The 144,179-nt window shown below is 42.3% G+C and overlaps 4 protein-coding genes across 5 annotated transcripts; 1 reads left to right on the forward strand and 3 right to left on the reverse strand.

The window, feature by feature from the left end:
* Positions 1-214: 214 nt before the first annotated feature.
* LOC125905549 (versican core protein-like) lies at positions 215-51,945 on the reverse strand. 2 transcript variants are annotated; one of them, XM_049603569.1, is made up of 16 exons: positions 51,735-51,945; positions 47,616-47,693; positions 44,921-45,331; positions 40,818-40,992; positions 40,382-40,509; positions 38,810-39,106; positions 27,845-28,603; positions 20,824-21,011; positions 19,109-20,522; positions 17,993-18,106; positions 17,771-17,884; positions 8,390-8,548; positions 7,404-7,486; positions 5,436-5,580; positions 3,416-3,598; positions 215-3,311 (listed from the first exon to the last, which is right to left on the reverse strand). In XM_049603569.1, exons 2-16 carry the CDS (start codon positions 47,680-47,682, stop codon positions 3,085-3,087), a joined length of 4,464 nt encoding a protein of 1,487 aa, XP_049459526.1. In that variant the 5' UTR covers positions 47,683-47,693; positions 51,735-51,945; the 3' UTR covers positions 215-3,084. The 2 variants fall into 2 exon arrangements, with proteins under 2 accessions (XP_049459526.1, XP_049459525.1); XM_049603568.1 differs by having other exon boundaries at positions 44,921-45,346.
* Positions 51,946-54,207: 2,262 nt separating this feature from the next.
* On the reverse strand, positions 54,208-107,823 carry xrcc4 (X-ray repair complementing defective repair in Chinese hamster cells 4). The gene is made up of 8 exons (XM_049603598.1): positions 107,717-107,823; positions 100,317-100,460; positions 97,621-97,811; positions 82,378-82,544; positions 80,695-80,826; positions 78,828-78,964; positions 73,069-73,189; positions 54,208-56,778 (listed from the first exon to the last, which is right to left on the reverse strand). Exons 2-8 carry the CDS (start codon positions 100,456-100,458, stop codon positions 56,670-56,672), a joined length of 999 nt encoding a protein of 332 aa, XP_049459555.1. The 5' UTR covers positions 100,459-100,460; positions 107,717-107,823; the 3' UTR covers positions 54,208-56,669.
* Positions 107,824-128,564: 20,741 nt separating this feature from the next.
* On the reverse strand, positions 128,565-133,208 carry zcchc9 (zinc finger, CCHC domain containing 9). The gene is made up of 6 exons (XM_049603601.1): positions 133,110-133,208; positions 131,993-132,382; positions 130,477-130,627; positions 130,287-130,379; positions 129,073-129,141; positions 128,565-128,856 (listed from the first exon to the last, which is right to left on the reverse strand). The coding sequence occupies exons 2-6, from the start codon at positions 132,359-132,361 to the stop codon at positions 128,744-128,746; spliced, it is 795 nt and encodes a 264-aa protein (XP_049459558.1). The 5' UTR covers positions 132,362-132,382; positions 133,110-133,208; the 3' UTR covers positions 128,565-128,743.
* A 1,073-nt stretch (positions 133,209-134,281) lies between these two features.
* LOC125905567 (astacin-like metalloprotease toxin 5) lies at positions 134,282-140,483 on the forward strand. The gene is made up of 10 exons (XM_049603600.1): positions 134,282-134,336; positions 134,411-134,443; positions 134,524-134,589; positions 134,684-134,733; positions 136,295-136,364; positions 136,443-136,557; positions 136,727-136,899; positions 139,537-139,618; positions 139,770-139,891; positions 139,983-140,483. Exons 1-10 carry the CDS (start codon positions 134,285-134,287, stop codon positions 140,078-140,080), a joined length of 861 nt encoding a protein of 286 aa, XP_049459557.1. The 5' UTR covers positions 134,282-134,284; the 3' UTR covers positions 140,081-140,483.
* Positions 140,484-144,179: the final 3,696 nt, after the last annotated feature.

The following is a 144,179-nucleotide window of genomic DNA, read 5'->3' on the forward strand; positions in this document are numbered from 1 at the left end:
TTGGTTTTGGAACAGGGAAGAAATCTTTTTCCAACCTCTCCAGGTAACTAGTATCATTAATACACTAATGTAACATGGTGTTGCAGAAACGTACAATTCCAACATTTATTCTGGCGTCTGGGATGTGGTTTTGGTGTTTTAATGGGATTTGTTAACAATTAGAAAAATTAAATTGTCATTTAATAAAGTGTTGTAAAATGAAACTGCACAAAGACAGGTTGTGTTATAATAGTTCCTATTATTGCACACTCAGCTGACAATGACACTGAAACCAGGATGATGGAAACTTTCTTTTTTTACAGTAACTCAAATGAAGAAAGAAACAATGATTACATAAAAATGAGCTCTTGTGCCACAGATACAGTGAACCCCATCAACCACATGGAGTAAAGAACATTTAAAAAAAAATGCATATACATTGACAAACAATATATAAAATGAAAGATGTATGCAGAACATGAAGAGGAGAAGGTCACATAAAAACATCTTGTTTCACATTCCCTTATTTATTGGATTAAAAACACAGATTCCAGATCTGTAGCAAAAAGCAACCTCTACAGTACCGCTAACGTAAAACCTTGTGACTGAATGTTGCAGAAAAATGAGTGAAACAATCCGGAGCAGTTTGGTGGTGAATTTGTTGGGTTGATTTTGAGTCACAGCACATTAAAAAGCACCTGGACAAGCTGACGTACTACATGATCAGATCTGTAAACAGCAAGGAAAGTCATCATTAACAGAATCACTTCAGTTCCAATGACCTTTATTTAATATCACAGTCCATTCATAGTTTTAAAGTATACAATAAGTTAAATTTATATGGCTTCATATAGTATCTATATTATATATCCTATGATTAATAGCCACAGCACACACACACACATTCATAATAATCTCCCCTCCAGCTCTGTGTGCTGTCTCTTTAAATCTCACCTCTCCTTTTTATTTAAAAAACTTTTCTCAGCTAAAAATATTTTGTACAAAAATCTACATGTGGAAATCAGCCAGTAAAAATGGGTCCTGATAAGCAGCAACAAACTGAAACTGGACAAAGTGGAAAATGCTCTATGATAATAATTTAAAGTGATGAATTCATGCTCTCTAATATGGAAGCATAATGCATTTACTTCAGAAAGAAATATTTGAAATATTATTCTGAATTAACAAGATTATTGTCTCAGAATTCTAAAATGAAATTCTGCTGTTTTTCTGAATTATGGAGATAATAATCAATATTAATATATTATTATTATTAATAATAATTAATTATTAATCTTTTATTCTTTTTTTTTAGCTATATCAAAATTCCAAGAAAACTTTTATGAATAAAAAAAAGTGCTTTTGTTTGTCTCAGTTTACAAGAAAATTATCTCCTAAATTTGCAGGATAATAATCTTGTACATAACAAGATAATTATGTTGGAAAATACTTGTTTTTTATTGTCCCAGAATTTTGAGAAAAAAATGTATGAATAAAATATTTGCTCTCATTTTCCTGAATTACAAAAATAACAATCTCGACAATAATGAGGTAATGATTTCCAAATTTTTGTTATTTTATTATCTCCGAATTCTGAGTGGAAATTTTTGGAAAAAAATTCTGCTCGTTATTCTGAATTATCGAAATGATAATCTTGTAAATCCACTTTTTTTTTTAAAAAAAAAAGTATAAATTAAGAAAAGTACTCTTGTTTGTCTCAGTTTACAAGATAATTATCTCATAAATGACTAAAATAATCATCTTGTAAATTCTTTTTTTTTTTTTTAAATAATCTCAGAATTCTGAGAAAAAAATCCGATCTTGTTTTTCTGAATTAACAAGATAATAATTTCCTTTTTAAGAAGATAATAATGTTGGAAAATACTTGTTTTTATCATCTTAGAATTCTGAGAAAAAATTCTATGAATAATAAAAATTGCTTTTGTTCTCTGAATTAACGAGATAACAAACTTGTAAATTAATGAGGTCATAATCCTGGAAAATTATCTCAAAATTCTGAGATGACATTTTATTAAAGAAAATCTGCCTTCTTTTAAAATAACAAGATATTAATCTCATAAATTACAAGATAAATAATCTTGGAAATTCACTTTTTTTTTTAAATCTCAGGATTCTGAGACAAAATGTCATGAAAAAAATGAGTAATTATCACCTGTTTAAAATATTTTGTGAATTCTCGTTTTTTTCATCTTAAAATTCCATAAAAAAACATTTAATTCGAAAAAAAGCTGCTGTTTTTCTTTACAAGATTATGATCTATCCTTAATTAATTTTTTAATAAATTCAGAATCTAAATTAATGAGATAATGATCTTGCCAATTCTTGTGTTTATTATCTTAGAATTCTGTGAAAAAAAGTTCATGGAAAAAAATCTGCTCCTTTTTCTGAATTAACGAGATAATAATTTCTTATATTCTCGTTTGTCTGAGATTATCTTCTTGATTCAGAAAAAACGACAGCAGAATATTTCCCATAAAAACTTCTCATAATTGTGAGATAATAATCTTGAAAAACAGAGCGTGATTTCTTTTCTTCAGTGAATGCATTATGCTTCTGTGCTTTGTAGTCTGTCAGTAACAATACGTAAAGTCTCTAAACTACAGGGCTCACTCTTATAAAAATAAACCACAAATATTTCTGTGATTATTGTGAAAAACTTGTGAGGCCTCAAGGATACAAAACAATGAATGTTAATTTTCATCCACAGGGCACCTTTAAAATAAGACGGACTGACAGACTGTTCAGATCCTCTGCCAGGTCATGAACTCTGACTCACAGGCCACTGATGTGGTGCATTAAGACGACCACACAGTGAAGCCATTAAGGCACCAGCCGTCTTGTTTAGAGCGCTGTGACTTGATATAATCAGGGAGCTAACTTTACACATGAAACTTAAATCTCTCTAGTGTTACAGTTCAGATCCTGGAGTGTTTCTGGGGACAATGCACGGGTAAAACACGCCTCTTGTCCTTCAGAGAGACATCGATAGACAGTTCGTCTCTCTGTCTATCGATGTCTCTGGACCGACGTAGCCAGCCTACTGTGCTCGGCTGCCCACACTCATTTACAAACCCACAAACCCAATCAGTGTCTCATCTGGTCCCCGACGTGTGTTTGCTGCTGGTGCCTCTTCTCCCTCTGGAAAGGGGTCCACAAGCTCTGAAAGAAGTTGTAACTCTTCTGCTGCTCGTGGTTTTGATTGTGTTTCTGATGACTCTTGGTGCGATGGATGTGGTGGTTATAGTACGGGTTCTGTAGCTCGTTCTGGTTGTTGCGGCGCCGGAGACTGATTGACCTGTGGTAGGTGGCGGCTGCGAAGACGGATGGAACAGAGCATTAGAAGTGAAAACATTTCTAAATGTTGCACAGTACACACAGCCTTGTGATTGTGAACCAAGGTGACTCAAACACTCACGGCTCGTGCAGGTGACTTTGGGCATGTCCCACTGGCCGTTGGCCCGGCAGCGTATAGTCGGGGCGTGTCTCTGGATGAAGCCCTGTTTACAGTGATAGCGGAGCAGGGTACTGATCTCGTAGCGAGGCTTCATGGCCCCGAACACACGAGCATCCTTCACCACAGGGGGCTGCCCGCATGAGACTGATGGCAGAGAACAGGAAGAGCTCACTCAAACTTCCATTTATTGATTTTATGACCACTAGGAGGCAGCGCAACACACTATGAGCACATCACTGCCGTCATATCAACGCTGTAAAGTTGTTTGTAATTTTATGTTTTATGCAAATGCAACTGCTGTAAACAATGATGAGACGCAAACCTAAAACAGTGACCACAAAGATGCTAAAAAGCTCTGCGGAGTTTGCACAAAGTTGATTCTAGGCTACGTTACGCAAATCAAGGGCTTCCAGCGTGACTTGCTGCCTCTGGAAACTCCCCAGAAACTTTTAAACTAACTGTCGTTCCCAACTGGTGCAGCCACAGGGTCCAGATTTCTCCTTACTCTTTAGTTCAAGGTCCACACAGTTAAATATGTTCAGCATCATACTGGCGTTTGACCATGTTGTTGGGGCTACTTTGCTGTCTCTATCAAGCAGCTGTCCCTTCGTCACTCATTCTACAGCAGGACACGGCACTTCAAAATAAAAGCTCTGTGCCGGCAATTCACTGTACTTCAAAATAAAGTGTGTTTTCTTACAAACTTAACATGTTTGTGAGTCACCTGCAGTCCATTCAGAACGGACCCGTGACCCACCAGTTGGGAACCACTGCTGTTGTTGAACTAAGATGAAGACAGATCCATGTTGTTTCTTGTCTCAAATGTTTCAGAAACACAATCCAGTGGACTATTTTTGTCACAGCCCACACGCGTAGTGGTTGGCTCATCAAGTGTCCATTGTTGGAAAGAGTCAATGACCCCTTGCATCTAAAGATGTCCTAGAGGACACGCATCATTAAATACTCCGACAACTTCATATTGTACAGGAGACTTGTGAGAAAGGAATAAATCAAAGCAGCAGAGGCCGTGATATCCTGACTTTTAGTCCTTGATATGGGGGAAGCTCTGAAAACACGTTATCCTACAATTCCCATAATGCAACAGGATAGCTGCATGGTAAGTACCCAAGCACATCTCAACATCTCCAGGCTCTCTGTTTGTCTCGAGATGAAGCCCAGACGCCTCAAATGATGTGACTTTTGTTATTTTCTCAGAGATACATAGGATCAGCATAGCATACATTTCATTTTACTGTTTTTTAGGGCTGCCCCCCCCCGACATAGAATCTTTCTAGTTCACCAACAGTCCTCATCAGGGTCCATCAGTGGACTAGTCTCCTGCATGTTTCTGATATGAATGTAATGATTAAATGATATATTTTGGTGGTTTGAGTTGAAGGTGTGAGAAAGAATAGTATCAGTAACATTGTTAACACTGTGCTACATTACAGAGAAATACAAACCGTACTAATGAACCTTCATTAATATAGGCCTATATTTTATCTCCAAGTGCACGTCACACACTGAGCGAGCCGCCTGTTAATGACGCTGTGGGCTAATGGGCATGTAGCTACTTCCATGTTTCAGATGATACGTCATGTTTGTAGTCGACCAATGAAGATGAGTTTACATATCACCTTGGGTTCGTCCTTCACCTTCTCAAAATGATCCCACACTTTGGATTTCCTGCCCGACATGTTATTAACTAGCCTGTGGAATAACCGCAGGTACCAGCCCTGGAAATTAACCTGACGAGGACACTTCCTGTGTCTGTCCTTTTAAATTAAAGTCACACATGGTCCAGTCATATAGGTTTGGATTTATTTTGACAAGGTGCAGCTCCTAATAAAGTTTCAAGTTTGTTTTGGGGTTTCGTCGACTATCTGGGGGCAGCCCTACTGTTTTTACAGGCTGAGTTGTGTTGTTGACTTTTACCTGCGAAATCTTTAGAGTGTGTACATGTGTGTCCGTGTGTGTGTACCTGTCCCCTTCTTGCAGGTGAAGGTCAGGTGATAGTTGCAGGGCACGTCATTCCACTGTCCTCCCTCGTGCCAGATCATCACCACACAGTCCTCTCCTGACTGGAAGAAGCTGTCCGGCTGGTTCGGCCTCCAGTGGTCGTATTGCTGCCAGAACACACATTTTCACTCTTTCACTTTATTGTCAAACACCCAATAAACTCAGCTATAAACGCGCAGTGAGGTATTACTTAATCCCCAGACATTCCTGATTGTGCAGCATCTCAAACTCGAGTGCGTCATACCGAGACACTCAAGATGATTTCTGTGATTATCCTGCCATGATCGATACTGCTCATGTGTGCATATGGACCACAGAGCCACCTCCTATATCCCCATGAGGAGATGATGCATATGGGATGTAATTCACAGAGAGAGCAGACAGTGGTGCTGCTGGGACGACCAGCTCCACAGGCCCAAACAACCCTAAAGCTTCCTGCAGGAGCAAACCCACAAATCAGCTGCTCTGGTTTGTTTAAAAAGAAAAACCGAGAGAAAACAAAACTACATAAACTACATGCTACACAAAACAGGCGCTCTGCTGTACGTACAGAGCTTCACCCCGGGCAGGGTGTGCCTCTGTTCTGAATGATAACACATGACAACAGCAGAGTCCCGCCAGTGTCAGGTTTCAGGCCTCGCTTTCACTGCAGAGTCCAGCTCACATGCTGCAACAGCTGAGTGTTTCCCAGCAGACGCACAATGTGTGTGAGAATGCGTCATCGTGAGTAAATACATATGAGGTGCTGCATCACGACCAGCACACAGGACGTGTTTTATGTTTCTGCTTTGTTTCAAATAAACAGCAGAAGAAGACGTGCAACGGTGTCGCCTGAACATCCCTAAATAGATTATGTATTTGTGAGTGTAATGTTTGACCATTAAAGCCACTGATGTTTACACCTTTAACAACATTAGAAAACTTAACTTCTTAATAAAGCCCCATTTCCACCAAACACTTTCAGTATGGTACCACTGAAACCAACAGTAACCCTTCAGACATGGTACCTAGACCCTAGTGTTTCCACTGCAGACAGTGCTCTTAAATGTGGGCTCAGGGGTTTAGTGTTGCTGGAGCCCACAGGAACAACGCTCCGCAACGCTTTCTTTTTTCTCTTTAAACAACAAAAGTGTGTGTCATACAAAAACTAAAGTGATGGTCAGAGTTGTCACAGTGAAATTTAAGGTGTGCTGATGGATTCACGTCATCAACTCATGCATTGAGTAACATTACAAGTTAACGTTCCACCTTAAAAGTTGCCGGCAGTCGGCCCAGTGAATGAAGTTATTTTTTCTCAGACTCCAGCTGCTGTGAGAGGCAGCAAAACATCCTTTCATTTTATAGTTACAGTTTGCTAATAAAACTCTCCACAGTATGAACAGTGGTTACATGAGCCTCAAAACCAGACACAACTCAGCCCTGAGCAGAGTGACCGTCCTCTACTGACCAATCAGACTGCAGTGTCCACAGCTCCACCTTTTAGTACCAGATCTGTGTGCTAGGTACCCCAACAGAGGGGGGACCAAACATGGGGACGGTACAGAACGGTTCTGTTGGTACCATCCACAACTTTTCACTGTGGAAACAGAAAGAAATGTACCAATCTGAACTGAACGGTACTGCTCAGTGGAAACGGGGCTTTAGAGGACGGGGAGCTCTGCAGCTGGTCCCTTGTTCTTCAGTCCAGTTCTACGCCAAAGTTCATTCCCATTCACCCGTTCACACAGCTACTGCCACCTGCTACATGGTTTAAACACACCGATGGAACAGCCATCGGGAGCGATTTGGGGTTGAATATCTTGCTCAAGGATACTTCCACAATCAGACTGGAGGAGGCTACAATACAAGGCTTCCTTCTGATTTCATAGATTAAATATTTTCATTAGATGCTCGTGGTTCTTCCACAGACTGATCTATTGAATTGTCTCACCAATGGGTTTCCATCAGTCCACCTGAAGTCTCTCTCAAACATCTTGTCGTTCAGGCCGAGCCACTGGTAGTCACTGCCCAGACCTGCAGAGGCAAAACACATCAGAGTTAAACTTAGAGTCTGTGTTAGTGTCACAATGCAGAGGGGTCTGGAGAGGAGTGAGTGAGAGAGGAGGAGATGATGGGTTGATTTACACACTTGCGGTGTGAACATGTGCACAGCAGCAGCAGCAGCAGCAGAAGTGATAATCAAGAGTGTGAACAAACACGAGAGCAGAAATCAGAAGAGACGTTCAGGCTGAGCAGCTTTTAATGAACGGCACGAGTCTATTTCATCTCAGTGTCCCCAATAAACTGAGACGCAGTTTACATGCTGCTCAAGTCTGATTGTGTGTATGGAAAGTCTCTGTTTAAAGACTTTATTTTATCTTACTGACACTCATGATTGGATTAGAGCACAGATGCAACTATCCTCTCTCTAAACACGCTGTTTTCTCAAAGTGCACTGGCCTATAAAACAGCAGCAATGCTTCTAGATAGTCACAGAGTTTAGTTTATCAGTGGAAGGAACAACAATAGTCTCAGTATCTTAAAGACAAAATCAGTTTTTCAACAGCTGGAGTCTGAGATTTGGAAGTTTTGGCTCTAAAGAAGAATCTGTTGGTGCAAACATCAATGTGAATGCAGCGGCACATTTCTTTTATGATGATCCACTTAATTATAAAACTGTGTGCTGAAACCAGTTCAGTAAATTCTGAGTCAGAGTTAACAAGGAAGCAGCAGCAGATGTTTTCACTTGACAGTTTGGAGAGTAAACATGAACGTCTGAACCAAATTTCTTAGAAATGCACCCAATAGTTCAGAAATATCAGTCTGCACCAAAGTGACGTGGCTGAAAACTGGAACTGTCCTTTAAATGAGGCTGTTGATCGCTGTTGTCACAGGATCCTCAATTCATGCAACATCAGTGCAACATCGCAGACTTACGGTTGACAAACAGTTGCTCCTCCTGTGACAGGATGCTGGCCAGGTGGGCACCGTGCAGCCGACACTCCCTCTCAGCAGCGTCCCACGTCCGGCGGTGCGTGAAGTACTTGTAGCAGTGAGACTGAAACTTCTGCCAACCGAATCCACAAACCTCTGTGTCTGCAAAAAACAAGGTGAAAAAATACAGTGTCATAAATTACTGTCTATAACAAGACACACATCTGTAGGATGTACTATAACAACATATGATGTGGTCCAGCCACGGGGTCAGGATTTCTCTTTAGTCATTAGTTCAAGCTCCACACAGCTTAATATATTCAGCATCATTGGGGGTTCATGTATACAGTGGGGGGTTTGGGGTCCTCCGCCAGTCAGACTCTTAAATTCAGTACTCTGGTGACTTTCTGTGCATCAGTTTGTGCCATTTCGGCAACAATTTATGGTGTAAATGTCCTAAAAATAAAAGTCCTCTGCTGCTTTCATGTTTTTAACATGTGGGGAACACATGCACATGCTCTAAATATTAAGGGAGGCGTGTCCCCTGTGTCCCTTGTGAAATCAACAAATTTCAGCAAAACATCAACAAAAATTCGAACTCATTTCTGGGTTTTGGGACTCATTCCTGCAGCACTTTATACATCTGATAGTTGCTGAGACTAGTCCATACCCACTGGTAGCTTTGTCACCTTCTACCTATGCCAATCCTCTATGTGCAGTTTCACATAGATTGACCACGTCAGTGAGGAGAAAAACGTGGGACAGACAGAATGACTGACTGACAGAATGACACACTGACAGTTTCCGTGATTATGTACAGCATACCATACCATGACTTAGTCATACCAAACATTAGAAAAAACAACAACATTGGTCCACAGGGGGAGCCACAGCGATTGGTCACATTTTAGCCATTTTGAAGCATTTTTCTGTTGTTATAGCGCCACCCAGTTGCCAATTAGAGTTAAATTTCTCCAGTCACCTTGAGGCGTCCTGTTCTACATATCTACCAAGTTTAGTAAAAATCCATATGGCAGTTAGGCCTAGATAAGAAATGAGCTCTCTAGCGCCCCCATTTTGTTTGATGGGCTCAATAATGGAGGGGTCCCCTCAGATTATGTGTGGTCATATGCCTACAAAGTTGCGTGGTGATGGGTGAAACCCTTGAGATGTTCTACACCTTTATGTGATGAGCCACGCCCTCCGCAATATTCATTGCCTTATAGAAGCTCAGTTTGAGTAAGTTTTCCAACTTTTGCCAAGAGGGAACTTTAGATATTGGTCCCTAGATTATGTTCACCCAGTTTCATGCAGATCGCTCAAACTTCCTAGGAAGAGATCCAATTGAAGTGTTTTTCAAAAAATTCAAAATGGCAGATAATCTATATAAGCGGAAGTTATGGGTTCTTGAGGCAAATGTGTTCCTCATGAGGAGAGGCATCTCTGTGCAAAGTTTCATGTCTCTACGACATACGGGGCATGAGATATGCCCATTCAAAGTTTGACATTTCAATGGGTTGCTATAGCGCCCCCCTTTGGTCAATTGATGTAATATTGCTTCATTGGCATCCTCCCATGACCCTCTACCACTGTGCCAAATTTCACATGGATTGACCAAGTCAGTGAGGAGCAAAACGTGGAACAGACACACACAGAGTTTTCGTCAGTATATAAGATGTCACAACAAGCTGAGCAGTCAAGATCGTCACCCTCAGACCTAAACAAATATCAGTCCATCAGTTATTTATCATGACCACATCTACCTCCTTAAACATTCTCATTTAAGCAGCTATATTTATCTGGGTTTCCCACCAAAAACTACATTTTACAAGATTAGCTGTTAGTTCTGGCCACCTGCTGCTAACTGCTAACAGCTAGGGCTGCAATGATTAGTCGACTAATCAATGACTAATTGACTATTACAATGATCGGTGACCATTTTAGTAGTCGACTAATCGATTTGAGTCATAGAAAAGTACTATAAAAGTACCCAAATTCTCTTATTGCAGCTTCTTACGTTCAAATATTGGCAGCTTTACACACTCTCCCATGACGGTGAACTAAAACCCGTGACATTAGGTGACATAATTTTGAGGTCTGGGAGAGACAGACCGACATTTTTCAACATTTGAACACATTTTTCAATAAAATGATTTGTCGACTAATCGAAGAAATAATCGACAGATTAGTTGACAATGAAAATAATCGTTGCAGCCCTACTAATAGCTAACGTTAACTAGCTCTCCTCCTGCTGATGTCAACACAGATTTGTTGTTTACGATGTAGCGTTATCAGGGAAACAACAGGGTGCATCCTCTGACATGTCGATAGCGAGTTTACGGCGGCCTTTTGTCCTGAAGGTGGCCCTGTTTGTCCAAGACACATTTTCTATTGTCCCTGGGACGTCAGGACGATGTTCGTCTCGAGCTCTGCTTTTCAGCCTGCGTAAAATTGATGTGACACAACAGAAAAAACATCGGCCACTGCCGTCAATAAGGTGAATATCAGCTGACACAGACGTGCGTCTGATAAATGGGTACACTCCGTGATCAAACTGTCTCATCTCTGTTTCCATTCGACCTCTGTTCAGACCAGAGACAGAGAGAGCTGAGGTCCAGCTGCGGGTACAAAGGCCTCTCACTGAACGAACAGTTGGACTTCATTAACCTTCACAACTCTCCAGTTGTCTGCAGGTCAAAAGCGCACAAACACACACTAACACACACACATTTAGTCCGATATACAACAACTGCATGCCGTATAATCAGCTCTGTGCTTTGTCAGGCTCAGTAAACAATGGATGTTTTGTATCAGTGGCTTCAGACTAACGCGCGTGCCAGTAGAGCCGTGATGGAAAGCTGCTGTCGAGGCTTCGGGGCATTCGCTATCATCAACCCGCCTCATCGTAATAACTCCGCTGTGCAGCCACCTGGAGGGTCAGGTGAGGTCTCTGGAGCTTTAATTCATGACTCTGCTGCTGGCAGTTTGAGAGCACAGAATCAGTTTAGGACAGAAAGCCAGCCTAAACACAGCTCGGTCCAGGAGATGAAGGAGAAGTTGAGTAAGTCCGAGGCAGTATTTAGCCGTATTTACCACTGATTTAATGCCACACAGCTGCAAAAGCTTTCTGGCAGAATAATGCAGCAATTATCTGTTTTTTCTCTCCATCTTTCCACTGGCAGAAAGCTGCGAGAGAACAGCTGTGTGCGTCTATCTGCTGCTGTATGTATCAGGATGGATGGAACACACACACATCTACGTGATGTTGTGCACACTGCATATATCCTGCATACATGGATGCACATGATGGAAACACCCTGCAGACTGGGAATACGGGTGCGGGGGTTTCCACTTTCTGTTCACTCCACCTCTCAGCTGAGGACGGACAATAAACAGAAGGAAAGACAATAAAAGGTGGGAAAGAAAAACATTCTTCATCTACTGTATATTCCCATTGTTTTTCTCTTCTTATATATATTTTAATGTAGGTCAGATCGTCATGGTAAAAGGTCTCAAACTTGTGATGTCATAGAGTATGAAGTCTGGAGCTGCTCCACAGACGATGAACGGGAGCCTAATTTTGTGGCCCCACAGTGTTTGTTTTCTTCTTCATATTCAGATTTGCTTTATTGTATCGTAGCGTTCTCAGTTCTGAAACACAAAATGTGCCCATATAGACCGAATCAAAGTGCGGCTCTTTTGCTTTCCAAGTTATATGGAAATGAATAACCATTCTATTTCTTTAAACATTTTAATTTTCATTTATTGTTGCATTGTTTTGACTAATAATGTAGGAGCTAAGTAGAGTACTGTAGTCGCGATATTTAACCCAGCCTGACCTCGCTGATGCGCTTGCTTTGGTTGATGCCACAGCCTCCAGCCCCTTTTACACTGCCAGATTTTCGGCGAATGTTGGGCCGTTTTGCCGGCAAACTGCGAGCGCTTATACACACGGAGCCGGACTGGGGAGTTGATCCGAGGTGCCCAATTTTCCGCCTTGTAGGGTAGACATATTGCTGGAACCCTTGTTTAAAAAGACAGAGGCGCCCTTCCGCCACAGGAGGAGCTGTTGAAGACTTGTGGGAGGAGCTGTTGATGACGCCGCACGTGCGACCCACTGGCGGTGGATAAACAGGAAACAGCTGATAGCAGGAATTAGCGAGCAGCTAGTAGCAAGAGGGAAACGCAAACCTGACAGACACTGTAAAGATGAGCAACTGGGGAGACAAGGAATTGTGCGCCCTCTTTGTCCTCGCAAACGAAGAGGCCATTAACCGTCAGATGACGGGGACGGTGAAGGACGGACCAACTTATGAGAGAATCACTGAAGGACTGACCAGCCGCAACTTCCCTCCCACGTCACTGTTTACGTCACACGCTGAGCTACACGTTTTGTTACTTGCTCACGCCCCCCATTGCCCCGAAAAAGGCGCATTCTGTATAAACAAAAGTAGGTAGGCGGCATTTTGCTGCACTCCCCGATTTTGTTTTTATACTGCCAATGCTGAAAGAAGTAGGGCTGTCCCGAATACCATTTTTTAACATTCGGACCTTGGGCAGAATTTATAATGAATATTCAAATATTCGTTCACGGCGGGTGGCGGACTCCGCGTTTTTTTCGGACCTAATTGTATTGTGGAGTTTTGCACAGCGGCGACTGGATCTTTGCTCTCAAACCACAAAAAAATGTGATGGCACAACAGTCTCCTTCAGTACATTATTCTATGCTTTCTTTTGATTTTCACATTGGCTAGTCATCCTGTTTAATTTGTCTTCTGATTAAATCAGAACCGCTGAAACAAGTTGTAGGAAGCTGCTGCAAGTAATTGGTTGCTGGCAGACACTCTGTGCTGCAATAAAATGGTTAATCAGCAGTGCCGTGCACTGTAGAGCCGATGCGCTGCTGGTTCTGCCGGCCTGAATAGAATATAATGTCTATAGCCTTACTGCTGTGTGTACAGCCTTATAGACTGAGCTGAGCAGTGATGCGTGGGTCGCCCCGTGACCCGCTGGACCTGCAAATGGACCTGCGGGTCGGGCAGCAGTGATCGTCTGTTAAATCGGTCTGTAAATGATATTTTGACATTATTGGCTATTACTGTCATGGCATCCGAAGGTACTGATGTGTTGAGCAGGTGACAGTCCGCGGTCGTTTTCAAAACACACTTGTGTCACGCACTCCCAAAGAAACTTGTTGAAACTTTAAACAATAATTTATTGTACAAAACGGGGGAAACAAACGTTGACAAAAACGGTTCCATAATTCATATTAAATTCAAAAGATAACGAAAAAACAGCTACAAGTTAGAGGGAATAGTGATGAAGTGGTAAAACTTGGCATTGATCCACAGCCTCAGACGGATGCGCTCAAGTGTGCCGTGCGCACAAGCTCAGTTGGTAGGCGATACTATATTTTCACATTTTTAACAATGCAATTTAAAAGTTTTGATTTTTATTGATAACCTACATTTACCAACAACAAAAGACTACATTTAGCACCAAAAATATATATATGTAAAAAAAAAAAGTAAATAAAAAAACAAATATCGAATACCAAATTTTCATAACGAATACCGACCCATAGAAACGATTATTCGAATATCCGAATATTTGGGTACAGCAAATTTGTACACTTCCTGTCTAAAAAGGGCTTCCATTTGTTGTTTTGCATTCAGAAAATAACAGTCATCATAGTTATTCACACCAGCATGAATAAATGTCCACTTCTTCATTTTCAGCCAAAAAACGAACACACAGCTTTCAGCACGTCGAACAATCTTCTGCGCCACAGCAGTCAAAAACCATTTGCCCTTCCAGGGTCAAACACCTGACCGCAACAATGTCCTTCTCACCTTTATTCACTGAGCCCAAAATACCTGCACATGCCAACCAGTGTGCACTCATGGTAAATACAGTTACTGTCTGGTTAGTGAAATGACATATTCGGCTCGACTTGTACTTGTAATGAAGTATTTTGGGCTCAGAAATATGTCAGTTGAATCAGATTCGGCTGTTCAATACTCATATTCGATGATTTTTAGAGTCTGAACGTGTTCAGCTGGACGTTTAGTAGAACAGCAGCATTCATGTAACACAGTGTATAAAGTCATATATATGAAGTAATTAAAATGAGCTCCACCTTAACTGCAACATTAAAGTGATGAACTCATTAATGCATCTTAATCATAATCCAGTAATATACTGGTAATATATATTATTATGAAATGCCCATTCTGCATAATGAGGACTTTTTCGTATATTTTGATGCTAATACTTTTACTTAAATAACATTTTCTTTCATAACTCAAGATCTAAATACTTCATAGATCCACCACTGTTTAGTATTCTCTGAATAAATATAAGTACATAAATGTGTGTGTACAAGTATATAAAATGCACAAAGCCTGCTTCCCTGTCTGATTAAAGTGCGCTCTCACCCTGCGATAAGCTGAACAAAAGTTTAAGAATTCAAGTTCACTGATAAAAATCCCAACAAACCTTTAACAATGATTTATTTTCTACTTTAGGAATAATACCCCGACGATTAAATCTGTTAGTACAACTGATGCTAAATCAGCCTTCAGTTCAGTGTTACAATAACAAGCAGCCCCCACTATTAGAAACAAGGAATGTGACCTTATTATTCCAATTATTTTTGTTTAAATAATATTGAGAGAGACATCTTTTTCATGGAAAATATTAATCCTTGGAGTCCGCTTGTGCGCATGAACCTCGATTAGTTGCTGAGTAATGACAGAAATATTGGACGAGAGGCTGGAACTAATCTGCAGAGGAGCCAACGCCCAGTGCTGGAGCACAGCTGAGCACTACACACTGTCATGACTGGAGACTACACGCTGTATCCACCTGAGTGCACGTCTGTCACTGTGTGCACCAATTAATCTACATATTTATTAGCTTGGGGCGCTTGGGCCATCAGAAGTCTGACAAATGGTGGAACGTGAGCAGTGAAATGAAAATAACCTCTGTCTCCAGGTTACACAAACTTATTTCAAAGACACGGCAAATTGAAAATCCAAACAGTCCATTCAAAACATCCATCACAGTTTATAAACTTCAGTTCTGACCGACTCTGCTAACTATAGTGTAAGCTGCAACAAGGGATCATTACTAACATTTCAAAGGTGAGCTCACTTTCAGTTTGACCTCCAAATAAATTTGTTTAGGTCAGTGGTTCCCAACTGGTCCATTCATGGGGTCCAGATTTCTCCTTAGTCATTAGTTCAGGGTCCACACAGTTTGATGTATCAGTGTCATACTTGTGTTTGGCCATGTGGACGAGCTAGTTTGCTGTCTCTGTCAAGCAGCTGTCCGTTAGTTACTCACTCTACAGCAGGAAATGGCACTTCAAAGTAAAAGCTTTGTGCTGAAAATTCACTGTACTCAAAAATAAAGTGTGTTTTTACAAACTTGACATGCTTGCGAGTCACTTGCGGCTCATTCAGAATGGACCTGTGACTTACTTTTGGACCATGGCCCACCAGTTAGGAACCACTGGTTTAGGTAATCTGGATAAACTCTGGGTTTGTTTCCAACTTGTCTGGTTTAATTTAATTTTTCTTGATGCAAACGTGTACTGGTGTGATGACACACACAACAGTGTCTGCAACCGGAAAAGCATCCAAGGGTGCTCCAAGCACGGGCTTGACCCTCTCTACGTGCGCCCTCGACCGTCCCTACACGCATGCTCAACTCTCCCTACCTGCTCGATTTTGCTCAACACTTGCACGATATCGAAAGTAGCACAATGCAAAACATTGCATTTTGAGACTGGAGACGGGGACAGTGCCTGAGGTCTCCCAGAGCCCTTGTTCTATTCTACAGCTCTGGGAGAAGTCGAGTGCGCGTGTAGACACGGTTGAGAGCGCACTCGACTGTGCTGGCAGACCTCAATTTGTGCGTGCAGAGCAGAAATGCTCCCTTGCAAGGATGTTTTTCCGCCCGTGGATACTGTTGTGTGTATGCATGGGTTTTGAGACTAATTAAATGCCATAGTTATCACTCTACTGAATGGACATTATCAGCCTCATAGGTAAGTGTTAAAAGAGGCCTGCTACACCTACTGGTCGGTTCAGAACGCTGTTAGTCCATTAAAAGGACGTGTTTATTGTTAGGTGGTGACCTCTAGTGGCCAAAGTAATTATGACAGGCGCAAAGGAGGAAGCCAGGTGACGTAGTATTTGAGAGACAAAGTCTGTGAAGGCCGGAGGTCAGGGTGGATGGATGGTTTAAACAAACACAGGACAGTACGCGATTTTAGACACAGCATTGGTTTCACCCAGGATACATACAGCGTGTCCTGGGTGAAACCAATGCTGTGTCTAAAATCGCGTACTTCTGTACTTACACTTCATATTTTGAGTGCGTTCACACTGAGAAGTATGGAAAAATGCAGTGCACTATGAGTACCCAGATGGTGCACTCAAAATGGTCAAGAAGCTGAGTGTGGAACTATGGACACTTCTCGCCCTCAATGGTCGCCATCTTGGCTACATAGCGGAAGGGAAGGGACCACTTTTCAAACTGCAAATGGCGGCTGAGGACTGTGCGACTGTGAATGTTTCTGCATTGTACAAATACGTGTGGTTTTTGCACTAAGCACCACTATACTGTTGTCGGGTATAAGCCAGCAGTATGTTGATTGGGTTAATTTAGCAGTCTGTAATGATTTGGTACCGCGAACGATAACGTGAATGCCAATGCTAGTTTGCTAACTAGCTAATTTGCGGCCGTCATTTCCGTTAAGTGCCGTGTTTGGTTTGAGACAACACTACCCTAATTTGCACACTACGCCAATGAGTACATAGTGCACATAGGATGCTACATGGAAGTGTACTGACCGAATTATGTGATTTGAGACGCACTGCAAATGTCAATGTTGAGTTATTTTACTGTACGTACATAAGTTTGACACATCAAAAACGTACTTATTTTAAGGAAAGATGCTAACTATACTTACTATTCTGGTACATCTACTAGTCACTAATTTTGGTGTAATACAGACTCTTAATCTGAGTCCAGGCCTGACTGAGGATCTCCGATGTTTCCTCTAGCGCTAACGGTAACACTTACATCTCGGTGATGCGGACGCCAGATCCTTGATTTCTAAATGCCTCCAACCCCTTTTAAAATTTTTATTTTTGCTTTTATGTTGGAAAACTGAAACAAAACATGAGTATTAGTATTTTACTTTAAATGTGTCTGGAGTTGGACTTTTAATAACGGCCAAAACTAAGACAAGGCCCAAATTTAAAAGCCGTATTTTCCATTCACTATTTGTCTGACAGAGACTGCAGCACTACCTTGACTTTGTACATTCATAGCGTGACAGTAGCACTCTGTCGTGGCTCAGGTGCAGCTGACCTTGTTCACAGAGCTCTCCTGAGTAGCTGGGCAGGCAGAGACAGGTGAAGGAGTTGACTCCATCCAGACAGGTGGCTCCATTTAGGCACGGGTTACACTGGCACTCATCAACATCTGCAGACACACAACACAGGCCACATTATCCCGCATCATTCATCTGTCAGTATGGGGTCAATATGGTTAGCTTAAAGACAGGACGTGTGTGTGTGTGTATGTGTATACCTATTTCACAGAGCTGCCCAGTGTATCCAGGTGCACACACGCAGATATTTTGTTGCCCCTTTTGGTAGCAGGAGCCTCCATTGTGACACACACTGGTTGAGCACGGCAGCAGATCTACACAAACGACACAATGCAAACATGAGTCTGTTAAATAACTCCAGTAACATGAATCACTAGCAGTGCTATGATGTACTGCAGTTTAGGTGTTCTCCATAATTAACTATTTATTAAACCCTGACCAGAGACTGTCCAATAACAGCTTAGCAACAGCAGCGGTGGAATGTAACTAAGTATATTTACTCAAGTACCTCTTTAAGGTGGCTGAGAGGGAAGTTGCAACCACAATAAACCAAAAACACACGAGCAAAAGCTTCATGAATCGTCTGCTCTAACGTTAGCATGCCCGGCTAACTACTACACTACTTCCCAAGCTTAAGAACATCACTTAAGGTGGTGACATTATTTTGTGAGGTTACAGGTGGCATTTGATATGATTTATATGAGAGCTGACTCTGTCATCGCAAAGTGGAGGGGATTGTGGATGGTGTGAAGACTTTTTGGCAAGTCACTGCTGTGTTTTCAGGCACCAAACACGGGTGTTTTGTGGCGACATGTTGCCATTTTTCCAGTGGGGATAGTGCCACAAAAAGTGGTTATTTTTTGCAGAGACGTTGCTGCATTTCCGGTGGGGATAGTGGCACCAAAAATTTATTGTTTCGGTTTTTTTTTACGGAGACTTTCTTGCGTTCTCTGCCGGGATAGTGGCAGCAAAAGTGATTGTTTTTTGATTGAGACATTGCTGCATTTCCTACAGGAATAATGCCACAAAAAGTGGTTGTTTTTTACCTAGACATTGCCATCTTCCAGCAAGGATAGTGTACTCTTCTTCAACGTTTGCTTTACTTCCTGGATTTTTCCCACATGGAAATTCTGACCAATCAAGAGCAGCTTTCTCACACAAGGCATTTGATCTGGTCCGCTTGTAAATGCTGCCGTGAGAACACGAACCAACTCTAGGCAATTATACAACTTTGGAACAACACGAGTCCCTGATTCAGACCAAAGGAGACGACTCTAGGGCTGAGAGCAGCCTAAAGAACAATGAGGATCATGTACCTTGGACGTTCACAGTGCTGGCCTCCACAGAATAAGTGGTGCTGTCTGGGTGCTCTGTGGCTGTGAGGATCCTTTCTGGTATCGGCGGGCGTGACTCTGGCAGAAGGGGGGCAATCTCTGTGTCATAGTCCACAAATTCATCATCTGGTAGAGGTGTGGCAGCGGGGTCGGGGCTCAGAGCCCACTGGGGGACGGAGTGGGTGATGCGGTCGAAAGTGTACAAGGGCGAGGTGGTGGAAAGCATCGTCTGGGTGGAGGTGGTGGTAGAATGCTCAGTCTGGTCTCTGTGCAGCTCACTGGCAGGTGGGGTGTGGTCTTCAGGGGTTGTGGCTGCAGACTCGGCCATAACAGCGGGATGTTTCTTATCATCTGTGGCAACATGGGAGGGGTGTGTGGAGAATTCTGGTGTGCTAGGCTCTGAGGTCACGTCCTTAATGTCTGTGGCGAGTGTGGTTTGATCCTCAAAAGTCACAGCTGCCACATCTGGTAAAACAGTAAAAGTGACCTCTCTCTGAGGGTCACCCAGACCACCCTGCTCCCCAGAAGCCTCCCCCTCTCCAGACAGCTGCTCTGCACCTGAGTCTGCCTCTGTGACTGTGTCAACAGCCGGCACAACTACAGGCCCTTCTGTTACTGTCGTACTTGCTGCAGGTGTCGGTGATAGCGTGCTGGCAAAGCTGGGCGTCTCCTGTGGGTCTTGTCCTGACGCTTCGTCCTCTCCAGAGGCAGATCCTTCGAAGTCTTCTGTCTGCGTCTGTGTCTGTGTGGTTGTCTCTGGTGACTGTGTGTCTGGTACTAAAGTAGGAAGCTCCGGCCCTTCAGTCTCATCAGTCATGACACCAGACTGGCTTTCTGCAGCCGGGGTGGGCAGAGCGCCGTCTGCAGAGCCCTCCTGTGTAGTCTCATCAATGCCACGGCTTGCAGAGCCTTCCATGTCCTCGTAGGTGGAGATTCCAATGGTGACAGGCTGGGAGACACCGGGAGGGACTGGTCCTGATGGTGTGGTGGGTGCTGCTGATGACACTGAGTGAATATACGGGGTCATGGTGGTGGTTCTTGTTGCTGTCTGATCACCTGGTTCTTGAGTTTTGACTTCCTCTAAATCAGGAAAGACATCAGGGGCCGTGTCACCGTCAACGCCCAAGTCTGGAACTACATCTGGGTATGTATCTGGATGAGGGACTGTCTCACTGGTGTCCTCTATGGGTGTCTCCTCTGTAGGTGTCTCTTCTGTTTGGATTTCTATGACACCGTAGTCAAAGGTCGTCACGCTCTCCTCATCCACCTCTTTCTCTTTTTCTTCTTCTTCTTCTTCTTCTTCTTCTTCTTCTGGCACCTCCTCTACCTGAACAGGTGTGGCTGTCTCAAACTGGTCTCCTCTGGCTTCCTCCGGCAGCTTTGGAGCAAACGTCACCTGAATGGAACAAAGGGTAGATTGATTGTAACTTTGGACGTCGTTCCTATCAGCGTTATTTCATCAGTGAAGACTATGACCAAAAATGTTGACTGACAATCTGTTTTTCTCAACAACATCTAAACTAAATAGAAAAGTAGTGATGTTATTGGACATTTTAACTGCTTATCTCTTACTAAACCCAGACAGTGAACAGTATGTTCAAAACCAAGAGAAATGACGCCCAAAACTGCAAAAAAAAAAAAAGACCCAATTTAAAATTTTAATCTGTTGGTGAAACACTTCAGTGTATGGATGATACCTCATGTTTTCCATTGACAAAGCTGACAGTTGGAGGCAGACTGATGGGGGAAGCGTCCAGAGAGTCGAGGTCTCCGCTGCTGTGGAGAACAGCTTCACTAGAGATCTGCGACAGGTCAGTGATCCGTGGGAATTGTGAGTGGGAGCCGTCGACCACAGGCTGCTTTAAGATGTCCACGATCTGGTCAACTGACAGACGAACAGGAAACAGACAAACAAGATGCCAAGTTCAAAAGTCAAGTGGAAGAAATGCGGCAAATACGGCAAAAGAAATGATAATTTTGTTTGGTTATTCCTCCATTAATGCACTTCGACATTTTCTATCACATCTGTAGGTTTGGACAAAACAAGCAGTTTGAGGACGTGACTGTGTGTTTGTCTGGGAAGTTTTGAGGACATTTTTCTCACAATTTTCTAAAAGATGATGAAAGGGGAAAATGAGTAAAATAAACGATAATGAGTCAGTATTGTTATGTTTCAGAGATGGAGAGAAAATTTTGCTAATAGTTTAGCCTTTAGCTAAAGGAGTTAAAGGCTCACGGCTGCAGCTTCAGGGTTACATTTATTACGTTAACGTTAGCTAGAGCCTCGAATCAAAGTGTGTGTCCTCTGCCTCACTCCCCGCCGCCACAGACCATCTTGCCAGGAGACAAGCGGCCAGCACCTCTGGAGACAGACCCCCAGACAGCAGCAACCCCGATCCAGCCAGCACAAACCCCAGATCCAGGGGACCAGACAGTCCTGACTCCCCACTTGATCAGTAAACTTTCTGTTGCTGCTGTTACACAGGTTGAACCTGGTGCTGCCACTGGCCACCAGCCTGCTGTACCATCAGGTGCTGGGGGTTTGTGCTAACTGAATTCAAGCCACTACAGCTGCAGACCAAGGGTCCATCTCCCAAGTTTCTGCGTGCTCTCCTCCCGGGGAGGCAGTCCACAGTAGCGTGAAGTGAGGCAGAGGGATCGTGGGGTGGCTAGCAGCTAATTCCTGTCTCATTTGTGGCCTGTTAAACAGGGAGGGAAAGCAGGGGCAAAGAGAGGCTGAGCAAATACATTGGGGGAAATTCTACAATGAAATGAGATTAAATAAATTACTGTATGGGAAATACAGGGTTACTGTATGAAGCGTGTGCATATGCTCATGTTTGTCTGGAGCTTAGGACAGAGAGGGAGGGAGTATTTTCAAATCCTGCCCTTTTTTTTTTTTTTGCCTTTTCCAGATTTCTGCCCCAGCTTTAAAGGAAAAAAAGGGTGAATATGACGAATATGACTGATCTAACCAAGCTCCAGACAACTTTCGGTTTGATCGGACAGTTTTTTTAAACTCAGCAGTAAAAACGTAATTGGCTTTGAAACTTGGCCCTAAAAACATCTCCTCTTCCTCAGTGCAGCATGTGTCTGATATTGATTAAAGGAAGCCAGGGTGTGTATCTGGTCGGTTAACAATCAGCTTCTGATGAAGGTCAGTGGGTGCCAGGGGCCGCTCTCTAACAAAGCATGCTTGTGTCTCTTCATTAAGACTTTATGGTACACATGGAAGCTATATTGTGGAAACTGTGAGAAAAACAGAGCTGAACGTGACATAAACACAGACCTGCGTCTGGTTATCTTGTGTTAGGAGAAGCGCACGCTGTGACTGGATTATGAGCTCCTCTTCCAGCTAAACAAATCTAAGGAGTTAACCTGGGTTCGACGCAACAAGTCTAAAAAGCCTCTGTGTGACTTGGAACTTGATCCAACATGAAATAGGAAGAGTTTTCATTAAAGCACTCGATGCTTCAATTTTCCTAATTTCCTCAAGACGTGGAAACAGTGAGTCGGGGCCTCACACAAACCAGCGGCTGCTTTATGTGATGATGTATTACCTCTGCAACAGGATACGCCTTCAGCATTTCAATAATAAACAACTGCTGGAAGATGGCACCACTTGGCTGAGGGGGTAACAAAGACATGAGCGCTGTAATTTGAGTGTGTGTGTGTGTGGCCCCTGCACCAAACCCCCACTCACATTGAGGCAAACCCTGGTATGAGGTCTAATGCATGCTTTATTATCACTCTTTCTCTCACTGGAGACGTGATTGGTGTTAAGGAAGTTATTGATGACCCCTATGGTCAGATCCTCCTGAAGGTGTTTGTTCCAGTCAGGGTTAGTTAGTACTTTATTGTGTTTTGTAAACTTTTGTTTGTTTTAGTTTGTGGTTTCATTCTGCTGTTTTTAAATCACTTTAGCCACGCCTGTTTTCTTAACGTGCTGCTCAGGTAACGGTGTTCATGAATGAATTACTAAACAGGCCTACCGGGCACAGGCCCAGGGGCCCAAAGTGTCAGGGGGCCCCTCTGGCCTTCACCTGCAAAATGTCAAATGTCAGATTAACACGTACCGACCATCAAGAGACTCAAAATTACCACAGAGAGACAAAAAACCCACCACAGTGTGTGTGTGTGTGTGTGTGTGTGTGCGCGCGCGAGCATGTGTGTTTCCTATCCTACCTTCTCTCTTACTCCATCACATTTCCTAGCTTGCAAGTTGGATCATAGGTTACTTGTGTTAAGGTAAGTGCAAACAAATGCTCTCAAAGCTGCAGCTAAGTTTGGATTTCCAGTCAAACCCACACTACATGTCAGATCAGATGCTACGTGCTAGCAACGACATTCCACTTAAAGATGAGATGGAATGCCGTCCCACAGCAGAGATGACCCCTGTGCTGATATTCTGTGCGTCGATTTTTTTTTGTGCTCTTCAGTATGTCACATACGACTCAGCCGGTCAAATAACTGGTGGCTGGTTTTAGAACGTAAAGCTTGTCACCTGTTTCAACAGCCAACCAGCTTGTGGTGAAGTCTGCTGGTCAAGTCAAAATTAAATGCATCACTGTCGGGTGTAAAGCCCAGACCAAAGCTTTGCAACGAGACGAGTTGAAACAGGCAACTACTTGCTAAGCACCGTTCTGCGACGTTCTAAAAACCTGCCGGTTCACACCAATGCAACTAGATGAGATGGTGTATCATCTCTATGCAACAACTCTCTGTACCTCTGTTCTGATTTGCAGCTTTTCAGGTTTATTTTGAATGAGGAATGAGGATAGTGATAGTGAGATACTGGCTACAGCTGCATTTGTAGTAGTGATGAAACGGTGTAAAACAGCACGTACAGCGAGCAGCAGGAGTGACCCACCGTCCAACACCGGCACACTATGAGGATGGAAACAGGGCTGGGCGGGGATGGAGCACCTGCTGCAGCAAGCAAACACGCCGTCTGCAGTCATTTGGACTTCACCAGCAGACTTCACAATGAGCTGATTGGCTTGAGTCAAGCTCAGAGCGGCCAGTTCACACCGCTGCAACTTTCTTCGGCAAAACTTTTTCATGTCATTGCAAATCTTTGTTCTAAACTGTGCTTAACACACTTGAAACTTTCCATGCGAAAGGGCAGTAAAAAGTTACTTTATAAGTGTTGAGCAGCTGTATCATGTCAGGGAATATTAATAAAAATATAATAAAGACAAATATTAGATAAGACGCAGTATCAGCTGATACAATCAAAAGATTTGGCACTTTTGACTGAGAACTCTCCAACAAGAAATGTTAGTTAAAGACATTTAGACTTTGGGGCCCCCTGAGCATTCGGGGTCCCTGGGCCTGATTCAGTAATCCCTCCATAGTGGGAATAGAGCTAATACAGACAAATGTGGGGAAAGACAGAGAATGTGGAAACAGTTGGAGGAGTTGTTAGTTGTGGCAACTCAAGCAGCTCCCTCGAGAGAAGACAATTAAGGTCAAATATTTGGGGTCCTCTCATCTCTGTCTACGGATATTTAGAGAGCTGAACACAGAGCTCTTTAGAGGTGATTAATCACTGCGTCGGACCACCAGTGTGTCTTTGTGAAGCAACAGATTAATTTGCTCTGATGTATTTGACTATTCATGAAGCTGCTTTCCCCACTGGACACACTGTGATGTGTTTACAATATGTTAAGCTACAAAACTTGCCCAGCAGAGATGACTGACTTCATAACTTTCCACATCTGGCTCTGCAAACTGTGTGTGTGTGTGTGTGTGTGAGAATCTGTCAGCAAACAAAAGGTAACAAACTCTTCGCTGTTTCCTACGAAGACAACAAGCAACACTAATCAGCTGCAGCAGATTACTGTAGAGTCCCTGACAGCACAGTGCAACAAACATGAGGTCACTGACAGATAAATGTTCCCGCTGAAAGATGGAACAGTTTCACGTGAAATGTGAGAACGTTCAGTCCAAAGCACAAAAGGCTTGCGAAAGGTGCAGGGGGGAAACACATTACAGTAAACATATGTGGAAAATGTGTTGCGGTTCAGTTGAGGTCAGGGATGTCAAACAGAAGACGGCTGTGAAATACTGGTTACTGTCCGCCATATTTCTGCAGTAATCACACTCTGGAGGTCAGTCTGTGAATCCCACTGCATCCATACTGGGGTTTGACCTTCCAACGTCTAATGACGTTATGGTCTGTGAGTTGACCAGTGGACAGTTCACTGTGAATCATGTCAAGAAAGTTGTCTTTTTTCTCTTTAATTCCAAGTTAAACCTCTGAAACAGTCTTCCCATCATCCCAAAACAGTGTTGTTGTTTTTTTAAATTAAAACTACTTTTTGATTTTAAAAAATTAAATACTAATTTAAATATAATTTGCAAAGATCTGTGTGAATTCAATATGCCTGCCGTGTACTCCTCTGTGTAGTCTAATTTTTAAACTCTTGTCCAGCTGGTATATTCACCTTCTTTTGTTTTCTTTGCTCAAGCAAAAAGCAAAAACTCTAAACACCAAATGTGACGACTGAGAACGGGTCCATGTCATTGGTTCGACATCCCATTAGTCCGACTGTCCGTGGGGCTGAATGGCTCGCGGCGGGCGTATGGTGCGCCACGACCGGCTTGAGGCACAGCAGGCTCACGGCTTTTTGTTTGTCACTTTCTTTTTCATTTTAACCCACACCATGATCTTTTCCTGACCCTAACCAAGTGGTTTGTGTGCCTAAACCTAACCAGACCTTAACCACAGGGCATCATGATGATTTCGGAACAGACTTCGGAACAATGAGTTTAATATGGTCGGAACAATGGGATGTCGAACCAATGGGCTGTCGAACCAATGGGCTATCGAACCAATGGGCAGTTCCCCTGAGAACGTACAGACAAACAAAACAATCATGGCCGCCAACTGTTGCATGTTCGTGTACATAAACAAAAATGGACACCAACTGTTAAAACAAACATGGATGCCAACTTTAAAAACAAATATGGACACCAGCTGTTGCATGTTGTTGTACAAAAACAAACATGGATGCCAACTTTAAAAACAAATATGGATGCCAACTTTAAAAACAAATATGGACACCAGCTGTTGCATGTTGTTGTACAAAAACAATCATGGATGCCAAATTACACGTGTTCTCATACCAAAACAAACATGGACGGCAACTGACACGTACTCTTTTCCCAAAACAACCACGGATGCCAGCTGTTGCATGTTGTCATACCAAAACATGCATGGCTGCTAACTGACACGTGTTCTCGTATGAAAACAAACATGGCTGCTAACTGACACGTGTTCTCGTACCTAAACAAACATGGCTGCTAACTGACACGTGTTCTAATACCAAAACAAACATGGCTGCTAACTGACACGTGTTCTCGTACCAAAACAAACATGGACGCTAACTGACACGTGTTCTTGTACCAAAACAAACATGGACGCTAACTGACACGTGTTCTAATACCAAAACAAACATGGCCGCTAACTGACATGTGTTCTAATACCAAAACAAACATGGACACTAACTGACACGTGTTCTAATACCAAAACAAACATGGCCGCTAACTGACACGTGTTCTAATACCAAAACAAACATGGACACTAACTGACACGTGTTCTAATACCAAAACAAACATGGCTGCTAACTGACATGTGTTCTCGTACCAAAACAAACATGGACACTAACTGACACGTGTTCTAATACGAAAACAAACATGGCTGCTAACTGACATGTGTTCTCATACCAAAACAAACATGGCTGCTAACTGACACATGTTCTAATACCAAAACAAACATGGACACTAACTGACACATGTTCTCGTACCAAAACAAACATGGCAGCTAACTGACACGTGTTCTAATACCAAAACAAACATGGCCGCTAACTGACACATGTTCTCATACCAAAACAAACATGGCTGCCAACCAACACGTGTTTTTATACTAGAATAAACAAGACTGCCAACTGACACGTTTTCATCCCAAAACAAACATGGTCGCCAACCAACACATGTTCTCATACCAGAACAAACATGGCTGCCAACTGTCAAAACAAACATGGATGCCAGCTGACACACATTCTCATACTAAAACAAACATGGATGCTAACTGTCATGTGTTTTTGTACCAAAACAAACATGGCCCCCAAGTGGCACGTGCTCTTGTGCCGAAACAAACGTGGACGCCAAGTGTTATGTATGCTTGTCCCGAAATAAACATGGACGCCAAGAGTTGCATGTTCTTGTACAAAAACAAACATGGACACTAACTGTCAAACAAACATGGACGCAACTGTGACATGTTCTTTTACCAAAACAATCACTGATGCCAACTGTCACATTTTTGTACCCAAGCAAATATGGATGCCAACTGTTACACGTTCTCGTACTGAAACAAACATGGACGTTGACTGTCACATGTTCACATACCACAACAAACATGGGGGCCAACCAGCAGCTTGTTTAAATGCAGCGACGTTTGTGCTGAAAAGGCCAAAATAAAAAACAAGGTAAAAATGTACAGTTTGGTGAGATCCTGGAGGGAGTGACACGTAGGAGAGTAGGGCCTGAGGAGGGAAATGGAGTGGACGTCATCGGTAGCTGCAATCAGTCGCAAATACCAAACACGTTTAAGAGAACGTTTTGGAGAATGACCAACAGACACTTAAGATTAGACTCTTACATATCTCACACATATGATTTTATCCGTCACACCAGCTGACCCAGACTTACTTGACTGATTTTGGTCGTGCAAGCTGACGATGATGAGATGGAAAGGTGGTTTGGCTGAAGACTCCCTGTCCACAGGAAGAGCCAGTGATGGGTCGAGGTCAAACGTCGGTGGAGTTCCAGAGGTGACGTCTTCTTTAAAAACAACAGCAGGTTGTTGCCCCTCCTCTCCGGCCCCAGCAGTGACGTCTGATCCTGGGGTGTGGATTTCTGGAATGACCACCCCTGGAGCTGTCTCTAGAAGCTGTGACGGTGTGGACGTTGCTTCCACCCACACCTGTGCTGGGGTCACCACTACTCCCACCTCAGCGCCACTTGAGCTGTCATCGCTGCTGCCTCCATCAGCGCTGCCGCTGCCTCCATCAGCGCTGCCGCCGCTCTCCCCTCGGCCTGACCCCACCAGGCCTGCCTCCGTTCCCCCGTGGGAGATGTCAAGGTGTGCGGGCTGGGAGTGGGTGGTGGGTAAAGGAGGGAGCTGCATGGGGAGCAAAATGTCTCCTCTACCTGGTACTGACTCTACTTTGTGTGAGTCAAAATCTCGAATATTGTAGTCATCTAATATGACAGTGGGGGTCACGTTGACTGTGGTGCGAGGGGAGGTGTGTTGGTGTGGTGCGGCTGTGGGGGCTCTTTGAATTTCAGCTCTTTCAGGAACTAGGGCTGGTCTGGGTGTTGGAGTGTGTGGAGCGTATACGGGGCTGTCAGGTTTGTACTCAGCTGGGATCATCGGTGGACTCTCAGTAGTCGGCTCTGGTTCTTTAGCTGTAAGAGAAGGACACAGAGAAGGAGAGAGGAAGATTTAAAACTTCAGCCTGTAGAGACTCAGCTGCCAAACAGAAACGTCAGTAATGAAATAAATGACCAAATTCATATTTTAATGATACTGAAACTCATCAGCCTAGTGGTCAAAGTTGGTATTGCAGGATCTCGCCATGCACACTGGCCCATAAGTCTTGTTCCCCACACAATCAGAACAAAAGGAACCATAGTTTAAAACCTCCTGCGTCATATGAGGACATCACATTTTGGTCTCCTGAACCTTACACTTCATCCTGCTTAACTTAAACCTGTTGTCCTCATTCGTGGACACTTTCATGTGCCATCTTGTGGTGGCACACGCACCGTACACTCATGTAAAAACAAGATGGCGGCCCTCTCTGCCAAGTCAGCCGATTCCAAATTTGTTTATTTATGCTTAATAATGTTTGTAGTTTGATATGGCAACAAATTTGACACTGAGAATTAGGAAGTACTCATTTGACGACACTGGGACTTTATTATTATTCGGTGTAACAGGCTGTTCCTAGAGACAAAAAGGACAGTCCTAGCTTGAATTATATAACCAGGAACAAATCCTAAGACATTTAGATATGTTGTATTATTTGCAGTTTTGTTTTGCACAGCCATGTACAGGCGTTGAATGAACACTTTCAAACAGTTTTAGACTTGAGCAGTGACCCCCTCACCCATAGTTACTAAACAGTGAACAAATGTTGCATTGTTTGCAATTTTGTTTTTGCACAGCCATTTTTAGGCACTGAAATAAACAGTTTTATACTTTGTTACAAACTTGTGACTATTAAAAATCCAAATAGCTTGGAGAAAATACAAAATGCTTACCAAAAACTAAAAAACAACTCGGGTCTCAGGATGTTAAAACTTTAAAGAATCAGAATTCCGTCCATTATTTTCATGCCTTTACATTACTGTGAAGCTTTTTCTAAAGCATACCACATTTCTTTGTACATTGATTTCCTACCTTTTTGGGCAGCTGCAGAGACTCTGATGACTTGGTATGATACATACAGTATACAGTTATGGATTTCTGAGAAAACTAACATTTTAGTATCTCAAGAAGTCATGGAAAGAGATAATGTCTCCTTCTCCATAGCAACATCGGCTAAGGCTATTGGAGTATTTAGAGCCATCCTCACGGAAAAAACTCTGAACTTCTCTGACTATATTTTAAAGGGACAGCTCACCCCAAAATCAAATATACATATTTTCCTCTTACCCGTAGTGCTCAATCAATCCAAATGGTTTTGGTGTGAGTGTTGGCGATATCGGTTGTAGAGATGTCTGCCTTCTCTCCAATATAATGGAACTAGATCAGCTTTCAAAATACATTTAAAAAACTCAACATCAATGTCTCTCTCCAGAAATCATGACCTGGTTACTGAAGATAATCCACAGATCTTGTTGAGAGCAGTTTCATGTCGGAACTATTTTCTTTCTACTCAACTACACCTGCCAACCGTATCACTGCACAGAAGGACGTGTGCATCTACTCATGGACGAGAGGCTCGTGCTCACGACAGCGCAAGATGTAAATATTAATGGTGTCCTCCTCAGCTGAGCTGTAACGTTAGCTAGCTCAGTGGTGCTAGGTGAGCTAGCAGTGGATGCACACTTCCCTCTGAGTAGTGATACAGTTGGCAGGTGTAGTTCAGTAGAAAGAAAATAGTTCCTACATGAAACTGCTCACAACAAGGTCTGTGGATTATCTTGAGTAACCAGGTCATGATTTCTGCAAAGAGACATTGATGTTGAGTTTTTCAAATGTATTTTTTTGTCACTTTGAGCACCACAAGCCGAGTACCATCTAGTTTCATTATACTGGAGAGAAGGCAGATATCTCTACAGCTGATATCTCCACCACTCTGCAGCTCACACCAAAACTACCTAGACTGATAAACAGCACTACAGGTAAGAGGAAACATATGAGTTTTTGATTTTGGGGTGAACTGTCCCTTTAAAAACCATTTAAATGATGGCCATAATACAAACTATAGTGTCATTAAATGATCCAGGATACTCCAATTAAAGAAAAAGATTCAGTTACTGTCTAAAAATAGACTTCACAACTTCTCTGTCAAAGTGAATCAGGTTTGTTTTGCCCTTAAAACCTAAAATATCATTTTATTCCCCTTCTTCTGAGGTTTCTCTGCATTTCATCAGTTTGTTTTTGATCAAGCTTCATGAATGTTTGAGTAACACTGCACAGTCCATCAGGTGTAGTCATCAGATACTCAAATGCCCAGGTGGCAGTGAACGCCTCACTGAAGAGCAACCTTGATTTATACCACGTTAAAAATAATCATGGCTGCCTAAAGAGGTAGAAAATCATCCCAAAGAGAGGTGGTATGCTCTGCAGTCATGTAAAGTATACATCATTTGTCATCACAGGGATGAAGCACGTAGTCCAGTCCTGCTAACGTTGGTTATATCCAAGTTTAAATGTTTACAGAATAAACCTGTATCATGGTGACTCATTACAAAAAGAAAACTGCACTATCTGGAAAAGGCTAATCGTGCAGCTGTCAGACGGCCGTTAGCTTACAGACGGCTATAAAAGGAAATGTAGCAGCTTTGATTTTTAAAACATGAAGTCACCTGTCAGAAATAAAACAGACTACGGTGCCAGCCGTGTCAGAATAAAAACAGTTACTAATGAAGACCTGAGTGTGGCCAGAGGAGCCGTGTTTTTCTTTGTGGCTTTCACAGTGAACCAGTTTCTCTTTCTAAAGCCTGAATCCATCTTTCTCCTCTAAACACAAACTATTTACAGCCCTGCACAGACCATACGGCTTTTGTTGTAAAGAGCTCTGCTGTGATGGTCACAAAGATTTATATCTCATTATGATGGAATACATACCATATGAGCAAAGACAGGAAATGGGACTCCTAAACACACACACAATGCTCTCCTTTGTGGAGGTCTAAGTGCTGAGTTCATGTAGTTGGTGTCTTGGGAGAAAGCAGCCGGCTTTGAACGTCACTGGCATAATGCTTTAATAAACGCTACGTAATTGACTCCCCTCCGTCCCTCCGCGCTGGCTGTCAGGAGCACATAGGGACGGGTGGGAGGCGTGGGCGGGTGGTATTAGGTGGGGTTCCCCTTTTCTCTTTCTCTTGCGAACATTGTTTAAGTACTTTACTTGAGTATTTCCATTTGCTTCTACTTCTATATTCCAGAGGGAAATATTGTACTTTTTACTTTATGACAGCTCGAGCTACTATTGAGAACATTTTTTTAACATGAAAAACATTTAGATGAGTATAAATCCAGTAGGTTTAAATGGTGTTTTCAGGTCTTTTCAGATTGTGACCTCTTACAAAAAGTTTCCATCTAAAAACCAAAATTCCCCAAAAACTGACTAAATAAAACTTGAACGAACGCTTGTTTCCATCCACTACGTTTGTGTGCATATGAGTTTGTTGGCTGATAGAGACAAACAGCTGGTGGAGCTAATTCTCCAGCTGGTGCCATTAAAGATTAACTATGTAGTATTTTCCTAAAAAGCAATGTCAAACAGAAGTAATTCCTCTCAATTATCACGTATAACCCACTCACAGTGTGTGGCGGTGTATGCATCTGTCCTCTAACTGGATTTTCTTAAGGGCTGTGCACATGCCGCGTTCTTTGCGCCCTAAAATTCATTGTTTTAAATATAATAATACATTTTCTTTAAAAAGCGCCTTTCTCAACACTCAAGGACACTTACAGAGCATTAAAAACACAATTAAATCACAATTAAAATCAATAAAAACAACAGACAAGAGTGATACAAAGTAAAAATGGATGTGGGCAATTAAAGGGAATATGCAATTTGGAACAGATGGGTTTTGAGTTGTGATTTGAAATGGGGTAGAGAGTCCATGTTTCTGAGGTCCGGGGGGAGAGAGTTCCAGAGTTTGGGAGCAGAGCGACTGAAAGCTCTGCTCCCCATGGTGCTGAGCCGGGCGGGGGGCACAGAGAGGTGGAGGGAGGAGGACGACCTGAGGGAGCGAGAGGGGGTGGCGATGTGGAGGAGATCAGACAGGTGGGGGGGGGGGCAAGGTTGTGAATGGCCTTGAAAGTATACAGAAGGATTTTGTATAGACGCACTGCAGGAGCTCAAACACCAGAGCGGTGCCAGAGTGCCACACACCGTGTTCCCGAGCGCCTATTTTTCAGGGTGCGACGGCTGTGCCCCGAGTTCAACTTCAGGAACGCAGCAGAGTGCACTGCATGTCATGTGAAGAAGACCAACCAATCACAGGGAGAACATGCAAACTCTGCACAGAAGGGCTTCCACACCAGATGGGAGGTGGAACCCTCTTGCTGTGGGGTAACAATGCTAACCACTGCACCACCGTTACTAACAGTAAACAACAAGTCCTGCATGGTATGCCATTACACCGCTGCAGAAGAGGACACAACAGGATGATGTCATTAAAAGAGCTCCAGCTGAAACTCAAACGATGGAAAACCCGTGTTAAAAAACATTTCTGTTTGTTTCATGTTTTAATGTGTGAAAGGTGACGCCATGTTCACACTGGACGTGGAAGTGCTCCAATATGTCACGCAGCTGCCTGTCAACAGTCGCACCTTTCTGATAATACTTAGATACTTGACAAGGTTTTAACGCAGGACTAACAGAGTATCTTCAGGCTGCTCTGAGTGCTTCTTCCACCACTTCACATACTATAGGTGTTAACTGGCCTGCAGTCTCGGGGGATTAGCTGTGTTCTGGTCTTTCGCACCATGTAGGAGACCCTGCCTGCGTGCTTGGCCCAGCCCAGATATGATGTCATGTGTTTGGCGAGCTGCAGTCATCTGGCTGGGCTGGGGTCTGTCACTTCACTGTACCATTACCTCTGCGTCTGCCTCCTGCGGCCCTGCCACCTCACTCAGCGCCTGGCAGAACACATTACACAGCCGTCAGGTTCAGAAAGTACCTTTACTCTGCGCCAAACATGCGACTGTTTGCAATTATATCATGTGTAAGGCATCAGAGCTGACGTGTGTAATCGGTTCCTTCTCGGCTCCTACCTGCTTCACACTGCACTAATAGAGCCGCTCTTTTTACAGGTTTGTGTTTCTGATTTCTGGTTTTTAATGTTGATGTTAGTTATGGGAGATCTGCACTCCTCCTCCTCTCTCCTCCCTCCCTCCCTCCCTCCCTCCATCTGTCTGTCTGTCTGTCTGTGTGTTTGGGCAGGGTCCAGCTGTGAAGCATTAGGGACCTGTCCCCTTTCTGCTGTATCTGTGTTAGAGTGCATGAGTTGGGTTTTCCCCTCATAAAAAAAAGAGCGTGGCCCACCATAAACAGGGCAGTGGGAGTTTACCCTTCTCTTGTTTGGGTTTGTTCTCCCTCTGCTGCCACATCTAAACGCCCCGCTGCTTTTAGATGGCCGCACATTGTGGCATGTTTGTGCTGCAACACACCTCAGCGTTTATGTGGGGAGCTGCAGATTTTTTGTGACCTCACGAGTCAAGACCTTCAGTGATTTGGACATTTGGAGGAGAGTCAGACTGGAGTGTGCACAAAGGCAGAGAGCTGGACTGAATCTGTGTCGATGATTAGATGGAAGTGGAGGAAATACTCTCAGCGCAAGATGATTCTGGGGTCCTTGCTCACTTAACGATGGTTGTTGCCTTTTCTTTTCCTCTCTACTAGCTAGATTCTCATTTCCATTTAAATCTAAGGATGTAACCCCTCCATCACACAACCAATGGATCAAAGAGGTGACCAGTGACGTCCGGTAGTTACAACGGGCCCTAGTGCACCCTATGGTACACATATCGGCCTCTAGTTTCGCAGACCAGGCGAGGCAGCGCACCTGCGCTTCGCCAACTGGGTGTGACCAGGCGGATTTTGTAAGTTTGGCACACCGTGCGCACTGGTGCAGCAACTCCTCTTTCCCACCTCCGTCCCTCCTACCGGCGCAAGTCGGAAAGAGGGAGGAGAGAAGGTGTGGAGTGGGTTTTACACACATCACACCAATCAAATGAGCCCCTCTCCTCGCCCTTAAATGTGCCGCACGAAGGCGTAATGAGAGTTTACTGAATTCGCCATGGCAGAAGAGAGCAGCAGCGTCAGACGGCCAAACTTCTCCCAGGAGGAAACTGATGTTTTGGTCCGGGAGGTCCAAGCTCGCAGTGTCCGAATATACGGAACTGTGAGCAGACCTCCACGGGCTGATGATGCAAAGGTAGCCTGGGAGGAGGTCACCACAATTGTAAATCAATGTTGCGTTTCTCTCGTGCGCGCGCTCTCTCTCTCTTTCTCTCTCACAGTCTCACTCTGTTTCTTTTCTTTTGACTTTTCTAAGATGACAGATGCTGAATATATACTCCCTATCTGATGCTGTGGCTGTTTGTGGTTGGCTGAGAGGGATGTGAACTCATTAGTTTGCAGCTGTGTTAATCACATCAGGTTGGGTTTCCATTACGCGTGCCAAAGGTGCCAAACGGTGCCAAACGGTGCCAATCCCCTTTGATCTGACATCAGATGTGACGGGACAGTCGATATAGAGATACATTTATGTGCTGATTGCAGATAGCTGCATTGAATAGTGTTTTTTTGTGGCCACAGCATCAGGATCGGTATCCAAACTGAAAAAGCTGGATCGGTGCATCTCTACGCCCAGTTCATCAAAATATTATCTAAATCATAATATGGCCAAGACAAGTGCAATATCTAAATTGCAGCAGCTGCAAGTTTTCAATGAAGGTAAAATGTGTCATATAAAATGAAGCTATGTTATAAATGAAGCATTGTGGTGCTACAGAGACGCCCTGGCCTACAAATCATATTCCAGATGTAATGGAACATATTTGACAATGAAAAAGTGACAATGAAATGCAATAATTTATCAATACCACTAAAATCAGGCCTCATATCGTGATCACATCTGTTAAAGTAGCTGCAGTGTGATTTTCTTTGCACATTGTGCAGCCCTAATCCCTTCAGGAAATATCCTTAAATAAAGATGATTCTATCCTAATGTGCTTATCAATGCTCTAAGGGGGTTTTGTAAAGTTAATTTTCTGCTGCAGATGTATCCTTAGCTACAAGAGCAAAACCCAATACAACAATAAGTTCTAACAGCTTCCAGTGATGAATTCTGCAGACTTTTTCCACTTTTTCACCCGTGAACAAAACCAGAAATGTTCCAAGAGGAGTCAGTTAGAATTTGTCACATTCGTTGCTTTTGAGGATTCTGTTGGATCACTTCTTGAGTGCTTGGATTGTCTTGTGGTGTCTAAAACCTCCTTTCCAACAACCCTCCGAAACAGACAGTTTGACAGTCCGATCAGTTGGTGATTGGTTTGATTGGTGTGTGGAGCAACTTCTCTCTCAAGCTGTCTTTTGTCATCAATCACACAACTACACGTCACTACGTATTTTACACGTTTACATTACAGTGACAAAGCTATGGTGGCATATCAGTGTGCTGTAGGTAAAACTGAGTTCAGGGAGGGGTTAAATACATATTATACAACAGTTAGTTCCGGCCAAGCAATTTGATTGGCCAACAGACATTCAAAACATTTGTTCACTCCCTGAATGTATTACTCCGCATCAAACAGCTGATCGATGCTGACGTGTTGCCATGGCAACATTCTAACTACCGCTGTGATCAAGTGACATTTAAGGAGTGGTCTTCAGAGAAAACATGGATTTTCTTAAAAATATTAGTTTTGAGCTTAATTACGAGCGGTCATCAGATGAGGATGAGGGAGAGGGGAAGCTGAATCCAGCTGGGGCTGTGCCAACATCCAGGTTTGCCATAGTTTCATCAGCTGAACTGGACAAACTGGAGAAAACCAAGAATGAGGCGAACACCATTAGGCAGACATTATGGCCTGTCAACTGTTTCCAAACTTGGCTGCGTGTGAAATCAATCGACATCAATTTCCAGTCCATCGAGAAGGCAGAACTGAATGAAGTTTTGAGGCAGTTTTATGGATCAGTGCGCACCACCAAAGGAGAGCTTTACAGGATAAGTAGTTATGTCGGACTGCGCGCCGGTTTAAACCGTTACATTAACGAGCCTCCTATCAGCTGGTCACGGAACATAATACAAGACGCAGAGTTCACACAAGCGAATAATGTGTTTAAGGGAGTGTTTAAACAGATTAGGAGAGCTGGGAAGGACAGAACAACACACCATCCCGCTATTACACCTGAGGATCAGCTCATCCTAACGCACTCTGCTGCGCTGCGGCCAGACAATCCAAAAGGTCTGCTAAACAAAGTCTGGTACGACCTCCAATTAGGCCTACATTTTGGACGGTGAGGGAAGGAGGGGAACAGGGCCCTTAAACCCGACTCTTTCGTGTTAAAAACGGATGAAAACGGTGCCAAATATTTCACCTTGTCCTTCAATGAGGAAACTAAAAATCATAAAGACCCGTTGGAGAGAGACAGAGAAAACAGGAGAGGTGCCATGTATGAGGAGCCAGAAAACCACCTCTGCCCAGTTGCTTCCCCGCTTAAATAGCTCAGCAAAATCCCACCAGATGCAAAAGCCCTCTACCTAAAACCTAAAATGACAGCAGCCCCCACAGACGTCTGGTACACTGCAGCTCCACTGGGAGTTAACACACTTGCACAGATGCTCCCGAAGATGTGCAAGTGTAAGATGTTACTCTAACTAGGCCATGTGAGGTTACTGTAGAGTCGCAATGGTGATTGATAGACACACCCTAAAAAAATAACATTTGTCTCGCAGGTCTGAGAGCTCATTGAAAAGCTACTGGAAGCCATCCATGTAGAGCAGGAAGCGATGGAGCCACATACTGTCTGATCAAACCACAGAGTCAGCCGTCGTGCCTGTCAAGCAACAGTCAACTAGACCCGTGCTTTCACCCGACACCTATTTCACTGGCTGCACAATCAACGGAAATGTGCAGATCAATGTAAATACGAAGTAGCGTAGCGTATAGGCTTGCCTGCTGTGTTTGCTGCGTTGCCTGCGGCCTCGTGCCTACGACCGAATCACAGCCGTGACGATATCACAGTACAACATCACGAGCTCGAGTGTGATATTGCTTAAATATAATAATATAATATTCAGGTTAAAAACAAAAAGAAAAACTTGGATATACTTTTTTTTGTCCTGTAAATTTACAACATTAATCTCAGAACATCTTTAAGTTTTTATCTCGTGAATTTACCACTTAAATCTTGAAAATTCAGATTTTTTTTATTGGAATATTATCGCCTCACCCAGCCCCATTTTTTATTTATTTCTTTTATTTATTATTATTCTTATTATTTTTTTTTTTACTAACAATGGCTCTAATATGCCGTCATGCAAAGCCCTCTAATGGCCATGAGATATATGACTCTTGTCTGCTGGTAGCAAAGGAATACAGTGTGACGTTGTTCTAGAGCTACAAAGCCAACGGAAAGTAGAAGTCAAGTGATTGGATGGGTCTATGAAGTCAGATTCAGAGGCTGCTGTTAGGCGGCGATCACACAGAAATGAAACGCTAGAGACGCGGACGTTTCAAAGACGCTTGAAACACTGGAAGCGCTTATTCAATGCACGCTAGTTACTAAGCTGAAAATATTTTAACTTATTAGCGTCTATGCGCGTCTAAAAACACGCGTCTACAAAAAAGCTCAGTCAGACGTGCCGTATCATAGGAAAACAATGGTTTTACTGATGTCGCATTTCTGGCGTTTCATCTCGGTGTGATCGCTCCCTTACTGTTTCCACCCAACACTGATTTCTTATAACCACGACCACAATTGTTGATGCCAAATTATTTGGGTTGTTCTGCGTCTGGGGGGGGCATTTCATTTGGAAGATATTTATAAGATATTCCCTTTGCTTAGGGATTGCAAAGACCTTAAGTACAGGAATCAACACCTTCAGTGACGCTGCAAAGAATAACAGCAGCTACAGATTCAGTCCTCTGTGCCAAAATGTCACTAACCATATGGAACAACGTCTAAGTATCGTCTGTCCGTCACTCCCTCCTCCTGCTGCTCAGAGTCTCCACACTGGTGTGATTCAGGCTGCAGCTTCTGACAGCCCACAGCAGGATGCACTTCACACCAGCCACAACAGTAACTTAAATATGTGGTGAGAGCTGCCATACGTCCTCCCCGATATTACAAATCCACCTGATGATGTGAGGCCGTGTCAGACAGTAACAGACAGCAGAGCTGTGTGTTTCAGTCTTACCTTTGAAGCAGTACAGTCCGTGCCTGTCAGTGGGGTCCGGGAACCCTGTTAGGTTTTCAAACTTGTAGAGCGTGCGAACCCCCAGCAGGCCTCCTCCACACTGCGGCCTGGGGACGGTGACAGGGTAGCGCACGCTACCATCAGACAGCCAGCCGTAGTCACAGCGGTTGAGTCCGGCCCTCCAGGCTGCGAACAGGTGACCGGGTGACGCCAACACCGCGTCGTGCTTCACACACTCTTGTCTCGCCTGCTCCAGGGTGACTTTATCCTTGAGGGAGGGAGGGTAGAAGACGTCACCTACAGACAGAAGAGACACACAAAGTCAGTCGAAGGTTTGGTACGTAGCTTCATCGGTTAATGATACATGTTGTGCTCATATTACAGTTCACATCCGCATGCATCTCAAGTTGTTATAGATGTAGTTACTAGGTGACAAGTTAAGCAATAAGCCCGCAGTTTGTTGCTCGCGGAGTGGATTCTTGATCTGTCGAGCCGTTCAGAGCTGATCGGATCAGAGAGGAGCAGCTGCTGCGAGTGAATGCAAACTTTTAGACCCAGCAGACTGAATGCGTTCATTTTCATTGTGCCTGGTGTTCTGCTGTTCCATCTCTGCCCCGACTATGCTCTGCACTCCGAAAACCAAACGTATGAGTGGTCCATCTCCAAAGATAGAAAATCTATTTGTGGCGGCGGATGTTTTAATTGTGGCAGGCCGCCATAAATAGATGAATGAGCGGGAAACCCTGACCTGTGTCCATGTCTCCACAGGTCAGAGCTAAGTCCGATCCAAGGAGGCCCCATCGTGGGTACCAGCACATCCTGCATTAATATTACATTAAAGCAGAAGCTTTTGTGCAAAGCAACTTAAACATAATATAAAGACATTGTATTGCATGTTTTCCATTGTTGTTTTTATATATAACTTCCCAGCAAGCAATAGTCGTGATTTAAACGTATTGGCTATATTTAGCTCCGATTTAGTCTAGCTACATGTAACCCAAATCTAGCCGATTTAATTTTGAAATTGATTAAATGTAATTTTCGCCATTGCAGATGGCGTGCGGTATGATATTCAATCACGTATGGAGAGTCAACAGTAAATTAAATATGTTTATCTCCATTTTTTGGACATGGTCTCTACATAGCCGTATAATTGATGACGTCTACACTTTGGCTATGGTTAGACGTCTACCAAATTCAGCTGCGATTTAGCCTAGACGTCAGGTCTTCATGTAGACGGCTATTAGACGTTTTTTAAACCAAAAAATGCTTGCTGGGTTTAGTTTCAAATGGTTAAACTATGTCCGGCATGTAACTCCCCTTAAAGCAGTTTTTATGTTTCTGCTTGTGTCCAGATTAAACATATGGGATACATCGTGTTAATCAGTGAACTTTAAATCTGCCGATAAGTGTTTCATGGACTTTTGTACAGAGCCAGGCTAACTGTTTCCTCCTGCTTCCAGTCTTTATGCTAAGCTAAGCTAAGCTAACAATGCTCTGACTCCAACTCTGCATTCAAACACACAGACATGATATTGATATCAATGTATAACTTCTGTACTTTGTGTTTACCGTGTATCTTATCTACGTAGCAGTAGATGTCGTATTTCTCCGTGGGGTTGCGGACGCCGTACGTTCTCACTCCTGGTTTGCTCATCAGATTACCTGCACAGCCGGGACGAGGAACTGTGATTGGGTACCTGGAAAAAACAAAAAAATTGACATACATGATTTAACTGTAAACAAATCTCTGTCATTTTTGACAATGTTTGAGTCCTACAAATCTGATCTTCTGCATGTGTGATGATCATTTTCAAACCCGTTTTTAATGAATGTCATGAAACAGAAAGTATACGGCAGGCGGTCGCTGCAGAATCAAGACAAATGAAACTTAATTTTATAAAATACTTAAACTGATTGGAAACTTGGTTTCAGAAATGTCAAAGACAGATAAAAACGGAGTGACAACACAGATTTTATCAGACAAACAGTGCAGATATACACACACCTGACGGTCTGGTCGGAGAGCCATCCTGCGTCACACTGATCAAAGCCATCCTCATAAGCAACAGCGAGCTGTTCAGGTGTAGCGATGTGGGCGTCTACGGAGCGACACGCCTCCACAGCTTCAGAAAAATCCAGAGTGTATCTGCTGGTGTTGGCTCTGTAGTGGAACACCACGCCTGGACAGAGAGCAGAGACAGTAGCTACATTAGACGAAGAGCTGTGAAGTGTGAGGGGACGCTGGTACCAGAAAGTGCTCTTCTTAGGATCCTTAATGTCAAGTTTTAATCATTTCAGCTTTTTTTGTGAATATACCACAATACCCATGAGCCTCGGCTGCTGCTGCTGTGGAGAAGAAACCAGTGAGAGTTGCAAATCAGATCTGGAGTGAATCTAAAACACTTGGTTGTTGCAGTTGTAAATAAAACCCACCACCATGGGTAGGGGAGCACGGGGAACCTACTAAAGTGACAGTGATGAGCGCAACGGTTTACCCAAAGATGAACAATTTTCATCGATCAGAAAAAAAAGCCAGTGGTGCAGCATTTAGCGCAGAATAGACACTTAGCACCTTGTCACTCTGTTGGCATTTGTAAGGTAGCATAAATTCGCTGCACTCACATTACAAAGAATTTAAAACCTTCCAGCCTTAGAAAAAAACACTCTGGTGGACATGACCACTTATTCCTTATTTCAAGAGTTACTCATTCTCATTTTAAGATGCAGAGCAAACTTTACTTTTACAGCTCGCCGTTAGTGATGCACATAACAGAATTTTAGGCCCTGTGTTTGGATGGTTTTTGCTGAGATGCACCTTAGGAGTGACAGTTCACTTCTCTCTTTTTCTCCTTTTCTGTGTCCACAGGCTTGTACCTGGGAGTTTTTATCAAAGAATCTGATACTTCCCGAAGCAACTGTTCATCCTTTGTGCTGATAATTCAACTGGGAAAGTTTCATTTCATCGAAGCCACAGAGGAGCTCAAACTGTCTGCTACCAAACATCGTCAGTGGGGAAAAGGAACAGGATCGTAGCATCTATCTTGATAAATTTGGTGACTTTTAAGCTACCGTCTCACAACAAGCACACCTCATGTTGGTTATCAACTGGTAGCTAGTGAAGATTTCTATTGTTAACAACATTACTGTTAAAGTTATCTCCCTCTCAAAGTGCAGAAGATGAGGTTGAGGAAACTTCTGTCCATTTCTGAACCTGTTCTACCTGACGAGACAGAGATCGTCTCCCGTTAACATTATCACACTTCAGATTCCTGACAGAAACCGGATCACTCCGCCTATCATTACACGACACTATAGAGAAACAAGATCCTGCAGCGATTTCAGCTGTCATCCTGATACTATATGTATCTGTGGTCTTGTGTCATTAGCTCCTTTATTTCCAGCTGGATGGGAGGATTATTATAATCCTGGCAGAGCTGCAGGAGGATGTGAATAGATGGGCTGAGCTGTGAAATGGAGAGTTGTGTGTCACTCATAGGGAGCGTCTTTGTGTGGAGCTGCTCAACAAAGAGTCCTGTTCAGTATAAATGTGGAATCTGTGTAAATGTCTGGGAGCGAGGGTCAGTGTCCTCACGGCTCTGTGGGATTTCCACTGGATTCCCTCTGACGGACAAACACCACAAATCTTTGACATTCACTACAACTGAATATATGAAGTGATGTTTATATATAGATGCTGTTTATACAGAAGGACCAATCACTTACTGCCTCTCAAGTTGTGTTTAGCGTCTTTGTATAAACGGGTTTATTGTGCACAAGTTTTTAAAAGGCCAGATCATTTATCTGCAACAATTTGCTAATTAGCTCATTGTTTAAGTCGCTTCAAACAAGCTCGGTCTCACTCAGAAGTCATTGAAATCTGGCGCTTGGGCAGTGACTTGCGGCGTCAGGAACCAATGAAAAAAGGCGTCCTCTACCGTCAGCATGATACATGGCTGGTTGCTGTTGTAGTTTAAAGGCGTTCGGCAGCCTCAGGGGGAAAAACGGTGGGACAAGGACAAAAAATAAGGTGGCAAAAGTCTGAATGGGGCAGGCAGGAGGGGTGGTGGATGAGTCCAACAAACGCCGACTTTCACCTGAGAGAGAGTGGGGTTTGCGTTTAGAGCTGATCAGATCTGAGAGGAGCAGCTGCTGCGAGTGAATGCAAACTTTTAGACCCTGTAGACTGAATGCGTTCATTTTCAGTGTACCTGTTGTTCTGCTGTTCCATCTCTGCCCTGACTATGATCTGCACTCCGAAAACCAAATGTATGAGTGGTCCATCTCCAAAAACAGAAAATCTATTTGTGACAGCAGATGTTTTAATTGTGGCAGGCCGCCATAAAGCCAAACCCTGTTCATTTTTCCTTTTCCTTTTTTCCCCCTGTTCTTCTTTGGCTTTTATTGCCTGAACCCAACCATGTGTGTTTGTCGTTTGTCGTACGTGGAAGTAAAAAGCCCACAACCAAAACATCATTATACAACAGTTAGTTCCGGCCCTGCAATCTGATTGGTTGAGAGACAGTAAAACCGTGACGATATTGGAGTACAACATCACGGTTATTTCACTGTGTATGTATCACTCCGCCTCACAGCTGATTGCAATCAACAATCAAATCAAAACTGACGGTTAGTGTCAGTTAGGTCAGCAGTTGCGTTACATCCCTGGAACAGTATTGAAACAAACTTCCACCAGATGCAAATGCCCTTTATCTGAAGCCCAGGATGACAGCAGCTCACACAGACAATATCTGGTACACTAAAGCTCCGCTGGGAATAAACTCACTCGCACAGATGCTGCCGAAGATGTGTAAAGAGGCGGGGACAACAGCTATCTACACCAATCACAGCCTCAGGGCGACTGCCATACAGAAGCTGTCAGATGCGGGTCTTGAAGCTAGGGAGATCATGACAGTGAGTGGGCACAGGTATGATGTTGTTTTAACGTAGCCAATGTGTAAAGTTAGTCTTCTAATTAGGAGTCGCGCCCTAAAGCCACAATCCACCATGCAGTCACCACAGACTTATTTCACCGGCTGCACAATTAATGGAAACGTGCAGATAAATGTGTATAAAGAGTAAGTGCCTGGCGCACCATGTCTGCGTTACATGGCAACGGTGACAGCGGAGTCCTGAGGGAACTATTTTTGTTGGCGGAAGACAAATAAAATGCTTAAATTTTTCAACATTTCTTAATCAGCCTTGCTTATTTAACTGTTGAACTGTTGTATAAAAGCAATATCACACTCAAGCTCGTGATGTTATCTCGTGCCTATGACCAAATCACAGCCGCGACGATATACGAGTACAACATCACGAGCTTGAGTGTGATATTGCTTAAATATGTGACAAGGTCGGAGTGAGAATGTGATGCTCAAACAGCTAATACCAAACTGAAAATCTTTGGGTTGAGTGTCATCTCCCATGCCCTTTAAAAGCCAGGTGTGCCTGCACCTGACGCACTGCTATTTACGTAGTAGATTTGGCAAATTGGAGAAGCAGTTATGTCACTGCAGCACATATCATTGGACATTTAAGCATCAAAATTAAAGCTGTACTCATAGACTTCACAGAAGAAACAGAACTAAACCTTTAGCTTCTGAAATAATCAATCAAAGTTACGCTGTTCCTTGTGTGTAAATGTGCACCGCGTCTCTCTTCATGGGGCATCTGACAGAAGCTCTGCTCTGATCTCTGCTATGTTCACATTTTACAGAATGTCATTAACATTTTCCTTATTAATGATGTGTTATTTCATCCACCTGCAACCCATCCACACATCCCTGTGTGTAACAAGCAGAGTGTATGTACACTGCCTATGTAGGTGCATCCTACTATCTGAATTGTAAGCCTTTTAAATAGCAGGAAGATGCTGCGCCATTCTGACTTTAGACCAGGATTTTGTTGGTCAGTGGTGCAATCACTCACTGCTGCCTCAAAATAGCAAAACGCCAACAATATGGCTGACAACACCTCATTTTAAGACCTTCAAATTAGAGCAGCTTTAAAGAAAACAGTATGTGCGTTCACACATCTGGATTAAGTCACATACTGACTGTTAATTTGACCAATAAAAGTGTAGAGTTGGCAGGGTGTGTTTGTTGTACTCACCGGTGACGTTGAGGCTGACGGTGTCCTGGGTATCCTCCATCCCGTGCATGACCTCACAGCGGTAAAGCCCTGCGTCGCTGGCCCTGAGCCGCACGATGATCAAGGAGGCGTCCCCGACAGACAGCGGATGGCTGGGCACCGACACCCTCCCCCTGTAGCCCTGCCCCACCTTCACCACCACTCCCTGCGCCACTAGCACCACCTTCTCTCCTGCTTCCTCCAGTTTGGTCCACTTGATCCTGAGCTCCTCCGCGGGATTCGGGGTGGTGTGAACGGCGGGGACGGGAGGTCCGGGTGGAGGAGTGTGTGTCGTGCCGCTTGGGATGGAGAAGTGGCAGGGAAGCACCACCCGGGTTGCCAGAGAGCCGGTCACAGGAGGGTTCGTGTGTATCGTCATTGTGTGTGGTGGTGCTGGAAGACAGGATCCTGCATGAGTGTGTGAGCCATAACACGGAACAGCAACTTTAGTCGAAGATCTACGGAAAATCTTCTCATTTAGGAGCTAAACAAGAGAACATTTTTACATATTAGAGTTTTCTCTCAGACCGTATTATGGGATTTTTGCCAAAAAACATCAAAATAAAACTGTCTAACCAGCTTTAACATACCAAAAGTACTCATTATGGAGAATGGCCCATTTCAGAACAGTACTGGATGTTAATTGTTGATGCATTAAAACTGGGTCAGGCAGTTTTATTTTGGCTCCACTGGGCTAAAATCCCATAATAAACTTTGAGTTTATTGTAATTCAAGTGGTCTGGGAGAAAAATAGACCCCTGCACCTCCTCTTGGCTCTGTTTTCAGGCTTTAGAAAATCTAGCCCGTGATGGGTGACAGGTCATTTCAGAGAGAGGGCGTTCCTATTGGCTGTTCTACAAATGCAGATGTGTGTGCACGTCCCTTCAAATGGTGAAAGCCTGATTCAGTGGTGGAGAATCCTGCAGAGAAAGTTGCTATTGCAGCATTGGCAACGACACTGCAAAGCAACCCAAAAAATGAAGATGGACTTATCAGAAAGAGTCTGACAATAAACCAAATAAAACTTGTTGCAAATAGTTTAGCCTTCTAGTAACTGGAGTTAAAGGCTAGAGATGCACCGATCCAGCTTTTTCAGTTTGGATCCCGATCCCGAGGCTTTGAATATCAGCCGATACCCGATACCGATCCAATACCATAGTTGACCTAAAAAGCTATATACCTTTACATGTAGAACAGGAAAGACTAGAGGCATCAGGCATTGATGACTACACAGATCTTTCCTAAGATAAAATGAAACAAGATGAAACAGATTAATGCAACGATGAACTATTTATGTTTAACAAAAATAAACAATTGTGCAACAGCAGTTGAAATAGTGTGAAATACGTCCACACAGCAGATTCTCTCCTTCGCTCCATGACGTATGACGTAGCTCGCGTCACAATAGATTTAACGGGAAAGGATCGCCTCAGGCATAGGTTGCATTTTCTGATACCCGATCCATCTATTTTGATGATATCGGGGCCGATATTCGATCCAGATATTGGATCGGTGCATCACTATTAAAGGCTCACTGTTGTGGCTTCAAGTTCACGTTTATGAAGCTAATATTAGCTAAAGCCTGTCCGCCTCACTCCTCGCCACTACAGACCATCTCGCCAAGAGGAGAGCGGGCAACAGCTGCGGAGATGGAGCCCTAGTTAGCGGCCACAGCAAGCCGAATCCAGTTAGCACAAATCCCAACTGCGGTGGTTTTGAAAGCCCCGACTTCCCACTGGATCAGCAAACTTTCTGTTGCTGCTGTTACACAGGGAAGACCCAGTTACCCGCTCTCTCCCTGGTGAAGCAGTCCACAATGGCGGGGAGCAAGGCAGAGGGACCGCGGGGTTAGCTTGCTAATTCTTGTCTCATTTGTGGTCTGATAAATACACATAGATGGGAAACACAGGGTAACAGTCATCTGGTGGGAGGAGCTTAAGACAGAGAGGGTGGAGCTGCAGGAGGAGAGAGTATTTTCAAATACTGCTGTTTTCGTGCCCTTATCAGAAAACTGCCTACCTCAGGTTTATACATTTTTTGATACCAATACTGTTGTTCTTTTACTAAAAATTTGAATGCATCAGTTTCACTTGTAACCATATTTCTACACTGTGGTATTTCTACTTTTATTGAGTGAAGGGTCTGAGTACTTTTTCCAACACTGCTTATTTAAAAAGATGATCAAAGGAGCAGAAGACGCCTTCCTTAATCTTTTCAACCCAGCAGCTCTGCCTGGAGTACATGTTCAGTTTCCCCAAACTGGTGTGAAACATGCTGAACACATGAGTAATGCATCAGGCTGACAGACAAGTAAAGATCCATTTTTCTGGGGCCATTGAAAAGTATCTGGAGCATTTCTACAACTGGCAGCAAACACAGCAGCAATCAGACTCTGGCTCCCACACACTGATTCCTGCTACAAAGATGCAGGAATCTGCATGTGTGTGTGTTTGTGTGTGTGTAACCAGGGATGAGTGGAAAGCATGTGTTCAGAGCCTCTTGTGTTGGAGTAATAATCATTTTCCACTTTGTCAGTGTTGGACCTGAAACCTGTCTCATGTGTTATTACGTCTTCATCACAGAGAAACAAAAGGAGCAGGAGGAGGGGAAAATAGTGGTGATGGAGTTTTTTGGATTTAAGCTTCAGTCTTTTAATTTTCTGTTGGACTGCACTCACCTGGTTGAGGACGAGCGGAACACAAACACACCAGGCAGAGCAGGTGTGTGAGGACGTGTAGAAGCATCTCAACACAATCTGGAGAGACAGAGAGCAGAGTCATAAAATAATACAAACATCAGGGATGGGAAGGAAACACTGATAGTTAACCTCCTGAGACCTGAGCTTGTGTTTGGTGTGTGTTTTTCTCTGAGCTATTTGGGATGAGAGGGACCTGATAAGTGTAGAAAACTAAGCACTGTCTTTGAACTGAAAGTAGTTTTTGAACTGATGTCCTCATGAGGACACTGGGCTCATTTGTAGTAGTCACTCATGTGCAATAAAATATAAAACGGCTTATTTCATTAGTGTATTGTGGTCTTGCTACCACTAGATGGCGCATACATGTGTCCACGAATGAGGACAGCAGGTCTCAGTTAAGCAGAATGAAGTATAAGGTTGAAGGACGCCTTTTCTTGTTGGTTTCTGACGCTGCAAGTCACCGCAAGGGCTGGATTTCAACGACTTCAGAGTGAGACCAGGCTCTCACACGGTCGCAGGAGGTTGAGTACAGTTTTGAGGTATGTTACTTAAGTTTTTCCACTTTCTGCTACTTGAAAATAATCGGCAACTATTTTATTACTGGAGCAATTGTTATTTGTCACTAATTCCAGAGTCTGAGATGTGAACATTTTATGTTTTTCTTTTCTATATGTGACATTAAACTGATTATATTTGAGTTCTGGAGTGTTGGTTGAATAAAACCAAAAAGTTTGAATGCATTTGAGTGTGCTGTGGAAACTCAAAACATGCATACAACAAATCAGATAATCGATTAATGTAGAAAACAAGCTGCAGATTCATTGATAATAAAAACAATAATGAGTTCCAGCTTTTATTAACTTAGTTTAAGTGGCTTTGCAGATAAAAAAAAATATATAAAAATACATAAGAAGTGATTAAAATTAGCTCCACTTTGACCAGAAGGACATTAAAGTGTGGCTTACACACAAAAAAAAATGTAATAATAAAGACAAATTATAGCTGCTGTGCAGCGATGGGTCGGGTCCGGGCATTTTTAGGCAATTCTGAGCAACAAGCAGAAGAATTGGAAGACATTTAGGAATTTAGCAACACAATCTGCCTTTTGCATCAGCTGAGGCTTGAACTCACAACCTCTGAGACTAAGAATCAGTTTCTATCTCACTGAGCTAATTGGTCAGTGACAATTCATGTGTAGCTTCACAGACTGACTAAGCCAGACGTGCAGGTTTAGCAGCCGTCCATGCATGGAAAAGCAGATTTCAAACGGCTGTCAAAAATTCAGTTATTAAGACAAAAATCTGAAAATACACATATTGCATCTAGACAGCATGGAGATGTTGGTAATTTGTTTGTAACAATGATTGATTTGCTCCATAAGTGAAAAACTGATGTTTAAAATTGCCATTTTTACATTGACTCCAATTGTTCACATTAGAGCAAAATTCAAAATGCTGTCAAAAATTCAGTTTTCGAGATAAAATTCTGAAATTTGCCACACATCATCTACCATGACTCTAGAATTTTGTTATTTTTTTTCATGAACGTTGAAGATTTATTTAGCAAGAATTTGCATGTATATGTTTACAGTACCGTTTACAGTCAAACATTTTGATGCACTGTAGGCTCCATTTTTGATAAATCAAAAATCTGAGAAACGTAGTTTGTGTAGGACAGTCTGAAGATGCTCTGTAGCAAGTCTGGTGTCACTTGAGCAAAAATTGTGGGAGGAGATAGGTTTAAGAAGTTTTACAGTTTTTGAAAAAAACAGTGATGAACTTCATAATTTTTAATAAGTTTAAATGTACAAAAGTTTCTTCAGTATTGGGGCTACAGTTTGATGAAAGTTGAGAAGTTGTAGCACGTATGGTTGATTTGTTATGAATTTTCAAAGTTTTGAACTTTAGACGCTTGCTGTAGCGCCACCATCAGGACTATTGGCTTGAGTTTACAGCTGAGGATATCTGGCATGAGACTGGACCTTTGTGCAAAGTTTGGTGAGTTTTCACCCATGGGAAGTATGATTTCCTCAGAAGAAGAAAGAAGAAGAAGACCTAGGATAACAATAGTGTCCTGGCAGCTTAGCTGCCCGAACCCTAATTATGATGAATGACAGTAAGACTCTGAAAGGGGGAAGTTCTGCTGCATAATAAGTCCTTTTAGTTTTGATACTTTAAGTACCTTTATTCTGATATTTTGACTTCTGTTCTTTTACTCAGTGATTCCCTTCAGACATGTTTAAGACATAAAAACATACTCTGCTTTGAATAATACCCAAAAAACTTTTCTAAAGTTGCCTCTTTAAAACTTCTACAAGTTGAATCTCCTCCTCCCTTCTCTCATTGATGAATCCAGAATTTGAAAATACCCAAATATTTTCTCATAAGTTTAGCTGCTGGACACAAGAGGTCTCCTACTTCACTGAAAAGTCTCAGTGTTTGTTTCCACATCACACTGGTGTTGCAAGTTCCACACTGGACCCTGATTGGCTCCAAACTAGTTGTGATGTCACAAATCCTGCAGGTACAGCCAGATGGTAAACTGAGATTTAAGGTGAGCTCAGAGAAACTTTCCTCCTCCAGCAGAGTGATGTGAAAACAAACATCATCCTGCACAGTTAAGCTCAGGAGGGGACTTTAAAGATTGTCTCAACACAGTAAAGAATATGTCATTTAATATTATAATATGTAATATGACACTTGCAGGGACAGCTCTGCTGCATCATAAGTACTTTTACTTTTAATACTTAGAGCACATTTAGCTGACAGTACTTCTCTACTTCAGCTGAAATAAACTTCTGCTAAAGAACAGAATCTGAGAAGAGCTGCAACTAGAAATGATTTTAATTATCACTGATTAATCTACAAACAGTTTTCACTATCAAATATAAAACACATGGAGAAAAAAAGTGCCCTTACTGGAGTCCCAATAGCCGTCCAAAACTTTGAAATATGTCATTTATTTTAAAATAAGACAAATAAAATCAGCAATATTTGGAATTTTTGATTAAAAACTGACTGAAATTATTATCAGAATCGCTGCTTAATAACTTCCTGTTGCTGTTACAGCTGTAGTACACCTTCCACTGCATGTAAGCTTTGATTTACCAACTGTATGTACTCACATTACTACACTATCCACATATCATTTATTATAAGTTTCTTTTCACTCTTACAATATTTGTAACCCTGCACAGTTTAAATATGTGACCTGCAAATAAACTTTGCGTTGTATCCACAGTTAGGAAGGTTATTTTTGAAATGTAAAAGGGTACAGATCAAAAGTAATGTCACAATTTAAATTACTTCAAAGTAATGTAACTTATTACATTTGATTACTTTCTAGCAAACCTGGGAATAAAGCCTAAAAAATGTCCAGAAATAGTCAATGGCAAAAGAAAACATTCCCACAGTGGAAAAAATAGCAAAGCAATAATGAATGTTAAATTAAAAATATAAAGTTTTACCGAAAATAAAATTAAATAAATAAAATAAAATAAAATAGTAAAATTCAGATGTAATGATGTCACCAATATATTGATAAGAAACTTTAATTTAATTACATTTTTTTTTCTCAGAAACTACATGTAACTAGGTAATCCCTGACACTGACTGTATTGAGCTTTTGTACTTTATATTTATGCGCTTTAGATGTTTTGCTGGAAATTATTCCCTAACATGGGTTGTCCAACAGAGTTTTATATATTTATAACGATTATAGTTAATTATATCACTTTTAAGATGCCAGAGAGGCAGAAGTTTCAGTGACAGATGTGACCACAGCTGCAGCAGGAGCAGAGAGAGCCCAGCTGTGGTGATAAAGCTTATCAAGTGATCAAGTGGTTAGACTGTGAATGGATGTAAATGGGCCTAATTGGTCCCAACTGTCACTTTTATCAATGGGGTGTCTTATCATGCGGGTTTATCAGTGTGGGAACATTCCTGCCCAGCCAACAGATCTGCTCCTCAGGCGGTCTCATGCACACATGCAGATCACTGCACTGATTTACAGTAAAGATCTAAATGAATCCTGCATCTTCAGTAAGATGTAGACACACTTTGAGAATAGTCTGTGCAGGAAGAAAACTGAAAATCTTACCTTGTAAATCCTAAAAAAAAAAAAAAAAAAAAATCTAAAAGTCCACTTGGCTCGTGCTGCTTTATCACTTCAAACTTTTCCAGAAGAAAGAAGATCCACGCAGGTCCCAAACAAACCGCACACAGTGTGACAGCGCCTGTTTCTGCAGTGATGTCTGCTGCTCGGACCTCTTCCTCCTCTCAGCACCGGCCGCAAGTTCAAATCCACTTTACACGCGCTATTATCCAGACATTAGGCAGAGGAGGGGCGCACATGTCCGTACACCTCCCCCGATAATACACCGCCCAGCGCGGGGGGAGAAGGAGGGAGAAGGAGGGAGGGGCGGGGAGACAGAAGTGAGATGGAGGAAGTGAGGAAGGGGGAAGCCTGAGTGGGAGAGAGTGTTAGAGACAGAGGAGTGAAGGAAAGGGAGGGAGACACTGAGAGACATTAAAGGGACATTGCACTGATTTAATATTGCTCTTCTAGGGGTGGGCCCTAAAATAATATCACGATATTTCAGGGTATTCTAGCGATAACGATATTTTTGACGATATGACAAATTAGTACAATTTACCTTCAAATATTCAGTAAAAACTAAAATGATCTCTCATTTCTTTAGTTTGTGAACAACAACAGTAACTCAGAGTGAGATTCAGATTCTGTTACAATATTAATAGTATTAGTATTACAATATTAGTAGTATCAATATTAATAGTTAATAGTTGCGAGAGAGGAGAGAGAGAGAGACGCTGTGCTGCTGCCAGAGGAGCCGCTGAATGAGTTCCCTCTGAGCGGTGAGTTGCTAAAAGTGTCTGAGAAGTCTGGGGCTGTTCATTAAACATTCAGGACGCCACAGATTTAAAAACATATTGCAATACCCGTGCACACACCATCTCAGATTAAACTTCTATGAGTGAGTCAAGTTTTTGTGTTTGGGCCTTGACAATATTGGCCCTTGGTCAATATCGGGCCATTTGTAAGCATCTGTCACCGAAGTTTTTACGGTGTGTCCTGCAATATTGGCCCTCATTGGCCCTTGTCAGCTTTTTTTGGTCGATTCAGCCTGTTGAATCAGCAGTGGAGCCTGTCAATAAGTGAAATCACTCTGATTGGCAGTTTAGCTCAGTGCACAAGAAGAGAAATGGAAGTGAGGAAAGTAAACAATGAGCTAAAGTCAAGAGGGAGTGAGATTAAAAAACTTGGTGTATTAGGTATGATTATTTTTTAGCCAATGAGCTCTTTAGCAGAAACAGTTTGAAACTGTGTTACTGTTCACTGGTGCATGGTAGATACAATTTGTTCTTTCAACATCAGGTTGTGTTGTTAATGTGCTAACTGGCTAACCAGCATCATTAATCTGTTTCCTTTACGGATTGACAAATACAGACTATGGTATTAAAGCTTAGCGAGAACTCGAGTGTGGGGCCAGTAGAAGAAACACCACTGTTCATATTCAGCAGGCCGGTAACTGTGGAAGTAAACCCAGAAACTAATTGTCAGTGTATGCACCAGGAGAGCAATTCTCAATGGAATGAATTGGCGAAAAAATGGGAAATGGGAAAACATCTATAGGAGTGAGAATAACATTAACCTGCTGCTCCTGGGCTGCATTTATTAACGTAGGACTTGAAATGTTTCGTCCTCTGACTCTACTCTCTTTGTGTTGCCATTTTTGAAGCCGGGCCAACATTACTGGAATATAATGTTAGACTCGCCGCCGACAAAGAAAGCAGGCAGGCGAGCATGGGAACAGGTGAGCGCCACGTATTTCCCCGTTGCCCCCTGGGTAATGCAGTTCATGTAGGGCCATCAATTAAGAACCTGATATAGATAGACCAGCTTGTAAGAAGGCAAAGTAACGGTCCATCAAAGAGTAAAACGTAGAAGTAACAGCACTGCGTACTGGTGAGTCCTGGCCAAATTTGAGCACTGGATATGGACAAAACCCAAAGTGCTTGTGCTGCCGTACTGGTAAACTATAGTTACCAGTGTGGTTTTTGTATCCTATAGTTGTTAAAGCCTCTTAAATCACAAAGCTTTCAGTTTCTAAAAGCAACTGCTGTAGTGGAGCTGATTTAACTGAGAATAACCATAAGTTGCCCCTGGACAGGATGAAACACTATGACTGCCTTCCAGGAGAGACCGTCTGAAACCGTGCAGTATTGTTCCCACATTTTAACGATTATCACGCCCCGTAACGACGCCTTTTGCCTTCAGATGTGGTCGGACAACACGCTGTACAAACTAGTTACTCTCAAGTCCACCGCTGCCTTCAAAGCCCTCAAACTGAGAGAACCAGTATGAGCATGGTGCACAACTAGTTAACCATCAGCCAGCACACAGTTGAAACTTGCACGAGATTTTAAACCAGGACTCAGGTCCCTTGATTAGCACATTGATTTTGACATTTAAAATTGGTTCCCCTTTAAAGGTAACTTTTAAAAAAACACATACACAACCTAATTTATATGACAAAATAACATGATCACACTGTTTATTACAAATATTAAAATGGACAAGTTTGCAAAATTGTAAAAATCACAATTCATTTTCAGTTCATGAAGCACATTACAAAAGTTAAAAGTTCTTCCCAGCTATTAAAATACATCATTATCCTGCAGAACTTCAGACAGGCGACAGGGTTAAGAAATAAATGAGTGGAGAAACACAGTGAACGCGGAATCTTCCATACAGGACATTAGGATCACTGTGGCCTTCCAAGATACCACATCATGGAGGTTCTAGGGTTGTTGAGGTGGTTCTAGCAATCCTTTAGGAAGAAAAGCCACTTTCTGTGTTTCTAGAGATCCTTCGGAATATTTATTGGGTTCTACTAATCATTTAGGATCTTAACTTGGTTGCAGCAATTCTTTACAAGGTTCTAGGGTTAACTTAGGTGGTTATAGCAATCATTCAGGTTCCTGTAGGGTTCCTTTAGGTGGCTGACAGTTATTTGGGATGTCCTAGATATCCCACAGGTGGTTCTAGTGGGCCTGAAGGAGATTTTAGGGGTTCCTTTAGGTGGTTCTTGGGACCATTTAAGATCTGTTGTGCTAGGAAGGCCTAAGGGAGATTCTAGTATTCCTTTAGGATCTTGAAGAAGTTCTAGCAACCTGTTAAGGTGTTCTATGTTTCCCTTTAGGCTGTTCAAGTGGTCCTATAGGATTTTCTGAGGTTCATTTCGGTGGTTGCTGTGATCAGTTGGGATCTCCTAGGTGTTCTATGGGTGGTTCCAGTGGGCCTAAAGGAGATTTAAAGGGTTCCTTTAGGCGGTTCCAGCAATCATTTAGAATATTCTGGGGTTTCTGTAGGTGTTTCCAGGGATCATTTAGGATCTTTAGACGGTTGTAGTGATTCTTTTTGAGGTTTTGATTTTTCTAGGTGGTTCAGGAAATCCTACAGGAGTAGTTAGGGTTGCCTTAAATGGTTCTAGAGATGCTCTAGGATTTTACTGTGGTTCTAATGATCATTTACAATGTTCTAGTGTTCCTTTAAGTGGTTGTAGTGATCATTTACGATCTTAAGGTGGTTGCAGCAATCCTTTATGAGGTTCTACTTTTACTTTAGATGGCTATAGCAATCATTTAGGTTCTGGTAGGGTTTGCTTAGATTGTTTGGGCAATCCTTGAAGATATTTAGGTGGTTCTACCAATGACTTAGGATGTTCTAGACTCAAATGAAGTGGCTCCAGGAATCCTTCATGATGTTCAAGGATTCCTTAGGGTGGTTCTAGCAATCCTTTAAGGTCTTAAAGTGGTTCTAGCGATCATGTACGATGTTCTAGGCTTCTGTTTGGTGGCTCTAGCAATCCATTGTGATGTTCTATGATTCCTGTAGGTGGTTCTAGCATCCCTTTAAGATCTTAAGGTTGTTCTAGCGATCATTTAGAATGTTCTACGCTTTCATTAGGATTCCATCTAGTGATGTTTCATGATGTTCTAGATTTGTTATAGGTGATTCGAACAATCCTTAACATCTTTCGGTGATTCTGGCAATCACCTTCATGATGTTCTAGGATTACTTAAGGTGGTTCTAGCAATCCTTTGAGATCTTAAGGTGGTTCTAGTGGTCATTTACAATGTTCTACACTTCCAATTGGTGACTTAAGGAAACCTTCATGATGTTCTAAGATTCCCTTAGGTGGTTCTTGCAATCCTTAAAATTCTTTAGGTGGTTCTAGCAATCTATAGGATGTTTTACACTTCCGTTACGTAACCTGAGCGATCCTCCATAATATCTAGGTTTCCTTTCAATCTTTTAAGAGGTCCTGGTTTATTAAGGTGGTTTGAGGGTGTGGTCCTAGTACTTCTTTGGAATCTGTAGGTGGTCGAAGCGTCACATTAGGATGTTCTTCATTCCTTTAGGCAGTTCAAGGGGTCCTTTAGGAGGTTCTAGGGTTCCTTTATATGGTTTAAGTAGTCCTTCGAGAGGTAGTAAGTTCTTCTAGGTAGTTCTTGCAATCATTTGGGATGTTCTAGGTGTCCTATCGGTGGTTGCAGTGGGCCTGAAGGAGATTTTAGGGGTTCTAGCAATCAGTTAGAATGTTTAGGTGTTGCTGAGGCTCAATCAGGATCTTAAGCTCATTGTAGTGATTCTTAATGACTTTCTAGGGTTGATTTTGGTGGTTTTGGTGTCACTTTAGGATCCTCAGGTGGTTCTTGAGATTTTAGGGATCCTTTAAGTGGTTGAACACCTAAGAGAACACCAGCATCATCAAAACACCAAATGAGTGAAGTGAAGTAAAGCTGTTTTGGAGGCTTGTAGTGGAAAAACACCTTACAGAGGCACATTGTTTTTCTCCCTTGTAACCGGATCAGTTCCTTAGAAATAATTTTACTGCGATCCGTGAACCTTAATACATAAATCCAGTATAAAAATATGACACCTTTACCAAATAATATACCACTGTTCTGTCGTTGTACAGACCAGTGGAACCAGTGTGGACCTGAAGGGTCAAAAGTCATCAAACAGGTCCTCCTCTGCTGAAATTGCTGCTGCAGCATCTGTGGAGCGCTGGGGGGGAGTCTGCTGCTGCTTACTGGATCCTGCAGGGGGGTCGGCCCTGTGCAACACACACACACACACACAAACACACACAGAACAGGTCAGTGGGCTAATGAGGCTGGTTTACAGGAGAGTTTTCCTGTTGAGACGGGAAGTGTATCATGTGGCCCATAAGGAGCAAGACTAGAAACACATGGGCAACTTTTATACCTGTGTGTAGGTAGGTAGATGTGTGTGTGCGTACGTGTAATTGTGGCCCAGCAGCTCCCCCACCTTAAGTGGTCTACATCAAATGCTGGTCTTGACGACTACCTGTGTGTTTTACCACGTCGAGGCTCGTGTTCTCCTCCAGTCTGCAGCTCTACTGACGCTCATATATTCTGCCTTCACTTGAATGTAACACCATATGATGTTTAGGAGTCAGGAGACAAAATGTCAGACATATAGAGGCTGACGGAAGGATCAAACATGCACAGTGGGTAGAAATGATGGCAAGAGGCGATGACGGGAGAGGTCAGCAGTGCTTTATCCTGACAGGCTGCTGCTTGACGAGAGCAAACTGTAAGTCTTAGGGGAATAGACTGACATGATGGACAGCGTGCTTATTGGTTGTTTTGTCAAGAGTAAGATAAGAAGACTGACACTAATCTCATGTCTTTAAGATATACATGAAGCTACAGCCAGCAGCTTGTTAGCTTAACTTAGCATACAAACTGGAAACAGCTAGCCTGGCTCTGTCCAAAGCCAATAAAATCCACCAACCGGCTCCTTTAAAACTCACCGATTAACACGTCATCTTACAAAGTGTAAAAACGATAAATCACCATTGAACGGGGTTATGTGCCAGACGATTTCTTGGATAAGAACTGTGAAGACTCCAGAAAAATAAATAAATAAATAAATAGTCCCTTGTCAAACAGCAATTTGTCATTTTTACACTTCAGTTTTTCTACAGATTAAACAAACATGATATGATTTGTTATTCAATGATCATAAGAGGTGCTGATGGGTGGATTTTGTTATCACCAGACAGAGCCAGGCTAACTGTTTCCCCCCGTTTCCAGTCTTTATGCTAAGCTATGCTAACCAGCTGCTGGTGGTAGCTACATATTCACCATAAAAACATGAGAGTGGTGTCAACCTTCTCGTCTGACTCTTGGCAAGAAAAACAATAACCTTAATTCTCAAAATCAAAAGTCAAACTTTTACTTTAAAGGTCCAGTGCGAAGAATTTAGTGGCATCTAAGAGTGAGGTCGCAGATTGCAACCAACTGAAACTGTGTGCCAAGTGTGTGGAAGAACTACGGTGGCCACCAAGAAAAAGCAAATGGCCCTTTCTAGAGCCAGTGTTTGGTTTATCCATTCTGTGTTACAGTAGAAACAACATGGCAGACTCTGTGGAAGAGGACCTGCTCTGTATGTAGATATAAACAGCTCATTCTAAAGCAACGAAAACACAACAATTCTTATTATCAGGTGATTATACACTAAAGAAAACATAATGATGAATATTTAATTTCTGCCAATATATCCCCCTAAATCCTACACACTGGACCATAAAACATGAACTGTTGAGGAACTCAAAATGTTAACTGTACAACTGGTACAGGTTTTGGTGTTGGTGTAATTGTTGAGGCTGTTGGATGTTGGCCCCTGCTACTGTGTTAGCTGGCGCTAACTGAGCAGAGAGAGCAACTCACAGAGATGATCCTTCAGCGCTGTCTTGAACATCAGCAAAAGTGCCCACTCTACCCACGACTTCTACCATCACAAATAGATTCTAATTCTGTGGGAACCACTAAATGCAAATAATAACAGGCTCCAAATGCGAGACAGCATTGCGACTTTTTCTGCAATTTTCATTTGCCCCCGCAAGTTTAGTGCAAAAAACACCCAACCTGTAAACATCACAACATGCATCGCAGTTTTTCAAGCTGCAACAATTCCACGTGAAATCCTGGAGGGACTGATTGACATAGTTTTCAAAGGGCCTGCATAATAGAGTTCCTGAAATTCAGTGATGGCTTTTGGTTTTGGTGCCACCCCAAGATTTTGAGGGGTCACATCTGGTCACCCCTATCAAAAATATTTGGGGGCCCCCCTGGACAAAGGCAGATATGGAATGAATAAAAAATGGATATAGTTGCATAAGGTCACTAAAATATAACCTCTGTGGAGAAAGGTAACTGCTGTAAACCATCCAGTATGGAGCACTCACATCACAGTGACTGACAAACATAACTCCCAGGTGACCTGAGGACCACCAACATCACAGAATCTCCAGCTTTAAGTCACGAGTTGCTTTTTGAAGAACTTAAAGAACTTCAGGAAACGAGAACATATGATTGCCGACTCTCTGCCCTCCAATCCAGCCCCGCTGTAACGATGATTAGCTGAATGGGAACGAGAAGAAAAAGAGCAATGTGAGAAAGCAGAGGAGAGGGAGGAGAGGCCCTGAGCTTGTTTAAATCATTACCAACTGTATGACAAACACTGCAGCGCTGCTGGAACCAGTTAAGAGGAAACAAGAGATGTGTTCTGTGGAAAGGGGGAGCTGTCCAACGCTGCCACAGAGGACCACCGGAGACTTGAACACATGGCAGAGGGGGACATGACCAGAGCGGTTTCAGCCCGGAGAGGTGAGGTTAAGCTCAGGCATGATGGGGCGCTCTGGAGCCCCCACACAGAGCTGGTCTGGTGACATACCAGAGCTGCAGCATGCACACCAATTATGTGCTAGTTTGTAGCTTAAGAAACTAAACAGAGGTTTAGTTTGGAACAAGCCGGGCAGAAGGATTAGTTGTGTCTAAGTTCTGTCACTTAAAGGTTCAGTGCACCAAATTACAAGAAAACTAAAATTACTGCCTTGCGGTTGTATGCCTCTGCACACCAGTCAAGTTGCAGTTACAGTTTATATCCATGTCTGTGAAAACATGAATGCTTCACAGTTCACACACATCTTCCTCCCAGCAGCACAGACGATCTATACAATCAGCACTGTTTCAAAATGGGCACCTGATATTAGTGTCACAAATTTAGCATCTGACCAAATGTTTCCCCTTTTGCTCCTGAGATACGACTTTAAATAATGGCCAGAGAAGTATTTACAAATACTAAAAAGTGGGACAGACATCTGTGTGAAATTTTGTCAGAATTAGCATTTGAATTACTGAGTTGTAGCCAAAAACATGTTTTGTGAGGTCACAGTCACCTTTGACCTTGCAACCACAAAATTCTAATCGGATCAGTCCCAAAAGGAAGTTTGCGCAAAATCTGAGAAAGCTCCCTCATGGCCTTGTTGAGATGCTGCATTCACAAGAATGAGAAAGATGCAAGGTCACAGTGACCTTGATCTTTTTACCAAAATCTTACAAGTTCATCATTAAGTCCAGGTGAATGTTTGTGCCAAATTTGAATAAAGCCTCTTTAGCAGTTCTTACGATATTGTGTTCACATGAATAAGATTCATGCAGAGTAATGGTGACCTTGACCTTGGACCGCCAAAATCTAATCAGTTCATGGTTGAGTCCAGGTGAATGTTTGTGCCAAGTCCCTCAAGCTGTTGTTATCTTGAGATATCATGTTCACAAGAATGCGACAGAAATTGTCACAGCAACCTTGACCTTTGACCTATGGCCATCTAAGTCGAATCATCATCATTGAGTCCAAGTGGACGTTTGTGCCAAATTGAAGAAACTAAGAAGTGTTCTCACCTACTGGAAATAATTGGTTTGCTTTAGGTGAGGGCTGATGCCTGGGTAGAGCATGTAGGAGGCAGGACATGACGCAGATTACACCACGGTCTCGTAGCCGGTTCGTAATTTGGTCACAAACAAATTAGTCTCTTGCTGTTCCTTGAACCTGTCTGATGATTTTGGCTTCAACCCTTCCCAAATCTGTCATCTCTTCAGTTAGCCATCTTCATTGCTGTCTTTGTGTAAATGACTCTTCTTCCTCACCCTCAGATGTTTGTATTCTTTTGGTTTTGCACGGACACACAAATGAAACATCATCAACATGCCCACTCGCTTGCTGTGAATTCTCCAATTAGAAACTCTATTCACACATGGGCTCAATCTGACAGTAAATGTACTTTTAACCGGAAAGCTGGCAGGATAAAATCCGGTCCAACTGATTTAGACATTTGCATTCTCACTTCCACCTCCTCCAGGTAATGTCTAGTTTGCAGTGCATGTGTGGAAGGACTTGGAATTTCTACTCCACCAATAGAGAAGGAAAGAAATTTGCTTGTGGTGCTCAAAGCATTGAATAAAATCTCTGCCCAGATACAGAGTTCCTTTTCAGACTCAACCCATGTTACATTAAGCATGTTGCTATAGCAGAAATCAAGTAGATGAATGTACTTAAACATACTTCATTTAAATCCTATTATTCATCCCTGACGATCTGCCTCACACACTAAGTACTAGTCTACATGGGGTCATGAGATTTCATTTTTTTTAACAGTTAGCCCCATTACTGTGAGTATATGGCCAGACGTCTCCCTTTCCACGATGCGAAGCTCACACTCAGCAGCTTCAATTTCTTTGGTCACCAGATGTCACAATCTAAATTTCACAAAATACAAAATATCAATATTTAATTACGTTGGTGGTCAGTCGGGTTGTTGAAAGACAAGTGTTGTGTTGATGCCATAATCTGCTAGTGCTGTGAAATGAGTGGTGTACTGCTCTCTCTCTCCATCTCTCTCTCTGTTACGAATGAATCAAACAAAAGTCCTGGCTATTAATTTTAAAGGAATACGTGCTCCTCTATTCACATCAGGGGATCGGTATCACATTAAAGGCACTGGTATCATAATTTTTTAACGACTATGATACTGGAAAAGAACAAGTACCATCATGTTTACAGAAATGTGGCATGGACTTGGTACTGAGGTATCTGTTGTTGTGATCTTCCTGCATTACATAACTAATAAATGTACTTATTTTAAAGGGGAACTAATGTTTTTTTCACCCTGGGCCCTATTTTCCGATCTACTTTTGTCTAAATGAGTGATAGGATGTTCAGTATTTGACATTTCTCCAGTACGAAGCTAGGGCTGACCTGCCTGCAGCCCGTGAACGCGCGCTATATTAAAAAATAGGGCACTCAGACAGCGTCAAACAACGTCAAAATACGTCCACTAAAAGTGCATTTTTTCCACACAGATAGGCTCGGATTGTTAGTATAATTATCCGACAACATAACGGAAAGGAGAAATGAACGTCTGTCTTTACCTTTAGCTGGACTTGGACGTGTTCCTCTGCCTGTTGCTGCTCCCTCTCTCTCCTCGTCCGCTCTTCAGTTTCAATGAGCTCTGCGTCCATGTACATCTGTGTACTCCATGTTCAAATAAATACGGGCGCTCATCAAATTCAAATGGCTCATCCAGATCCAGTTGGTCAAAATCGGGTAAAAATTCGGACATGTTTGGGGTTTTTTTTTCTCTAAAAACGGAAAAGTCTATCCTTTGCATTTTAAAAAACTTCTGTGTTTATATGACAATGTTATTGAAACGATGCCCGTTCACATGGAGCCACAAAATCTACTGGAAACGCTGTAGTATGCACGCCAGGCCAATGGGTGGCAGTGTAAATTCGCAAAGCAACACCACTGCATGATGCCATGCGCCTGTGCTGAAGCGCCCTCCTCTACAACATGGTGATTACAAACCAAAACAAAGAAGACACAATGGCGAAAGCATGCACAGATAACTTTGTTGGGATGGACGATGAGGTGGAGTTGCTGCAGTAACAGATCTACACTTCACTTCAAATCAACAGGGTGAGCAGCACAAACAGAGCTCGGCATTGTTGTTGTGACGGTCAGCATGCCTAGTGACTGGAACCGCAATGCGCATGTGCGAAAAGGCTCCGTTTTTAGAGGAACTGCATATTGCAAGGTTACATGACAACGGAGACGCTGCTGTTTCCAAAAAGTTGCACTCTGGAACCCATTTTCAAAACGTTGAGTTTTCAGGCGCCCAAAACGCCGCTGTCGTGTAAACCATCAGCCAAAATGCAACTAAAGTTTACCATTTTCAGTTGAAATCGTTGTCGTATAAACAGGACCTGAAAGTCTGGCTCTGAAATCTCACGTCTCGCGAGATTTGAGTTGTTGCAGGAAGTTACCGCTGGAGTGACCTTACAAACACAAGGAGTTACTCTGTTTGGAGTAGTCATGGCTGAATTTTTACCCGCTTTTGTCCAGCTGGATCTGGATGAGCCATTTGAATTTGATGAGCACCCGTATTTATTTGAACACGGAGTACATGGATGTACACGGACGCAGAGCTCATTGAAACTGAAGAGCGGACGAGGAGAGAGAGAGGGACCAGCAACAGGCAGAGGAACATGTCCGAAACATAGACGTTCATTTCTCCTTTCTGTTATGTTGTCGGATAGTTATACTAACAATCCGAGCCTATCTGTGTGAAAAAAATGCACTTTTAGTGGACGTATTTTGACGTTGTTTGACGCTGTCTGAGTGCCCTATTATTTAATATAGCGCGCGCTCACGGGCTGCAGGCAGGTCAGCCCTTGCTTCATACTGGAGAAATGTCAAATATTGAACATCCTATCACTCATTTAGACAAAAGTAGATCGGAAAATAGGGCCCAGGGTGAAAAAAACATTAGCTCCCCTTTAAGCCTGACCATGATCTTTCTCTGAAAACATAAACACGTAGTTTTGGTGCAAAAGCAACAGTTTCACAACGTGACTCATTTGTTTAAAACTGTGACCGCTGGCAGTCATAGACGACCTTTTCTATCTTGCACAGGTTGGGGCCTTAATTTAGGAAGTGCTCTTGTGGGTTAGAGGGTAGGCATATACGGCCCATGTGGCTGTAGGGGTTGAATCCAGTTTTATAATATACTGTCTATGATTCTGAAATGGGCTCTTTTGCAGAAGGAGTACTTAAGATTTTAGCACCTAAAGTACCAGTGATGCTACAGCTTTTGTACTTTTAGTCAAGTACAATTTTTAACGCAGGACTTTAGCATGTAACGGCATACTTTTACACTGTGTATCACTACTTTTACTTCACCTGACCTGAGTACTTCTGAGCAGGAATATGTTTCCCCCATCTTGTATCCTCTGAGATTGATCCTGTGACCCTTCAGAGTTGGTGACCACTGCTGTAATGGATTCTTTCCTCTGACTGAAACACAGTCATTTATTCACATGTTCTACAAATGTTATAGATTTAACAGCTGAGTTGGATCATGCTAGAGGGACGCAGCACTATAAACCCTCTCAGTATCTGCACACAGTAAAGCTGGAGCAGCCTCATGTCTTGTAGTGATTATCTGCGATGGCTAGGAGCGATGTTTGTTCGTTTACAGAGCCGGTCCGTGTGTGAAGCAGAGAGAGTGTGTTTCACTGTAAGTCTCTTTTCATGGGAAAACGGTCCTTTGAGTACACAAACACTTACATCTCAAGGACATGTTAACAGGAACTACACCGAGTCAAAATAAGAATTTGACCGAAAACCGGCTGTTTAACACAAATATAAAACGTGTCTAATTTTTTGAGGAAGTGTCAAACACAGACAAACATCAAGAGATTTGTTTTGATAAAGGAACACTTCAACTGAATTCTTTCTGAGAGTGAAGTGAGAACATGGACATCAATTTCACATCTGTGTGAAGTACAGAGCCGGAGCCAGGATGTGGTTAGCTTAGCTTAGCATAAAGACGGGAAGCAATGGGGAACAGCTAGTCTACGTCTACCAGCACTTCTACAGCTCACTGATCAACATGTTATACCTTGTTTTTTCTGTTTGAAAACAAGTGTGAAAACTACAGTTTGTGGTTTCAGTGGGATATAAGTACCAAAACTATTTGTTCAACCAACTTTCTTCAACGTCTTCAGAAAATACCTGGGTCTTTGATACAAAGCTGAAGGTACAAGAAGCTTAGAAGAAGATATACTTCAGTAATCCATAAGGGGAAATTCAATTTTTTTAACACACACATGCACAAACAGGACCTTTACATGCACTAAATGGAGAGATGTCAGAGAGAGGGAGCTGCCTATGGACACCTCTTGCCCAGTGTCAGCTGGGATAGGCTCCAGCACCCCCAAAATCCCTAACAGGATGAGTGGTTAAATGAATGAATGAGTACATATACAGACAGGGCAAAAACACTTCTGGAACCAGCAGCTCCTTCTAGTTGGCAAATTTTGACGCACAGGTTGCTGAATTTGGTTGTGGTGTCTGTACAGGTATGAAGATAGCAAACCTGGCAACCTCACTTTGACGTCAAGAGGCTGCACACAGTCACTGTTTTTACATTTCTGTTTAAGTACATATTAAATAAACGTGATAAAACATGTTGATTAGTGAGTTTTAAAAGGTGTTGGTGGGGCTAACCGTTTCCCCTGCTTCCAATCTTTATGCTAAGCTAAACTAAGCTAACCACAGCCCAAGGGCTCATACACATTCCACGTTTTAACCGCCCTCAAAATCATTGTTTTCAATGGAGAAATGCGGAAGGTGAGCTCAAAACTGTTTCCAAGCACCTGTATTTCAGGGCGTGATGGCTGCGCCCCAACTTTTGGAATGCGTGGCGAGGAATGACCAATCACAGCTGGTCGACAGCTTCATTTTCTTCGGTATCAGATCCAGATGAGCTCCGAAATCTGGATTTTTGGTAAGCATGCTATGATTTGGTGCTGGTTATGGTTGCTTTGCAACTTTCGACGCAGTCTGCCTCTGTGGTTTTGAAACTTCGCACAGAGAAGCACCCAACGCCCGACCTTCCAGGCGGCTAAAGACGCAGCATGTGTCCTGGCCCTAACTCTTCTCATCTCAAGCTCTGAAAACAAATAAGCTCATTTCCGAAAATGTTGAGCAATTTCTTTAATTAGTCATCCTCGTCTTCTGCTCATGTGGCCTTCATTTAATTCTCTTCAGGCTGTTTCACTCCCTCCTCCTCCTCCTCCTCCTCCTCCTCCTCTCTATCCTCCCTGTGGACGACCTGCACGTAGAAAACATGGAGGTAACAGAGGAAGGTGAACGGGTTGAGTAGTGATGGAAATGGAAAAAAAACAATGAGGTGGGTGTAGGAGTGCCAGCAGCTCCGACCCCCCCACCTCCTCACACAAAGGCCTCTCTTCTGCGGCTGCTGTTTGCCAGCTCAGAGGGAGGCAGCTTCTGCAGCGATCAAACATCCAGCCAGCCCCAGCTGCTCATCAGCTCACTGCTGCTTCTTGTTGCAGCAGTCAGAGCTGGTAATAAGGCCCAGTTAATGGGCACCGCTACCAACTACGGACAGCAGCTGGGGATGGATGGCACCACTTACGGCCATCTGCATGTGGCACAGTTTACAGTCGCTGGCACTCGCAGGAGCTTGGACACAGTTTATTCACCCTCTGTTAGAAACAACGTCAGATTGAGACATTTCTTTGGAATATTTTCTAAATGGCCACATCCAAAAAGAAACTGGCAAACGGGAGATATGGGAATTAAAGCGCTGGTATTGTGAGGTTTTTGGATGTGCGGCAACAGTGCTTCAGAGCTGTGTGATGGTCTGACTTTGAGTGTAGATACAGAGACTAAAGACACAACAGAGAGGAGTGTGAGGACAAGAAAGAGAAGGAGAGAAAAAGAGAAGAAAGTTGCATAATTGTTTCTTTGAGGCCGGCTGACTGACTTTGGCTTCACAGTTCATGTCCTTAGACCTCCCTTAGAAATGCCCCTGCTGCACTGTGTTCAGACCTGAGAAGAATGGCATTTACCAAAATCCAAGATAATCAAAGGGCTGGTTCATGTTCTCACTTAACTCTGGTGGTATCTAGGATTTCAGATATCTGTCTATTTGATTTCTACAGCCTGGATCAAGACGCCCGTATCACTAGCAACATCTATAACTTTAAAGCCCAGTCACCAGAAGAACATGTAGATGTACATTTCTGCAAACCACAGATACGTTACATCTTATCAAGGTTTCTAACGCAGTATATGAGCTGACTTTGTCATCAGGAGGTGGAGGGGGTGGTGGACTGTGTGACACTTAGATAAGATGGCTGCCAAGCTGCAGATCACTGTTCAAGACCAACAAACACAACAAGACGTTGCAGCGCTTCCTGTCAGGAGAGTGCCACAAAAAGCAGTTGATTTGTACCAAGATATTGCTCACTAGCTAGCCACCCCGCAGTCCTTCTGCCTCCTCCTGCCGCTCTGAGACTATTCACTGAGAGGAGAGCAGGCAGAAGCTCCTCTGACAGTCTTAGTAGCAGCTGCAGAAACTTAAATCAGCTGGTGTAAACCCCAGCCCCAGAGCTCACAGCAGGTTGGGTCTAATCTGTGAAATGGGAGCAACAGCAAGTTTGCTGATCCAGTGGGGAGTTTACGCCAGGCTGGCTGAATTCGAGTTGCCTTTGGAGCAGTTGAAGGTCTGTGACCTCTGACCCTCCACCCGTTTCTGCTTTCTGGCTTTGACTTTGTTTTTCTCAATAAATGTGACGTCACGTTACTTGTGGACTTCTTTCCACCTTCTCATTTTAATTATGTCGATTCAGGCATTAAGAAATTGTTTTAAGAGGCGATGCCTCACTGCAGCGGTCGCAAGTTCGACTCCGGCTTGCAACCCTTTGCTGCACGTCGTCCCCCCACTCTGTCTCTCTCCCCACTTCACACTCTTCACTCTGTTCTGTCCATTAAAGGCGAAAAAGCCCAAAAAAATAATCTTTTGAAAGAAATTGTTTTAAAAATCGTTAAAACAATCTCAAAACATCGCGATACTTAGGGGTATTGATTTTTTTCCCACCCCTACTAGCAATATGTCAGCCCCTCCAGGATGTCGCAATTACAACAATTAAAGCAAATTCAGCCAGTCGCTGTGAGACCTTGCAATTTGTCCAATCACTGCAACTTTTATTATTCAACCGGGTAAGATTTGGAGCTGCCCCCTGAAAGTCGGAGATTTTAATCATTGGTTGGAGACCCCACAATTGACTGAGATTGCTTCAAGTTGAGCACTTGTTTTTAGTTGTGGAGTGGGCAGTGAACAAGGTGCAGCGGCACTGAGGAAGAGAGGCTTTCCACCGCAAGGCTTTAAGACAACATTATCTTCTCGCTTCTGCTTGGAAGTGGTGAATTTACAGCTCGCAATAACTTAATACGATACAGTCTGGCTTTTAGTTTTATCTGGTGTCATCAAAAAATGTTGCAGCACATTTTCCGATCGGTGGTTAGCTCAGTTAGCTTGTTTACTATTTTACGTGAATGTTGTTGCACACTGAGTCCTGTTTAAAACTTAATGTGGAAAAAAAAACAAAAAAAACAGGAGTCGTTATATATTTGTATTGAACGGCTGAACTGGATTCGACTGGCATAATTCTGAGTCAGGTACAGCCCTAATAAAATCTCATTTCATTGTAGAGCTGAGTGCAGTGTATTGATTCGCTCAGCCCCTCCACAGGTGCGCCGTCAAGGGGGGGCGCCAAGTAGTTGGTTCCATAGCCTAGGTCTATAATGAGGAGCCCGACCCGTCCGAGCCCGAGGATAGTGGCGGGAAATTATGGTCGGGTCGGGTTCGGGCTCAGGCAGAGAATCTAAGCTCTAACAAGTGCTGCTGGAGCCACAACACCTCGGCTTGTGGAAAAGTCAGGTAGTCGGAGTCATGTGTGGAGATATTTTACATTTGAGGCAGATGAAAGCGGAGTAATTATAAACTTGCAAACGGTGCCTCCGAAGTTTCCAGACCAAAGGAGGAAACCCTTCAAACCTGACTAAACACTTAAAAGACAGACACCCTGAATTCAAGGTGAGTGAGTTTTCATTTTTATCGTGGTATCGAATGAGTATCGAGAATCGTGGAAATTCACTGGTATTGGTATCGACTACTGAAATTCTGGTATTGTGACAAGCCTACATGAGACTACTGCTGCACTTGTGACAGACTCATAGACACAGTGACAGGGCTAACCATTGGCAACACTCAGTTAACATTAGCCAGCATTTATTAATGGTTTAACAACAGAGTTGTGCCGCTCCGGTGTCAGTGTGAAACTGTTGGGACTGTTTAACGGCTTGGTGTCGAATGTTAGCTGCTGCTGCTGTGTTAGCTTGTGCTTACCGGGCAGAGAGGGCAGGAGGAGAGTGGCTCACGGAGCATTTTCATGTGCTCCCATAATTCATTTGCCAAAAACGCATAAAAACAGCAACATGCATCAAATTTTTTTACAAATGCTGCTGTGAAATCTGGCATTTCAGGCCCCAACAATCCCAAAAGCAGTCCATGAAATCGTGGAGGGAGTGATATGTTGTTACGTTGAAGTGGAAGAGTCAAATGGCTGAAGACACAACACTGCTGTCCAGGTGGAGACTTAAAAACAACACAAAACTAACCACTGTCACAAGTCTTCACATGTGAGTTACTAATTAACAAAACATAATATCACCTTACTTAAGTGTATCATTGTTTTTCCTACAGCCGTTATGCTAGTAGAATAATTTGTAATTTGGTGAACCAACCCTTCTTGATTCCTCTCCAAAGATCCTGACACGAACAAATAACAACACGGGACCTGACGCAGCCTCCTGATGTTTTCCACGCTCTCATTAGTGGAGCTGTGTCTCTACATAAAGTCCACAGTGTAAAACAGCCTCACCTCCTGAGGCGAGCTCTGCTCATCACCAGCTGCTCTGCCTAAAGCCAGGCACCATGTGTTAGTGAGCTTAAAGAGATAAAACAGATAGAAAAGACCAGCAGCACAAATCATAAACCTGCAGGAAAACGCTGCTCTTTTACCGCCAATAAAAACTCTGCAGAGCTTGAATTTGATATTCCCTTTCCGAGGAATGTTGTAAACGTGATAACGGCCTGAAGGTGAACAGCTGGGCGTTCTCTCTGGACAGAGCAGGAGTGGAAACTGCTGCTACGGGAGCTCGGACACTGGGACAAGGTCACACAGCTGCTCTACTTCTTCAGTGAGCTCTGCAGCATCACTTGTCATATGAGTGTCATATATTGTTTGCAATAAGGACTCTTAGGTCATTAGGTCATTTTAATTTGCCCTGTATCCACTGTACGTCGCCTAGCAACAAGGACGCACTCCACTGCAGTATTTTATGCTTTAATTGTGTCTGCACCAGAAGTGAGGATGTTTTTACTTGTGTATATCGATGACAGCTGCTTGTGACATCCTCATGCCGGCATTTTGCCAATAATTTCACAACATAACACACAACATAAGGACCGCAGAGCTGAAAGACAATGAGAAAATGAAAGAGTCTTCTTCGTGGCACTTTTGAGTTTTCTATGACGCGGAGCTCACACTGACCTCAAACACAAAATCCCCCGTTCTGTTTGTCCAGACACAGTTCTAAGTAAGTTTACTCAAACAAGATGACCACATCCTCAGCGATGTTGGCAAAGAGGCAGTTTTACTGTGAGCGACTCTACTACCAACACCAAGTTAGAAGACAACAGATGGAAAACACAGACGGTCTAATCAGTGTTAACTCTCTGCCAACCACTCAAGTTTACAGTTTACATCCATGTCTGTCCAGACTCACATGTCGCCATGACAACAGACGATGCTTCAAATATGGATGTTGCTGCAAAGAAGCCACAAATCAGCACAGTTTCACGATTGTTGTCACCAATTCACTCTCTGACCGGGTGTCTCCCCTGATGTTTGAGTTACGGTGTTGAGTAATGGCCAGGAAACATTATGATGTTACAGTGAAGTTGACCTTTGACCATTAAACACCAAATTCTAATCAGTTAACTGCCGAGTCCAAGTGGACATTTGTGTCTGGAGTACTGACATTCCCTCCAGGCTTAAGATACCACAGGAATATTTTTGACTGGTTACACGTCAGTCAAAAGGTTAATTTAGCTACTTCCTAGTTTACTGCACTGCCCAACAACTGGGTCTGGTGGGACCTAGCTGGCAACACAGCTCGCTGGTAAGACTGTCCTGAGCCAACAGTGTCGCTGTGGAAACATGCCCACCCTCCAGTCTTCCCCCAGGTAGCCCCAGTGAGTAGACAGCTCAGTTTTAGGCTGCAAACCCCCTTAAGTATTGCTCACTATCTTAGCACTGTTAGCTCTGTTAGCACTGTAGCAGTCTTAAAGCCCATTTATGCTCAACGTTAAATACGGATACGGATACGGACGGAGCCTTCTGTCCGTGCTCCGCGTTCATTTCGTCCGTATTTCTGCACGTTTCCATAAAGCTTACGGATATGGGCCAAATGGAGCAGTACCACCGGAAACCGTGGGGGCAGTGTTGCTGTCACTACCCGATACGTAGCTCGAGTGAGACACGAAGAAGAAATAACAATGGCAGAACTTTTTGAGGAAAGGAATTCTCCGTCCTCCAGTTGCGATGTATTTAACGGCCTCACCGACCACCGCCTCCTACAACGCTGCCTCTGTTTTTGTCTTTTACGCAAGAGGTACATTATCAATATCTCCTCCACAGTCGCCATGTTTGTTTTTGACTTTGTTGTTGTCATAAACTTTTGACGCTGGGCTGACGTATACATTTTTGTACGTAAAGGGAGCATAAATGGGTCTTTAGCGTGGCCAGTGGTGCTAACAAAGTTAACAATGCTAAAGGGGCTATGCAGCTCAAAATGAAGCCGCTTTCTCACTGGTGCGACCTGGGGGGAGACCAGAAGGTGGCCACCACGTTTCTGCAGCTCTAGGGATTCCCAGTGGTATGCACCAAATGAGCAGCGCAGCAGGCTAGCTCCCACCCTGAACCCTGGATGGTGTGCAGTGGCTAGCTAACCAGTGGAGATCCGAAGGAAGGCTGTCGGCGCCATGTCTCTACATGTTAATGCGGCTCACCGGCTGTCTGTCAACAAGGCCAACAGAAAATAAAATAAAAGGCATCACAAAACATTAAAATTTCACCACCTCTTTAACCCTAACCCTTGAAAAAGAGGTTGTTCATCTCAATGGGATCTTCCTGGTTAAATAAAAAAATAGAATAGACAGCACTTTGAAATGCATCGCTAAAGCTCATGGAGGCAATGGAGTGCTGGACTGAAAGAAAAAGCCTCTTGTATTTCACGTAGATTTGCATTTTACCCCCAAAACATTAACCAATAAGTTACCACTTAATGGCTACTGGGCTTTTTAAATAACTGAAACTGATTCCCTACTTCAGGCGTTCTTGAGATATCACATTCACTATAACAAGTTGGGGTGGCACGGTGGTGCAGTGGTTAGCATTGTCGTCTCACAGCAAGAGGGTTTATGGTTTGAACCCCAGGGTGTGGGAGCCCTTCTGTGCAGAGTTTGCATGTTCTCCCTGTGTCAGCATGGGTTTCCTCCAGGTGCTCCAGCTTCCTCCCACAGTCCAAAGACATGCAGGTTAAGTGGTGACTCTAAATTGTCTGTAGGTGTGAATGTGAGTGTGAATGGTTGTCTGTCTCTATGTGTCAGCCCTGTGATAGTCTGGTGACCTGTCCAGGGTGAACCCCGCCTCTCACCTAACGTCAGCGGGGATAGGCTCCAGCCCCCCATGACCCCCAACAGCATCAGTGGTGAAGGAAAATGAATGAATTGATATAATGAGATGGACGGACGGCGCGGAGTCACAAAAATGTACTAGCATAGTCGCCATGGTGTTTGTTTACAATAGTTTTTTTGTTATTCGTTCATTGTGGAATGGATTCATATTTTTCACAATCGTCTTTGTGAAACAAGCCAACACCACAGACCAACAGCAGGGTTTTCAGATGTTTATGCGTGTGTGTTTATCTCCTGTGAAACACACACTTTGCTCAGCACATTCCTTCGCATATTTACGTCACTGATTGTGTTGCAGTCAGTCAGTGTGAATGAGACTGTAGTCTTTTGTGTCAACGGCAATTTAGGGGGCAACCTCCACGCATGTGAATGTTCAGAGAGCCACGGCAGATGACCCCGACATAAATAAGAGCTCTGACAGGGAACTTTATGATGTTTGATTTTCCCATTCAAGAGGGGGAGACGAGAGAGAGGAGGGGGAGGAGGTGAAGCTTAAAGAAAGAAAGATGAGACAACACAGACACATCATCTCTACATCTTGTATATTTGTTCTACAGGGAGAAGGGAGGTGTGTTTAACCTCTGCTGGCGACAATAAAGTGCATTTAAATAGATCAAATGTGTGTTATTGTGTCTTATTTTTGGTTAGAGGTGTCACACCCGGCTGAATGAACACATCTGATGACATCAGTTAACTAGCTACAGAGCCTGTAAACTGCTCCAAGACAGACTGAAACCACAGAGCAGGAGGAACTACTCCTTACACATTGTCATAACAAACACTAACAGTGACACGTGTTAATGACATTACATGTTGTTGTGGCTGTGCTGCGGTGCAGTCATGTACCTCTTTCTCTGGGAGCTTGATGGGTTCGGGGCTCCAAGGTTACGAAAGCGCCGCTTGCGACTGGGGGCCACGTCTGTGATGTCCTTCAGGCTGTCGTCCAATGGGCTCGCAGTAGAGCGTTCTGAAGAGGACATGAGATGGTCATGTTTATACATAATATTAAATTCAAAGTGTAGTTTAGTGAGACTTCAACATGCAACAATTTCAAAAGTTGTTGTTTCCATTAGTCACTGAGACACAAAAGCATGGGAAAATACACTCACTGACCACTTCATTAAGTACAACTGTTCAACTGTTTGTTAATGCAAATAGCTAATCAGCCAATCACATGGCAGCAACTCAAGACGGCCTGCTGAAGTTCAAACGGAGCATCAGAATGATGAAGAAAGGTGATTTAAGTGACTTTGAACGTGGCATGGTTGTTGGTGCCAGACGGGCTGGTCTGAGTATTTACTGGGATTTTCACCACAACCATCTCTAGGGTTTACAGAGGATGGTCCCAAAAAGAGAAAATATCCAGTGAGCCAAAATGCCTTGTTGATGCCAGAGGTCAGAGGAGAATGGCCAGACTGGTTCAAGATGATAGAAAGGCAACAGGAAGTCAAATAAGCACTGGTTCCAACCAAGGTGTGCAGAAGACCATCTCTGAAGCAACAACACCTTGTCCAACCTTGAAGCAGATGGGCTACAGCAGCAGAAGACCACACCAGGTACCACTCGATTCTCATCATGGATGTGCAGCCGACAAATCTGCAGCAACTGTGTGATGTCATCATGTCAATATGAACCAAAATCTCTGAGGAATGTTTCCAGCACCTTGTTGAATCTGTGATACCATGACACTAAGTCATGTAATTCAGAGCAGCTGAATATTCTTTTTCAGCCGACATCTGCTGGAGTGTGACTCTGCTTTCACCACCTCTCCTTTGTCCGTTAACATGAGAACACCAGGACGAGTGTATGGAACAACGGAGAGGCAGATGGCTCTGATCTCTGCCCGCAAACCAGCACGTTCTCCAGGGATCAAAGAACAGCAGGATGGTGAAGGTGGAAAATGTGCAAACACCCCTCAAATTACGTGTTCTTTCTTTTCTTGAATTGATCTGCGCTGATATATTTCTCTCCGTTCAGTTTCAGTGACTGGTTTCCACGTTTTCTCCACTGGTTTCTAAGAACACACACTGACTCAGGTCTCTGGAGCAGTCTGTTAAAGCTGTCTGTTAAACTCAAAGACCCCAATGAACACTGGAACCATAACAAAGTGGACAGCAGGTGTCAGGTGTTTCTTTCCCCGTCATCCATTTTATTTTTTTAACTACAGTCAGGTTTTAAGTTGTGATATTGTATGTGTTAAACTCACGGAAATTAATCACCTACTCTGTGGTTCAGCTCCATAGAGCTTTATTAAGTCCTTCAATTGACTGATTTGGTTTAACAGCCCAACTACTTGTGTGTTTTGGTCACATTGTCATTATTTCCACCAACAGCAGGAAAATGCAGCTGAGAAAAAAAAGCAAAGATTTTAGAGCTAAGAAGCTCCAGAGTCCAACAGCAGACACAGTTAGAAACTAGCTGGTGAATATAGCAGAGCATTTAGCAGCTAAAGAGACAGATATTTCCTTCAGGACTTGGTGAAGACCAAAAACAGAGCTAAAAATAGAGAGAACATTTATTTCAGTAAGGAGCACTTTCATCAAAGACAATTTTATTTCAATTTGCAGTATTGTATTTGGTGATTTCCGGGGCCTCTCTGCCTTTCCTCACGCTTACACAGAAAGCCTCTTCCACGTGCCTATGTAGAAAGCTTACAGCAGAGAGAACAAAGCTCTCTGCCCTTACATGCGCCTACATGGAAAGTCTAAGGCAGGGAGAGCAGCAGCAAAGACCCCCCCAGGGACAGAACAGAGCAGCATCAATGACAAACAGAAATGACATTGATAAGTCAGACACACAGGAAAAGGAGGAGCTGGGGTGGAGGCAGGTTGCGGCTTGCAGAGGAAGCAGCAACAGTAGGCAGGCCAGAGCAGTTTAAATAGGGCGCCCTGAATGAGATTCGCCGATTGGTTGCATAGAAAGGAATCACGTGATCAATCAGCTGATCCATCAGTTGATTGGGCTGCTTGAAATCAGCTGATGTAGCTGGGATGTGAGCTGAGCTTTGTGTCCTGCCTGAACTAATGCTATTTTCAATTATATGGATAGTTGAATGTGTAATGAAGCAACTGTTTGCTTATCAGCTTTAGAAGGTGATAATATGTCAGTTTTTGTCTTTACAGCTTGTATACACTGCCCTACCAGGCAAGTGTTGTTGCAGAAAATTATGATGTCACAGTGAAGCTGATCTTTGACCTTTTGTTTATAAAATGTCATCACTTCATCATTTTATACTGTTAGACATTTATGTGAAATATTATTGTAATTAGCATAAGAATTCCTGAGTTATGGACAAAAACATGTTTCGTGAGGTCACAGTGACCTTTGACCATCAAAATTCAATCAGTTCATCTCTGAGTCCACGTATGTTTGTGCCAAATTTGAAGAAATTCCCTCAAGGTGTTCATAAGACATCACATTCACGGGAATAAGACAAATGTGGTCACACTGACCTTTGATGACCAATATCTAATCAGTTCATCACTGAGCCCAAGTGGACGTTTGTGCCAAATTTGAAGAAATTCCTTGAGGTGTTCTTGAGATAACATGTCGGAACAGACGGACAACCCAAAAAACATTGGAGCAGCTATTGACACCATGAAGGCATAAAAAGATTTCACGTTTACTTTGTTCGCAGCATATTTGTTGGGTTTTACACAAACGTGGCTCTAATCCATAAAATACGGAATGAAAAACGTTTAAGAAATTCTTATCTTACTTTAATGGAGACAAATAAATGTTGGACATGTCAACCATTCAGTAGAAGCTTGTAATTAAAAATCTACAAACAAGGAGCTACAAGGTGCCAAGAAAATGACTTCTTACTGGGCAGGATTATTAAAAAGTTTCTATCCACACACACTTGCTTCACTAAAATGGGCTCAAAGACAGTTTGACATCAACAACAGATTGTTTTGTTGAATGGATCTTTCAGTAAAGCCTCTCTCAGCATCAGCAACAGCAGCAGTCTCTATACATACCACACAAAACAAACCCATACACACACAAACTGAAACCACTAATTTCCTAAAACCTCCCCTCCCTTCCTTCTATCTGTTGGCTCACACTGGCAACACACGGCCGTCTGAGTCACTGTCGTGGCAACAGAGACAACACACATCCTGCAAGCTTTCCCTCATCAGATGGAGGGGAAGGCCCGGAGAACAGGGACACCTACGGCGCCGAAAAAAGCCTTGACGTATCAAAATGAACCCAACCTGGCTGCGGTCGATTTAACATATGTGAGAAAGTGGAAAAATCAGGGATGTAAACAGCTGAGAGGAGGGCAAAAACTCCCCTAAAACTCCATCTGACAGCACAGTTCAGCTCCATGATGGGTAACTTATGCTCTTACTGTAACACACACCTACACCACATACATCCACCCTCCTGCTGGTGGCACATTAATCACAGCCAGGCCCATCTGGGAGCACAAGTCTGGAGGTTGATGAAGTGAAACGTCAACGTTATGAAGCTGCTTGTATTTAAAGGTGTTTTGGGATGTCAGCTTGCGGAGGCCCACGACTCTGCATTACATAACTCTGCAGTGATGTCATGGTTACTTTCTGGGCATGAAAAACACAGAAGGTCTCAGCGATGGTGCAAACACACTCAGCTCTCATGACAACAGCTCCCAGACATATAATATTCAGTCGTATTTTACACAGTGTAACTTTTAATGTGAAATTCTTTACAATAAAAACACATTTGCATTTTTTTTTACAACGTTGTGGCACTAATTACCGGTGTTTTGTGACGCATGTCTCATATTTGCCCACACTTCAATCAGTGATGTCACAGCAGGTGTTTCCCATCAGCCGTGAAAGGCAGAACACCTGCAACTGCAATTTTCTGCCTTAAGTGATTTCATGTTGACTTATATGTATATATGACAGGATGAAGCACTTTCTGTCGAGTTCCCGCCTGAAAAACTCACTCCATAACTGTCTGTACGTTCACTTAAAAGTATGACTGAGACAAGGTCATGACCGTTTTGCCTGTAACTGCTGTCCCTGGAAGAGTTCCCCTTTTAGGAATTTTGACACAGTGCTGAAAGTGTGTGGCAAGTTGGGGAGTTTATGCTTTTACTTGATGTTACTGATTAGCAGCACTTTAACCAGACGATGGGGGCTCATCAGTGGAGCGAGCTGCTGTGGACTTGGAACATGATTCAATTGTTAAAATTGTCCTCTTGAGTTATCAATCACGTGCTGGGAACAAGTCAAAACACTTTAAAAATATCCTTTAAAGGCAAGAGACACATCCAGAGGCTCAGGCACAAAATCATGCAACACAGGAGAGAACCAAAGTTTTCGTTTAAAAACATAAAGAGCCCATCTTACACTTGGCGAAAAGCCAGTTCAAAGCCGACGCAGCTGACATTTTCACAGCTACGCCCACGTTGTATAAATAGTAGGAATGTCAACGCTTAACAGCGACCGGTTGTGCATGTCAGTCTATAGGTTAATTTTGCTACTCTTCAGTTAACTGCACTGCGCATCACCCAGGTCTGGTGGGAGCTAACATAAGCTAGCGGCGCCGCTCATTCAGTGGTTACTGATCATCCCAACCCAACACTGTTGCTGTGGAAGCATTGTGCCCACCCTCTGATCGTGGCCACGATGTGCCGCAGCGAGTCCATGTTGTCATCAGGATGGCGGTACAAGCGTAGTTTGTAAAAATGATGGCCGTAGCTATTGTGACGTCACTCACGGATTTGTGGACTCCCATTTTGAAGTCTGGAGTTCGACATTTTAGCCACTGATGTCTTTATGTTTTTGAGCCAGAGGTGACAATATTTGAGTGAGAGGCTGGAGCTGTAAAGGAGCGAGGGGTGGGCACTAACCTCAGACAGCCTGTCACTCAAAGCAGCCCGGCTTTAATTATGCGTAACTTTAAACCTTAATAAAATGTACACAGGTGAGTTATAAATAAATTCACCCCCCGTACAGCTGTCATGAATGTTAAAATTAGCTATAGAGACCACAACAGTTTTTTGTACCATGCTGTAAACATGTTTATTTCTGCTGTAAAGTTGGACATATTAACATCGGGGTCTGTGGGGACTGACTCACTCTTGGAGCCAGTCTCAAGTGGCCATTAGAGGAACTGCAGTTTTTGGCACTTCTGTGTTGGCTTCACTTTCCAGCTATGGATGCTGCCGCTTGGTTACCTGCGGTAATTGCCACGAGTGTGCCGCTAGCTAGCTGTCTGTCAGAAAAGCCGACAAAAAATAAAGGGCAGAACATTAAATGACAAAACATCAAAATTTCACCACCTCCACGGGGATAGCTCTTTGAAATGAGGCGCTAAAGCCCACTTAGTCAGTGGATCACCAGAATATACCTAAGTATATTTAGTTTACTGTCATACAGGAGGAAAGAAACCAAAAAATATTAAAATTTAAGAAGCTTAAATCAGAGAATTTGACCTTTTTTTTCTTTAAAATGCACTCAAATTTACCAATTTAATTCACAACTCATTGATAAATTGATGCAGCTATATGTGTGAGAGGATACAAACAACTAAGTTCACTTTGATGATTCACATTAAGGGGTTAAGTTTGAGGAAACCCAGGCTGGAGGCTTCGCTGATAGAGATCTTACCCCGTGTCGATGAAGTGGAGGCTGCAGTCGCGTGTGCTTCCTCTGGCTCCTCATCAGTACTTCCTCCATAATCATCTTCCTCCTGACCTGCTGTCCGCTCTGACTTTTCTGAACCCCCTTTTTTCTGTCCCTCAGAACTACAACAGAGACCAGAGAGTACATGATTCATTTCAGTCAAAGAACATGAGACATGATAGTTAAAATAATAATCATCAGACTTTAATTAAAATGAATAAAACAATAATTAAATATCACATGACTTTTGCAACAAAAGAGAGGAATCAGAAAATTGCAGTAATCACAAAAAGTCTTGAGCAATTTATTGAGCAATTAGAAAAGTGATCCCTGAGAGTCGATGAGACGAACCATCCGTTGGTGAACCCTCAGTCAACTTGAAATTTTTCAAGTTGAGCAATCTTTTTTTTCTGTCACTCAGTGCACATTATTTATTGTCTCCATACATTCATTTATTTGTAGCAGCCTGCCACAATGTCAACCTTAAGCATTGAGGGTGCAGGATTCAAGAGGCTGATGCAAACTCTGGAGCAAGGGTATACTGTCTCTAAAAGAGACAACGTTATGCATGTACAAAACAAAAGAATCTTTGTATCTGGTTGAAACAAAAAAAATCTAATTTGGGTCCAGACCTACAGAAAAGTGTTGAAAATGTGCAGTTCAAACATTTATCTTGTTTGAAGCAATGTAAAATTAAAATTATTTAAATGTTTGTAACTTAATAGAAGATGCTGAGAGCTAAAGTTAAAGCACCACAGGAGTAACGGTGACAATTAAAGCTGTATAAGTTGTATAAATTGAAGGTTGATCACTGTCGTGTTTCAGTAGACAAAGGCCGACTGTTGCATCACCTCACACTGCCTGTCTCAGCCAAAAAGTTGCACTTGAACACACCACAAAGACTACAACCAATTAGCATGTACATTCCGCGCCCGTGTAAGAGGAAATTACTCTCCATAACAGCAGGCAGCAGTGGTCTGTATTCGTCATTCAAAAAGGGAAACCGAAAGACCAACAGGACAGATTCAAGATGCTAGTTAGCCAGTTAGCATATTATCAACATAACCTGATTGAAAGAACAAATTATATTTACCGGGCACCAGTGAACAATAGCACAAACAATTACGAACCATTGCTGCTGAAGTGCTCCATGACTTAAAACATAATCTTACCATATGTAACAAGATTGTTTGGTCTCACTCCCTCCTGATGTTTAGCCATTTGTTTACGTTCCTCACTTCAGTTTCTCTTCTCGTGTGCTGAGCTAAACTGCCAATCAGGGTGATTTCTCTAAGTGACAGGCTCCGCCATCTCCAACACCGATTCAACATGCTGAATCAGTCAAAGATAAGCTGTCAAGGGCCGACTACAGCCCTGACACACCAAGCCGACAGCCGGGCGCTGGTCAATGTTGGGCCGTCAGCTAGCACCTGCACCCTTGTTTTTGTGGTTCATCCCACACAATCGGCCCCCGTCAGTGTTTTCATTTTAAACATGACAGCCAGCTGATGTGTGAGTACTGAATGCTGTTACAGTCAAATTCTAAAAAATGACAGCAGTTGAGATGTCAGTAACATAGCAGTTGAAAGTAGGGCTGTGTAATAAAGCCCAAAAATCATCATTGTGATTTTTTTTTTCAAGCTTAGGGGCCAGTTCACAATTTTAAATCTTTTTTTCTCTTGCAAAATGCAGTAAGGCCAAAACATGATTAAAATATTACTTGCAGGACTTTGTGTGCAAAACAGTTGTTCATTAGAAAAACCTGGCACCACTTCAAAGTACTGTTTAGTAAAGCTCATATTCAGGGGATTTACAGGATGACAGGGTAAACAAATATAAGCGTGTAGTATACCTGGTTTCCTGCAGGTGTGTCACAGTTTCCTGCAAACTGCGGATCTTTGCTTTCTTCTCATTCAGGACCAAAACAAAGCGAGAGTACAGCTCTGCCTCCAGGGCTTCTTTACCACCAGCATAGCGCTTCAGTCTGTAATATACAGAAACACACACACACGTCTTAATATCTGGAGCTCACACTTCATCAGTGACTGAAGTCTTCCCCTGGATGACATGAAAAGTACACAAATGTTTCCTTTTAGCAACATTACACCTCTGCTGCTGATCAGTGATGGATAGAGCAGTCAAGGGAGCGATTACAGAGCCATGAATCACACGAGGTGAGCGGCCCTGGGTATTAACTTCAAAGTAGGTCTTGTTTTTTTAATAAAAAGATCTTTAAAGTATTTAATTTATTATGTTGTTTAACACAGAAGTCTGGTGATATTCTATACGGTTCTTACTGTCAACAAATCAAACGAAAACATCCAAACCAACAAAAGTATTAACTGTGTAATTCCTTTTATTACAAATGTGTATTAATCCGCCACTGAAAATAGTTCCCAACAAATCCACTATTTCTTCCTCTTTGTTTGTTAAAAACTGACCAGCTGAGACTTTTTAGACATGAAACTTGCTTTTAAAGTGTTTAGGGTGCTCTCAGCCCTAGAGTCGTATCCTTTGGTCTGAATCAGGGACTCATGTTGTCACAAAGTTGTATAATTGCCTAGAGTTGGTTTGCACCAGACTTCCTTTGTAACCGGACTGAGACCACCTCTTCAAGAAGGTCTCAGTCTGGTTGTTTTGGTGCGCACCTGAGTGTGATTGCTAAACGGGGCAGGTGTGAGAGAACTCTGTCTTCAGTAGGAGCCAGTGGGCTTGGAGCTGAGAGCCACAGACAGGAAGTCAGGAAGTACTGAGAGACGGACTTACACATGGTCGGTTTGAATCCTTTCATGTGATTTGTCGACTATAACACAAATATATAACAACACTTGCCTTATCCTTTACATTAAAATAACTAATGCTGAGTCATGTGAATCACAGCAGCCTCTCATACCTCACTGACTGTGATCAACTCACACTCACAGCTGTGACATCAGTTCATAGCTCAAAGTGACGTACAGCTGCAGGATGACGGCCCCTCCCCACACACTGTTACATGAGTTGGGTAATAACTCAGTGTGATGGATTTTAAGGGAACTTAAAACTTGTGATTTTAACCCTGATGCCAGAGTGGGCTGTGCAGGATTGCCACATGTAAAACTTGACTTAACCCTTCTCTTTACAAACCACAAAGTAGTTACAGTCCAACTGAATCATTCTTTCATCATGTAATTCCTGATTTTAAATATTTTTTTGTTGATTTTAGGCAATGTTTTTGTATGTTCAGACATAACTGTACACAGATGTATTTCAGAAGTTTCATTTCAACAATGGTACTAGAAGTATTCAGATATTTTACTAAAGTAAAAGTAGTAACATGACACTAAAATTACTACACTACATGTAAAAGTCCTGCATTTGCACTCTCGTGTCCTTATATCTCCCAAAATAATCTTATTAACAAAATTTTCCCCAAACTTTCAGAGGGTAATAATGAAACTTCAGGATTTTTCCAATGTGGAAATCATCCCGACCCGCCTGGTTCTGGTTTGGAGCTGAGGAAACTTTGGTTCTTCTGTGTTTTGCGTGTGTTTACTCTGCAGTGATGCGTTGCTGTTCTCGTCTCAGTCTTTGGTTCTCGTCCTCCAGTTTCTGGTTGTGGTGTTCCAGTGTGTTTCCCCTCTGCAGGCTGTGGATCAGTAACTCTCTCACTGCCTCCACCGGCTCCGGGACGGCCTTCAGCAAAACAGAGCCCAACCTGAACTGGAAGAAGAGAGTGAAAAGAAATCAGGAAACACTGAATTTTCACAGGGTACCAGCTTGTTTTAAGCATTTAGAGTACGAGGTACAAGTAACGTTAGCTCCTATGATTCTTTGGAGAATGCAGAGTAAAACTTCGCAATTGAAATTATAAATATGTGCATCATGTCCATGTGTTGAGACATGCACACTGTCACATTTGTACATTTCAGATTTATCATATCAACCTTCCTATACTGATGTAATGTATGAGCTGATGACACCATGACCAGATCTCTGCCAAGTGGCAGACCACTGTTCAAACCAACAAACAATAACAGCTGTGTTTTTTTAGCAACCCTTCACGTCATTTCCACTGATGTATGTGGCACCGAACCTAGGTGTTTTTAGCGGCAACAGTTTTCACTGACACACTCAGTGTTTCCCAGCAGCGTTTGTGCCACAGAACCTGGCAGTTTTTCTTCAACCCATCACGGCATCTTCCACTGGCATATGATGGTGCGTTTGCTTTGTACTTGGAGGTCGGAAGTCGGAAGTGGGAATGACGTCACCTCCGAGTTGACAACAGTTTTTGAATTCTAGTTGACAACGATGAACAAGTCGGAAAAAAACATGGACGCCCACAAGAAAGCCTTTGTTGCCCTTGCACTCTTGGAGTACAGACAGCTTCAAAACCATCATGCACTCCAACTGATGAACGCTGCAGGTGAGGCTGACCTAATGTAAAACAAATAAGATAAAATTGCTATAAACAGTACTTTAGCAGAGTATTTACTCACTATGTATGTGACCGGCAGCCATCTTGAATTCGTAAGTCGGCGTTGATGCGGTTGCTCCGAGTTTCCAAGTCGGAAATCCGATCTCAGTGTGCTTTCGAGTTTAAACTTCCGACTGGGAACTGGGAATTTCTGACCTTCGAGTACAAAACAAACGCACCATGAGCCACGGAACCTGGACTTTTTTCACCAGCACATCACGGTATTTCCAACCAGTGTTGACCCATGGAACCCCAACATTTTAATCAACACATTAAGGCGTTTCCCTGTGACATTTCTGCCACAAAACATGGATGTTTTTCACTGACATACTGTAGCGTTTGTGCTTTGTGACTTAGTTTTCATCAAGTTTTTCACCAACCTATCTCAGTATTTTCCAGCGGGATTTGAGCCACCTGACCTGAATGTTTTTTGCCACCACATCACAGTGGCGTTTGAGAATTGTTTGAATGTATTCCTGACAAAATAATGCAGTTTAATGTACCTGTGGTTTGGAGAAATTCATAATGCCAAATTTTTTTCTAACGATTGGGTTGATCCAAGTTAATGAGTGTGATTAAGGTCACCACTTGTATCTGGATGCTCCACTCCTCATGTAACATGTTTGACCTGGTCACTGACACATAAAGACCACTGTCCCCTGGGAAACATCGTCTACCTTCAGACATGTTTACACACAGATAAGAGGCAGAGCAACGACTATCACCACTGACCTCTGTGACCAGCAGCTCCTTAAATAACTGACCTTTACAGCTGTGTGTGTGCAGGTGTGTGTGTGTGTGTACAGACCAGTTAACAACAGAGATTAACAGTCAAAGTGTGCTGATCGAGCTACTGCGTGAACCAGTTAATCTACAACACAACAAATAGACATTATTTCTTTTATTGACGCAAAGACAGAAGAGAAGGAGTGTTTATGGACCTTGTGGGTCAAATTTCAGTAGTCGGTGAGATTATTTGAATTTTCTGTTTAAGTCATTAACCGAGATATACACGTCCTCTGCTTACGTGACGATACGTCATAATGTGACAGAAACCAACCATTCATGTCTCATGTCATCCTCCATGTCTTCCCACCCTCCTCTGTGTTCCTCCATCACGCGGGCTTATTTACAAGTGTCTAATATTTGCCAGCTATTACTTCACTACCTCTTAGAAATGTTAAGTAAATAAGCTCAGACTAAAATACTGCTGGAAGTGGAAATACCTCTTCTGAGCTCAAACACTTCCAGTTGTTGCCTCATCGTACTCGTGTGCATTAAGCTGTTAACCAGAAACAAGAAGTTGAGCTGTCACCTGACTGAGAAGCTACTGCTCGCAGTTTGATGTTGTTGACTGGCGTGAGACACCAGCGGGGTTGGCTGCACACTGTTGATGTGGGCAAAGGTTTCCCATGTTGTCATAGAGACGCTACTGTTTCAAAAGCTGTTTCTGACTCACTGATTCACACTAATTAACTGCTGGATGCTTTTATTTGGGGAGAAACCTCTGAGAGCAGCTCCACCTATTCTAGATTTACTGCCAGACTGGGTGAGAGTTGGTGCTGATATACTGCAGAGCTGCTGAATGTTAAAGTCATTAATGAACCTGCATGTTTATGGTGAAAGAATGGAACTTTGTCAACACAGTTTGAACTCACATCCTCAGGAGTGTGAACCTGTCAAGCTGAACTCAGAAGCTCATGCTGCAAAGAACAGGAGGACCAGTGACTACACTAGTGTCACTGTAATGTAAGTTTCAGATAAAAAGCATTTAGAAAATGGATAGCTGAATTCTGTTGGAATGTACCTTTCAGTTATTCAGAACTACACACTCTCAGAGCAGCAGAGCGCCAAGCAGAGTCAATGTGTGATGACCTTAACCAGTCATTAATTCATGTAGAAACAGAACGCTCTGTTTATTCAAACAGCACTTTCATTTAAGTGTGGATTCTCTAAATCTAAAGCCCACATACAGCCCCCACTGTCCCACTATCCGAGACCAGCACACCATGAGGACAGAAACAGAGGGCTCGGCGGAGACCAAACACCTGCCACAACAAGCCAACACGCCGTCTGCAGTCATTTTGACTTGACCAGAGGACTTCTCGACAAGCCGATTGGCTGTTGAAACAGGTTCTAAAACCAGAGTTGAAGGTGACACCATCAACCGGCTTGAGTCGAGCTCAGACGTTCTAAAATGGTTTCGACTCGTCCAGATCATTGGTCTGAACTCAGCTTAAGAATCGTTGTGGTTTTGTTAGCATAGAATGAGCTGTTTATATCTACATACAGAGCGCGTCCTCATCTACAGAGATCGCCATGTTGTTCTATAGTAGCACAGAATGGACAAACCAAACACTGGCTCTACATAGGACCATTCGTGTAGTTCTCCTACACGCTTGGAGAAGTTTCAGTTGGTTGCAATCTGCAACCTCACCACTAGATGCCACTAAATCCTACACACAGAACATTTATGGTCAACTTCATCCTCCATGGTGGACTAACTAGAAAAGCACTTAGAGAGTGCAGACTAGGCATGTGCTGGTTACCGGCGTCACGGTTTACCACGGTAAAAGAATGTCACGGTGTCACTAACCGCCAATTTTCCGTTCCGACGGTAAAGGCCGACGGTGTAACCTATGCTACGTTTCATAAATGGGAACTTTAGGAACTCAAAACTCAGAATTAACTCTGTACCAGTAGTACATTTTAACTGGCACACACTCTGAAATCATGCATGAGCAGCCCCTGCAGTCAGCATAATTATTGGGGGGGCAGCCTCAGTCAGTCAGTACGTCAGTAATTAGTGTAAATCCACTCACGTGCAAACTGCAAACATGGCTGGAGGAGGTGAAGCTGAACTTTTCCCACCGGCAAAAAGGACGAAGTTGGTGATGTGGGACCATTAAGGCTATCAGAAGAACCCCCAGAGCAAAGGCAAAGACCCGCTCCTCCCATGTTGAGCTCCAGTTCCCTACCTGGTGGCTGTGCTGGAGTATCTGAGCTCAACAAGCAGGTGGGCGGAGTGACCGTCGCGAAGTTAAGAAACGGCTCTATTACTTTTAACGGGTCTATATTACACATTTAAACAACTGGTGTGATGATGCGTTGCACTGACAGGAGATGCCTGGTACGTGCTGTCGCTCATGAACGGTCAAACGAATATTAGCCTACCGTTTTAAAGTGTAGAGCACGAAAATAGGACGATGCCTGTTTTATTATTATTATTATTATTATTATTATTATCATTATTATTACCCATTACTGTGGTATTTTTGCCCACAGTTGTCATACCTTCAAAATCTCATACCGGCACATGCCTAGTGCAGACCTCCACCAAGTAGGTGATATTCCCTCCCTCTCCACATCAGATTTTGCAGCCTGCATCACAATTAGGTTATTTGCATCACTATCATTATTATTAGGTTATATATACCTTCACCATGGAAACACTGTGGTGTATTTATTCAAGTTGGGAGGCAGTTTTAATCAACAGCAGCGTCTTGTACATACCGTGTCATTGAGTCAGGAAAACCCCCATTCAGTCACCAATAGACTTTATGTATTCCTGACAAACAGACCAACGCTGGCGAAAACATAACCTCCTTGGCGGAGGTAACAATGGAGGAGTGGACTGAGTAGTAAATATCTCCTAGGGGAAAAAAATCACCCATTTATCCTAAAAGATAGGCACAAATACATAGATAAAATAACCTCGTAAGCTGCACAGCAACCATAGGTAGTCAGAAGGGTCAGCCTATCCTCATTACCAGGTCGCCAAAATCAACGCTCTATCAAGCCTCTTGGTATTTGATACTGACACCAGTGGCACCATTTGGCATCTCTATGGGATGCACAAGGCTTTCAGCTAACTTCAGCTGCTGCATAATTCGACGCTCAGAGCAACTGATGAACTATAAAGAGCGAGAAAGTCCATCTAATGCGGGATGGAGAGGAGTTGGATGGGTCAGACAAACAAAACTTTTAGCCAGGAGACCAGTGTTTGTGTCCCGTATGAAACCAAAATCCAGTGTTGTTTTCACGTGGTCGTCATGCACTGATGTCACTCACATGATGTCTTTACAATCAGTTGCGAACTTATTCAGCCCAACACATGAAGTTTCTAAACCTAACCAACAGTTTGACGATTACTTGACAATCATGCTTTACGAGTTTCACCCAGGAGACCGCTGTGTGTCACATACAGATGTTAAAGGGATGCAAAAAGGTGCCTTTAGCATCTGCATTGCACATTAGGGGTGTATAAAAGCATCAGCTGCAGCTGAGGCTGATGGGAATGCCTTTAGTTCTGCAGATATTTGGTCATAAACCAAAGTGTTGAACACATTAAAATGCTGCTGATGAAAAGTCAGAGACCACCGTAGTTATAACAAATGATTCTGAAGGGAACATGAATGATGAACCACATTTCATCATAATCCATGCAATAGTGGTCGAGATATTTCACTGATGACCACACAGAGAAACCAAAAACCTCATGGTGGCACTTCACTGAAAGTCAGAGGATCATCCTCCAGTAGGGTTCATTCTACTGGAGGATGATCGTCACTGAAAACATACACTTTACCCAACACAAACCAATTTTGGCAGCAACAAACATTTGATTTCAACATTCACGGCATAATTTATATTCTAAAAGTTATTACATCTCATGTTTAAATCGCCACAGAGACAACAGAGCCACCGCTGAATTACCGAAGAGCTGCTGCTGCTCGCATCTTTGAAAACACTGCCGCAAATTCTCCAGTGGGCGATATCTTTAATAAATCACCCACATACTGAAAATCTCGACAGTCAATTTGTTGCCTTAAAATGAAAGAATTTAGTGACACAGCAACAGTCTGGCTCACATCGTCTGCCATCACCTCTGGTTCATGTGAAATGCATGCTGGGATACTTGTCGACCACACAAGTTCCCACACACACACACAGTGGAAACTAACAAAATACCAACCAAGCCCCAGTAGAGAACACCTGCGATGTCAAATCATTGTTCAGCTGCAGTGCTGAATTAATTTATGCATGGAGCACACACTCTTCATATTTATCCTTCACTGACTCCCACTGATCCAGGACACGTCGGCCGAGTCGCTCAGACACACAGGGGAAGGTTAAAATGTAAAAGAAAAGAGAGAATGTACTGAGCAGCTATAATGTAGGTTCGTTTTGTTTTAGTTTTCCATTTATTTAAAATTTACATTTTCAGTTTTTGTTCTCTGACAACGAGCACTTGAATTTTGCTCTGATTCATCTTTAGTTATTGTCATAGTTTCCTATAAATAAGTCCAACAGTCAAACACCAGTTCCTAGAAATTAATCACAGTAGCAGCAGCAGTACACTTTCTCCACGCATCAAATGAGAAATTGAAAGCCGTTCTTATTCAGAGTAAGTAATCTCAAAGTAATTTTTTTATTTTCACTTCCTGTTTTAGTCATACTTGCCAACCATTAGACCGGATTTCAAAATTAAAGCAGGGAGTTTTCATTCTAATTCTTGGGAAAGAATACAGAATAAATTCCCCCTTTTGCGTGAATCTCTGGCATAAACTAATGAATCAGTTTTTATTCAGTCACTTCTTCACACCGTGTGACCGCCGTGCTTGACGGAAAAATCGATGGGGCAGATTTTACAAAATGCATTCCCCTGTCCTTTAATACTTTCTGTAAGAAATGGGAATTATTTTTTCCTCCAGTGTTTCTTTCTCTTAGGACTCTCCATTTCTTTGTCCATCTCTCAGTCACTGAGGAGGACAAGGTGTGTCCTGAGTGTGTCCGTTCTAAGTCACGTGCACGCCAGGAAACGAATATTGGTGTGGCTGTATTGTTGTCCATGTGGAAACAGTAGACTTTAAGAGTCGTAGGGCGAATACACGCTGTACAGTGCCAGTAGTTACATCGAAAAGGAAAAAAGGGTGTGGGAGTTTGTCATAAATCTGGAGAAATATAGGAGAACTGTGACATATGGGAGGATATCAGGGGTAGGCAATGAAAAACGGGAGTCTCCTGGGAAAGTCATAAGGGCTGGCAATGGCTCCAGTTCACATTATAGCTGAAGTTTCATTTATACTTTTCTTTCATTTTTAGTTAGAGAATCTGTTCTAATACAAACCACCAAGAAAAAAACCTGTATGTTCAGGGTCCCCTCTGTGTTTATGGTGGAATAAATAAAGAGTACTCGTAACATCAGAAGAAATTATTTCACTTCAATTAAATACAATATTAGGTTTATAAACTGCAGCAGAGCTACATGACACAGCAAAGGCCACATATTTAATGAATGAAGTGACTGTTTAAACGATCATCTAGTAACTACACTGATTGTTGCACCTGGGCCTCACCGTCTGCGTGAGCAGTACGTGACGTCTACCTTATTGAACTGCTGCAGCTTGCACTCTTGCGGTGGTCACACAGACAGCGTTGCTGCTGCAGGACTATATTTCCACAATTAAAAGCTGGCACTCTACAGAGTTACAGAGCAGTGCAAGCCACAGCTTTTTCAACAACACAGTCCTGAAAATATGTCTTCCCCCCCATTGTTCACAAATGTAGAGATTCATTCTACAGAAACATTGTCAGAGGGCTTTTACTTTGAAACAGAAACAGGAAGTGTTGGGTTTAAAATATATATATGTATGTAAATGACCTTTGCCACACTCTATTTAAATTTGCTTTTATTTTGTTAGTTGAATTGTAAATGCGTGCTCTCATCTTGAAAGGCAAAAGCCAGGAAGTTAAAAAGTAAAGGCGGATGCTTTTATTTTGAAAGAATTCAGTTCCATTAGTGTGAGACTAATACGTCTGCGTAACGACAGTAAAGGTTTAGCGCCTGGCTGATAAAGGCACAAGGTTCTTCTACATTTTATTTCATATTGTGTTTAATATTGTGCTACTTTATAAAATCTTTTAATGGTTTCTGTGAGTTTAAATGAGCATGTCTACATTAGAAAATACACTATGTTGCTGTTAGCTCAGTGTGCCTCCGGTTTATTACGCTAAGAAAGAAATGTAATATTTTGTTTTTGTTTTGTTTCACTGTAGCTCTTACAGTGCATTCATGGTATCTTTAGAGAATATTGTGGAAAATAAAGCTTCTTGAACCATCAGTCAGAGAGCTACAATATATATATGTATATTTTTTCATGTCTGTGACAAATACAGACATTGAAACTGTAGTTAAAGGTGGTACGATGGCATATTTATTATCAAAAGACCACTTTCACAGTCTATATTTGCCGTGCGTGTCACACGGACTCCTATTCTCTATGTCCCGCAGCTGAGCAGCAGCCGAACCACGCCTAAGCAACACTGCTTACGTGGGCCATGTGGCTGTTCTAACCTGTTAACATGGGCGCCAAAAAAAAAAAAATGTCATGAATGCAGCTGTCATGAGTATTGAATGTTCTCTATAGAGACTAAAACCATTTTTGGGGGACTACTGAGGACTGACTCGCTCTTAGAGCCAGCCACAAGTGGCCATTAGAGGAACTGCAGTTTTTGGCACTTTATGTTGGCTTAATTTTTCAGCACCAGAGGCTGCTGCTTGGTTGTACTTCATGGTGAACTTGTTGAAAATCCCCTGCAGCTAAAGGGTTAAGATGCCCACCATGAATCACAGTGTTCGAGGTCCTTGGTTTGAGTCCATAATAAAGATTTTAGATGCCAAAAAACAAAAACCAGGCAGGTCTCAAATGTATTGCTTCAGTCCCTGACCGCCAACTGAGCTTCTCTGAAACTCCCATATTTTCCAGAAATGCACACAACTGCTTCATCTTCTCAGCAGCTTCCAACTGAATAAGTCACTCTTGGAAACAGTTTGCAAAACTCTGATTACATGTTTTAATGTTCCACTTGACGTCATGGCTCGGTCACCTGAACTGCAGGCTCAGGGGTAAAAACAGTTACCAGGAAAGTGATTTGGGATACAGAACGACTGATGAAGCTGAGATGAAGCCATGAGCATCCTGACAGACAACTCGCATCTTTTGTTTCTTCAGTTTGAGACTCAGAGGGTGCTACAGGCTGCCTTTGGCAATGAGCATCTTACATTAAAGGTTTGGTGTGTGGGATTTAGGGGCATCTATTGGCAGAAATGGGATATAATATTCATAACAGTAGTAGTATTCACAATCAGTACACCTTTTTTATGTTTCCAAGTTGTGGACGGTACCGATAGAACCGTTCTGTACCGTCCCCATGTTTGGTCCCCCCCTCTGTTGGGCTACCTAGCACACAGATCTGGTACTAAAAGGTGGAGCTGTGAACACTGCAGTCTGATTGGTCAGTAGAGGACGGTCACTCTGCTCAGGGCTGAGTTGTGTCTGGTTTTGAGGCTCATGTAACCACTGTTCATACTGTGGAGAGTTTTATTAGTAAACTGTAACTATAAAATGAGCAGCTGTAGTCGGAGAAAAAATAACTTAATTCACTGGACTTTTAAGATGGAACGTTAACTTGTCTTTAAATATCCCATGGAGAGAGACTCTCACTGCAGCCTGTTCTATTTTGTTCTGAAAATGTGGGCGTGCAGCCTCGTTCTGTGGACGATAAACCAGGTGCAGACTGATAAAGGAGGAAACACAGTGAGTGCTGGACGGAGCAGTGAGTGACAACAACCCCGCCCACATTTAAGAGGACTGTTTGCAGTGGAAACACTAGGGTCTAGGTACCATGTCTGAAGGGTTACTGTTGGTTCCAAGGTACCATACCGAAAGTGTTTGGTGGACACAGGCTTTTATCTGACCTGTCAATACTGGGAAAAATGTTATTTGGGTGGGTTGCACTTTGCAGATAGTTTATTGACAGAGACAAAGCAGTCATCTTCGAACATGTCTTTTAACCAACTGATGCCATTCCTGTGCCAAAGCAAAGACGTTGAGTCAGATCAAGATGGGGTGAAAAGATGGTTAGAGGTGACTAGACTCTGAAGGAAGAAGTCTCTGTGACCAAAGGACTTCCTCAACTGGGCCTACACTTTAGCCTCTTTTACACTGCCAGATTTTCCACAAATGTTGGGCCGATTTGCCGGCCAGCTGCGAGCGCTTATACACACAGAGGCGGATTGGCGAGTTGATCCGAGGCGCCCAATTTTCTGCCTCGTAGGGTAGTCATATTTTCGGAACCCTTTAACTTTAAACAGACTGAGGCGGCCTTCTGCAATGGGAGGGGCTGTTGATGACTTGTGGGAGGAGCTGTTGATGACGCCACACGTGTGACCCACTGGCGGTGGATAAACAGGAAACAGCTGATAGCAGGAATTAGCGAGCAGCTAGTAGCAAGAGGGAAACACAAACCTGACAGACACTGTAAAGATGAGCAACTGGGGAGAAACGAAGAGGCCATTAATCGTCAGATGATGGGGATGGTGAAGAACGGGACGATTTATGAGAGAATCACCGTCTGACCAGCTGCGGCTTCCCTCCCACGTCACTGTTTACGTCACACACTGAGCTACACGTTTTGTTACTTGCTCACACCCCTCATTGCCCCGAAAAAGGCGCATTCTGTATAAACAAAAGTAGGCAGGCGGCATTTTGCTGCACTCCGCGATTTTGTTTTTATACTGCCAATGCTGAAAAAAGAGTGATTGGGCTTTCCTGCAGATTTGCACAATTCCTATTTTAAGGGTATGATGCACAATTGGGTTGTCTATTGATTTTAGCAAGGAGTAGTTAAGGACTTCTGTCCACTAGTATACTTGGATGATTTTTTTCTTACCATATTCGTTCTATAGTATAGGTATATTCTTGTGCTGCTTTAATGTTTTTTGGTGAGCTAAAGACAATCCCCTTCTCTCGGATAATAAAGATGTTGTTCTGTTCTACTCAAATAAAAAGATTTGTTGAAAAATGCACATTAATTTGGTAACATTCGTCACAGTGAGCATCTGATTCTGATTATACCGAACACAATACTGTATCAGTTGTGAGAATAAGCCTTTAAATCTATTGAAGTCAGTGGATTTAATAACACAAAACATTTGCCAAACACAAACCAACATTAATACCAAATGTCTCCGTCTTACATGTTTCTTATTTGAGGTGGAAGTCAGCCGTGTTACAGGAAACATGCGTCACCACAAACACACACACACACACACACACACACAAACACACACACACAGACGTTTGGTATGCTAACCACCTGAGGTAACACCTGTATGTGTGTGTGTGTGAGGGTCTCACTTTTGGGCTCTTTCTGTGTTTTGCAGCTTTAACAGGAGCTGCGATTAGAGGGGAATGAGCCGGCATTAGACAGCAGCCTTTCATTATGACTCATAACTTTATGACAGATGAATTACTGTTTTTTTTTTTTATGTTGAGCAAGAGAAACCCTCCGATGACACACACCAGCACACTTCTGTAAAACCACTGTTCCTAACTCTCAGTTTTAAAAACAGAAGCATACGTTCATTTCCTTTTCACTGCAACAGACGCACTTAGATTTCCACTCGGTCATAACTGCCATGGTAACAAGGTTTTGTGTCTCCATCAGTGTGTGTGTTCACACAACTGACCCCTGAACAGGGATTATTCAGTCGATTATTGCTAAACACCATCATGCTGCTCAGCTTCCCTCCATCTCCCAGTACAGATGCATTATTGTTATACACATGCGTTCCTTGGTATCAGTTATTTGTGTGGTCTCCTAACAACATGTGTCTTCCCAAATCAATAGCAAAGATGGTAATAATGAGTCAGAAATGTTTGAAAATGAATCTACCAACTATTTTCTCTTTCGTCTTTTAGCAAATTGTCATCTCAGCACGCTGAACTGCCACCTCTGTCAAATACACCACACACAGACTGTATGGGTTGCAGCTTCTACTGTGGGAGTGTGAGCTGTGTGAACTAACATTATCTCATAATTATTAACGCTTGTAACGACAGAGTCAAGCTGCTTTGGTGTCTGTGTGAGTTTGTTGGGACTGGCTCAGTGTTGGATGTTAGATGCTGCTGCTCTGTTAGCTCGCGCTAACCAGTCAGACGTTGAACTGACCATCTAATAAGAGGAGAGCGGCTCATGCGATGGTAGCAACAGAAAGTTTGCTAATTCAGCAGTAAGTCAGGTTTATGGCTACGAAGGGAGCGGTTCTTGTCTTCGAGTCCCTTATGTTGCACAGCCAAGTTTCTACTGTAGCCCAGAACTATGGAGCTACATTAGGGTCAAAAGTTTTGTACTTGAAAAAATAAAATTTGAATCTGAAAATTCATGGGTTGATGTTGAATTTTGTAAAATATAACAATGTATTCAAAATAAAAATAAGTGTATGAAACGTTTTTTCAGGTTAAATATAATTTTGATTCACTTCTGTAATTCTTTCGGTAATTTATTTTCACTTTTCACTTCCATATGTATTTTGACATTTGAGGTCTTATTTTTTTCAGTTGCATGTTTTATCTTTTCAGATTCAGATCTTATTTTTTACAGTTTCAAATCTTATTTTTTCACTTTCAAATCTTTTTTTCACTTTCAGATCTTTTTTTTTTCAGTTTCAAATCTGTTTTTTGAGTTTCAGACTTTTGACCCTGATGTGGCGTGGGGGGCGTGGCATCAACTGAGAGGGGTGTGGAATCATGAGTAACAGTGCCTTCAGGGAATGTAGGAACTAAAAAAATTCTGACTCGGCACTTACATACAGCATATTCATGTGATTGGCAGTGTAAAAATTTCCATTTAGAAATCTATTTTAGACAGTACTGAGCACCAATTGCGGTATAAGAGCGATAAATTATGCCAGATTTTGCAGTTCAACAGCCACATTTTAAGTGCTGATATGTCCGATTTCCACATAGCACTGTGAACGCAGCATAGTGTCTGTTTTGCTTGCGATGATGGCGTCCGGTTGGTCGGGTCAATCTACTGGAGCCCATACATCCAGCACACAGGTGAGAAATGTTAACTAAGCTTTGGGAAATCATAACAAGTATTAAGGGGTCGTTTTTGTGACAACATACATTTTCACAGCTCCATTGTCACGGCCCTGTTGATGCTTCCATATCCAGATGTGTCACCTGGATGAAACCTTTGAGCTTGGGGAAAAGGAAACAATCCTAAAACACCTCCCTACTCACCTGGTGCCACAAAAATCACCTGGAGCCAGGTCAGGTGAGTAGGGAGGTGTTTTAGGATTGTTTCCTTTTCCCCAAGCTCAAAGATTTCATCCAGGGGACACGTCTGGATGTGGAAGCATCAACAGGGCCGTGACGATGGAGCTGTGAAAAAGTATGTTGAACAAATTTATTGTGTTAGCCTGACTAAAACTGGACCCTTACAATACATGAAAAAAATCGTACTAAATCGATTTTTCTGAAAGTTGGACTAACACACCCAGATAATGTGATTGGGAGTCAAATTACTCCAAAATGGCCGAGGCACTCTGAGCGTGCTCCACAGTTTTCGCCCCGGGCTTTGACCCGGAAGCTGAATAGCGTTAAATGCGTAACAGAGGAAGAAGCCGGTAACAACGTGGCAAAATCTACATCCAGAGCCATGACTTTTTGGATGGACGAAATGTACAGAGCTGTAAAGTTGTCCACCATGGTACCAGTTAGCTGCTAGCTAACGGTAACTTGTTTGTCGATTGTTTGGTCTGTGATGTACAGTGGTGTAGTGGTAGTTGATGAGGTGGGGGTACTGCAAGGTAGATGGGTGAGTTGTCGAGGAGAGAACAAGTTTACTCTCCAATATATTCCAGTGACTTTTTGGCTGGATAGATGGGTATACTGTAAACCATTAGAAAAAGAGGTGAGTATGCTCCGTATACCTGAGTATACTCTCCACTACACCACTGGTGACGTAATAGGTCAACTGTAAAAAGGTGCAATACTAACAAGCTGAAAGGGGGCATATCTCTACCTATTGTAGCAGAGTCGGACATACTTGGGTCAATTAAATCAATTCCCCTCCCGTGCTTGTATACTGGGACAAGGACAGTAATCTGATTGAATGGCTTAGTCGAGCTGTAACTGTAAACGTACCGAGTGACTCTAGACAGGGACATTTGCGCTTTTGCATCAGTCACTGAAGTTAGCAGCCCCTCCGCAACTAAAGCGTTGGAAAAATGCCAACATTATTATAATATACATATATCTGCTTTATTCAGTGTTTTTACCTGTTTTAATCACAGAGTCTGTTTGTTTTGGAGAGGAAGACACCTCTGTGGATAATTCAGCTCCCAGTTAAAACCTCCTGAACGTCTGGATCTTAAGTTATCAGAGCAAAGAGGTGAGCACACATTAGCAGGTGCTGGGCTAGAGCCTGTCTGCGCCGAGCGAAACAGCATCTGAAAAACACTACTTTTTTAACATGAACCTGCTTTATTCAGGGTTTTTATCACCTGGTCTGAGTTTTTTTGAGGAGGAAGAGACCTCTGTGGATAATTTTGCTCCTGGTAAAAACCTCCTGAATCCCTAACCGCGAGTTCACGCTTGGCACATGGGAGAAGATTCAGCTGGAATTATCACTGCCGGATGCCAGTTTATCTTACACACTGTTCCGTTGAAAGGTGATGATATGTCAGTGTGTACAGTGTACAGTTTGTTGGAGGCCAAAAATCGTTGTTGCTGATTTAAACTTCATCCTCTGAGGAACATTTATACCAGAAAACTGCAAGAAAAGAGATGTTTTGCTCTGAGGTGTCTTGAGAAGCTCAACTAAAGTATGACAGTACAAGTGGAGCAACATTTAAAGCCAGTGATGCATAATGATAGAAAAATGTACTGCATGATAAATTTATTAAGACCAAAAGCGCTGATCTGTAAACAGTTTGCAGCAGCTGTGACGGCTAAACTGTTGTGTGCCCTGCAGATGATTTGAACAGCATGAAACTCACATCAGAGCAAATACAGCAACAGACTGTAGGAGCCATTTAAAGGTGCTTCATAGATCTAAAGCATGTGATTATTCTCAGTTCTTAAAGTATTAGGTCTGTTAATTTAACTACAGGTCTCTGGTGAGGCAACACTGTGACTATTTCACACTCTATTCATCACTTCCTCAGCTCAGTCAAGAAATCAAAACAGGCTTTCCTCTGCAGCTTTTGAACACCCGGGGGGATTAAGGAGGTCATCAAACGCAGCACTGACGTCACGTGAAACATCAACAACTCTGGAGATGGTGTTAAAGTCAACAGTCACCTTACATTTAACTGATAAAGCTGCACAGTGAAAACAAACGCCCGCTTTTGAAATGAACCCTGTGACTCGTCTGCCGGGAAGGAGGGAAGATTTAAATAAACACACGCTCAGTTTATCAGTTATCTGTGTATCACACTGAGACACTGTAAAGACTGATGACACTCACAGAGATGTCCTTCTGAACCTTCTCATATGCCAGCGTGACGGTGGAGCTGTGGTTGGGTGGAGACGGCGTCAGGGTGAAGCTGTAAGTGACGGAGCTTTGTGTCTCGGTCAGCGCCTGCTGGAGGTCCTGGATGTACCTCTCCGTCTGCATCTCCAGCTCCTCTGCCTCCTCACACACTGCTGACTCACTCACTGTAAATAAATGGCACATAAGGAATGTTAGATTTACAAAGAGGGCGACACAGAATCAGCCTGAGGAAAACTAAGTGTTGGAAACAGCAAGATAAATTAGCAGAAAGAAGAACTAAACAAATAAACAATATTGGAACTTGTGGGTCTGTCATGTGATGCCATTGAGCCCAGAAATACTTCTTCTCATAGACTTATACTGTGAAAGAGACAACTTAAAAATCAGTGGATCATTTTTTTGAGTGTCACAACCCTTGTAAAATATCTTATTCCACTTTGTCCCATTTTGTCCACATTCTGCCCACAAACTGGAAGTAGCTGGCTAGGATGGCGTAAGTCTCTAAAGTGCCCAATCGTGTAGAAGCAGTGCTGATCATCTGAGTAATTTTCTACGCAGCAGTTGATCTCTTTGGCTTCATGCGCCACTGAGCAGCTTTCAAAGGAATCAGCCTGGTCTCGCCTGCAACGCTGTATCCAGGTCTCTTTTGACATCCATGTTAGCGACTCGAATACATTCAGCACAAACCCCAGCACCATGTCTTTGATCCCAGACTGCCCCGACTCCTCGCTGGATCGACAAACTTTCCAGTCTGCTGTAGTCCCCTGGCGCTGGATGGTTTGTGCTGGATGAATCTGAGTTGCTACAGCCACTAATGAAGGTCCATCCACTTATAGAAGTAGCTGCCGTCCACTCTTCTCCTGGTGAGGTAGCCTCCTAGTGGCAGGAAAGAGGCAGAGGGACCATGGGGTGGCTAGCAAGCTAATTCTTGTCTCATTTGTTTTATGATAAACAGAGAGAAAGAGCAGGTGGAGGAGGGGCTGACTGAATTAATGCACTGCGTACAGCTTTACTATTAAATAAGATTTAACCCATTTTAGATAGTAAAAAAAAATAGAATATGTGGCAGTCAATGCTGATATTGTGGGGGCCGCCACAAATAAATTAATGTATGAGAAACACTGGATATGGCAGGGATATACTAGAAGGCCCTTTTTCACTGCCAGATTTTCTACGAATGTTGGGCCGTTTTGCCAGCAAGCTGCGAGCGTTTAGACACTCGGATTGGTGAGTTGATCTGAGGTGCCCAATTTTCCGCCTCGTAGGGTAGTCATATTGGTGGAACCCTTTCAGTTTAAACAGACTGAGACTGAAAATGTGCGACCCACTGGTGGTGGATAAACAGGAAACAGCTGATAGCAGGAATTAGCGAGCAGCTAGTAGCAAGAGGGAAACACAAACCTGACAGACACTGTAAAGATGAGCAACTGGGGAGACAAGGAATTGTGCGCCCTCCTTGTCCTCGCAAATGAAGAGGCCATTAACCGTCAGATGACGGGGACGGTGAAGGACGGGCCGACTTATGAGAGAATCACCGAAGGACTGACCAGCCGCGGCTTCCCTCGCACGTCACTGTTTACGTCACACGCTGAGCTACACGTTTTGTTACTTGCTCACGCCCCCCATTGCCCCGAAAAAGGCACATTCTGTATAAACAAAAGTAGGTAGGTGGCATTTTGCTGCACTCCCCGATTTTGTTTTTATACTGCCAATGCTGAAAGAAGACTGATTGGGCTTTCCTGCAAATTTGAACAATTCCTGTTTAAAAAGGGCTTCTGCTGCCACTGTTTTCCCGTTAAGCATGAGACAGATCACTAAAGCATACGTCAGGACAAGATCAACAGTTTGAAACATTAAACCTTATAATGGAAACACAAATCAGCGTGGCATTGCTTGACATGGCACGGCCAAAAGTGACAGCAGAAGAGGCCCAATAATGTAACAACAAAAGTTTGGTGCAGAGTGGGAATGACAGAGGCACCATTCTCCCTAATACATATCAGGGTACCATCTACATGATTCTGAAGCTGTTATTTCAAGGTAAGAAATTTATATAATGTGGCTTTATGTACAAGATTTGATTACTTCTTCCACCACTGTAAAACATAACATCCTTGTCAGCTTGATAAAGGGTAAAAAAGAAAAAAAAACTTCACTTAAAGTAAAAAACAAGAAAAAACAGTTATAACAACTACATATATTAAGTAACTTTACACTAATATGTGGAGTAGAACTTGTTTGTTCTGGAGCTTTCCACCTTTCCCCAACATCTTCGTCAGAAGATGAATATTGCTCAGTTGATGAAATAGTAGTAGTTTTAGGGCCCCAGAGGAGAATATGTGGAGCTCGAGTGGAGTCTGTTTGTTTCTGAGGTCAAGAATCAACTAACTGTCAAGCTCAACTTTTACGGCAGCATGGATGAGATGTTCAAGTGATGAGCAAAGGTGGGTCATAAATCCTCCCTCTTAATAAAATTTCCTCTGAGTGACGCTGACAAGGTCAACAACACTCTGAAGTGTTGACAGGTGAGGTGAGAAAGGTGTGTGTGTGTGTGTGTGTGGTCAGACAGGTGAGGTCGTCCAGGTATCAGGTGAGCATAACTCTGTCAGGTCAGACATGTTGAAATGTGAGTTGTGATGTCACGCTGGGTGACATTTGTATGTTTTTACCGTCTCCTCTCCAGGCGTCCTGTCCGTCAGTCAGCAGCAACTGGAAGCCTGAGCCTAAGTCCTGCCCTCTCCAGTCCAGTCGCAGGAAGTAGGAGGAGTCAGGCTCCGATGAGACGTAGATCTCACGCACAGACACCGTCATCCCTGCAGAAAACAGCAGATAAAACTGAGTGTCAGCAACATGTCTGCAACATGAGTACAGCTGTAACAATACATTGATAAATGCATAAAGATATTAATCAGCATGTATTTTCAGAATTTAAGCAATATTTCAAGCAACAATACTAAAGGATGTCTATTTTCAGCCACTACAATATGTAGATTTTCTGCCTTTTTGTGTTTTATATAATTGTAAATTCATGTATGGGGGTTTTGGACTCGGAGAGTGTCCGGTTTGGGGACCTCAGAATTGTATTTCTGCTCTTTGCAGATGATGTGGTTCTGTTGGCTTCATCAGACTATGACCATCGAGCATTCACTTGGGATGCAAATCAGGACCAAACATAAAACCTACTCCAAAGTGGTAATCTTACGGTGGTTTGAAGGAATTATGTCACACACACACTATGTCCACAGATGGACCAGACAGGGTTCCAACACATTTGGAATTTCAAAATTCCATACTTTTCCATACCCTAATTTCCAGACCTCTCTGCGTTTTTTTTTCTTCAGAGAATATGTGACATCTAATAAGTAAATAAATACGTAAATAAGTAAATCTAAAGTAAATATATCAGTGTATCATATCTCACATCATATTTAATTATTCTTAATAGGCGATTGTAGCCAAGTACCATAATGGCATGCAAATAAAAACTCAGGTAAGTTCAATGTCTGGGCTGAGGCAAAAAGGTTGGGACTCTGGGTGCAAGCGATGCAGTAATGAGAAGTCTGTGTTTTTTCCTTTCATGTGGCTCAGAATCGCCTTCTCCCCCACATTGGCGATGTCAAACGATTTCACACAAAGCTTGCATCTAGCTGTGTGTGTGAATTGGGAATCTTTGGCTAACCAGTATTTATATACGGTATTGTCAAGCCATCCATCCAAAAACTTGCATCTACCCATTGTGAACCACGTGAAACTCGTCTTCTTGTCGAAAGTGCAGTGTTGGAGTGAAACTTGATACGTGGGGGGCTGGAGGAGGGTCATGGGGCAGCGGACTGGACATACCACCTGTCAATCAGGTAAAAGGGGCGGTATGTTTTCTGAGATGTTTGCTTTCACACAAAATGTGCTTGGCCCGGCATAAAACACAATCCGGATTGATTAAATTATTTTTGGAAATACCTAATTTTCTATTTTAGAAAACAGTATTTTAGAACAGTGGTAACAGTCTGGAAACATTAATATTTTTCCATTCTTTATTTTTCATTTTCCATACTTTTTAATACCTGGAAATTGATCAAATTTATTTCCATACTTTCCACACTTGCGTAAGAACCCTGACCAGAGAACACAAACACCTCAAACAGTTCAGTGAGAACAACCTTGCAAACAGAATAAAATTATATTCTTACTCAGATTTTCTGTGTCACTGATAATGTAGGTTCACATTGTTATAAATAAAAAATGCAATGTGATACAGTAAGTACTACTGTAACTGCACGGCTTCGTTCGGGGGCATGTATGTAACGTTATGGCCATAGAAATAGAATGACTGTCATTCTGTTTTTATGGCTCAACAAGTTGGATAAAGTGCATTTACGACATCTTCTCTCTGCTGACAATCTGTATCGCTCATATATTGAATACTGACTACAGTGTGACGCGACTCAAGGAACTGTGAAAGGTTCTTTGTGCCAATTTCAAGCCAAAACTCGGAACATAAACTGGTCCCGACCAGAGGCCTGTACTACAAAGCCAGTTCAACTTACACTCTCGTTATCTGGTTTGACTAACCCTAACACTGGACATCTGGATAACTGGTACTACAAAGCTGGTTATCAACTAGTTCAGTCAACTCTGGGTTTTCCTATCCAGCCACGAGTGCGTTCATGTGAAAGGGGCGGGGCTGTTAATGACAAGCGACATCATCAGAACCATGAATGAAGTCGGCTGCTTCATATTTTATGAGATGAAACAGTGGCCAAAGTGTCTGAGACTGAGAGACAGTAAAATGACAGTGGCATGGATTTAAACGACACACAATGATAATCTTAACAGAAAATCTAGAAACACTGAAAACACTATCCACAAATTCACTGTCATTTGAGACTTAAATTACGAGCAGGTATCACTGAGCTATGGGCCTATGTGACGTTTGTATAGAGTATTTTTTTATTGTTTAGTTGATGAAACTGTTGATGAATGAGTTGATGAAAGAGATTTGCTTGCACTGCTGCAGAACAGAAAAAGCACGCACCTGGAATGACGACTCCAAGTCTCATCAGATCACTTCAAATTAGATTCATGTCATTTTCTGTCAAAGTCGTTCTGAAGTTCTTATTTATTTATTTAGCTTTAGATTCAATCCCAAACAGTAAAACACTTAAACTCAGTGTGTAAGCTGACAGTCCTGATTGCTGGAGGTGTGTCAGTGCAGCTGTTCTTACATCACTCTCCTGGCATGTGTCCCAGCCTGCTGTTCACGTGCCAGCCAACACTTTACAGTATATTTACCTCCCGTCACCGTCGGCTGCGACCTTCCTGGAAAACAGCCACTAATTGCACAGAACGCAGCTACTTTTTCGTGCTGTGAATTTATCAGAGCTGCAGCGTTTGCAGGGGGTCGAACCATTGCTGTACAGAGAGAACAGAAGACGTACTGAAGGTCCAAGGGAAAATGGATCTGTAAACCATCAGGGACCCCATAAGGCTTGGCCACGAGAAACCACAAAGCCCCCACAAGAGGAAACAAACAAGGCCGGCCTGTTGTTAGCTGGTTTAGAGCTGCTATACTCAAGATTCAACTGTTTATTGTCGTACACAATAAACACATGTTGGCAATGAAGTTGTAGTTATCAGGCTCCCTCTAATAGTGCTCATTAAATATGGATAACAAGAAAATCATGCAAGTTAAAAATGAGACTCTAAGACATAGAAAATAGAGCATAGATTATAATATGGGAATAAAATATAGTCTAACATATAAAGAATATATATAATCTGATCATTTTTTATTGTTTATTTGTTTTATTTGCATTTTTCCCACTCTGTACTGCAACTGCTGCACAACTATTTCCCTCTGGATAGATAAAAGTTTTATCGAATCTTATCTGTTATTTATTTATAACTGTATTCATATACACTCACCGGCCATTTTATTAGGTACACCTGTTCAACTGCAGCAGCTCAATGCATTTAGTCATGTAGACATGGTGAAGACGAGCTGCTGAAGTTCAAACGGAGCATCAGAATGACGAAGAAAGGTGATTTAAGTGACTCTGAGCACGGCATGGTTGTTGGTGCCAGACGGGCTGCTCTGAGTATTTACTGGGATTTTCAGCACAACCATCTCTAGGGTTTACAGAGGATGGTCCCAAAAAGAGAAAATATCCAGTGAGCCAAAATGCCTTGTTGATGCCAGAGGTCAGAGGAGAATGGCCAGACTGGTTCAAGATGATAGAAAGGCAACAGGAAGTCAAATAAGCACTGGTTCCAACCAAGGTGTGCAGAAGAGCATCTCTGAAGCAACAACACCTTGTCCAACCTTGAAGCAGATGGGCTACAGCAGCAGAAGACCACACCAGGTGCCACTCCTGTCAGCTAACAACAGGAAACTGAGGCTACAGTTCACACAGGCTCACCAAAACTGGACAATAGAAGATTGGAAAAACCACATTCAGATGGAAGCATGGATCCATCCTGCCTTGTATCAACGCTTCAGGCTGCTTCTCATCATGGATGTGCAGCAACTGTGTGATGTCATCATGTCAATATGGACCAAAATCTCTGAGGAATGTTTCCAGCACCTTGTTGAATCTATGACACCAAGAATTGAAAAGGGGGTCCAACCTGGTACTAGCAAGGTGTACCTAATAAAGTGGCTGTTGAGCGTACATGCTTCAGTTTTATAATGTCTGGATTCTTTTGTCCTTGATTTTTTTCCGCCCTGATTAATCTGTTTAATCAACACCAAAAAACAACATTCATTATCTGTTCACTTAGCAGAAACATGCGCACACCTCACGCTGGATTGAGTGTTATGTAATTGTTAAACACTAGTTATCCTGGCTGCAGTTTGCAGGTGTAAATGACCGAAGTGAAAATGATTAGTCCAGCTCCATGTAACCGTGTCATCACAGCACCATAAACACTGTAATGCAGTAATACACAACCTCTCATTAGGTCTGTAAGTACAGGCTCAGCACAGTAAAGCGGTGACCAACCACAGCAGCATGCTTCCCAACACAGCCACACACACACACGTCTCAGCAGAGCAACAACAGCAGCCGCATCTTTAACTACATCCTAACAACACCTGCTTCATGGCTAAATATACACACAGGCCGAGAACTTCTCACTTCTGGAAAGTGTCACTTATGACATTTAAAGACACTGTGCTTCTTCTGCAGCAGGAAGTGCATCTGTCTCTGCACCACAGACACAACCACCATTATTTCCTGTGTTTTTAACAAAGCTAGCTGCAGGTCGAGTTCTCAGGTGTAGATTCTGTATGGGGCTAGTTATGACGCTTAATAATGGCCAGAAAAGTGTTTTATGCAGAACATTATGATGTCACAGTGAAGCTGACCTTTGACCTTTTGGTTTTAAAATGCCATCACTTCATCATTCAGTCGTGTCAGACATTCATATGAAGTTGTGTCATAATTAGCGTATGAATTCTTGAGTTAGGTCACAGTAAACTTTGACCTTCGACCACGGAATTCTCATCAGCTCATTGTTGAGTCCAAGTGAACATCCCTGTAGGTGTTTGACATATCACATTCACAAGAACGAGACAGGCAAGGTCACAGTGACCTTTGACCTTTGACCATCACAATCTAATCAGTTCACTCGAGTTCAAGTGGACGTTTGTGCCAAATTTGAAATATTCTCTCAGGGTTGCCGGGTATTGCCGGCGCTGAGGCATAAAAAAAAGGAAGAAAGAAAGAATATTGATGAAACTTCACTAGGCCATGGAAATAATATTTTGGAATTCTTAATTTTGGTGGTGTCTACTTTAAACTGCTTAAGTACTCCTCTGACCCCTGACACTGTGTTAGGAACATGTGCAAATGTGTGTGTTTATGGGTCATAAATGCATCATTACAACTCCGCCCCAGAATTTTTAAATGTATTTATTTCTCCCTAACTTAATTTAATCTGAGTTGTTTGTTTTATTTTTTGTTATTCTTCTAATTATGTTTTTTTGTCATTATTTTTTATCTTATCTAATTACTGCAATATTCATCTGTGTATTATTTTATCAAGCTCTGGCCTGTAACCAAAATAATGGTGTAAAATGTAAAAATACAATAATAAGAGGAAGAAGAAGAATGAATAAAATGTTTTTTAAGTACTTATTATGCAGAATGGCCCTTTCCAGAAAATATATAAATTAGGGGTCTAACGATACATCGATTCATTGATTAACGATCCGATTATATCGATGCAAAATGAAAACATCAATCCATATCGTCATCTTAAAGATACACATTTATTTTGAAATTCACATAGCACGTCTGTGTCACCATTTCTGGGCAAGCGCGCCTCTGCTCAAACAACAAACAGAGCTCAGAAATAAAATGGTCAAATCATGTTCTAGTTGTTTTTGTGAGTTGATGTAAATGATTGTGTTAGATGGGCATATGATATCACGTCATATCGATGGCAGGCTCCTGAATCGAATCAAATCAAAATCGTATCGTGACAGACTTTGTGATATCGGCAAACATCGTATCGTCATCCAAACAAATTGATATAATATCGTATCGTGATTAAGCTGGTGATTTACACCCCTAATGTATATCACATTATTAGATTATAATTATTGCTGCACGTTAATGTTGCAGCTGGTAAAGGTGGATGTTTGAGGACAACCACCTTGTTTTGAATATCAATAAGACACAAGAGATGGTGTTTGACCCTACAGCAGTCAGTAACCACAGGCCTGTGGTCGTCCACAACCAAACCATCACACAGGTCTCCTCATATAAATATCTCAGTGTCTTTGTTGACAGCTCACTCACCTGGAACACACGTTAATGGCTGCATTTCTCACGTCATCTGAGAGTTCATAGTTTTGGTCAAAAAATTTTTCATCAGGCGGTCCTACAGAGCCTAATCAGGTACAGTATCACAGCTCTCTCTCTGTTTCAGTTGATCCATACTGCAGAGAAAATAATTGGGGTCAAAGAGCACATTTCCCTGCAGACTATTTATGAACAGGCTACTCTGAGTCAAGCCAATAAGATCATCAATGATTTATCTCATGTTCTGCTACGAGATTTGAGAGTGCCTATAATCTGTTGCAGACTGAAGAGATTTAAAAATGAATTTATACCTTTATCTATAAAGCTTTTAAATAATGGCAGATAAAATCAGAATAGGCACTGATTATGATGATTTGTGTTTTGTTAGAGGTATTTTTTAGCACTTGATGTTATTTATTTATCTTTTGTTTTGTTTTATTATTGTTACATTTGGTGTAGAATGTTGATTTGTTTATTTACTATGTTGCATGCTGTAGTTTTATGGCTGCAGTACTGTGAAAGTGCCCAAGACACTTTAAGGGACAATAAAATTAACGTTGAATCTTGAACCTTGGAGCGCATTTTGATTATTTACAGCTGGGTAGTTTAACTTGTAATATTTTGTGTCAATAATTTAAATCTGTAAAGTAGCTAAAACAAATGTAGTGCAGTTAAAAAGTACAGTATTTCCCTCTGAGATGTAGAAAGTAGCATAAAATGGAAACACTCAACTACCTCAAATTGTAGAACAGTAGTATTTGAGTAAATGTACTTAGTTACATTGCAGCACTGGTTGCAGCGTTATATAAGACAGACAAAGGCAGAAAATGCTCATATTAGAGATGTAAAGACTGTTGTACAATCTGTCATAAAAGATTTTTACTGATTAAACTCTAAAGAAGTTCAGAGACTGTCTTTTGGATGTAACGTTATAATATTAAGGTGTTAGCATAGCCGTTGTTTCTGTCCACACAGTGAATCTTCTGGAAACTATAATAGGATAAACTAATCCCTCATTTCCCTCGATTAAATATATCCAGATGTTTCACAGTGTCTGGTGTCCAGCTGAACCTCCAGTGACACCGGACACAGGAAAACCTCCCTGTCGTCCAACAACACTGAATGAATGAGTTAGCTCGATGCTAACTCTGACGCAGACGCTGTTTGTAAACACAGAGGCGGAAGCTGCGACACGTGAGGACACTGAAGAAGAAGAAGAAAGACTCGGTCACACCTCCAGTAACGACATGTTAGGTTTCTCTTACCTGCAGCTTCTCCCGCTGACGCTTTGTTTTGAGGAGTAAAACTTATCTTCGGTTCAAACAGCTCGCAGCTGCAGCGGGGAAAGTAAGCTGCTACGTCATCATCAAGCGACGCAGCCGAACAGCTGGTTAAATAAGAGGTGGGCGGCGGCACCACAACACAGCAACGTGGTTTCAGTCCTGTACTCAGAGGCAGGGGCGTAGATATAGACAGTGGGGCTCTCCAACTATACATTAGGCATAAACTGGCCCTTGAGAGTAATTTAGATCACAGATTTAATACTTTCTATTTTCTATTTCCTTTTTTCTTTCTTTCTTCCATTTTGTAAAATAGTCAGTAGCAAAGTGCAACAAAATATGTTAAAAAATATAAAATATGTGCTTGCTCTACATCAGCTATAAATAAGGTATAAAAACGATGTAATTAAAAGAATAATTCCTTATTTTCTTTGGTATTTTTGTCCTTTACATATATGCCATGATGATTTCTGGTTGATATGTGTGTTGGTGTCGTCCAGTGTCAAGTCTATATTTGATCATGTGACGATAAGATTAAACAGTAGCTAGTTCGGGTGCATAACAAGTAGCGTCCCTTAGGGCCCGTCATAATAGCGTGCACTGGGGCCCGTTGCAACAAATTTACACCACTGCTCAGAAGTGATTAGCTTTTGGAAAATTATCCAATTTTTTCCCCCAAATCCTCTGATTGAATAGATGTTTTTCTTTCCATGCTTGTTCCCCTGATTCCTTTTTTTATTGTTGTTATTTTTGTTTTTTAATCTTTCTTTTCTTTTGTTTGTTATTTTTATGTAACTGTCTTAAAATACTGGTACTTATACTTTTCACATACTTTCTGTCATACATAGGGTTTCTTATTTTATATGAGTTTATATCAGTAATTAAGTACCTGATGTTTTGAACACGTTCTTTTTCTAAATTAATTTTTTTTTTCACTCAAGTAAAAGTATTAATACTACAGTGTACATATACTGTGTTACAAGTAAGATATGATAAGATGAGATAAAACTTTATTGATTCCACACCGGGGAATTTACATGTTACAGCAGCTCAAATAGCAAAGATAGAAAAGCAAGTTGGATTGCAATAAAATACTTATAGAATAAAGACAATACAAAAAAATACAATATATATCAGAATTAGAAAAATATAAGTAAAAGTACTTTCAAAATAATTTATATTAAATTGGATTATAACTGTTGATGCTTTAATGTGTTCATTGCTTTAATGTTGCAGCTGGTAAAGGTAGAGCTCATCTTCATGACTTTATATACTGCGGGGTAGTTTAATCTATAATAACACTTCATCCAGGGGTGTAAATATAGACAGTGCAATGGAGAGAGCGAGCCTTCCAACAGTGTGTTGGGTGGAGAATGGACTCTTATGAGGTTGTAAATATGCCTGTGTTCAAAGAGGAACTCTCATTAAATTAAAAAACAGTGCCAGTTGCTATGTATGCTCTTAAAAAAAGGCAAACCCAACTTCTTCATGTTTTTTTTCTTATTTTGTAAAATAAAATAAAAATGCTTAATCCAAATAAACTATTATAAACTATTAAAATTGTGAAATTAAATTGATAATTTCTCCTTTTTTTGATATACAGATGTGCAATGATGATTGCTGGGTAAAATGTGTGTTAATGTTATCCAGTGTCAAGACAATATGTGCACGATAGCGCACACTATCAGGCCAGTCATATTAGCGTGAGCTGGGGCCCAATAATCTGAATCTGTAAAGAAACTAAACTTACTTAATCATGTGCACATTAAAACACAAGGCGGAACGTATTCAAATAAACACAAGAAGTGTGTGCTCTAGAGAAAGGATCAGCACTCAGTGAATAACCTCCTAAGCCCTATGATAAGCTATTATGGCAAGGCTTAACGATACAGACCAGTGAGCAGTGATAACTACCACGTCTTTCGGGTCATCGGGTGGGAACCGCCTTTCACCAGTGTTTCGTCTAGTTGGTCCCACGACACCTCCAGGAGGCTAGACAGTGATCTCTGGCGTCCTAGAGACACTCCCCTAATGCCAGGTCTCACTGCTCCCCGCACCAACCCAATAACCTCCTTTACCTTACTTACACATGGCTTTCTCAGCCCAAACAGCACTGCCACCTTCAACATGAATATGAATTCCAGTGGCAGAAAGTACTGAAGTACTGTAGGGTAGCCTACTTGGGTACAAATTCAAAGTTTTGTGCTACTTTATACTTCTACTCTACTACATCCAAGAGGGAAATATTCTACTTTTGTATTTTCTTTCATGATGTCATATTTCAGGAGGGTGGTAAAGGCAAAGTAGTGGTATCTGAATATTCAGCATTTGCGCTATGATAACTTAGGATGAAATGGAAATACATGGGTACAGTAGAAGTACCTTAAATAGATTACAGTAATGGTGGCTTTGGTTTGGCTCTGCATGTGGGATTCATCAAAAATAAGGAAAATATAAAATATTATGGGACTTATCCTTTGACTGGACATTTCCTGAATGGCTGAAGCACCCGAAAAATACATTAACTCAATAATCAATAATTGTTTGCATGCAATCATTACCATGTCGAACCATTTTTGAGACAATTTATAAGAATGCTGGTCACTAAAAGTGGCCTTTAAACTTCTCATTGTCAGTTTTAGATGTTGTGTCCTCCTGACAGACGTAAACTTTAATGACACACTGGAGCAACTCATCTGCATATTAAGAACAGCAGTAACTACAGACAAATGTTACATCCGATGAGATGAAGCGTGTTAAAGTTAGAATATAATGATCTCCCCTCCTCTGGGTTGTTTTGGTTTCCTCGTCAGAGAGGCAAAGGAAACAAGCTGTGTGCCACATGTTGCAGAGAGGGAAATGAAGGGATTACTGCAAGAGCATGATCGGAGTTCTGCAAACAGACACTCTCTCCAAGAATAATTGCTCTAAGAGGCTGCTCGGACATTAAAGCGCTTTCTATTAAAGAAACCCACACACTGAGGCCCAGATCAGCTGTTTTTCTGTGGGGATTTACAGTGTGTGTGTGTGTGTGTGTGTGTGTGCGCAGTAGTTCAGCGTTGCATGCATGACTGGAGTTCACAGAGTTACCTGTGCAGCTCTCCCAGGTGGCCTCTGAGTGCGTGATCACATGAGTGCAGGACTGTGGGAAATATTAAGTTTCAGTCGGAGATTCTCAGAGTCAGCTCGGACTTGTTTATAAAAAGAGACGACCGCAAATTGCCCAACAAGCTCGCTAAACCCTCCTCCCCAGAACGCTGATTGTCCAATAATAGCTGAGCAACCGTAACCATGTCTGCCAGTGTTTGGGTTCTCCACATGTTGAAGTGTTGGTGCACATGGAGCTGTAGTAAAAGAAATACTACATAGTATCTGTGGTTTACTGAGACACATAATGTCAACATTTTTTTCTGGTGTTTGGGTTGTTTACTGAAATAAAAGCTCTTACAAATTCTGAAATCGAAGACCCATTGTTTCAAAAATCACCATGAATTTTAATGGTAAATCTGCCACTGTTATTGTAAATGGTATATTAGCAGTGTGAGAATAGAAAGCAGATGGAGCTCTCTGCTTCTTACTTGGTAACATGTCCTACCCTGAAGTGGTGAAAGCTACTGGGATAAAAGACCCAGTGATGACCTTGTTGTTGTTTTTGCTTAGATGTTTGAGTTGATCCCTGCAGTAATTCCTTCCTGTTTATCTGTTTGTATTTCTCATTATTTAATTTCTTTTATAGGCCGTTATTATTATTTTTTTAGGAAGTCCCTCAGAGGCTGTGTCCTTCTTTGATTTTTGTAATGTTCTCTTGTTGATTTAAGGGTCAGATAATAATAAATAATCTTTCATCGAGTGTATGACAGGATCAGGAATGATTCCTGCTCATAAGATCCACTCTTATATGATTAAAAAAGCAATTTTATTTATCGTATAAATCAGTAATACATTCCTTTGATGGTGAATTAAAAAAAATCCTGACTTTGGTGCCCTCCAGTGGTGATAAAAAAAAGACACTTCATTTCCCCAACCCGAGGAAGATTAACGGGCTGAAAACAACTGCAACTCAGATTTTCTATAAAACATTTTTTGCCACTAAAATAATTTGAAATATGTGAAAAATTCTGGACTGATAATGCTCTTGATAACACCTAGAATCAGGTGTGATCAAACAAACCAAATGCTCATTCTCAAGTTCTCGATTTCGCTAAAACAAAAGTAATTTTCTCCTGATATATTATCGCGTTATCTTCTAGAATTCTACCCTTGAGAATGGAGACATATTAACCCGTTATTACGGGACAATTAGCTTTGTCCTCTTGTATAAATATTGAACTCTAACAGACACATGACCATAGTGAGGGTTGGGATGTAATTGGACAAGTGATTCGAAAGCAGCTGAAATAAGTTTCCTTTGTGGGGTGGCAGCCTTAGAGATAGGATAAGGAGCTCGGAGTAGAGCCGCTGCTCCTTCACGTCGAAAGGGGTCAGTTGAGGTGGTTCCGGCATCTGATCAGGATCCTCCTGGGCACCTCCCGTTAAAGATATTCAGGGCATGTCTCACTGGTAGGAGGCCACGGGGCAGACCCCGAACATGCTGGAGGGATTATATATCTCATCTGGCCTGGAGATACCTTGGGGTCCCCCAGGAGGAGCTGGAAAGTGTTGCTGGGGAGAGGGATGCCTGGGGTGCTGTGCTTGGCCTGCTGCCCCCACAACCAAGGCCCAGATAAGTGGATGAAAATGGATGGATGGATAACAGTCACAGTCAGAGACTAGCTGGTGAACATAGTGAAGCATTTAGCAGCTAAAGAGACAGATATTTGCCTCAGGAGCTGGTGGAGACCAAAAACAGAGCTAAAAGAGAGAGAATTATTGGACTAACATTCATCAGGTGGCACAAATACAAAAATGAATCATCATGTTGTTCTGTAAAGAAACAGAAATAAGCAACAGTTTGCTCACAAGTTCAACATGTCAACTCTATAAGGTGATGCTATGTCAATGTAAGTTTTATGGCTCGTTCTGCTGCCCCCAAGTGGCCAAAAAAGCAATTAACAGCTTTAACACTTCTGCACACATTAGAATTACATGTTTTCACTCCTCTGACAGTTTCATGTAGGGAAACTGATATTCCTCCATGTACTAAATCATGGCCTTCATACACAGCACCATCACAGTGCAGAGCCTGTGTTTAATTAGAGGTCCTGATACAGTCAGTTTTGGACACGGTGAGCACAACCTCCTCCATCCTGCCCACAGGCCTTCATAATCCAGCCTCAATCAGTTAACGAAGCTGGCTTCCAGACATCTATGTAAACACATCTGTGCTTGTGTTTTTGTTATTGTTTTTATTGTTGATGTTATTACTGTGCAACATATTCAGTCCTCTCTGACTGTATGAGATCGACCTCCTCGTACTGTTGGAGAACGCTGAGCCTTCGAAAGACGGCGATTTAATTTGGCGTTACGGACGTGTGTGTTGTGCAACAATTTTGTAAAACAAAGCTCTTTTCTTATACTGTCCAGTAATATAGCTGGATGTGTGGTCAAACACATCCTGGCAACTTTGTTATTCCTGGAAATGCTCTTTATACTGGCCGAGTGAAGCTTGGTTACTCAAGATCTGGTGGGTTTCTCATTCATAATGTCTGTGGCTTCCTCCTGCCATTCAAACAGTGCTGAATGATAACCAGTCAGATTTAAATACGTTAGCTAACCTGCTCCTGAACACACCAAATAGGACGATCCCTAGACAGTATTCGAAGCCTTGTATGTGTTTCTGACTACACAGAGTCAGCACCACAGCAGCTGTTCAGAATAAAGAGTTTATTCAGAGAGTTGGAGGCTGGTCGATCCTCACAGACCTCTGAGGGCCTGGCGATAGAAAAGGTCAACAAACCAGCGCTGTCTCCAGGACCTGGGTCATTTATTTAGATTGGCACATGGAGGGCAAGATTCTGGTTTATGGTTAGAGTGGTGGGTGTCGATGGGAACAGGCTCAGAAGATCTGATCTGAATAGTTGAGTGCAGTGTTTGGAGGGTGGACAAGAGTCTATTTTAAAGGGTTGTTCGAGTTTAGAACAACTTGTACTTTATTGTTGCGGTATTGGCCAGCAGTTATGATAACATTTGACCTCATCTATGACCTCAGTACTAGACGTTACTCTGATATTCAATTGCATAGAGTTTCCTGCACAAGGAAAAGTGTCAATTACCAGTGATCTAGCAGCATTTGTATCTCAAGAGGTATTTTCATGACACTTGCGACATAAATGTGACACTTTGTAATGTCACAATGGAGGGACAACTACGCAGGTTGATTTTAGCGCTGCTCATCGTGGACTATATTGCTGTCATTGTTCATTTTAGTCAAAGCATACAGTTTGAAAACGAGGCGCGGCTCCAACTAGAAAACAATGTTTTGATGCATTGGATGTGCTGAATGTGCATATTAAGGCAGTACAGGAGGAGGTGCACATTAATAATCCTCCAGGACTGTGCTCATGTTTAAGATTCAAGATTCAAGATAGCCTTTATTGTCATTGTACAGACACCTATACAACGAAATTGGGAGTGCAACACCTGAAGGTGCATTAGGAATGAATATAAGAACAAAAATAAAACAAGTGGAGACAACCCAAGACAAACAAGACGAACGAGACAAGAGCATACAGGTCATGTCAGGGAACTGCCCATTGTTCCGACCATATTAAACCCATTGTTCCGAAGTCCGTTCCGAAATCATAATGATGCCCTGTGGTTAAGGTCTGGTTAGGTTTAGGCACAAAAACCACTTGGTTAGGGTCAGGAAAAGATCATGGTGTGGGTTAAAATGAAAAACAAAGTGGCAAACACATAAGCTGTGAGCCTGCTCCACCTCAAGCCTTTCCCAGCTGACCCAGAGCCGGTCGCGGCGCACCATCAAGGTAGAAATACGCCCGCCATGAGCCGTTCAGCACCGCGGACCGTCGGACAAATGGGATGTCGGACCAATGGGCTGTCAGACTAATGACATGGACCCTCATGTCATAACCCAAACAATAGCCCCTTTTACACTGCCAGATTTTCTCCAAATGTTGGGCCGATTTGCCAGCAAGTTATGAACGTTTAGACACACAGAGGCGGAATGGCGAGTTGATCCGAGGTGCCCAATTTTCCACCTTGTAGGGTAGACATATTGGCGGAACCCTTTTAGTTTAAAAAGACCGAGGGGCTGTTGATGACTTGTGGAAGGAGCTGTTGATGACGCCACACGTGCGACCCACTGGCGGTGGATAAACAGGAAACAGCTGATAGCAGGAATTAGCGAGCAGCTAGTAGCAAGAGGGAAACACAAACCTGACAGACACTGTAAAGATGAGCAACTGGGGAGACAAGGAATTGCACACCCTCCTTGCCCTCGCAAACGAAGAGGCCATTAAACGTCAGATGACGGGGACACTGAAGGACAGGCCGATTTACAAAAGAATCGCCGCCTGACTAGCTGCGGCTTCCCTCCCACGTCACTGTTTATGTCACACACTGAGCTACACGTGTTGTTACTTGCTCACGCCCCCCATTGCCCCGAAAAAGGCACATTCTGTATAAACAAAAGTAGGTAGGCGGCATTTTGCTGCACTCCCCGATTTTGTTTTTATACTGCCAATGCTGAAAAAAGACTGATTGGGCTTTCCTGCAAACTTGCACAATTCATATTTAAAAAGGGCTAATGTGTCATGTGACTGCAGTTGGTTCAGATCCAGGTCGGAACTCGTTCTCATCACAAACCAACCGCACCAGAGTTCGTTTGTAACCAGACTGAGACCACCTCTTCAAGAAGGTCTTGGTCTGGTTGTTTCGCACACCTGAGTGTGATTGCTGTGTTCACACCTGCCCAAACGAACTGCACTGAGGCAAACGAACTTGAGTTCAACTGAACCAAACCAAACAGGGCAGGTGTGAAAGCATCCTAAGAAGCTAGAACCAGCAAGTGTTTGACATTTTTTGCTTGAAAAATGAGTAAAACGATTATTCAGTTATCAAACAAGTTGGCTGATAATTTTCTTTCAATCAACTCATTGATTAATTGACTTATCGTTGCAGATCTATTTACAACAGACAGGTTGGTAACAAATTTAATGTTCAGTTTCATTTTCTATCACATGTAAGTTTGACTAAGTGTAGGGTTTTGTTTGCTCATGTATCCTGATCCTGTTTGACTTCTTTCTAGCCACGGGTCAAGAAACTGTCACGAAAATCAGTTGGCTCATCTCAGCTACTGACTTGGTGAGTACAGTTTTATTGTTACTGAGAAAGATGATGGATAAAACAACGGAACTGGAGAGAAAACTGAACAGAATCATCCTTTAAAGATTTAAAATACTCATGAATTAGTTTGGAACAAACAGTAATTTACTCTATAAGCCATGAGACAGTGACTCAGACTGTATCGTGGACCCACCAGAGCTTTTAGAACTTGCTGGGACTCCTCAGATAAACAGAAACATGTTTCCCGGTGGCTCGTGGCAGCACCAGAGGGCCGAGCAGACAGAACAGTCTTATTAGCTCCAATAGAGTCCTAACAGATCCACACGGGGCCTTCAGTTTCTCTGTCATTAACTCTTCACTTTCATCTCCTCCTCTGTACCACTCAGGGATCCTTCCTTCCGCCCGTCTATAGCATCGCCTGCACCTAATGGCCCTGAGCAGACACATGTGCATGAACGTGTCCGTGTGTCAAGCACTTGAGGCTTGATCCTGCAGTAATGACTTCCAGCTCAATATTTAGGTAACAAGCATTTCCTGCTAGTTGCGTCTGCCCGAGGACAAACTGAGCTCCCTGTGGTCTCTTTGAGTCCTGTCTTTGTCACACCAAGGTCCTTTACTGGATTCATCCATCTGTTCAAGTGATGGCTTTCTGTCTGTCAGAGATCAACGCGATTGGCAGAAAAAAAGATCACGTTTTGGCTTAAAGTACTTGCTTTTCATGGCACTACTGCAGCAAGAAATGCGGCAATGTCTTTCCAAAAACAATTATTCTTCATGGCACTATCCCCGCTGGAAAAACATCAGTGGGTCACCAAAAAATGCCCATGATCCATGGCTAAAAAGCAGACGGAAACACAGCGATGACTTTTGTTTGTTGGTCTTGAACAATGATCTACAGCTTGGCAACTCACATCATCCACCATGTCCTCCACCTACTGATGGCAGAGTCAGCTCATTTACTACGTCACCTTAGAAACATTGATTGATTTAAAAAAAGGCTCATTAATTTCCTTAAAAATCTGGTAACTGTAGTTTTTATCAAACATACCAAACCTGTCTCCTAGAAATTACATTTGTACATGGCTAAACTGCATTCATATGCTGGGATGACAGCATAATTGCTGCCTGGATTGTGTTCAGACATAACGTTTCTTTGAATTAATAAAACAAGCTGGAATCGAGAGGCTGTTGGAATGGATGGCAGACACAAAGTAGACTGTGACTACAGAACCCTATGTTTGTGTCCAGACTCCTGTCTGTGGTTAAGACAACAAAGCACTTTGGTTGAGTCTAGGGAAAGACTGTGATTTCAGTTAAATGTTAATTTGAAAAAGGTAATAATAAAAAAATAATGCTGTATCGCAGGATTGCTTATTTTGGCGGAAACGAAACAAATATGGTGTCAACATTTTGCTGATCCATTCTGTATCGACATTTTTGCGACTTGCCAGTTACATTAAGTAGCAACATTTTCTCATAAAAGAAACGTAATTTCTGGGAGACAGGGCTGAACAAACAGGAGGAAATAATGCATTTGTTGGGGACTGTTTTCAGTGGTGGATTAATACACATTTGACGCTCTAGTGCCTGGGTCCTGAATAGCAGGTCTGGGACTCTTAGGGGGTCCGCAGAGTTACTGCAGGGGGGCTGCAAACGTATTGAATGATAAGGTTTAATTCAAGTTTTTTTTTTATTCCAGAAAATTAAAATGTCTAAAAATATACATTCACATAATTCCAATGTGTTATTAGCAAAGATGTAGTGGCCTATTAATAAAAAACAAACAACAAAAATTAATTTACAGTATACAATATAAATGCTAAATGATAAGCTAATAGTTACTGATGAATCCTTGGGCACTCACGTGAGCTAGCTAACGATAAATCACTGAGCAGCACTTATCCATAACAGTGAGGTAAACTCGTTAGCTAACATGTACGTACTATTAACACATATTGGCCAGTTAGCTGTATTATTATTTCAAATGTACAGACATTCACGTGAAATATAATGGATCATTTTGTAACTTTTAGAGCAAGAGACTCTGATATTAGACTCACAAGTCAGTCTTTAGACGCTTTGCTTAACTAAAGACTGATGTCTTTCTCCTTGATTTTGTGTTTAGATGGGCGGATACAATTTCAGAGTTTAAAAAAACTCCCTACATTGCAAAACCAATAGTAAATCCGCAGGGCGGTCCTTCGGTGGCTCGCTGAACTCTTGTGCTCGTAAACATAGTCCGACTACGTTAAAAGTTTTAAAGAAAGTCGCTGTAAGTCCTTCGTTTCCACAACCTTGTGGACTGAGCACACGTTTGATAAAACAGAGTTTAATCTCTCGGCATCCATTTTCAAGCTCTCTGTGTGTTTGTTTCCTTGCGGACGAGAAAAAGGGGAGCGCACATTTCCGGGAGGGCGTGTCCTTTTAAAAAATGCAAGAGGCGTTGCTTTGTTGCCGGCCATTTTCTCCGGTGTGTTAAACACACTTTAGAAAGGAGTGTCCCCAGACTATCAGAAGGCGGAGATCTCTGATTGTCTGGTGGCGAGACTACTCTGATATAGTCCGACTGTCCACCTCTGAAACCAGCGGCGAAAGTACAAAGGGTGAAGCTGATGCACCTAAACATGCTACAAAGAAAGAAGAAGAACATATACTTCTTTAATCTCTGAGGATACATTCATTTTTTTCAATCTATTGACATATACCTCTCAAGCTACCAGTCCGCACTCTGTACTTGGTCGGTACAGGGACTTGAACTTGACCCTCTGGCTCTCTAGCCAAGTCCCCATGGACTGCCGCCCAGCAGCTGGTGACTTAGCAGCTACAGGCAAGTGCAGACAAGAGAAGATTTGGATCTCAAGTCCATATCTGTTTTATACAATATGTAGTTCGGGGTCCCTGCTCTGGCTCTCTTTTAGCTAAGGGGTCCTTGGCCTGAAAAACACTGAAGACCCCTGATCTAGTGAGTATTTGTGGCAGCAGGACGGTGTATGTGGGATTGAGTCAAAGTAAAATACAGTGTGTGTTCATGGTAATGCAGAAACATGTGTGGCTCACTGATGTGTTATTAACAGCTACAGAGGAAAAAGACACACCAGGCTGTAGATACACACACAATACTTAATCTAATTGATACATTCACTGTTGGTTTGGCTCCTTCTGGATACTTCTGGGTTTCAGCTGGTTTTTGCCAACTTTGTTTCACATAGAATTTATTGTTTCTAGTCCAGAGGACCTCCACCCTGCTACGGGGGACAAATGAGGTTTCCATTACAGTGGCTTGCAGTAGGTTTGGATGTGAAAGCATTTAGGTCAAGACAATTAACCTGTGATGCTGCTGTGAAGTTTGGCTACATTAGCAAAAAAAAGGAGAAAACTCCCTCTTAGTTTTTACAGTAAAAATGTTACAACAAAGTCCATAAATGTGGGCAGTGAAGTTCATTAGGACTGGCCTAGTTTTGGAGACAGGGGTGATGAAGAGGGGCAGAGAGTGGGGTCTCAGAATGTGGCGGGGATTATGGATATTTATTGTTAAAGGGACCTCAATGAACTACCAGAAACTGTGGCAGTAACAATTCTCTTCACTATATGATCGATTCGTTCAGTTCTGCCATTGTTTAAATTTCTTCTATCTCGCTTGAAGAATGCTACACTGCCTCCATGATCTCTGGTGGTACTGCTCCATTTCGTCCGTTTGGAAAATGTGCACAAATATGGACAAAATGAACACTGACCAAAGCACCCCAGACGTCCCTCTCTCCTGCAACGCTTTCCAGCTCCTCCTGAGGGACCCCAAGGTGTTCCCAGGCCAGACGAGATATGAAATCCCTCCAGCGTGTTCTGGGTCTGCCCCGGGGCCTCCTACCAGTGGGACATGCCCAGAACACTTCTAATGGAAGGTGTCCAGGAGGATCCTGATCAGATGCCCGAACCACCTCAACTGATCCCTTTCAACGTGAAAGAGCAGCGGCTCTACTCCGAGCTCCCTCTGGATATCTGATCTCCTTACCCTATTTCTAAGGCTGAGCCCAGACACCCTACGGAGGAACCTAATTTCGGCTTCTTGTATCCGCGATCTCATTCTTTCGGTCACTACCCAGAGTTCGTGACCATAGGTGAGGGTTGGGACATAGATGGACCAGTAAATCGAAAGCTTTGCCTTTCATTTCCTTGCTTCCTCTTCACCATGATGTTTCAGCACAATGGCTGCATCACTGCTGATGCCTCTCCAAACTGTTTGTCCAGCTCACGCTCCATTATACCCTCACTCAGGAACAAGACCCTGAGATTCTTGAGCTCCATCTGGCAGGGAACCATGGCCTTAGACTTAGAGGTGCTGACTCTCATCCCTACCGCTTCACACTCATCTACAAACTGCCCCAGTGTGTGCTAGAAGCATTGGCTATTTAGCGCTAAACACAGAAGTTGTACAGCTGAGGTTGATGGGAATGTCATGAATGCATTGGTCACAAACCAAAGTATTGGACACATTACAATGTTGACCTGATGATGGCGCTAGATGAAAAGTTCCCTTGTGGGAACATAAACATCTCTACAAAATGTCATCACAATCCATCCAATAGTTGATGAGATATTTCAGTCTGAACCGGAGTGCTGGGCTGACAGGCTGCATCATGTGGTTAGCCTGGTTAAAAGAAATTGCCAGTGAGTATTTTTCATCGTAGTCGTCGTCTTGGGAGAAATAAACACTATGATGATGAAAGATACTCAGATGGAGCATCTCTGTAGACGTATGTATAGGCTCAGAGGAGCAGAGCAGGATGAAGAGTGGATGTTGGGCAATCGAGTAACAGCAAGACAATAGTAGGAGGAAAGACCCCCTCTCAGCTCCTCTTAAATTGGATCCAGGAGACATCAGTGAATGAGCCCTCTGTGCTTTTGTTATGAGGCGCACACACACACACACACACACATACACACACACACACACACTCCTCTCCTGTGGATGGGTAAATTGTGTAATCAGCCTCAGCGAGCTGGCAGTGAGCAGCAGTCTGGCTGCAGTTTCACTTCGCCTCCATGAGAACGCATCAGGCTCTGTGGAAACCAGCACGCAGGGGGGTCTTCTGAGGGCAACCTCCAGGAGGCTCTGTGTGCCCCCCCATCTTTATTTACTTTATACTGCACTGTTACCCAACCAGGGACTCTGTGGAGCAAAAACAACTCGTATAAGCACCCGGTGAATGGAACAAACACGTAAATCATACAGTCTCATTAATAATAATATGACAAGACACAAACATAATGCAAATGTACACAGTGTTTCCTCTGCAAGTCAATTCACTAATTAGTTCTGGAGGCAGACTTAAGAGGACGATGTGATACAGCTCAAACATGAACAAGATGGTGGTAATAACCACCAGAAAACAAACAGCACGATATAACGTATGCACGTTAAGGAATACAGCTGGGTGGCAAATTAAAGGAAGAATCTGTTCAAGCCTCTCTTCACTGGTTCTTAGTTATGTTCCTGTTGCCAGGTTTTGTACCATCGTGCCCACTGACCATATCTAGAAACCTGCTCTCATCACTGGAAAACGTCCAGCTCTGTACTTAAAGGTCCAGTGTGTAGGATGTAGAAGGATTTAGTGACATCTAGCGGTGAGGATTGCAGATTTCAACCAGCTGAAACTTCTCCTGGTTACGATTCCTTCAGTGTTCATTGTTCAGGAGGGTTTTTTTCGGGAGCCGAATCATCCACAGAGGTCTCTGCCTCTCCAAAACAAACTGACTTAGTGATTGAAACCAGTGAAAACATTGAATAAAGCAGTTTCACCTAAAAAAAAAAATCAGTGATTTTCCGACGCTGCTTGTCACAGAGGGGCTGCTAACTACAGTGGCCGATACAAAAATGTGCACGTCTCTATCTAGAGCCAGGGTTTGGTTTGTCTGTTCTGGGCTACTGTAGAAACATGGTGGTGCAACATGGTGATCTTCATAAACAACGCCCCGCTCCCTATGTAGATATAAACAGCTCATTCTAAGGTAACAAAAGCACAGTGGTTCTTATTTTCAGGTGATTAAACACTAAAGAAAACATACTTCTAAATCCTACACACTGGACCTTAAACACATAGGCATAAGAGTAATATTCATCTTCTTCACTCACTCTCAGAACAAAAGTAAATAAGCGTATTTAACACAATCTTTCAACTAATCTGCTCAAGGAATACTTCAACCACAAAATGACCATCTCTATATCAATTACTCTCCACCTGTAAAGGCCCAGACACAACAAACATCACAGAAATAGTGGCGACATAGGCCGACTGTTGCATTATTGTCTCGGCCAAAGAGTTGCACCTGAACACACAGCAAAGACTACAGCTAACAGCCAACTACTACGTATGTTCTGCGCCTGGTCTGTATTCATCATTCAAAAAGGGGAACCTGAAGACCAACAGGATGGATTCAAGATGCTAGTTAGCCAGTTAGCACATTAACAACACAACCTGATGTTGAAAGAGCAAATTATATTCACTGTGTTGTAGTGAACACAAAGAGCTCAGTGGATAAAAAATAATCTTACCTTATGTAACAAGTTTGTTTTGATCTCACTCCCTCATGACTTTGGCCGTTTGTTTGCTTTCCTCACTTCCATTTCTCTTCTCATGTGCTGAGCTGAACTGCCAGTCCACTCCGCTGGCTCCGACACCGATTCAACATGTTGAATCGGCCAAAAACAGCCGAGGGTTAACGATGTGGGACACACTGCAAAAACTAAGGGGGCAGACGCTGACTAACAGCCTGACATTGACCAACAAACCCAGTCTGGCTACAAAGTCATTGAAATTTGGTGCTTGGTCAGTGACTTCCGGCGTTCTGACTTATAAATGGCCGGTCGGCATTACTGTTTAACAGTTCCCAGCAACATCGGGGGAAATGCAACAGGACAACAGTGGAAGTTTTGGTGGCGAAAGTCAGAGTGGGTTGGTCAGGACTTTCACATTGGAGGCCGGTGTTCACTTCTATAAAGATTGTAAAGCCAAACCATGTTTTCGTTTCTATTTTCTATTTCCTAAACCCTGTCATGTGCTATTTTTTTTGCCTAAACCAAACCATGTGCACATGTAGGCAAAACATAACCACGTGCCTTTGTTGTTGAAGGGAGAAAAAATGTCATTACTATAACATTATTTTCGAAGAGACTGTATGCAAACTGTACATTTCCTGTGAAAACGAAGAGGCTGAAGTTGACACAGCGTCCCAGAACGTCAACAACCAGCGCACCTAGGGGACCTTGACATCATATCTCAGCATGGAAAGTCCACAACCAAACGTCGATATGTGACAATGTGCGTGTCTCTACATTGATGATGACATTTAAAAACATAAAAACTATACAAAAACTACACAAATCATGCAACATAATCCAAGTCTCCTTTATCTAGTCGTAAGCTCAGTACTTCCAAAGCACACGCATTTTTGTTAAAACTATACTACTTTTTATATCTGTTCACCTTGGAGGCGTGAGAGAAAAACTAAGGGGTGAGTGAGTACGTTCAAATGGTCATTTTATGGGTGAAGTATTCCTCTAAGAGATGCTTCTTTTGAGCCATGCTAGGTCGGTCTAACAGCATACAAGATCACGTAAGGACAGAGGGTCTGCAGCCCCTTTAGGGAACATGTAATTTATCATATTGGGCTGTGCAGATAAAACTGACATGACTCCCAGTTATTGGTGATTTAATATGTATCATAACTCGATCTGCGACTGCACCAGAGGCCATAATGTGGCTCTAAAATAGTCTGATTCAGAATCTGGAAATCAGTCTCAGTGTTTTCTTGTGTGCTAACATATGAGTTTTGTCTGCTGCGGACTGAACCCTGGTCAGCTTTTCAAAGAGCCAAGGAGTTCCCAGAAACCTCTGCATCATCAGTGATGTAAGATCTTTTTACACACTCTCCGGGGGTACACACACACACACACACACACACTACGCAGGGATCTCTGCTCTGTGTCCTGGAAAACAAAAAGCTTTATCTCCATTGAGAGTCTGGAGTGAAAACAGTCCAGTGTGTTCGTCTGCAGTTTCTGTTGATTCCTCTGAGAGTCTCTCTGAGCGTCTGCAGTGTGTTTGTAATCTTCAGCTGCTGACGCATTATGTTTGAGGGTTTTTTTTTTTAATGAAGTCAGGGTGTTGACAGTCTTATTGATCGGTCACAAAAAGCTCTGTCCTCCCCCTACTGTGGAAACTGCTAAGAGACCACCGTATTATCACATTATTCCCTCGCATCCATGAGAAGGAAGTTTAACTTGTAGCTCTGAAACATCCTTTAAAGAGGAAAAGATGTGCTTGTCACAATCAGGTCTTACTGCACACAACTATCTGACAATCATCATTTTTAAGTTTTGGGGCAAATGCAGAGAGAAGTGGTGGACAGAAGGGACAAGTATGTGTTTAGAAAACTGAATAGTAAAAGTGAATATAATTAGTGAGAGATGCTGCAAAAACTTGCTCACAAAAATGTCAAATAACAAACTAAAGGGCAATTTGTCTGACACCAAGTGGCTGAAATGCTTTAAAGCTGGAGTAGGATGTTTTATTTTGGCATCATGGGGCAAAATCTGACAATAAACGTAACAAAAGGCACGTCAATATTGGTGAAGTGATTCAGAGATGGAGAGAAAATGTTGCTAATAGTTTAGCCTTCTGCTAACTGAAGTTAAGGACTCATGGCTGCAGCTTCAAGGTCACATTTATGCAGCTAATATTAGCTAAAACCCCGAATCAGTGTGCCCTCCGCCTCTTTCCCCACCGCTACAGACCACCTCGCTGGGAGGAGAGTGGGCAACAGCTCCAGAGACAGACCCTGAGTCAGTAGCAACCTGAATTTGAGGGACCAGATGGCCTCAACTCCCCACTGGATCTGCAAACTTTCTGTTGCTGCCGTTACACAGGTTTGAACTGGCGCTGCCGCTGCTGTGACGCCAGGTGCTGCTGCCTGCTCTCCTCCCAGAGAAGCAGTCCACAGCGCAGGGAGTGAGGCGCAGGGATGTGGGGTAGCTAGCAGTTAATTCTTGTCTCTTGTGGTCTGTTAAACAAAGAAAGAGCAGGGCAAGGAGGGGCTGAGAGACTGATCTGTGTACAGCTCTACAATGAAATAAGATTAAACAAATCAATGTGTGAAACATGCCCGTGGTTGTCTGGTGGGAGGGGCTTAGGACGGAGAGGGAAGAACTGGAGGAGGAGGGTGGAAATTTCTGCCTACTCCAGCTTATATTATGTAAATGATATTGCTCTTTTACATCTAAATTTGTATGTGTAATGCTGTGTATTTATGAATTCATTTTATGTATTTATTTGTCTTTTAATCTTATGGATCAACACCTACAATGCAAGTCTGTCCGGCACATTAATACACTCGACTCTCTCTTATGCTCTTACACTACAATATGAATTTCCACATCTTTAAATTGCAAGCTGTAAGCAACACATCAACTAATTGTGAGCCACTTCTTTAACGTCTCAGCTTAAGTTTTTGAAAGAATTTCCTCAGTACTGTGGAAGTTACATCTTACACTGCTGGCTCCATGAGGAACGAGCCCTTCTGCTTCCAGATATTACAATGAACATCCCAAACCAGCTTCCCTGATTTCTCCTGCAACATGCACCGTCATCATCCACCTCATTATCACATTAACTTCTCTGTGACCAGTGACTGTATCTCTGTGTGTTGATGATTCCACAGCATCGCTCTTGAATATGTGTTTTTACACTCCTGCTTCCTGCATGTATTAACACAGGGTTTTATTACTGGTATTTTTAAACCAGTTTGTTCACAGACATTTCTTCAGTAATAGTCATCTAAATGTTTACACATACACCCTCTCTCATTCTGCATAACAGCATGTCTCCATCATTAACAGAGCAGCAGGATGACCTTCACACCAACTCCCTGCAGAGCAGCTCAGATTGGATCAGTGCTGCCCCCGAGTGGCCGAGACTTCACATTACAGCTGCACACTTTGTGCCTCTGAACTCCTTTACACATGGAATTAAGTGTTTTTTTTTTTTTTAATAGAGTATGGGCAATTTTTCTACCAATCAGTGAAGAGTGGTGATAACAGGACTGATATAAAAAGCGTGTGATCTTTTTTTTTCTTTTGGCTTTAAACTGAAAACTGAAAACAGTCAAGTAGCAGGTCTGATGATTTAGAACCCTTTGGACGACCACATACAATCATTAAAAATTCATCTTAATTTAGCTGGAGAAACTTTTCTGGCACTTGTTTTCAAAGGGACAAGATGTAAGGCCAGTGGTTCCCAACTAGTCCAGCCATGGTGTCCAGATTTCTACTTAGTCATTAGTTAAAGTTCCACACAGTCTAATACAGTCAGCGTCATACTTGCATTTGGCCATGTCGTCAAGCTAGTTTGCTTTTCTGTTAAGTTGTTGTCCAGTGGTTACTCACTCTACAGCCAAAAACAGCACTTCAAAATAACAGCTCTGTGCTGTAAATTCACTGTCCTTCAAAATTAAAGTGTGTTTTTTGCAAAGTTGACACATTTGCAAGTCACCTGTGGTCCGTTCAGAATGGACCCACAACCCACCAGTTGGGAACCACCATATTAAGATATGTAAGTGGCTTCTTCGCTGGTTTCAAGCAGATCTGAGTGTCGTCCACAAAACAGCAACAATGAATATTGGGTATAATGTCAGCCTGGGAAAGCATGAGAACAAAAGGGGGGCCGAGGACGCAGCCCTGGGGAACACCACAGAGTGGAAACTGAAGAGGAGGCATCACCAACGACTACAGAAGTTCTGTATGATTTAAAGGCAGTATCCATGATGCCAAACCCATTTTTAAAAGGTGATTAACTGCCATTTGCGGAGTTTACAAGGAGATCTACAGGGGAAAAGTCTCCTAAGAGGGTTTCTCAAGTGTCAGGGTGTTTTTGAGAAATCCAGATTAACTACAACACATCTTTGCAGAGGTAAAAGAATACATTAAAAGCAGTCACATGACACTTCAGCACATCCGCTGTAACATCCTGGATTTAACGTATCACAGCCCGCTAACACGGTTCAAGAAGGCAATTGTGTTCTCACACACAGTCTCAGGATTACACAACTCCCAACTCAACAACTATAACACTAAACACACTCAGTTGCACTGAAAGAATAACTAATAACAGATTATTTTAAGATTTATGATCACAAATTTCACAATGTGTCTCGCTCTCTGTTGTGGTCTGTCGTGCAGCTGCTGTTAATTCTCTCACATGAGAAGAAGTCACGACTTCAACAGTACAAATGAATCCCAGTGTTGTGCATGTAAATACGTTTGTTTTTCATATTGTTGTTTAAAGGCTTTTCAGTGAGAGATACAATCAGATTAATCAATCGTATCACTCACAGTTCATCCTCAGAAAACAAAGTACAAACATCCATAAACGGGATTGATCTCGATGCCAACAAGAGATTAGATCAATGATGAATCGTTTGAATCGGATTTTTCATTTTATTTTATTACAGCAAAAATACCAAACATGACCAATTTGCAGATTCTCAGTTGTGAGGTAAGGTTAGTAAATCGATGATGTTGGGGGTTTTGACTGCTGGTTGAACAAAACATGCTACCTGAGGACATCAACTTGGCCTCTAGGAAGTTTATAATTTTCACGTTTTTTGACACTTGTTATATTTATTGGCATATCTATTGCTTTTATTTTATCAATCTTTGTTTGTGCCTTTGATGTCCTTGTATTTCTGATAATTCATATTCATATTTTATCTAATTCAGACCTCTGTGCCATGTTTTAAAACCTGTTTCATGCTCTATGTAGTGTTCTTCTCCAATGTTTTGAGCCATCAAAGCCTCTCAGGTCTTCTGGGACAGGTCTGCTTTGGTTCCAAGAGTCAAGACAACACATGGAGAGGCAGCATTTAGTTTTTATGCACCACATATCTGGAACAAACTCCCAGAAAACGGAGGGTCTGCTGCAACTCTTAGTTCTTTTAAATTAAGGCTGAAGAAATTTACATTTGCTGCTGCCTTTTATTTAATCAAATATTTATCTCTTACATTGGATTTTGTAACTGTATTTTTCTATTTAAACTTGTTTTTCTTGGTTAAAAAAAGTTCTGTACATGTTTATATTTTGCACAATTAATTAATTGAAAGAATAATCTGCAAATTAATCGATAATATAATTAAAATTCTATCTGCTGATGATCATGTTATATGATCAAAAGCTCTACAACAGTTACTACATGGAGCATGCAGTGATTGTTTTGTCAACGTCTGTTTGCAAGGTTGAAAATGAACTCATGAAATAACATTCACAGGTAAACATTATTGATATTGATTGACTGATGTGTTTCCTGGTCTAACTCAAGGTCCACTTACAAGCTTTTTGCTCAGTTTTCCTGAGCGGACTGAGAAAGAGCGTCAGATGCAGTTTGATGCTCTAGAAAAATGTAGTAAGTAGACCTTGAGTTAAGTTTTGGGAAATGGATACGAGTTTGTTTGTTAAGAAACAAGTTCATCATACTTTTGTAACTGTAACAACTAATGTAACAAACATATTGTTACAGAACGAGAGCAAAGTGACACTGTAAATATATGATACATGTTTTTATTAAAAGGATTTCAAATATACACAAAGAGAGTCAGAATGTGTCTGAGGCACATTTTCACTGCATGTCAGCAGGTAATTAGTCCATTTATCAGAGTCCAGAAAGAGAGAAGCTCCTGAGCAGAGTCCCAGTGATCAATCAGCTGTAGAGAATCTCTGCAGATCAGAACTTCACCACTTTGGTCTGTTTGGGTTTGGCTTTCTTCACTGGGACATGGACTTCCTCATAGTCTGCACTCATGTTATTGGACAACCAGGGAACTGTCACTGTGTGAGCTGGAGGGAGACACATTAAAGGTTAGACATCAGGTTTGGGAGACGCGATCGTGCTTCAAATTATGCGATCCATCAGAGTTGTCTGACGGTGGCCAACACTGTTTGTGTACCCGAAGTGACTGTCGTTGTTAGTGTGACGTCACAGTGATTTGATCCACAAAACCGTGCAGGAAACCCAGAGGAATCAGTGTAAAGATGGAGACAGGAGAGACTCACTTGCAGCCTGGTGCTCTGGACAGTCCTTCTGAAAATGTTCCACTGAACCACAAACACGACAGGAGCCTCCTGCAGACACACACAGCATCATGTAAACTGGTGGAAAAATAATTAACTCTACATTGTAGGGCCGTAACGGTCTATGTATTTGTGTCGAACTGTTCGGTACACGACTTTCGGTTCGGCACGACCCTGTACCGAATTATTGGGTGCAGGATATTATTTTATTTTATTTTGTTTTATTTTAATTCCGTTTTTGAGAGCCGAACCATTTAAAATATCTAGCTCCCTGACGGACATAATTGAGTGACGGACCGAGTCCCGTAAATCTCCACCTTCATTTTGTGCAGCGCATTCTCGCATTTTGACAACATGGCAAGTGAGCCTGACGAACCTGAAGACCCACCCGCAAACCTTAAGTCCTCCGTTCGGGAACACTTTGGTTTCAGGATAAAATACAAAGATGGAAATAAACAAGTGGACAAGACAAAAGCAGTGTGCCGGCACTGCAGAACAGCGGTCGGGTATGTACTTGGAAACACGTCTAACATGCTAACGCATCTAAAGCGACACCACCCGAGTTTGAACGTTAACCGGCACGACTAGAAAAAGCAATCTGGTGCAAACTACGATATCGTCATCGTTTAAAAAGAAAGAGCGTTTCCCTGACCATCGCGCTAAAGAAATAATTAACGCCATTGGAGTTGAGTAAAACTGTTTAAGCTGCACTTTAGATATAAGCATGTTTTGTTTACTGCACTTTAACAAAGTGGGAAAGCTAAGTAAGTTCCTAGTAAAACTGAATCTGAGCAGGCTTTAAAGCTGACCAGCTGCACTATACTTTTTATTTTAATTGAGTAGAACTGTTAAAAGCAGAAATGTATATTTATATTTTTCATTCAAAAAATGTGTTAAAAAAACAGCAGGATTTTATTTTTCACTTTTATATTTCTATTTTCATTCAAACAATGTGAAAAAGCAGGATTCTATATAGATTTGTTTCATTCAAAAATTGTGTAAAAAGAGTTAACTGCTGTGGTGGTATGTTTTAATAAGGTTACCAATAAGTAAAAGATATTTAATACTTGTCTATTGTTTTCATTACTGTACCGAAAAAAACGAACCATGACTTGTGTACTGAGGTACGTACCGAAACGAGATTTTTGTGTACCGTTACACCCCTACCACATTGTATTGAACATCTGTGTTTGTACCTTGTGCATAAAGTCCTTTGGGATTATCAGGGCAGCCCCGCGACAAGTGTCCAGTCTGACCGCAGATGAAGCACTTAGCAAACGGGTGTTCACCTGAAACACACACACAGGAACATTAAACATTATTAAAGCAGAATTAAATAATAATGTATCACAGGTGTCCAGCAGAGAGTCTGCAGGCTGTCCTCACCCAGAGCAGGGTCCACTTTGGCTCGACATTTCTGGATTTCGTGTTCGGTGGAGCCGCAGCGGTAACAGATGCCTCGGCCCATCTCCTCGTCTCTGTCCGCCTCCGGGCAGTCGGCCAAACCGTGACCGGGCTTCCTGCAGTTAAAACACAGCTGCACAGAGAAGGAGACAAGGAGAGAAGGGAACGAGGAGAGTGATGAGAGGCAGGACGAAAATCAGAGGGAATATTAAGGCAATAAACCAGGACTAAAACCAGTCATACACCAGAGACGGACAGAGTTATTCATGCACTTATTTTACTTTGAAAACTATCTGTCCTTATGTGATCTGAATTCCCCACTTTGAAGTCTGAAGTTGTGTTTTAAGGATTCATAAATTCTGATTCTTTAAAATAAAAGTGTCCAATATCTGAGCATCTGTTAGGCCAAAGTGACGTCACACCATTACACACAGCCCTTTGCAGGGGTTACATGCGGCAGGTTTTCGACTGTTCGTGCACATCCAACGCTTTGGGACTACGCGGATGCAGTTGTGCAGAGAACCATGCTGGAGACGTGTTTTCGATGCACTGCCCCTTAGAGTTTGGATCTTTTATAATCCGTGCAGTCTCCTCAGGGAAAACCAACATTCTCTCAAATGTTTCCTTGACATCACGATCCAGCGTCAGCTCATCAACCATCCTTGCAGAAAGCGAGGTCGTCTGATGTGTGAAATGTCTGTACCGTCACTCCACTGCATTTTTATCATCAAACCTGTCGCCTGCATCCACACGCAGCCACACCGTCACACGATAGACTACACCTACCAAGTAAAATAGCAACGCCCTGTCAATTTACCTCACACATGGATCTTCACATCAAACAAACATGTGGCATATATAGAGTATGTCGCACTGTACAGCCCTGTTGTGACCAGTCAGGATTAGGGGACAGGGAGACAGGCGTTAGAGCCGTTACCTCTGCCAATGATGTCACGTCTGGGCTGAGGACAAGTGTAACGGACACCACAGTGTTTTTACTGACAGAAAAATTATCAATACTTCTCTTTATTTTGATTACTGGTGTGTTAAAGTTGTGATGTCACTCAAAGAAGTGTACAGGGCGCAGTTTTACACATACACACGCCTTATTTTTTATGTGGGTGGTAAAAAATCAGATAAAAGAAAGCTTCAGACGGAGACAGACCAGCTAAATGTCAGGCACACCCGTGCGACCAATGAAAATGTTTAGTCTCACTTGACAGATGGTCTGAGCCCTGCCAGCATCTCACACAGGTCATAAAAGTTTTTTAATTTTTGCCATAACGATCTTTTAAAAAGTTTAAAGAACATCTGTCCTCCCACTCAGTGTCTCAGCCCTCCATCTCCTGAGTGATTTCATAGCTTATGACAGTTGGTCGAATGCCTCTCGTCCCAATCTTCAGACTAAATGTGTGTGACACTGAGGCTGTTCTGATTTCGTCCTCTGAGACGTTTTGATGAACTCAAGCCCTGCGTCAGTATCTGGAACATCACTCACCATTTTGTTCTTCTTGTCGTTCTGCCTCTTCACCCTCCTGTCCTCTCTTCTTCTGTCTTTTTTCAGGGCCGTTTCCACCTCCTCCCTGAGCTCCCGCTCCCCCTCCATCCCTCCTTTATCCCCTCTGGGCAGAGGCTGTCCGCTGTGCTGCAGATACTCCATGAAGCCGTTCACGTCCTCGTTGAGGTACTCCTTCTTGGGTCGGTTGGGTTTTTTCACAGCTGATCCACCAGGCTGAGTCCCTCTCAGCTGGTCCCTCTGAGGCCCTCCTCCCCCTCCTCTTCCTCTTCCTCCTCTCAGCTGACTCCATGGGGTGGCCTCAGCTGGCTTGTGTTTATGGACGTTATTGGCTCTGGCCCACCTCGTCATGACGGCACTCTCTGCCTGAAGCTGAAGGGAGAAAAAGAGTATTTCAGGTGGAATAGAGTATTTCATACTTTTATGTTTCTCCAGATGTGTTGATGGTAAATGTTCATGATTAACTGACTTTTTAGAGCACAGTTGTTCTCACAGAACAGCCACGAACAAACATATGATGATCTCATAGACTATGATTCATTGTAGATTAAATTATCCAACAGTATATAAAGACGTTAAAATGAGCACAACCTTAAACATCTACAGCAGTAAAATGACACATACACATTAATGCGTCAGTAATATTATTCAAAAAACACTTTAACTGCACAGTGAGTACTTTAAGCACATTTTGCTGGTACATACTTTTACCTCAGTAAAGGATCTGAATTCTTCCTCCAACACTTTCTAATCAGTTTGAAGCACAAAATGAACCTTTAATGCTAAATTTAACAAAACAAATGTCACGTCACTGACACTGTCTGGAGCTACTGAATCTAACTGCCATTTAAACATCGTTAGGAGAAATTATTACACGAGAAAACACCTCTCATTACCTTCGCTGACGTTTCTCTGTTTCGCCTGTTAGCATGTAGCAGCTAAGCTAGCTTACTCACAGAGCGTTATCTTTGTTTTTGACGTAAAACACAATTTTCTAAAACTAGTGAGGTGACGACACACAGCAGGGTAGCTCAAAATAAGTGTTTACTACATAACGTGTCGTTTAAAATGTGTAAATGTGAGCTATAAACAACATTACCGTGAGAGATTCCCAGCCATGCGTTTGTGTTTCTCCTGGAGGTGTTCTGTCTTCTTCTACGGTTTCTCGCCGTCTTTTTCTTCTTCTCTGTTTTCACTGGCGGCTCGGACAAGCTGCACACCGCCACCTGCTGTATCCTAGTGTAAATAACGTTTATCAGACCTCTCTGAAGGATATATTTGATTAACGCAGTACTTCAGTCAGTGTTTGATTTTTCTTTTCCCTTATCATTCATTGGAGGACATTTTTTCGGCCAAAAATAAATAAATAAATAAAAAAATGGAAATATGATTAATTGGAGAGTAAATTGATTTTGCACAACTAACTGGAATTGGAAAATGTGGGGTTTTGGGTTTGGAATAAACTCCACAGAGGAGGATTCAAACAACATTACGCCAGATACTTTTCAAAGGGACATATTTCAGTGGTATTTGAATTTCAAAATTACTTAGATATTGAGTTGCTATTCAAATAAATAAGGCCTTCCTTTGCTTCCATTAAGACCGTAATGTGTTCACAGCTTTTTAAACTTCCTCTCAGTGGCCAAAAAAATCAGTTAATGCAGGTTTTCACTCCAGTATTTTCTTATTTACTTTGTAAAAAACATACATATTGGTATTGCATAATTATATAATTTGTCTGTGAAATAGACTCTATATGGTTATGAGCAGTAGACATTTTTATGAGTCATGGTAGCTGCAAATTATAACATTAAAAGCTCCATCCTTTCTTTAGTGAAGGATGGAGCAATACCACACTGTAAAAGTACCTGCAAAGTCCTGCATTCAAACTTCATCTGAGCAAAAGCACAAAATTATAATCAGCTAAATGTACTTTAAGTATCAAAAGTAAAAGTACTCATCAGGCAGAAGAGCCTCTGGCAGAGTTTTATTGTTCTTGGCCGAAATATTGCATTTAATTTATTATCAAAGCAGAAACATTAACATGTAAGCAGCATTTACATGATGCAGCTGTTTAAAGTGGAGCTAAATTCATCTATTTCATTTACTGCTGGATATTTTAACCTATAATAATGGCTCATATTATATCAACGTTTTGACTGGTAGTAACAGGAGATCATGAATGAGGCCGCAGCTCACAGGTGATTTTACTTAACGTGACTAATGAGGGAGTGAAAGCATCAGTCTGTCTGTGTGTGTGTGTGTCCTGAGAACATGCTGCATCTGCTCCTCGCTGCTCTTCTGCTGGTTGGATCCTGTAAAGATGGTGAGAAATCAACACATTTGATTTCACTCTCTGATGAACTGATGATTTATTCTCTGATGTCTTGTGTTTCTCAGTCGACTCCAGTCCTCTGCCTGAAGTTAAAAAAGGTACAGTTGATTCTGATTTAAGTCTGGATCGATCAGTGTGTCTGCATGAGTTACTTTAATGTGTAAATGTGTTTTTACAGAGAGTCAGAAGGGCTGGTTCAACAGGATGTTGGATTATATGGAGTCTAACCCTGAGACTTTAGAAGGTCGGTGTGTTAGCTGACATGTTTAATGTCTGCAGCTGGGAGGAAACAGACAGAATATCTGTTAACATTCTTTTCCTTGATCCCATTTGGACAGAGCTGATGACCCACAGCTCTGCAGTGTTGGAGGGAGACATGGTGCTGTCAGTGAGTGAAACCACATCATTGTTCCTTTATCAAAAATATGTTTTAACTGCTGTTCTTAAGAGAAGTCCAGAGATGTCTTACTGCACAAAGTTTGGAGACACATTCAGGCACAAGAACAGTCAAAACTGAAGCGGCAGCAGCAGCAGAGAGAAGCAGACTTTTAGAGCCTACATTTCCCATCATGCCACTCGATTACATTTGTAGTTGCACAGTGCCTGCAGGAAAAACCACAGAGGTTTTCAAAGTTTGAGAAATCAACACATTTAACTGGCCCAGTCACCAGAGTAAACTGTTGGCATTGTACGTTTCTGCCAAACCAGGAATACATTTGCGTGTGTCCTGTGGATCATATCTTTATTTCTAAAGTGATGTAATATATGAGCTGACCTTGACGTCATGGGGTGGAGGGGATGGTGGCTGGTGAGATGTCTGCCAAGCTAGCTTCTAACCGCTTATCCTCTTGAGGGTCACAGGGGGGCTGGAGCCTATCCCAGCTGACACTGGGTGAGAGGCACCAGACTATCACAGGGCTGACACATAGAGACAGACAACCATTCACACTCACATTCACACCTACGGACAATTTAGAGTCACCAATTAACCTGCATGTCTTTGGACTGTGGGAGGAAGCTGGAGTACCTGGAGGAAACCCACGCTGACACGGGGAGAACATGCAAACTCCACACTGAAGGGCTCCCCCACCCTGGGTTTGAACCAGTAACCCTCTTGCTGTGATGCAACAATGCTAACCACTGCACCACCGTGCCGCCCTATCTCGTCTCCTCGTTCAGGAAAAAAAAATTACCACAAAAAACAGAAAAAAATTACTACAAAAAACCCCCAGAAAAATACCACAAAAAACAGAAACAAATTACTACAAAAAACAGAACTGTGCCGCTGTTCAAGACAACAAACAACAAAACTGATGGTTTTTAGCGAGTCATTGCTGTGTTTCCAGCAGCTTTTTAGCCACCTGTCGCTGCATTTCCAGCTGAAATAGTTTCACTAAAAACAACTGCGTTTTACCAAGACATTGCTGCATTTCCAGCTGGGATAGTATCACAAAAAGTGGGTGTCTTTTAAGGACTCATCGCTGTGTTTCCTGCCAGGATAGAGCCACAAGCGCTTGTTTTTTTATCAGTATGTCAGTGCATTTCCAGCTGAGCTTGTTCTGCTTCTCCAGCCATAATTGTGCCAACAACATCAGTTTTTTAAAGCCCAGACATGATCTTTCCCTAACCAAAGCCGAGTAGTTTCTGTTCCAAAACATAACCACACGTTAACCACAGCATTGTTTAAACATGAAGTTTTAACATATCTCCAACATAATAACGTACAAATGTAACGTATCCTTGGTTTGCAGAAAGCATGGCAAAATTTATTCTGGCTAATAGGTTCAAATTAACTTTCAAATCTACAGGAAATGATACCGTACATGCACCATCAGATATAATCAACATGTTAGAGAAGAGCCCAAAGAGAATTATAGTTTTAATTTATGGTTTCAAGAAGTGTTTCTGTGTAAGTGCACAAAGCTGATTTGTATTATCTGAGCCTGCAGAATGACAGGAACGCAGTGGAGAGCACATGGCCAACACCTGAGATACCGTACGTCATCAGCCCAGAGTTAGGTAAGCAGCCTGACAGCCAATCACTGGCTCATGTTTCTACTCACAGCAGCCTTCATTTTACTGTTGGGTCTTTTGCAGAAAGTCGGACAGACGACATCCTCTCTGCCATGGCGATGGTGTCCAAACACACCTGTGTGTCCTTCCACAAGCGAACCTCTGAGACCAACTACCTGCTCTTCGTCATCAGCAAAGGGTATGAAAAGGTTTTAATACTGCACCATGAATCAGAGGCGGACTCAGGCTGTCTGGAGGCAAAATGCCACAACCTCAATTCAACATTTAATGATGCTGGTGGGCAGCTGGAAAGGTCTGTCAACAAATCCTTCAGGTCACACAAAGACCTTGTGTTTGTCACATTCTAGTTGTGCATCATACGTGGGCTTCATCGGCGCTGAGCAGCCCGTGTTCGTCGGGCCCCTGTGCAAGGTGGGGAACATCGTCCATGAGATTCTCCACGCTCTGGGCTTCCACCATGAACACACGAGGGAAGACCGTGAACAGTACATCACCGTTTTTCCCAGTAATATCATGGACGGTAATATGTCTTTACTCATGTCACTGTGATCATCTCAAGACGTATAAAAATCCTCTGCTTTGATGTCAGTATGGTTTTGATAAAGAGAGAGTTGAAGGGAGTCAGAATTCAGTGACACCTGAAAACATACTGATATCACATCCTTAAATCTGCTTAGAAATAAAAATTTAAAAAAAAGACGCTGCAGAACTTTCCTGAGAATCATCACGTTTTGTTTTCTTTAAGTTATCAGTGACAGTTTTCTGTACATCCATGGGTCCACTGCAAACTGGAGCTGCTAACAGATAATTCAGCAAACTTTTAATGGTCCCAGTTCGTCAATATGTGAACAAATATAGGCTAACATATGAGCTCCAAGGAGAAAACCAGTGCCACCTCCTCTAGAGATATAAATCCAGCCCTGGGGGGAGAGTGAAGTTTAACTGCTGAGTCCATTCTCAGTGTTTGAGAGCTGGTTTTTAAGTTGCATACTGGACCCTGATCGGCTTCAAAGTAGTTGTGATATCACCAAATCCTGCAGGCACGTCACGAGAAGCTTCCTCCTTCAGCAATACCCATACTTCCATACTATATAGTACGCCAGAAAATGATTTACCATGTCCCGGTTCATAGTATATCAAATTCAGTAAACCAATAATCTCAGGATGTTCCACTATTTTCCATTTTGCAGTGTGCAAGCCAGCGTGCTTTCCTGGTTATTCTGACCCACAATCCTCTGCACAGTGGACGATTGACTGGGCTGCAAACAGATGACTGCTTGACAACTTATTGACAGCTGACAGAAGGCGCAGTGATAGGAATATTGATTGTTTCAGTGAACAAAATATTGCAGATATTACAATACAACAAAAGGACATACCTATAAATATAATAATGACAGAACTGCAGCTGTAATTTCACTGTAACAAATATAACATGTTAGAATCTACAATCTGTGCAGTTATAACTTTAAAGTTAAACTAATTACATCACAAAGTAACAACAGCAGATCTCTCTGGGTTGATCTCCATCTCTGGTGAACTTGTAGCCTGGAAATCCAGACCCAAATCTAGAAAGATTTAGGGTCTGGCTATGAGTAATGCAAATGGTCCAACTCGAGGGGCGGCACCAAGCGTGCATTTGAAAATATCACTGCACGCAATTGGATAACACTACGACCAATCAGAACAATACACAGGGTGACGTATCCAGAGCTTAGCTACCAGCAGAGCTAACTGGTAGATTAGACTCTTGCTGTATCCTGTTGGCAAAACAGCAAAAACGTCCTTCTTGCAAAGGAAAGACTCGAGCGCCGTCTTCTGTTCAGTCTGACTCGTTCATTGTAGCGGCCAAAGCCGTTTCAAACAACTGGTGTTCATCCGTAGCCATCTTGCACTGTTTACTGACTGATTCCGGACTTTGTCGTCGCAGCGCTGTCGTCATCTGTTTAGCTCGCCTCTGGCCCGCCTATATCAGATACACCGATGTGATTGGTGCAGCTCGGCTCCAACGGCATGGGTGATGAGCATCATTACTGATTGGCAGAGTGACTCGCTGAGCAAATTCAAATTGTGCTCTCGCGAGAACTCTGGATTTCCAGGGAACTTGGTGAGTGGCAATTCTTTTATCTCCAAGTTAACAGACATAAAAGCAAGAAGGTCAGAGTTCAGGAGGACATAACGTTATGAGGAAATAGTATGCCCTGATTGTGTGCACACTGTATGCAACAGTACGTACTTTTTAAGGGCAGCTGCAGTAGCTACTAAAAGTAAAAAGAAAAAGGAACGCACCCTAAATCTTCCTCTGGCATACTACACAGTATGGTATTATGGGTATTGGAAGGCACAGTAATTGCATGTGAGCTGGAGCGTAAGTTGCATACTGGACCCTGATGGGCTTCAAATTAGTTGTGATGTCACCAAATCCTGCAGGCACGCCCTGAGAAACTTCCTCCTTCAGCAGATAAAAGTGAAAATAATCATTGAAACTCAAAAACCACTGTGAAGGAACAAGACAAAAACATTATTTTTAATTAATAATGGATTTTTTTGATGGAAAAAAAATTATCGCCATAAAACATGTTGGCATTGTACGTTTCTGCAAACCAGTGTGGTATCTTTATTGAGCAGCGTTGTTTTTAGGTTTCACCAACGCTGTGGTTAGGGTTAGGCACAAAAACTACTTGGTAAAGGGTTAGGGAAAAGATCATGTTCTGGCTTAAAATACCTGGAGGCACAATCAAGGCTGGAAACACAGCAATGTCACAGTAAAACCTGCACTTTGCTGTCAAGGCCCCGAGGCTCTGGAACAGTCTGCCCGAGGAAATCAGGTCGGCCGAGTCAGTGATCTGTTTCAGGTCTCTTCTGGGAGAGTCTTTCCTTATTTCTCGTGAGATTTCAGTTCATTTAGACTGTCTATTATTTCCTCAGTTTTTATACACTAAAGTGTTTTCATCCGTTCTTTTAAAAGTTGTTTTCATGTCCTGTCTGTTTTATTTACTGACATGACAAGCACTTTATGAATTAAGATTACTATAAAAACTTCATGGCTTCATAAACGTTGATATGAAACATACAAATGTAACAATCATAATTTGCAGAGACGCAGCATTTTCCTGTTGTCTGCTCTGTGTGTGAAATGAATACAGATGTGTTTCAGGGATGGAGAGAAACTTCAAAAAGCAGCAAGGCAAAACCTTTGATCTTCGTTACGACATAACTTCCATCATGCACTATGGAAGGTAACGTGTCCAGAATACTAAAGCATGTAAAAGTATTTTTCTGTAAGTGTTATTTTGTTTGAAAAACTGTGCTGCCCCCTCGATCCAGCCCTGGATACGCAGATAAAAACAGATGGATGGTTAGTTTGTGAAGTTCTGATCTCTGTTTCAGTGGGTATTTTTCTCTGAACGGCCTCCCCACCATCGTACCGAAGACTGATGTGAAGGGCATGGGACAGAGAGACAAGATGACAAAGATGGACATCGAGAGAGTTCGACTTCTCTACAGCTGTGGTATACTGTTTCTGACACTTGGCTACTGAAAGTATAACACACAAGGCCCACGATGCTTAACTCTCCTTCTCCTCCCTCCTCTCTTTACCAGACGCCCCAGAACAAAAGACAGAGGAGAAGGAAAGCAGCGATGTCAGGAAGGAGATTGCAAACATGTATGTGCCTATGCACGATGTGGCGTCTGCATGAAGGACGAGGAACACAAGCTCACACGTCTGCTCCTGCCTCTCTGCCTCTCTGCAGCACCTCAACGCTGCCACTAGAGGGCACAATCACACCAGCACCCAGACTGAACTGTCACTGACTTTATTTATTAATAAAACCAAACTATACACCTCGCATTTGTCTTCACTGGTGTCACATGACAAGCTGAAGTTTTTGTTTGGTGAAAAAGGTGCTTTCCAAATGCTGATGCCTGAAATAAAAAAGAAAGTTTCAGATTGAGGGAAAGAGTAAAAACTTTACTCAGCTCAACATTGAGTCAATACGCTGCAATAAAATCCCAAACTTTGTGTCATTTCTGTCAATAATTGTGTTCTGAAAACCTAACTTTGCTGACGGCATAAGAAACCTGCCAACGCAGTAAAAACATTTCAGCCCTTTTTCAATATTAATGGTTTTGTAGAGATCTCTGAAAGAAATCAAAGGGAATAATTACGTTTTAAAAGTCTGAGAAAAGCAAAAATAAATATGGATATGTCTGAGTCACAGAAAAATTGTGTCAAAGTACAGAAGCATATTGTATTGCATTCACTTGACAAATAAATAAATTTCTGAGTAAGTTTTTCTGTTTTTCGTGCTATTTTTTTTCAGGGTATTTTTTTCTGTTTGTTGTGGTAATTTTTTTTTCTGTTTTTTTGTGGTAATTTGTTTCTGTTTTTTGGGGGTATTTTCTGTTTTTTTGTGGTATTTTTCTGTTTTTTTTGTAGTAATTTGTTTCTGGTTTTTGGGGGTATTTTTTCTGTTTTTTTGTGGTATTTTTCTGTTTTTTTGTAGTAATTTGTTTCTGTTTTTTGGGGGTATTTTTTCTGTTTTTTTGTGGTATTTTTCTGTTTTTTTGTAGTAATTTGTTTCTGTTTTTTGGGGGTATTTTTCTGTTTTTTTGTAGTAATTTGTTTCCTGTTTTTTGGGGGTATTTTTCTGTTTTTTTGTGGTATTTTTCTGTTTTTTTGTAGTAATTTGTTTCTGTTTTTTGGGGGGTATTTTTTCTGGGTTTTTTTGGGGGGTGTATTTTTTCTGTTTTTTTGTGGTAATTTTTTTCTGTTTTTCGTGTTTTGTTTTTTTTTTTCCTTAACGAGGAGACAAGATACTTCAAAATCTCGTGAGAAGCTCCCACCTGGCACCTGCAAGTGACCCCTGCATGCATGGTGACTCCTGCTCATGGATGTATTTTGCATCCGTGCACCTGCTCCTAGACTACAGTTTCAATAAGGGTAAGGCATGATTTTGAAGTATCTCGTCTCCTCGTTCAGGAAAAAAAATTACCACAAGAAAAAAAACAGAAAATAATTACCACAAGAAAAAAAACAGAAAAAATACCCCAAAAAACAGAAAAATATAACACCAAAAAGAAAACTGTGAAAAAAAATTACCACAAAAAAAAAACAGAAAAAAAATTACCACAAAAAAAAAAGAAAAAAATTACCACAAAAAACCCCAAAAAGAAATTACCACGGAAAAACAGGGAAAAAATATTACTCCGAAAAACAGGGCTTTTTTATTTGTCAAGTGAATGCAATACGCTTCCATAATAAAGCACCCAGCCAAAACTGGGTAAAACTGAATAATTAAAACATTCGGCAAGTATAAAATTGCATTTTGGGATGTCATGAAGCCACACCCCCTCACAGGAAAGCTTATTTCAACAGTAGCATGACAATGGATGCTCCATGTTGCAGCTTTATTGGATTTGTGCAGCCAAACATGTTTGAGCCACCAGAGCCAGAATCACATTCAGAGCCAGAGGACACTGACCTGCCAGAAAATCACCCTAGTTCTTCTCTGGCCCCGATCACACAGAAAGAGTTTTAGCAGCTGGAGGCGGCTTTTTGTAATTTTTTAATGAGAATGAAGCTTATGTTTACTCGCTTATGTAGAAAATAAATCACTAATGTTACAAAACTGTACAGCAGCTCTCATTCATACGGATACATATTGTGTCTCTTGTTTAACTGTAATCTGAAATCTGTATCAAATAATTAAAGAAGTCTCAATTTTCATTCAGTGAGTCATTTTTCATTTAAGGACTATATCACATGGTATGGCACACAAACACAAAAGCACAATAACTTCTGGCTCATCTGATTGTAATAACAAAGCTAATTTAAAAATAGACGGATGGTTTAAATAACACTTAAGCAAATACCTTTCTCTGTAAGTCATTAAAGTTACATTCAGACACTCAAACAACATATGATACTCTCCTCCCACAGGGTTATCATCACAGAGGCTGCAGATCCTCTGGTGTCTGTCCAGCTCTTTATATCTCCCACTGACTTCAGGAATTCTGGTATTGTTTACTCTGAAATTACAAATGTCCTGTCTGTTTTTCATGCAGCCGCTACTTCTCTGGTTAAACCTATGGCTTCATGATGACATATATATGTCGTCATGAAGCCATAGGTTTAAAAACAATGCTGATGTCATCCTTCAAAAGTGGCAACGTGAGCTCAGATGTGTGACATTATGTGATCGCATGAATAATTTCATGAAGAATTTTTCACCCTGGACCCTATTTCCCTGTGTAAACTGATGAAAGAAACTGATGTGAACAACAGCTTTTGAAACTGGTCCAGTACAGAGCGGTTCTATAAACTAGAGACCTCACACACACATCTGGTGACATCTCGTGATGTTTCAGAGACAGACTTCTGCTTAACGAGGCAATAACACACAGAGCGGATCAGGTGAAAGGTAAAGAGACACTTCAAACTCTTCAGACACTTCCAAAAAGTGTTGTTATGAACCTGCAAGACCCATGGTGACACATATACACCTGTATTAGGCTGAGCAAATAGTTGTATATTATTCGACTGAGTTTAGTTTCTTTACCCTCTCCCAGTAGCCAATAATTCCCTTTACCTGCAGTACACAGTGGATATCTTCCTAACTCCCATGGACCATATTATTGCAGGTTGTCATTTCAACTTTTGGGATATATTTAAAACATCTGAGATGCAGTTTTTCCAATAAATGTACTCTTTCAAACCCCAAATCAACATTTCTCCATGTTTTGTGTCTAAATGACAAATATCTTTTTAAATATTTGGAGTATTGAGAGAGAGTGTTGCAGCGGCGACACATGTAACCACTCAGTGCAATCGTGCACAATCAATATAGTGCACCATATTGCTAATGGCCACTTGAGGCTGGCTCTTAAAAAATGAGTCAATTCCCACTGACCTCCATGTTGAAATACTCAACTTTACAGCAGAAATAAACATGTTTACAGCCTGGTGCAAAAAATGGTTTTGGTCTCTATGGTTGATTTCAACATTCATAACAGCACAGCTCCACAGCTCCACCCTCTCGCCCAAATATGGTCACTTCTGGCTCCAAAAAACCAAAATGGTGATGGCTAAAACCCCGAACTCAAGGCTTCAAAACAGGAGTCCAAAAACCAATGGGTGACGTCATATTCACCCATGACATTGACAACCTTTTAGATACTGGCGCCACTGCGGCATGACACATCATGTGATGTGTGAAAAGTGCTGTCTGTAGCACACATGGATGTGTCGCACTGCAGTTAGTTAACAGACGACCCAACTAAGTTACTACGTCTTTCACCGAAAGATCTGTACCTCTTCAACCTCTGCATTAGCTTAACGGTATCATGGGTTGTTTTGCTCGAGATATTTCTTGACCTCAACAACGAGTCTCTCCTCATCCAGTCTTTGTCACACATGAGACACAACAACAGCAACAAAGTTCTCTTTATACATTCATGGTGAGGAGAGGAGTCGAGCTGCTACGGGAGCTGGTATGTACAAGCAGAGAGTGAGTGGGGGGTGGGGGGAGCAAGGCTGGAAATAGGACAGTGGCATAAGCGCTGATGCACGTCTAGCTAACGCGGGTGTGGGGTTGTACATTGAAAATAATAGGGGCGTATTCTTTTGAATCGCTGCTGGTGTGTTTTTGGCCTTAAGATACACTTTCTGTGCTCCAAAACAACAAACTCTTCCCAGTACTCCTCTCTCCAACTCTCACTCATATTTCCACCACTGTTTTTTCTGCAACAAGTCACTTCTCACGAGATTTCAAACTTCTCCTTCAGCGAGACTGTCAC

This window comes from Epinephelus fuscoguttatus, linkage group LG18, assembly GCF_011397635.1.
Source record: "Epinephelus fuscoguttatus linkage group LG18, E.fuscoguttatus.final_Chr_v1".
Taxonomy (NCBI): domain Eukaryota; kingdom Metazoa; phylum Chordata; class Actinopteri; order Perciformes; family Serranidae; genus Epinephelus; species Epinephelus fuscoguttatus.

What these genes read in the sequence shown, in the direction of transcription:
- LOC125905549 (XM_049603568.1), bottom strand. Translation starts at nt 47,682, where the DNA reads ATGCTTCTACACGTCCTCACACACCTGCTCTGCCTGGTGTGTTTGTGT. An exon ending in CTACGTAGATAAGATACACG is followed by an intron (nt 39,107 to 40,381) that starts GTAAACACAAAG and finishes TTCTGTCTGTAG; the next exon opens with GTGACGTCTTCTACCCTCCC. An exon ending in TTGTCAATGGAAAACATGAG is followed by an intron (nt 20,523 to 20,823) that starts GTATCATCCATA and finishes TGTTCCATTCAG; the next exon opens with GTGACGTTTGCTCCAAAGCT.
- xrcc4 (XM_049603598.1), bottom strand. Translation starts at nt 100,458, where the DNA reads ATGACGGTGTCTGTGCGTGAGATCTACGTCTCATCGGAGCCTGACTCC. An exon ending in AGGTTCAGAAGGACATCTCT is followed by an intron (nt 82,545 to 97,620) that starts GTGAGTGTCATC and finishes CTCTTCTTCCAG; the next exon opens with TTCAGGTTGGGCTCTGTTTT. An exon ending in ACACACCTGCAGGAAACCAG is followed by an intron (nt 78,965 to 80,694) that starts GTATACTACACG and finishes TCTCTGTTGTAG; the next exon opens with TTCTGAGGGACAGAAAAAAG.
- zcchc9 (XM_049603601.1), bottom strand. Translation starts at nt 132,361, where the DNA reads ATGACGAGGTGGGCCAGAGCCAATAACGTCCATAAACACAAGCCAGCT. An exon ending in CAAAGTGGACCCTGCTCTGG is followed by an intron (nt 130,380 to 130,476) that starts GTGAGGACAGCC and finishes TGTGTGTTTCAG; the next exon opens with GTGAACACCCGTTTGCTAAG. An exon ending in CAAAGGACTTTATGCACAAG is followed by an intron (nt 129,142 to 130,286) that starts GTACAAACACAG and finishes GTGTGTCTGCAG; the next exon opens with GAGGCTCCTGTCGTGTTTGT.
- LOC125905567 (XM_049603600.1), top strand. Translation starts at nt 134,285, where the DNA reads ATGCTGCATCTGCTCCTCGCTGCTCTTCTGCTGGTTGGATCCTGTAAA. An exon ending in TCTGCCTGAAGTTAAAAAAG is followed by an intron (nt 134,444 to 134,523) that starts GTACAGTTGATT and finishes GTGTTTTTACAG; the next exon opens with AGAGTCAGAAGGGCTGGTTC. An exon ending in TCCATCATGCACTATGGAAG is followed by an intron (nt 139,619 to 139,769) that starts GTAACGTGTCCA and finishes TCTCTGTTTCAG; the next exon opens with TGGGTATTTTTCTCTGAACG.